Source organism: Zalophus californianus, chromosome 15 (assembly GCF_009762305.2).
Source record: "Zalophus californianus isolate mZalCal1 chromosome 15, mZalCal1.pri.v2, whole genome shotgun sequence".
Taxonomy (NCBI): domain Eukaryota; kingdom Metazoa; phylum Chordata; class Mammalia; order Carnivora; family Otariidae; genus Zalophus; species Zalophus californianus.
In genome coordinates, this window is record NC_045609.1 from 50,832,437 (window position 1) to 50,967,293 (window position 134,857).

The window sequence follows — 134,857 nt, forward strand, 5'->3', positions numbered from 1 at the left end:
ATACTAGAAGATAACTCACTCCATAAAAGTAGGTCCTCTGTCTGTTTTCATCATTACTATATTGACAGTGCCTTGAACAATGTCTGGTTCTTAGCAGTTGTCCAATATAGTTTGTTGAATGAATGAATGATTGAATTCAAGAGGAACAAAAATCGAGGTTTATTGCTATTTGGCATTTTCTGCTTAGCTTCCCAATACCACCCCCATCTTTACTAGAATCTTATTATGGTGAGTACGGTTGGCAAGGGCACAGAAGACAAGCACTCTCACACAACTGTGAGTGGAAGTGTATCAACCTCTTTTCAAAGCCATTCGGCAATACCTATCAACTTTTAAAATGTATATACATTTTGACCCCAAAATTTCCTTAAATTTACGCAACGGAAATAATGGCACCAGTGTATAGCACTGTACCTGTTTTTTCAATGAAGACGGGAAGCAAGGACTTCAGTTTCAGCTTAGGATGCAGAAAGCTGGAAAGAGCATCGCTGCCACCCTTACAACAAAAATAACGCTGAACAATCTCCTGTCGTTTTATTTAAAAATAAATAAATGAAGTTGCTCGAGCGCCACGCAGGCTTAGCGAGACAGGTGAGAGCCCGGGCCAGAGTCCAGAGGGCCAGCTGCAAATTCCAAACAGAACCACCCAGAGCTCTGTAAACGTGCACGCCCCCCCCCCCCCCCCGGGGGAGCTTCTCAGCCGGGCCGGGGCCCCACTCAGCTCTTGCAGAAGTTTCCGTTTCCTGGAGCTGGACTCCGCCTAGTCCGAGATCAGATTCACTTTCCAGCTCCCTTTTCCCGCTCTGGTCCTGCGTTTAACAAAGCCAACGCCTGGGCTGCGACCTCGCGCCGCCGACGCCCCGCGGGAAGCGCCCACCGCCCAACCGCACTCCCCGCGCACGCGCAAAAGCCCGCCCGCGCGCGCGCCCCGCCGCTCCGCAGGCCGGGATCCCAGTCCTGAGGAGAAAGCCCGAGGGGACTGCCCGCAGCGCCCAACCACCATGAGGTAAGGGCTTTCCCCGCTTCTGGCCCTAGACCACGTAGGCCTTTGTTTCAAGCCGGTGTTTTTCTTTTATCCCGTTGCCAGCGCAGCGCCGCGGCCCTTCAAGGGGCCGAGCCCCTCGCGCCCGGCAGCCGGGCGTCGGGTTTGGGGGCACCCCTCGAGAGCCCTGTCTCGGCCCCGGGCGTCTGGAGTCGGGCCTGGCGGGGAGGGTGGCCGAGCGCGCGCTTCCCCGGAGCCCCGACCCTCCTGGGCGTCGGCAGTCGGGACTGTCCGGCCGGGGGCGGGGGAGGGGGGCAGGCGATGCGACCCGGGAGCCTGTCCCCTCCCAGCGGCTCTTCTCGGCGGCGGCGACGACTGTGTTTGGTTGGCGGCCGCCCCCGGGGCCATTCGGGCGGCTCCTACGTGGCACGGGTCTCCTGAGGCCCGTCGCCTTCCTCCCCTTCCTGGGACGGCAGCTGCCATTCCCCCGATGTGGGCAGACACGGTTTGCCCGCAGCCCTGCAGTTGTCACCTAGGTCGGCTACTGCCATTTTGCCTTTCTGATTTCTGGGTCTGAGTTCTTCCCTTCTTGTGAGCTGCCTTTGTACCGCGTCCAGTTTCTTATTCGGCCCAGTCCGCTATTTGGGGAGGGGGGGTGTCCCCTTCTGTCTCCTTTAGTGCCTTGTGGTGGGGGGGACCTTTCCTCACCCGCTTTGTATCCCCAGGGGCTGGCACCCTGCCCTGTGCGTGATGAGTGAACCGTCCGCACTTAGTAAGCTGAGGGATGAGAGGATAAGATGTTGGGCTCCTGAAGCAGATAGCCCTTTCTTCTAAATCCTGATTCGGAATACGAGTTGGGTGACCCAAAGCAAAGTTGCTTAAACTCTGTGAGTCTGTTTCTTATCTGTAGAAATCAGTGACCTCCAAATCTTAGGACTGTGAGGTTAGTTGATTGCTTAATACATAATATTTGCAAATGTTGTTTATTATTATTTTAAGTAAAAAATAAATTTAATAAGTGCTTTGTTTCTAACATCTGTAAGAAGGGAATGAGGTATCAGGAAGGTGCCTGAAGAAATGAGGGAGGAAAGGGGGGTGCACTATGTGTGGTATGCAGGATGGGCTGGAAGAGGGGTGGACTCCACTTGGGGACTGTCTCCCAGGGACAATGAAAGACTGCTTCTTCATGGCAAAACCCCCCAAATTTCCTAAAGATAAATGTTGCCTCTTCAGACACAATAGCCTCTCTGCCAGCTTCCCAGAGACCGAGTTTAAAAATTAAGCAAGGTTTGAAAAATAAAACTTCTCGTGGCATCCAGTTGGGCGTAAATTCCACAGAGTCAGGGCAAGGCACTTCAGTGACTGAATATCCCCTTGAGATCTCACAGCCACATTCATATTACCTGAGGCAGCCTTCCTCATCGTCTTTGAGGTGGCTGGTGTAAACCTTCGCAACAGAAACAGATGTTCATTTTACTCTATGGATGGGCAGGGGGCTGGTAAGCCCAGGCAGGCTGTTAAGGGGATGTCTTGCCCATGATTTTGGTGCAGTTACACCAGAGAAAAGAACAACTACCAAGGGATAGTCATACCAGGCTTCCCAGTCAGGACCATGGGAAACAGTCCAAAACTTATTTTCAAAATCCAAACATGAAGCCAGACAGAGAGTGTGCGAAGATATAAAGACAAATGAGGTAGGGAAAACTGAAATGGGAGAAAGTTTGGGGCCATTAGCAGGAGGTGAAGAACTAGTAAGAATTCCCTCATCTGGAATCCAGGTACTTTTTATGCTAAGCCTATACCTCTGGGCTGGACATGCTAGAAACTGCCAGTATACAATTGCATTCATTCAACGAATATTTATTTACTGAGCTTCTATTAACTGCCTAGAATAATAGATTCCAGGGACACAGTGCTAGGGACACAGTGTTGAAAAATATAAAATCAGAACAAGCTCCCTGTTCTTATGGGGCTTACATTTAAATGGGGGAAATAGATAAACAATAGATAATTGAGTAAATAACACAATTCAGAAAGTATTAAGAGCTACAAGGAAAATAATGTAATGGCCTAAGAAAGTGACCTAGGGCGCCTGGGTGGCTCAGTTGGTTGGGCGATTGCCTTCGGCTCGGTCATGATCCTGGAGTCCCAGAACTCGGACTCACTGCTCGGCGGGGAGTCTGCTTCTCCCTCTGACTCTCCCCCCTCTCATGTGCTCTCTCTCTCTCTCATTCTCACTCTCTCAAATAAATAAATAAATAAATAAAATCTTTATTAAAAAAAAGAGCGTGACCTAGAATGGAGGGGGCTATTTTAGATATTTCTGCTGTGGGTGGCCTCCTGGGTAGAGAATGTTGGAGCTGAGTTACAGGAAAGAGCTAGTCATGCCAAGATTTAGGAGAACATTCCCAGAGTAAAAACAACAGGTTTAAAGTCCTTGAACTTGATATGTTCAAGATAGGAAAGTCATTATGTCCAAAACACTGAATGAAGAGGAGAGTAGGAGGAGAAAAGATTGGACAGATAGATAAGGCCAAGTTCTTTAGGAACTTGTGGGATGTGGCAAGAGCTGGATTAATATCTAAGGGTGTTGGGAAGCCATTGGGAGATTTTAAGCAGGAGACTGACATCATCTGGTGTACATTTTCAAAAGTTTAGTAGGACTCTGAGGGGATCAAGAGCCAAAGCTGGGAGCCCAGATTTTCACCCCAGCTCAAAGGAAAGATAATTGTGGTTTAAACTAGTAAAACAGCAATAGAAATGGAGGAAAGTGGATGGATTTGAGATTTATCTGGGTGTTAGATTAACAGGACTTCCAATTGGATTGGATGAGAGGTTGAGAGAAGAAGAATCAGATTACTCCTGGATTATGTGGCCTGTGGAACTAAGAAGTGCCAAAAAAGACTGAGGGAGGAACAAGCTCAAGGAATCCAGATTTCTGGATTGCATATGTTTATTTGAGATGCCAATTGAACTTCTAACTGAAGGTGTGAGCTAAAAATTCATTAAGTCGGGGCGCCTGGGTGGCTCAGTCGTTAAGTGTCTGCCTTCGGCTCAGGTCATGATCCCAGGATCCTGGGATCGAGCCCCACATCAGGCTCCCTGCTCCGTGGGAAGCCTGCTTCCCCCTCACCCATTCCCCCTGCTTGTGTTTCCTCTCTTGCTGTCTCTCTGTCAAATAAATAAATAAAATCTTTAAAAAAATAAAAATTCATTAAGTCTGGAATTCAGGGGATAGATCAGAGATTAGATCAGAGATTAGATACATTGGATAAGGTTATAAATATGAAATGCTTTTTTTTTAAATCACTACTACTCATTGTGCAGTTAATTCAGTTCTGTGACTTTTGTCACTTTTGGCTATTAGGACAGCCCCTTTCCAGTTGCTAAAAAACTCTGTCTGATTCAGTTTAAAACATCAATCTACTATTTGACTTAAAGCACTCTTCTCCTCCTTCCCAACTCCCACCAAATATTGATGTTAGTGCTATACAGGAAGGGAAATGTGATAGACTAGACTTTAGGATGACTGGCAAGGTAGGGTACAGCTTTAGCTAAGGTGGTCAGGGGTACACCTCTTTGAAGAGCTGACATTTGAGCCAAGAGCAGAATTGTGAGAATAAGTAAGCCCTAGAAGAGTTCACAAAATGAGAGAATAAAAAGCCCATGCAGATGCCCTGAGGTAGATACATACCTGGCAGAAGAAATAACAATTTTTTTAAAGGCCTGTATGGCTGGAGTGTAGGAAGTGAAAGGAAAGTTGTACAAAATGAGGCTAGAGAAGTAGACATGGGCTGGATGACATGGGCATAGCAACCATGATTAGGAGTTTGAAGCTGGAGATAAAGATTTGAATATTAACAATATATAGTTTCACTTCCGCTTCATGTTCCATCTTATAGTTATCCCGGCCTCTCCTCCACAAGCATCATTTTCTCCCTTACTACTGGAACATTCCTACTGGCATATCATTAGGTTATTGAAAATATGTGGTTAAAAATTATTTTGACATTTCCCTCAGCCTTCCTCCAGATATAGCTCTATTTCTCTATTTCCTTCATAGTAAAATTCCTTGAGAGAGTGGCCTCTATTCCTCATATCTACTTCTTTACCTCACATTATCCCCTCAGCCCACCCCAGTAATGTTTTTTTTGTTGGTTTTTTGGTGTTTTTTTTTTAAGATTTTATTTATTTATTAGAGAAAGAAAGCACAGCGTGGAGGGGGGGGGCGGGCAGAGAGAGAATGAGAAGGAGACTCCCCGTGGAGCAGGGAGCCCACCTTAGGGCTTGATTCCAGGACCCAAGATCATGACCTGAGCCAAAGGCAGACACTTAACCCACTGAGCCACCCAGGCACCCTCTGGTAATGTTTTCATCCCTACCTTTCTAGTGAAACACTTATCACAGTCCTCACAGCTTTACTCCTGCCAAAACAGTGATCTCTTCTCTGTCCTCAATTACTCAGTCTCTTAGAATCATTTTACACATTGAATATTCATCTCTCTTTCTTGAAATATTTTCTTCCTTAGGCTTTCATTGATACTTAGTTTTCCAGATCCCTCACTGATTATTCTTTCTTTGCCTCCTTTCTGGTCCTTCTAGTCTACTTGACTTGGGAATGTCTTACAGCATAGTTTTTAACCTTCTCTGTGCTCACTCCTTAGGTAATTTAATTCTAGATCTTGTGGTTTTAAAGTCCATCTGCATGTCTGTCACTCCCGATTTTATATCCTTAGTTCTAACTTCATTCCTCCTCATCCCCAGTATTGTATTCATTAATATCCAACTTCATACTTGGCATCTTCACTTGAATGTGTAATAGACATCTCAAAATTAACATTTCCAAGTAAGCCTCTTGATTTATCCATTCCCTCAAGTCGAAAGCATAGGAATCATCCTGGATTCTCTCTTTTCCTCATGGCCCTCCCCACACCTAATCCATCAGAAAGACCTGTCAGCTCTGCCTCAAATGTAACCAATCCAGTCCTCACCAACCCTCTACTACAACCACAGGGTAAGCTTGCATCATCTCTCCTTGGATTTCCTTAACAGCTGCTTTCATGTCTCTTTCAGGGAGATTTGCTCTGGCCATGCTCTTTATATTTTAACCACCTCTCAAACCCCCTGCCAACTTCCCATTTTTCTCCCCCTTTCTGCTTTATTTTTGTCTTTATAACCATCTCACATACTCTATATTTTCATTTGTTTTTTTGATCTTTTTTTGGCACACCCCACTGCCCTACTAGAATATAAGCTACATGAAATCAGGTTGTTTTTTCTGTTTTGTTCATTGCTGTATTCCAACACTTAGAACAGTGCCCTCTACATTGTACCTCTCAGTAAATCTTGAACAAATAGTTTCCCTATCAGTTTCCAAACTTCCTCTTTTGACCCTTGATTGTCCATTCTCCTCACAGCAGCCAGAGGGAATTTTTAAAAACTTATATCAAACATTATCATTTTCCTACTTAAAAAGTTTCCCCCAGTGGTTTCCCATTGCAATTAGGGTAAAATTTATGTTCCTTATCATGGACTTCCAAACCCTGCATCATCTGTCCCTGCCTACTACTACACCTCATCTTCTGCTATTCCTCTTTACTCTGCTTCAGCCACACTTTTCTTCCTTTTGTCCCCTGAACACACCAAGTTTGTTCTCACATCAGGGCCTCTGCACTCACTGGCCTCTCAGCCCAAACCAGGATTCCTCAGTCTCAACATTATTGACATTTCTGGCTGGATAATTCATTGTTGTTGGGACTGACCTGTGCACTGTAGGATATTTAATACTTTAAATTTTTTATTCTTATGTTAATCACCATACATTACATCATTAGTTTTTGATGTAGTATTCCATGATTCATTGTTTGTGCATAACACCCAGTGCTCCACGCAGAACGTGCCCTCCTCAATACCCATCACCAGGCTAACCCATCCCCCTGCCCCCCTCCCCTCTAGAACCCTCAGTTTGTTTTTCAGAGTCCATCATCTCTCATGGTTCGTCTCCCCCTCCGATTTACTCCCCTTCATTCTTCCCTTCCTGCTATCTTCTTTTTTTTTCTTAACATATATTGCATTATTTGTTTCAGAGGTACAGATCTGTGATTCAACAGTCTTGCACAATTTACAGCGCTCACCATAGCACATACCCTCCCCAATGTCTATCACCCAGCCACCCCGTCCCTCCCACCCCTCCACCTCTCCAAGCATTGTAGGATATTTAGCAGCATCCCTGGCCTTACCCAGTAGACGTTAGTAGCATTCCTCCAGTGGTGACAACCAAAATTATCTCCAGACATTACCAAATATCCCCTAGGGGGCAAAAGCACCCTGGTTGAGAAGCAGTGGCTTAGACCATTTTGCCTCAGATCTTTTATGATTCCCTCCATTTCATTGTTGAGATCTTACTTCAATTGCCCCTTTCTACAAAAGCTATCCCTTCATAATTATAACTAAAGTACCTCCCCAACCACCACCGCCCTTAATCCCATTACTCTGATTTTTTTTTCCTTAACATTTACTACTACCTGGAATTATGTTGTCTATTTGTTTTCATACTGATTTGTTTACATATTTGTTTTCCATCAACTCCTTTTGTTCCTTCCTCTTCCAGAATGGAATTGCCATGAAGAAAGAGCCATTTTCTAATTTGTTCACTACTATATCCAGTACAACTAGGATATTGCTTGGCATATATGACATGAGGTGGTCAATAAATGTTTTGATGGCCCTATTACTATAGTTCCCATAAACATTTATACAACTATATATTTATATTTTACATACAAGGGTGTGGGGGGCTTTGTGTGCATCAGAAAGGGAAATAAACACACATTCACACACACATGCTCTGTATACTGTTTATCCCATAACTAGGGCATTTTCCTCTTTGAGAGAAGACTTAAGGAATTTTTTTCTGTACATTTCTTAATTATGGTTAATCATAGATTGAGAAAGTCTTTTTTTTTTTAAGATTTTATTTGAGAACGAGAGAGAACACAAGCAGGGTGAGGGACAGAGGGAGAGGGAGAAGCAGGCTCCCCCACTGAGCAGGGATCCCAGCGTGGGGCTCGATCCCAGGATCCCGGGATCACGTCCTGGGCCAGAGGCAGATGCTTAACCGAGCCACCCAGGCACACCTGAGAAAGTCTTTCTTGACTGCCACACTACCACTATCAGCAAAAAAAATAAATAAAACCGGGAATGTTAATTAGGATGATGTCAGTTGGAGACATTAGAAACCTAATTTAGAGTGGCTTAAGCAGGCACACACAGAGAGAGGTTATTTCTTTAAGTAAATAGAAGTCCAGGGGTAGACAAGGTGATCCAGGCAAGACTGTTTAGTCACTATCGTGAACAGTTTATCTTTCTTCCTAAGCTCTGCTTTCCTCTCTATTAGAGTCTTAGGCAGGCAGACTCTCCCAAGTTTGCTGACCACCAGCAAACCCAAGGTTATATTCTACCAACTTAAAATTTTTAGAAGGAAGGGAGATCATTCCATCAAAGTCCCATTTCAGCAAAAAATATATTTTAATTGGATTATCTCTGAATAAATCAATGGGACCAGGGAATGGCTAGAATATCATGTGCCTTCCCAGACTAAGCGGTAGATAGTCCATTTCAAATCGCATAGACTGAGAGTAGAGGGAGAGGATGTTCCAGAAATGGAAACCAAAAGAAGGGGTCCTCACCGACTAAAAACCACAGATGTCCACAGCACTGGACTATGTACACTTCCTGGGTCACTTCCATGGAACTTTCTGCTCAGTTGTAATTGTTTACTTATAAGCTCTGTATAAGCAGGGCTGTGTCTTGTTCACAGTTACATACCCAGGATTATTTAGAAGATCTTGCACGTAAAATGGTCTCAGTAATGAATAAATATTTCCTTGCCCTTCCTTCCCCCTTTATCTTCCTAGTTTCAGAGATAGTGTTTCCAGTGTGCCCTGCAGAGATTACACTATGCCTTGCACAAAGGGAGCTCAACAAATATTTGTGAAGTGAATTTTAAGAGCAATGATAAGGTAATAATAGGCATTAGCCATTGTTGCCCACAACCCCAGAGGTCAGAAGGATGTGGCACTTATATCAAATCTGTTAAGCTTACTAAATTTCCTTGTGCCTTTTCCCCATCTCTGGAAATTTGTTACTCTCCTTTTATCTATCTCAAACTTAATGCTTTTCCCCATCTCTTGGTATACCAGTTACTATCCATTTCTTTGTTTTTTTTTTTAAAGATTTTATTTATTTATTTGACAGAGAGCACAGGTAGGCAGAGCAGCAGACAGAGGGAGAGGGAGAAGCAAGCTGTCCTCTGAGCAGATAGTCCGACATGGGGCTCTATCCCAGGACCCTGGGATCATGACCTGAGCCGAAGGCAGCTGCTTAACCGACTGAGCCACCCAGGCGCCAGTTACTATCTGTTTCTATGTCTTTTCTCTGTGAGGTTTTCTTCTTTTCTTTCTTCCTCTCTCTCCCTTCCTCCCTCTCTTCTTTCCCTTCCTTTCTTCCTCTGCAAAAATGATATATTGGTGTGGCTTCTGTGTCTTCTTCAATGTACTCCTTTTTCTTATTTCTCACCTCTTGTCTCCCTTCCTACTCATAATATAGAAATGGAATTTTTGTATTAATTATTGACTGTGTGTATATTATTCTTAATTTTCAAGGCAAGTAAATAAAACATTTTAAATTCCCCTCTGTAAAAATTGGAGGTACTTGTGGGTTAGTGACTACCAAAAGGAAATAGATATCCTGTGACATAGAGAACCCTGTCATCTCTCCAGAACTGCTTTTGCAATAAGTAGTGAGAATATTTCTAGAATTTAACTCTACACCAAGGAAACCAGTATAAAGATATAGCGACTAGTGCTTGAACTGTAAGATCAAATAAAAGGTAGAATTGTTGTTAAACAAAAAACGGTATATTAAGATTTAAAGATTGATTATTTCCTTCATTTCTTCAAAATTAAAAGGGATTTTATCTTTGACAGTGAAATTCCTAAGGACTCCTTGAAGGCCATTCTGTTGGAGTTAGAATGTCACTTTACATGGAATTTACTTAAGGAAGACATTGATCTGTTTGATGTGGAAGATACAATTGGTCAACAGCTTGAATTTCTTACTACAAAATCCAGACTCACTCTTTATAACTTATTGGCCTATGTGAAACACCTGAAAGGCCAAAATAAAGATGCTCTAGAGTGCCTGGAACAAGCAGAAGAAATAATCCATCAAGAACACTCAGACAAAGAGGAAATACGAAGTCTGGTCACTTGGGGAAACTATGCCTGGGTATATTATCACCTGGACCAGCTCAAAGAATCTCAGAAGTATATAGACAAGATAGGGAATGTTTGCAAGAAATTGTCCAGTCCTTCTAACTACAAGTTGGAGCGTCCTGAGATTGACTGTGAAAAAGGGTGGGCACTCTTGAAATTTGGAGGAAAGTATTACCAAAAGGCTAAAGTGGCTTTTGAGAAGGCTTTGGAAGCTGAACCTGATAATCCAGAATTTAACATCGGCTATGCCATCACAGTGTATCGGCTGGATGATTCTGACAGAGAAGGGTCTATAAAGAGCTTTTCCCTGGGCCCTCTGAGGAAAGCTGTTACCTTGAACCCAGATAACTCCTACATTAAGGTTTTTCTGGCACTAAAGCTTCAAGATGTACATGCAGAAGCTGAAGGGGAAAGGTATATTGAAGAAATCCTGGACCAGATATCATCCCAACCATATGTCCTTCGTTATGCAGCCAAATTCTACAGGAGAAAAAATTCCTGGGACAAAGCTCTGGAACTTTTGAAAAAGGCCTTGGAGGTGACACCAACCTCTTCTTTCCTGCATCACCAGATGGGACTTTGCTATAGGGCACAAATGATCCAAATCAAGAAGGTCACACGCAACAGACCTAAAGGAAAGGATAAACTGAAAGTTGATGAGCTGATTACATCTGCTATCTTTCATTTCAAAGCAGCTGTGGAAAAGGACTCTATGTTTGCATTTGCCTACACGGATCTGGCCAACATGTATGCTGAGGGAGGCCAGTATAGCAATGCTGAAGACGTTTTCCAGAAAGCTCTTCGTCTGGAGAACATAACTGATGATCACAAACATCAGATCCATTATCACTATGGCCGCTTTCAGGAATTTCACCGTAAATCAGAAAGTACTGCTATCCACCATTATTTGGAAGCCTTAAAGGTCAAAGACCGGTCATCCCTACGCACCAAATTGACAAGTGCTCTGAAAAAATTGGCTGTCAAGAGACTCGGCCACAATGCTTCAGATGTGCAGAGTTTAAGTGCCCTAGGGTTTGTTTACAAGCTGGAAGGAGAAAAGAGGCAAGCTGCTGAGTACTATGAGAGGGCCCAAAAGGTAGACCCAGAAAATGAAGAATTCCTTACTGCTCTCTGTGAGCTTCGACTTTCTATTTAAACACATACTCTAGGAAATTAGTTCTAAGCTTTCCTCTCCATTTTGGGTCATTATATTTTTTTTGTTTATTATTTTAATTCATTGTTCATTATAGAGCCCATTTTTTGAATGGTTATGTACCAAGTATCATGCTAAATACTTCATATATACATAATAATGAATCTTTTGCTGTTTTCTTTTTTTTAAAATTAATATAATCCATTGAGAAATAAACATTTCAGCTATTGTAACTTTTAAAAATAGTATGGCCATTATGACTTTATACTCTTTATCTCTGCCATTTATAATAATTTTCAATTAAATTTTGTCAAATTTTCCATATTACTCACATAGTATAATTCTGCATAAACCCTGACAGCTAGGTCAGGAATGCTCTTTCAGGAATGCAAAATTATATTAGTTAAGCTCTTAACTATGTAGCTTGCAAAAGATGGACCCTTCCAGTTACAGATGTTTTAACTTTGATGAGAATATTTAACCATCAACCTGACCTAAAGAATCCTCTTTGTTGAAAGAAAAAAGTTCATAATAAAAAGCTTGTCATCTGTGGTGACTTCAATAAAAGGAGAAAAAACTAGAATAGGAAAAAAAAAAAGATTTCTTCAAATACAGAACTTAAGGGACCCATGAGAAATCACAAGTATTATCTCCCAAAATGTTCATTAAGTAGCTAGAAATAGTTGTGAGGAAAAAAAAGAATAATGGAAAACCCCATGTCTGATGTTTCTCTGGTTCTTTTATAACAAGAAGAACCTAAACTAATCTAGATGAAATTAATTTTATTCCTTCCCATTAAAATTCCAGTATGTTTAGGTTAAACTCATTGAGGTAGAAAACCCAGTTGAGAAATTGGGAGAAATGATAAACAAATGGGTAAAATAGATATCCCTAACCTATGTCCCTAGATTACCAAGATTTCTATGATTTGGTGTTTGTTTTTGAAAACAACTGGATTGTTTTCGTACTCCCAGTTTCTGGCCTTTAGTATTCCAAAGTTACTTCTGTGAAGCTTTTTCTTTTGTCTAAAGTTTTCAGATTGACATGTTTTCCTATAGATCCTACAGGAATAGTTAAGCCCTGCTTTCAGTTTCAATATCCGTCTTGAAGGGTCACTGTTTAAGGGCTCTTATCCCAGGGGACATTTTTAATTGGGATGTTGCTAAAAGTAGCTTCTCTAATGTTTCTTTGATTATGTACTACACAATTATATTTACCACCACAGTATTAGTGGAAAAGTGTGCCATGTGATTTAATTCTCCATACCTCTAATGTAGCTCTTAAAACTACTGTATACATGTTTGTGTGTTTTTTACTTTTTGTTACTTTTTTAAAAAAATTTTTCTATTATGATTGTGATTATTATAAAAGTAATGAATTCTCATTGTAAAATTTCAAACATAACAGAAGCATATGAGTTTAAAAGAGCATCCCCCTCACCCTTCCCTAATTCTACACCCCCATGGTAACCTGTTAACAATTTAATATGTATCCTTCTAGATATTTTTTCTATGCATATTCAAACATACATCCATACTGCAATGTATTTCATAAATTAAATTTTAAAAATGTTTGTTTTACTTAAGTCCCTGCTGTTTTTGTTTATTTTGCTCATTTCATTTGTTTCTTCAAGAAGGAAGAATGGGGAAGGGAATAATTTTTACTTAAGTATTTCAGAAATTCAGGACTGAAGTCCTGACCTATCAATCAGTAGAAGCATTTGTCACATTTTGCAGCAAATATTTTATTTTGCAGCAAGTCGTTTTCCCCTATTGGGAATAATGTAATTAAGGTTGTGTTCCCAAGTAGGAAATTCACATGCAACATAATACAGTTATGATATCAAAACAACAATACAGCTATAAGCCTCTACTTAAATATTTAGACTTTAAAGTCTATTGACTTTAAAATTCACTAGATATTATAACATAGACCAATATATAAGAAGTCATAAATACCAAAAAAGTATAAAATCAGCATATGAAAAATACTCTATAGTAAATACAACTAAAATTACTATGTTTATAATAACTGCAAATTTTGTCACTAATTGTGCTTGCCTTCCTAAAATTTAAAATTATTTAGAGATAATTTCATGGTCTTGGGTTTAAAAAAGACCTCAGAGTCCTTTATCAATTAACCATCAAAACGTAGACCTTGAATTATCTTCCTAAATGATAATTTCATTTTCAGATAGTCCTTATTAGAAATTTGTTCCTTCCATTTAACTGAAGACTTTTGGCCTGAAGTTTACACATTTTGGGCTGTCTTTAGGGACCTTAAAGATCTAATCCTTGTGAGAGGTGACATTTTGTAACAGAACTCTTAGTTGCAGATGGCAGAAAACCCAGCTCAAACTGACCTAAGCAAAAATGGGAATGTTATGGCTGTTGTAATTTAATAATCCAGAGGCAGTACTAGTTTCGGATAAATTTGAAGGGATAAGTGAGTCACAAAATATGTATCAGTGGCTGATACATATCAAGTGATATTGAGTAGCCAAAAACCAAATGTCTACTATACATGTCTTAAAAGTATTTGAAGAAAATTGCTCTATGTCCCCTAAGAATTCTTTAAGTTAAACATGCTATTATCTTTCACCCCATCCCCATCTCCATCATGGTCAGTTTTAGTTCTCTCCAAATTGTCTTTATCCTTGGCTAGTGGTTTTTGCTGAGAGGTTAACTTAATACCCAAAGTGAGGTTTTAGGACTATGATAGAATGATCCTTTCTTTTTTCTATAAACTATACTTATACTAATGTAGCCAAAATCAAAATCTCTTCTTGGTATTTACCCATGTGTTGGTTCTTCCACACATGCCATTTTAAGGCATTTTTTCCACATCCTATACCTGAGCATTTGGCTTTTGAAAGTGTTTTATGTCACTTGGTAGCATTCAGCACTTCAATTCAGATAACCCGTACCTCTTAAAGAAGTTGAGAAAAAGTTTGTATATAAAAGGCTAATCATTGCAAATAACACCACAAATAATGGAAACACCTAACTTAAGTTGTCTTTATAATAGTAACAAAAATAAATCTTGGGGTTTTTTTTGTTTTTTTTAAGATTTTATTTATTTATATATTTTTTGAGAGAACAAGTAGAGAGGAGAGGCAGAGGGAGAGGGGGAAGCAGGCTCCCCACTGAGCAGGGGGCCTGATGCCAGGCTCAATCCCAGGGATCCAGGATTGTGACCTGAGCCGAAGGCAGACACTTAACTGACTGAGCCACCCAGGCGCCCCATAAGTCTTGTTTTTAAGCAAGATCTAATCTTGTTTAAGCAGTGTGACCAAGACATAATCACTCTCTACTGAGCTCTGATCAAATTTGGCTCCATTCTGAGAAAGCTCCATCTTTGTGATACTAAGATAGCTGCCACATGTACTCTTGTCCCAATGTAGTGGAAAAGAGCATTTCTGCCCCTCCAGCCACCTAAGAAGTCCAAGTTTGCTGTCTGATGGGACCACCTGAGGTTGCATGCCATTCTCCAATCAGTCATCACAGCCAGGGAGGAAGTTATGCTCGTTAGTTAGGCTTGATACACATAGCTGGCCCCAAAATCGAGGAATAGGGAGAAAATCGACTTCCCTGGAAGCACAAGGATTGTAAGGTGCAGGGGTGAAATTATCAAGCAAACTGGTGTTGGATACTGACAGCCTAAACACCAAGGGTATATAGATTCAAATTACCTTCTTCCGCCACTCCATACAGCTCTCCTTAGCAAGTAAAATACTTTAAAAAGGAGCTAGAGTCATTCTTAACAGTGAAGCCCCTGGTAAACTTTTTTGTTGGGATTTCAGGTGCTGTGTCTCCTTAGTCTAGTTCTCTTACTCCTCTTTTTTATTCCTTCAGATCTGCTCTCCACCTTAGCATCATAGAGAGCAGCCGGGTGTATAGAAGATGGAGGGAGGGAAGAAGACATACTCCCATTGTAGTGATGGCTACTGACTGTAATTCAGACAACTTCAGAAAATAAAACAACCAGAGGCATTATGGCCTATGAATGTGTCTGAAGTACCAAAGATGATTGTGTTAACTGAAATAATGACCTACATCCAGTAAAGCTGAGCAACCCCTGAAAAAGCCATTACCAGCTTATTAACCAGCTGCTGTGAGGTCTCCAGGCATTGAACAGGACTAGTTCAAATTCAAGGTGACAGAAGAGAGGATAAAAATAGGTATGGAAAGATCTGGACATTGAAGGACTAAACCAGATAACCCATGTGGTCAGCCTATATATATATGTGTATTCTGTGATGGCAAAGGCCCATGTAAAAATACTGCTTTGCATTCCCTATATTAGGTACTTCAGTGTGTCACCTTATTTAAACATCTCAGCACTGCAAATGAAGTTAGGCTTCAGAGAAGTTAACTAGGCTCAGAGAAGTTAAGTAACATTCTGAAAATCACATGACTACAAAGCTACTATGTGGTGGGACTAGGATTTAAAACCAAATCTGACCTAATTTATAGTCCACTCTCTCTCCATTGTATCAGTGGTTCACAACCCTAATCCTAAATTAGAGTCACTGGTTAAGCTCTTTAAAAACCAAATTCCCAGGTCTCATCACAGACCTACTAAGCCAGAACCTCTAGGGGTGAAGTCTGGAAATTTACATATTTATAAAACACCCAGAGTAATTCTGAGGATTAGCGGGGTAGGGAAATGACTGTTAGAGCCTATAATACCATTGGTGGGTGGCCTTGTTGTTCTATACCCTATGCATTCCATTTGCAAGTAGAAATCCTCAGGGGAACTGTGTGTTAGGTGAATGTTAACAACAGTCCAAATTTAGACACAGAATTCTCAATCTGTTATGTGCAAGCTCTCCAAATAAAGAGGTTAGGGGAAATAACTGAAGGAAAAAGCAAGAATGGTGAATCAGATTTGGGAAGGATCTTGCCTTTCTCTGGGTGAAAGGATCTGCCTTTCTCACATGGCCTTTCTCTGGGACCTCAGTATGAACTATAGATAGCCACCCTGTTCCTTTACCTTAAAGTACATAGTAACTCCAACATTTGCCACCTAATTCATAAAACTCTCACATTCAGGGGCCATTCAGATAGTCAGGATAGTCAGAAAAGATTATTTGTCTCAACTAACTTGTTTTTAGAAATCTGCAGACAAGAGCCGCCTTATACACAGAACAAGTCTTTGGGAAACATGGCCTACCACAACACTTGTCAAACTTCAATGTGCATGTAAATCGCTTGGGAATCTTGTTAACAGGTAGGTTCTGATTCTGTAGATTTCACAGAAGGCCCGAGATTCTGCACTTTAAACAAGCTCCCAAGTTAATAACGATGTTGCTGTTCTTCAGGTAAGAGTCTACAACATTGCTCCTCAGATTTGGCTACACATTGGAATCACCTGAGAAGTTAAAAAAAACACTGGTGTCTGGGTCCCACCTCAGAGGCTGACGAAATTGGCATTACGATTTTTTTAAAAAAAGGTTTTACTTATTTACTTGAGAGAAAGAGAGACCGAGCATGAGCGGGGGAGAGACAGAGAGATAGGGACTGGGAGAGGGGCAAGCAGACTCCATGTGGGCCCAACTCAGGGCTTGATCCCAGGACCCTGAGATCATGACCCAAGCCGAAGTCAGATGCTTAACCAACTGAGCCACCTAGGCACCCAACATTATGATTTTTAAGTTCCCTAGGTGAAACTATTGTGCTGCAAAGTTTGAGAGCCTTTCGTCTACGACATGGAAAATATAAACAGAGAATAAAATTAGGCTAATAGGCTTAAGTAAGGGGATCCTAAATTCCTCAAGTATCTTGTTTTTATTTGAATCTCAGTATGTAACACAATACTTGGTATGTAATAAGTCTAACAAAAGTTGCCTGAATTGGACTGCATAGTATCCTGCCCCCACCTCTGAAAGCCCGCCTTACCAATTGACTCAAAACCTGTGAAATGGGTCCAAATCAGACTAGTTAGATAAACTCATCATATGGCCTGATAAAGGCTAGGATATCAGGCCTGAGTTTATTTCTTTGCCTAATAGACAAACCAAAAAATATGCTCAGAAAGTGGTTGTGATTGCCCTTCAGGTAATTTGCCCCTTCAAGAAAACAGAAGTGCCTCTTTCACAGCCTCTTGGAAGCTATTTTGTTCAGCACTGAAGCTATGCTCCCAGCCTCACAAAAGCTGAGATAAACCCTTTCAACAAGTGGATCAGCCGGCAGGAAAACTGGCTTCAGAGTAATGGACCTTTTAAACATATTTTCTGTCCTCTCTGGGTGCAGAGCTGGTCTTAGCAGTTGATTACATGATATCTGCTCGACTTTCAAGGACAACATAAGCAGTCAGTATTTTTTTTCTAAAAGTCCAAGATGCAAATTAGCTCGGTTCAAGAAAAACTGCATAGACCCCCAGAACTTTAGAACCAGGAGGACCCTGCTCTAACCAAATATATCAATAAGAAAGTTGGGACCCAGATTGGTGACGTCACTTAAGATCTCCTATCTATTTTATGGACTATAATTTCTTCTCCTTGCTCCTGGTTCAGCAGTACTCTTCACTGTTTGACAATTTCTACCTATAATCAGTAATATTCCTATACCAATTAAACTTTAATTGACAGTTTGGCCATGATGTGACTATGCCTAAATGACATCAACCACAACACAAGCAGGCCCAAGGATGGTTCTTTTATGGAATGTGTTTGTTGTTGAGATTAAAGGCGCCTGGGTGGCTCAGTTGCTTAAGTGACTGCCTTCGGCTCAGGTCATGATCCTGGAGTCCCGGGGTCGAGTCCTGCATCAGGCTCCCTGCTCAGCGGGGAGTCTGCGTCTCCCTCAGACCCTACCCCCTCTCATGCTCTCTCTCTCTCTATCTCATTCTCTCAAATAAATAATAAATAAAATCTTAAGATCTTAAAAAAGAATATAACAAATATAAAACAAATTAAAATTTAGCATGATTTTGTATAATCGGTGGATTATAAGAAATGAGAATCAATTTGGCCTTGACAGTTAGAATAGTCTCCTTTGAGTAGTTCATGGACAATACTATTAAAACCCTATAATCCCCAGCTACAAGGATTATATTGTCGGAGGGTCCCATCTGCTATATACTAACGTCCATCATTGCATTTGCATTGAGGCCCTTCTTCCCAGCATGGCAGGGACACTAACTCAGGCCCTGACCTGGGAGATGTACAACTCCTTTGACAGGTGACCTAGGCTCAAGGATTCCCCATCAGCCTTGCCAAATTTTACTTAAAACTATACTGTACTTTTGGGCACCTGGCTGGCTCAGTCGGTGGAGCATGTGACTCAACTTCAGGGTCGTAAGTTTGAGCCTCATGTTGGGTTATAAATATTACTTAAAAATAAAAACTTAAAAAAATACTATACTGAATTCTAAGATGCTTCCATCCAACTTTTCTCCTTCTCTCTCTCCTGCACTTGGAGTCAGACTTGAATCTCATGGCTTTCCGAGCCTCTCTTTGCTCCAGTCCATTTTCTCTCACAGATGTTTCCCTAATAAGTTTTTTTTTTTTTTTTAAGATTTTATTTATTTGATAGAGAGAGAGACAGCGAGAAAGGAAACACAAGCAGGGGGAGCGGGAGAGGGGGAAGCAGGCTTCCCGCTGAGCAGGGAGCCTGACCCCAGGACTCTGGGATCATGACCTGAGCTGAAGGCAGATGCTTAACGACTGAGCCACCCAGGTGCCCCAGAGCTATTTTATATTTAATGGCCAACCTTTTATCATGTAGCTTTCTGCTCTGACACTTCCTCCTCTCCTCTTCCCGACTTCTCTCCCAGGAGGAAGATTCTTGTGTCTCTCCAATTCTCTTCTTAGCCAAGGTTCTCTGAATCACTGAGATGTGCTTTCTTCTCTGTAGCTTCCTCTTTTCCTGTGATTAAGTCATATACACCTCATCTGACCCCAAACAAAACTCCCACTTTCTCTGGTAGTTTCATATTTACTAAAATAAATTTTTCATTAAGCATTTTGTTGTATTTCACTATAAGTGAATTAAAAAACAGCACCTAATTGCTAGAAACATGCACAGAAATGCCACGTATGTATTCCCATATTTGCTCTGAACCTAGAAGTCTCTATAAGTGATGAACTAGAATTCTCAAGATCTCCTTTCAAGGTGGCACCTAGGCAGAATAAACAATGAAATAATGAAGGTGAGATGTGTAAGCTTTGGGAAAGCCATATCTCATGAGAGGACAGATGTGCCTCACGGATAAACTCTGAAGGACAAGCATGGATTGGTGTCACTTGAACACTGAAGACAACACAGTGGCCTTTCCCTCAAAAAAAGCCATTTCTGTCTAAGCTGCTTACACTCCTACAACCAGGGTAAAAGGGGGTGAAGGTAAAGAAAGAAAGAGATGAACATGCAAGAGTTCAGAAGTCAGCCTATAGAGGAGTTCCCTCTCTTCATATCTCTAACCAGCAGTTTGGAGCAAAGCCCTAAGGAAAAGGGAATGCTAATTTAGCGACATCTGTAGATGCTGGTGACATATGAATAACCATAGCTAACTCCTACACAGAATACACTACGTAGCAGGTACTGTTCTAAGTACATTTTATGTATTAAACTTACAAAATCCACACAAAATCCCTATAATCAGTTTTATTCTTTCCTTTGCATATGAATAAACCGAAATTTGGAGAAATTAAGTAAGCCCAAGATCACATAGCTAAGAAGTGGAAAAGGGACTCAAACCCTAGATGTTTGGTTCTAGAATCTAACATTTGACCACCATACAGCATTTTCGAAATAGTATTAAAATTTGGAATGAGGGAAGATAGGACCAATCTTTACAGAGACTGTAGGACAATGCTACAGAGGATCACACCAAGCTCAGACATTTTACAATCATAGGTCACCCAACACTGTTTTACATAGGGTCCCAAAACTCCCAGAAGGAATTATGAAAAAGAACTAGTTGTCCTCATTAACTGCCTTTGATACTGGGGTTAAAAGGTGCTCTGAAACCACGGGGGGCTGGAAGAGAAGGAAACAACAAACTTCCGTGTTTATTCTAAGACTGGCCTTGTCCAATTGAACTATAATTGGAGTCGTCACCAAATTTTGGGAGGTGGTCTCACTAATTCCAGCAGATGGCAGTGCTGTATAACACGTCAATTTAAAACAAAGCAAAACAAAACAAAACTTCCTGAAGCTCTGGACTCTTTAAGAGAGAAAACTCACAAATGATTCTTTTTTTGTTTTTTTAAAATTTTTATTTATTTAATCTCTACACCCAACGTGGGGCTCAAACTCACAACCCAAGATCAAAAGTTTGCATGCTCTTCCAACTGAGCCAGCCAGGCACCCCTAAATGGTTCCCTTTTAGAGTTGAGAAGTAAATATTGAAGTATAGCCCCATTCCCTGAAAATTTCTGTTTTCAATTTAGAGACACCAAATGCAACCCCAAATCTCAGCAATATCCAAAGTCCCAAACACCCTTATGGATCCCCTCATCAGAACATTTATTTGTGTTAACTAGTGTTTAGTGCTCCCCCATTGGCCTTGGGTATCTGCTGGAGCCTCAGGTAGCCACATAAAGTGGCTGCCCCACACCCCTTTCCCCTACTCCCAGCTTCTTACCCTAAAAAGAGTACAGGATGATTCCAGCCCATTCAGCCCAGTACCTGAGTTCCTTGGAATGGCCTCAAATTTCTCCAGCACTTAAAGAATTCTTCCTCTCCTAACCTCCATAGTATGCAGTGCCCCTAGCTTCAGGTCAGCATTTAACAACTTCATGGTATTGTTCTCATGGTGATGGTTTCCATTTACCAATTAGGCAATTAACTTGAATTCATGGAAGGTGTGCTGTCTGTGTTTTTAATTTCCTACCATAAAAACACGATATCAGATTCTGATGAGGTGCTTAATAGTCATTAATTGATTAAACCCTCTCACCAACTCTGAAAAATGTTTGCCAGCATGCTAATTTTCAGTAATTTTCAGTTTGAGGCCAGCCACAGCACTGTGCAAAAGACTCCAGGCAGGGATTTCAGCTCCTGACCAAATAGGGGTGTAGTTTTCCTGTAAAGGAAAAGCAGCTTGTGTGGTACCTGTACCTGAAATCCCATCTTGTCATGCGTGAGGCACAGGTGCTCCACCTTTTCCTAATGTCCCAGGGCTCCTTGTGTAAGCCCCCACCCCTAGGCCTTCTACTCAATTTGAATAAAACAGAGCTTTCTAATTAAGCCTGTTTGGGTTGAACACAGTCATATCATTTTTACTTTCAGGCCTCAATCAAAAGTTTTAGTTATTTCCTGTATCTCTACCAACTCTTCTCTTTGCTACCTTTATTTGCTTTTCCAAACCTGTCCCATGATACTCAGTGCTCTGGAGCTCCTACTATTCATGGGACACTTCTCACCAGGTGTCTTATTTAGACTCACAAATTGTAAATATCTAACACATTGTATCCATTCTGGGTGCAAGAGCAACTTCAAGCAGACCTAACCCTTCAATCAGCCCCAGTCCTGCTGTGTTACAATTCTCATTAGCAGTTTTTCTATTCATTCTTTTTTTTTATTCATTTACTCACCAAGTTAATTATTGAGTGCCTACTATATTTTAGGCACTGGACTGACTGGTGAGTAGTCAGTCAGTATGATCCCTAGCCTCAGAAAGCTTGTGGTTTTGTGGAGGAGATGACATCTTAAAATAAACACACAAGTGAATATTAATTATAATTAAAATATATTCTTTAAAGGAAAAAAACAGAGTGTTATGAGATTGTAATGTGGGTGGTGATAGTGGGGATATATAGTTTAGATGGGGCAGTGGTTAAAGATGGGCTTTCTAGAAAGTGACATTTAAACTGTGCCCCAAAAGTTGAGAAATGAGCACACTGAAGGATCAAAATGACCTGGGGAACCTATAGAGAAGGGCACTGCAGTATAACGGGCAGCAAGAGTGCAGCCCAACGTGAGGTTTGGAAGTTAGGCAGGGGCTACACCCTGCTTGCTCTTGTAGACCATATTCCAGTACTGAATGCTCATACCAGACCTGTAACTTGTGATTCTAAAATAGGCTCTCCTCTCCCCTGTTGAACTTTGAAACCAGAGTCAGATGTCCAAATTCTTCCCTCTGCTTGAGCAGGGATTGGCAAATGTAGACCCAGAGGCTTTCAGAGTCTGCTGGAATCTCAGGTAACCACATACCCCTTTCCCTCATTCCTATCTTCTTCCCCACCCTGAACCACACCGACTCTGCTCAGGACCCAGTTGTAGAAACAAGCTCTCTGGGACCGAGAATATGTCTTCACCATTGCTAGGACTGGGGCCTCTAATTCTTCCATCATTGTGTCAGTGGGAAAAAAACCTAACTTACCATCACAAAAGAAACAATTTTATGGGAAAACTGAAAGGATCATATTTTAAAATGTTAACTTTAATGCTTTTTAATGTCAATTCAAATCTTAAGTTGATCACACATTAACTCCTTAAAAATAAAATGCTTTTTATTTAATTTTAGATCAGTCCTACGTCCAGACTCCTCAGAGGCCTCTGATGGTTAAATAATTAAGAATAATAATGAATGTAATAATCATAACTCTTTTCTAAAATTAAAAGCACTTTTCACTTATTTGACACTTCCTTAAGCTACAGGAAGATAGATCACATCAGGGCTGGGGAGAGAAGAAGAGTTTTAACCTGTAATTCAGACACCCAAAGTCCAGAAAGAAAGGGGACCCAATCAGCTTCGTAATGATGTGGTTCATTAACAGGTGATACCAACCACCCATACCCTCTGCTTGCATGAATAAATTATTCTTGCCAGGTTCAGTTATTCCTTGACAGCTGAAGGAAGACATGTCCTGTCAGCATGTTGATATATTTCAAACAGCTTCATCATGGGGGAGGGTAAAGGGCAGATAATTGTAGATGCTATGGGATGGTTAGGTCAAGTTCATTTTACTGTTCTATTTTTGTACATGTTTGAAAATTTCCATAATAAAATGTTTTAAATGTCAGTCTTTTTACTGTGTTTAGCATTTCCAGATCCCTCTACCAAATATTTCTCTGTGTTATGGGACAAAACCCCAGGCATGTCTCACTGGAAGCTGCTCTGGAAACAGGTATAAAAATCTATTGTTTGGGGCGCCTGGGGACTCAGTCGGTTAAGCGTCCGCCTTCAAGCTCAGGTCGTGATCCCGAGGTCCTGGGATCCAGCCCCGCGTTGGGCTCCCTGCTCAGCGGAGAGTCTGCTTCTCCTTCTCCCTTTGCCCCCCTCCCCACTTGTGCTCGCTCTCTCTCTCTTAAATAAATACATAAAATCCTTTAAAAAATCTTTAAAAATTTATTGTTTGGTGGAGTCGGAAAAAAATAAAGACTCGAACTTTGAAGTATGAGACGAGAAACACAGATATCTACCTTGAGTTCACACTACTTCAGTACAATAAACAGTTTCAGAATTAGACCCATTGAGACCAGGAAGGTGAGTACCAGATAGACATGACTATCTTTGTCATGACTGGGCAATGGTGCAGGCACTTAAGGAAGAATTCAACTCCTGACTGAGAAAACATGATTCTGGTAATGCAGAAGATAGAACTCTCTTTTGGGACAAAGTATGCTTCCCAACCTTCTCTCTGCTACACATGCATAAATGCTCCCAAAGAGAGGCCTGGATCAATAAACAGCAAATTAAATCACTTAGCCCGGAAGTAGTGGTCTTGATAGGACCAAACTCTTGGGAAAATTCTTGGAAATCTCTGTTCTAGAATCTTTCCATCTACACGAATTGGGAGAGTAAATCATAATCCAAAGGATGTTATCTTCCCAAAGGAGGGCCAGTTTCCAAATGGTTTTTTGAACCCACATAAAAAGAAAACCCAAGTAGGCACAAAGGGAAGGTGCCCCAGTTTTCACATCTATCAAATGGTGATAATATAGGTTATTATGGGAATTAAATAAGACAATGCATAGGAAGTGCTTAGCACAGTAGCTAATACATTGGAAGTATTCAATGAATGGGTTTGGCTTTTGTAAATTATTTGATTGTTTACCACATCTTTGTTTATTTTTTTTAAAGATTTTATTTATTCATTTGACAGAGAGAGAGAGAGACAAGCAGGGGGAGAAGCAGAGGGAGAGGGAGAGGGAGAAGCAGACTCTCCGTGGAGCAGGGAGCCCGCTTACGGGGCTCGATCCCAGGACCTGGAGATCATGACCTGAGCCGAAGGCAGATGCTTAACCATCTGAGCCACCCAGGAGCCCCTGTTTACCACATCTTTGTATGCTAGCTACATTTTAGCATAATTCAGACAAGCCCACTCACCATTCAATCCAAACCCCCTGTACAGGGAAAAATGTTTTTCCAAACACAAATATAAACTCACTTTATTATAATGCTTTTGAAATAAGAAAATATTAGCATAAATATCTGATCTATTAGTAAAATCACAATCTGAAAAAAAGGCCCAATGGTAAATTTGTATCTATAGAAATTAGTTTCTTTGCTTTTCTAGTCAGTCAATTTCAAAGTAGAACTTGCAGTGATATAAAGTAATATTTAAGATGTAGAATCATCACACCACAATTTTGTTCTTGATTCTGCAAAATGCATCATTCTTACAAATTCCTCCCTTTTGAAATAAACAGTAGAGGCACATGGAACCTTAACAGTAAAATTTTGTGAAGTTGACAATGGTAGACTCTAAGATCTACATTTTCCCTGCTGGTTTTCTAAAAATGCTGCTCCAAAAGGGAAAGTAAAATATAAATTTATGCATGTATAAAGTAAAAATATCCAAAATATTTTATATAAATTTTTAAAAGCTCTGGTTTCTATACCCATTTTTCATGAATACTTATAATACTTTAGAGAAATTATATTGCAGAGCTGGATAAACAAAATTTTACTGTGATCACTAGGAAAAATATGTATAAGAATATTTATAACTATATTTCAAAAAATCTTTAGGCTTGAAGATTCAAGAAATGACATTCAGTGTAAAGTGCTGTTCCAAACACACATAAGTTCATTTTTAACTTTGACTTTTTACAGATATTTTCCAAATATTGTTTTAAAATTGCAAGTGACAAAGTAAATGGGTTTAAACTAAAGTCTTAAACTAAGTAAAAAGATAACAGGCAACATTCAAATTTATCTTTGGAAAAGAACTATGAAATACTACAGCTTTCTTCCATTAAATCAAGTCAGTATTTCATTCTGAAAGCAATGTATTAATATGTAACTTTATGAAATAATCCAGTTATAGGCAAAGACTCTTGTTATACATGCTTAGTCAACCCAGGATCTTCTTCAGTGCTGGTGTTTGTGAGGCCTCTTGAGGGGACAGTGGGTTAAATGGCTTTCGGGGTCAAAATATTTCTTTGAGGTTCAGATTTAAAATTTTTCAATAGTTAAAATCCCCTTTCAATTGTGTAATTTGCTCCTAATTTATAGGTATGACATGATTTGGGGATGCAGCGCTATCATTCTGCAGATTTAAAGTGGTTGGAGACAAGCTGGGGGATCTGGCCTTTCTCTTCTCTCCCGTGTTCTCCCTCTGGAAAGTCAGAAATTATTCCAAACTACAGGAAAACAGAGTACTTGAGAATGAGTAAACTATTCTAATCCAATGAGTGTAGGTATGTGAGAGAGTTCTATGAACTGTAAAGTATCACACCGTTAGTCTTCTTAACCTTCTCTTCTCTCTCCCCTGACCAAAGCTCTAATTAATGAGAGTGCTCTGATGCTGAGCTGAACCCCTGAAGCCTTCTCACTCAGCTGAAGAGGCCCATCAAGTTTCTAATGATTATCCATAAAGAGATCAAGAGCAGTGGACACTGGAACAAGAATTAACACAGGGAGAAAGGAATCTCACCTTTAGAATATTTTTCAGGCTAACCTCCCAAGTTCTGTTTTGGGTAATGATGAACCTAAATGTCTGATCTGAAAAGAAAACTCCCATCAGAGACCTGCTGATTCAAGAATTCAATTCCTGCCCAGTTGGAATACTGCCAACATTTTTCAGTTCCTAGCAGGAATGTGTATACAATTCAAATAAAAGCTTTGTTTCTAATGAAAAAAAAAGAGAAGGAAGTGTTGGTATTAACATTTCAGGTAAGATTTAGAAATCACACTTGTGACTTGGTGTATTCGGTTAAATTCAGCATTATATGTGATAGGAACAGCAGTGAGTGCCTGATCAGAGGGGAGGGGCTCAGCCTTAGGAAGAAAGCTTTCAGTGGAGTTGGAAGGTGAAGATGCCAAACCTTTCTCATAGTGGAGTTTCTCATTAGGGTTTTACATGGAGTTGTGGAAGAATGCTTTAGATTTCTCAAAAGGCAGTGATTAATACAGACCCCTTTCTCCAGAAAAGCATAAAGTAAACAAATCTACATGTCACTGTTTCTGTTTACATTCTGAGGGAGTAAGATGGAGGGGCAGAGAGTTTGCAACAAAGCTTCCCAATGTCATCTGCTTTGGTCCTGCTTTGAAATTACCCCTAATTAACAGCTAATTATAGCAGCAGTGTCCTAACATTCTCCATAGAGCAATGCTCATTGCCTGAAAGATAGTTCAATTGTGAGTACAAATCCCAAATGAGGAAACTCTGAGCCAGTCCTGCTTGCTTTGTTGCTATTTTCCCCTATAAACATGTTAATAAAACAATAATAATAATTTCCTTGGAAGGCAATGCTTCTGCCAAAATTAAACGCTTCTGAGACATGTACAATCCCATGGTGCCCCCTCTCTCAGCCCTGAAGATTCCCAGGCTCAAGCCACTGGCCGTGTGGGGCTGTAACGAGGCACTGTTAGAGCCACAGATTGCTCATCTTTGTGATCTAACTCTCTTGCTACAGAGTAAGCCACCGATCCATTGGTCCATAGCTGCAGCTTAGGGTCAGATTCTTTGGCAAGGAACCACAGCTGGGTTTTTCTCATCTTCTTTACAAGTCTAGCGAAGCCAAGCAACACAGAGCTCAGTATCATTGAAAACCCACAGAGAAGAAATGCCGCGGTATAGCTCCCAGTCATGTCAACAAGCCGTCCTGTAACAAGCAACAGCAAAATTACATTGTTGAGTGGAAAATCCAATTACGTACCAACTCCCAAATCTAATAATTTCTAAGGCTAATAAACAATAGATTGCCAGTGCCACCATTGTAATTTTGACACAAAAAGCAGATCTAAAAATGTTGTGCAGCAACTGAAAAACGCATTGTTTCCTAGGAAAACTCCTAAAATGGATTGTTGTTCTGTAAAGTACTTGGACAAGTGTCCTGTTCTTAGTAATCACACAACCAATATTATTATCAATACCAGCAAATGTGGAAGAAAAGATAAAAATAGTGTCTTTCAAAGTACTGATGTTGGGATATTTATGTCTGCTGTCAAGAGAGTATAATTGTCCTGAATGTTAGCAGTATTCCCAGTACCCATGTACTGTCTATCTGGAGTAATATAACATGCTTCTGGATAAAGCAGAATTCAAATTTTCAGCTGGAAACAGTCTCTGCACCTGCTGCAGTTTGAAAATCAGAACCTCGGGCCATTGTAGAAGTTGCCGATGTAAAACTTCACTAGGTATCATTTTGCAATCATGGCCTTTCCCCTCTTTATTTCTCCTTGCAACAAATTAATCTCAATAGCTATTCCAGCTCTAAATTTTGAGGAGAACCAGGGCATATGATATGCAAAACATAGGCCACAATGATCAGAAAATCAACGGGGTCAAATTAGACCTTGGTAGGCAATTATGTTGGGATTAAAAAGTTTTTTAAAAACTCCTCTAAATTGGGGTGCCTGGGTGGCTCAGTTGGTTGAACATCCGACTCTTGGTTTCGGCTTAGGTCACAATCTCAGGGTCATGAGATCAAGCCCCACATCAGGCTCTGCACTCAGTGAGGAGTCTGCTTGAAGATTCTGTCCCCCTCCCCCTCCCCCTACTTTCTCTCTCTCTCTCTCTCAAATAAATAAAATAAATCCTTTAAAAAATTCCTCTAAACTTAAATCCATGGAAAAGTATATGATTTTTTCCTTTCATCCACTTCAATTCGTTAGTCAAAAATGGTATGGAGAAATTGTTATAAGCCCCACAAAGTTTCCTGCAATCCAAACTATTCTGAAATATTTTAACTATTGTGTGACTTACTTATGCATTTCTGTAGCACCAAACAGAAGAGACTGAATAGAGAGTTGTCATTTTAAAGGTAATTAAATAAGAGAAGTATTACAGTAAGAACCTCACACCCTAATCCTCCAATGCCTGGCAACAGGTACAATGTCTGATTTGCCAAAGTAAGGCCATGGCTTGAAAAAAGATCCAGGAATCCCAATTTCATTGATGCACTATGACTTTTTAACAGAATTAGAGAATTACACTGCTCCTAAAGGTTGGTAAACACAAAAATTGGCTATTGAGGAAGAATGTGGGGACGTTTTGGGGGCAGTTTCCCAAAATGAAGCACTAAACATGTAGTCCTATATTACCGAATTTAAACTGACCAGGATTTTTTATCCACAACCACAAAGCAACCACAGTTTCCCCTAGTTTGCTGCTTTAGCAATCACTAGAATTCTAAACTGTTTATTTACAACATCAGCTAAAGAAGAAATCCTGCCTTCTTCAAAAATTCCCTTCCTTTCCTCTAAGCAAATGTTTGGCTCATTTCTTTTTTTCCTATCTTCAGGGACCTTCACTCTCTTGGTTTTAGTTTAGGCAGGTAATAATCAGAACCAATTATTCTCAGGGCACCTGGGTGGCTCAGTCAGTTAAGGGGCTGCCTTTGGCTCAGGTCATGATCCAGGAGTCGTAGGATCAAGCCCTGCATCGGGTTCCCTGCTCAGTGGGGAGTCTGCTTCTCCCTCTGCCCTTCACCCTGCTCTTGGGCTCGCGCACTCTCTCTCAAACAAATAAATGAAATCTTAAACAAAAAAAGAACCAATTATTCTCCATTTTTAGTGTGCATGAGCATCACAAGAAGGCTGGTTCAGAATGTACATTCCTGGAAAGATTCAGATCGACAAGGGAAGATCAAGGAATCTGCATTTTGTAACAAGGGCCCCAGGGGGTTTTGATGCAGGGGGGTCCCAGGACCTCCATTTTGAGAGACACTGGTCTAGACCACATACTCTAAGAAGGAGGGAGGGACTCTGACCTGTTTGCTGCTATAGTAGCACCAAAAGTAATGTTGATGCACACAAACAATAAATGGTTGTCAAATTACTTGTTTAATCACGCTTTCAATTTCTATAGCGTTTGACAGTTTACCAAACATTCTAGATGCTTTATCTGATGATCCCCAAATCTTTAAATCCAAATCTGGCCTCACTCTAAAGCTTAGATTTCATCCTTAAACAGCTCTGTTGGACATTTTATTAGGTATTTCAGATATCTGAACATTTCTAAACTTTTAATTCATTATTTTTTCTGGCAAAGGTACTTTTTCCAATTTCCATATTTCTTCCAACCATGCCATTATTTTCTAGGTTATCTTTGCATTTTCCCCTCCTTCACCCCCACATGCTAAATTCAGTTGATATTTTTTCCAAAACTTCCTCTTTGCCCCCAGAGCTCATTTCCATTTTGCTGAAGCGGCCCTAGTTCAGGACTTTATCAGTTTGCTCCTGAACTATTAGAATGGAATCCTAAATGCTTCTCCCCTAAAGTACCAGATCAATTGCTAGGTTCCATTTTCTAAGATATACTCTTTGCCATATTACCCCTTTGCACAAAAACTATAATACTATCCATAGTCTCTGAAGAATATAGGGCCCGTTTGCCTTCTTTGCCTGGCCCTCAAGACACTGACTATGACACATTCGCTTACCATTTCAGCCTCCCTACCTACTATCCCCAAGTGGAATCCTGTACTTCCTCTAGACTTCCCTCTGCGTGTGCCTGACTTATTTATAAGTTTTGAACAGCTGCTCCATTCCATTGCTCCCATCATTAGTGTGGAATGGAATCAGGACCCTAATTTCGGATTTTTTCTTGCCAAGCAGGCTAAGGTCCCCATTGGCTGGAAGAAAATGATAAAACCAGGATATAAGTAAGACCATGATTTTTTGATGGCTCTTGAATCCCTTTCTCTTTCACTCTTCCCAACTTAACTTCCAATCCTCATTGTCTATGTGTGAGTTCACTGTTTTCACATCAGTATGAAAAACAGAAGCAATGATTGGGGGATCTCTCTGGAAACCTACCTGCGATGGGTGGGCTCACCAGGTATGGCACTGCATGAAGGAAGTATACCACACCGAGCGCTGAAGACAAAGAAGTGGTCCCCACTATTTCTGCAGTCACTACGGGGATCAGAGTCACATAGGCACCATCGAAGTAGCCAAAGGTACAAGAGAAAGGCACGAGCAGGGGAAGACTTCGAAGCATTGGGAGGCAGAGATAGCAGAGCCCATCTAGTCCCACGGCAAAGAGGTAGCAGACATACCGGTAATTCTTCAGGCACCTGTGGATTTGAAGATCAAGAATGAGTGCAGTATGCGCGGGTTCTATCAAAGAGCTTTAGAACCATGGCCGCAATAAGCAATAAGCATTACCATTACTCATAGAGGCTTCCCATGGTGCATTATTTATGTTGTCTGCCTATCTTTCTTCTGGTATATGAAAACACAAGAATTCATCTTCCCAGGAAACACGGTGTGGCAGAAAATAATATACGCTCTGAAGTTAGAAAGATGGAAGTTTGAATCTAGCTCTATCACCTACTAACTGCTTACCTCTAATCTCAATTTCTTTATAAAATGGGAATGTTACCTATCTTGTAGGGTTACCCTAAGGATAGTTATAAAATAACATGTACAGTATCAGGAGACTAACTAATTTTCTAGCAGTCTATTGGATGCTTTCAGATAGGTCATCCACTGGTATCTGGTACATCATATATGCTCAAAACCCCAAGGTATATAAGGGAGAAGCTAGAATATGAAGACATTAAAATGATTTGCCAGAGATTATGAAGGTCTTATACTAGGACTAAGTCTTATTTTGAGCCCTCCCTGGTGGTACTTCCATTCCACTTTCCCTCTATAGCTCCAAACTCATCATTGATAGCAAATGGCACTGATACCATCATTATTTCAAAGACTCAGTATAATATCAGCACCAGCAGTTTATGCTTTACAAACAGTTTTCAACCTACCGTCTCCTTTGAGTCTCACAAAATGCTAAGAGGTTAATAGAAAAATAGGGCACTGGCCTGTTTTGCAGATGAAGACCCTTAAGGATCTGAGGGTTAGTGATTTCCCCTAGGTCACAGGGATAATAAGAGGCAGAGTCAGCACAAGTACTTAGGTCTTGTATATCTCTGACTAGATATGCCTCTATCAAACCTACACTGGGCTACTTCTTGTTGAGTTGATTGTCAAGAAAGATACCCCTGCTCTCCGCTCTTTTCCTTAACCATTGCATTTTTGGAATTAATTTTAAATATTCATAGCACTGGAGAATGGCAGTGGAACCCTGATTAATTCCCAAAGACATAATATGAAGAAGCCACAGGATGATTGCTCTCCCGGGTCATAGCTCAAGTGTGAAGAGTCCATTTAGGAGAAGATGAGTACCTTGCTCTCTTCAATCCTAACAATAAGCATTAGCTGAAGAAACTATTTGGTAGATTTCTGATAACTGTAATTTCTAAGCCTAAAATTATAATGAAAGTATTTGCTATTTGTTTTGTCAAACACAAATATGTGCCTACAGATAATGTACTATTACTGCCCCTGATCTTCCTGCCTGGACTGAATTCTGCTCCTCTCTCCATTGCCAGCCAGTCTCTGCGGTCATTAAAAAATAACTAAAACCACAACACCCAGCCTGAGCACTGACTTGACTTGGGGTGGAATTAAGTCTGTCCCCAGAACTTGTAGTTACCACAGGTTTCTGCAACTTAGACCTACCCACCATCCTAAACCATCTAGAACAGAGGTCGGCAAACTCTGGCCAAATCCAGCCCACCACCTGTTTTTTGCACTACTTATGAACTAAGAATGGTTTTCTATTTTTGAGTGGTTGGAAAAAAAATCAAAAGAACCAGATTATTTTGATATGTAAAAGTTATATGAGAAATTAAAATTTCAGTATCCATAAATAAAGTCCTACCTGCACATAAGCACTCGCATTGGTCTGCATATTGTCTACAGCTGGTTTGTGCCACAACAGCAGAGTTGAATGACGGTGATCACATGACCCACAGAGCCAAAAATGTTAACTATCTATCCCTTTTACAGAAAAAGTTTGCCAACCTCTGACTAGAAGAACCAGCAAGGGAGTTGCTTTCAGATACTGAAAGCTTGTTAACATCACTCCAAAGTAGGTTTTCTACAGGGTTAAGGGGATGAGGGGGACTCAAAGCTCAGAGCCCCCTGGTGAGGGAACCAGCTGGGATCTCAATGGATTTTACCTTCTGTCAGTTAGCCATCCAAATGTGATATTGCCAATAATGTCAATCACCCCAAGTATGGACATAAGGAAAGCAGCTTGCTGGTGGCTCACTCCGACACTCAGAGCGTAAGGTACCAAGTACACAAAGAGGGGACTGCAGCCATAAGCCATAAAGAGAACAGAGATGGCTAATACCACAAAGTCTGACATCAGTAAAAAGCTGTATTCCTGCTGCAAAGAGCAACAGAGGCAGGTGTGCACCCATTTTTTAGTCAAAGTGGAACAGGGAGACACTCGCTTAAAGTCTTGTTTCTCAGTTCTACTGATGTGGTTCTGCTCTGGAGTTGTCTGGTCCTCTTTCAGAGTAATAGGCCGCATCAAGGCACCGCAAACACAGAGATTCAGAACGAAGCCCCCAAGGATGAGTAAGGCTCCCCGCCAGGAAAACTGTTCAATAAGGAGCTGAACCACAGGAGCCAGAATGAAGGTGCCAATGCCGCTTCCGGACATGGCGATCCCATAAGCCAGGGCTTTCCGTCTGCTGAAATACTTGCCGACCATTGCAATCGCTGGAGAGTAACACAGTGCAAACCCAAGACCTGGAGGATAGAGAGAAGGCTATGAGTGCTGGTGCTCTGTGAACAGCCGGTGAAAGAAAACATCTCAGTTATTTGGATGAAGGAGAATCTGGCCATCTGTCAAACCCTTTTAAAACTATTTTCTACCCCAAGCTGAAGATGAGTCTCCCCCAACCAGTCATCCACAGTTGGGAAAATATAGCATATATATATGACTTTCTTCTTGGGAAGAAACCCTTAAAAAATAGGACTTCTTAAAATGAAATGAAGAACTTAAAAATTATTACACAAACTGAATTTGAATTAGCTAGAATATCAGGATACTGCTGACCTAAGAAACTTACTCTCCCCACCAGCACCTCTTTTTATCTTAAATTATCCAGAGAATTACCTCAACTCTTCACTGCCTACGAAAACGCAACTCTGATCATCTGGACCACTCTGGAATTTGGGTTTAAATAGCACATATGGCCCCATTAAAGTTCCAGGGTAATTTCACATAATTGGGAAACTTCGTGCCAACTTTATATATGAACATAGCATACACACAAACTAACCTGAAAATATGCCTTAAAGTCAGCAGAAAGCCTCTTAAAGATTTTCAGCTTCTGTTTAAGTCAAGAAAATCTAAAGGGTGTAAAACCTGGGATTCATGGCATCTAAAGGGAAAAACAGAACCACCGTCAGCTCCTGTTTCCATCTGTACTGCAGGGTGACCAATGATCCTGATTTGCCTGGACTGATAAGCTTCCCAGATGAGAGACTTTCAGTGCTAAGACCAGGGCACTCCTTGGTAAACTGGGATGACTGGACACCCTAGCATTTGGACCCTTTGGGTTACATGGGACAGATACCTTTTCTTTGCTAGCAGAGTAAGATTCATAAAATCACTACGAGATTATGTTCTTTATTGACCAGATCATGCTACCCCTATGGCATGGTGCCCAGACTGCAGGTTAGCACTACTCCACATCCCTCTGAGTGATGGGGCAAATTACCACTCCATTGCTACCAACCGATCCCACCTTGATGCTAAGAAGTCCCCTTAGGGTGTGATTTATGGAATGCACATAGATTACTTCTCTTCCCACAGGGTTCATTATAATTCTCTAAAGTATACTTCCATAACGTTGAGAGAGAATGTACAACATAAGAATATTCACAATAAGGGGCTGTCTTTTTAAAATTATAAACCCCCATTTATTGGACAGTGATCATTACTATAAAGCAGGGGCAACTCAGGTTGACCACAGATAGTATTTTTATGTATTGGCAAAGATGTTGGGAGAATGATCACGGCTGAAAATGTATGTTGCCTTGGCTAATATCTCATTGCTTCTGAGTACAGAATCTCAGCCATACGCAGCTGCCAGAGGGAAAGCTAGCAGTTACTACTATCCTGTGGCCGAATTCAAGCGGTGATACGTTTTTATTACAGCAGTATAACCAATTGTATTTCCAGCTCTTTTAACTGCTAGGTAGGTAGGCATAAGCTAGGTCAGCTAAATGATGCATCTAATGAGGTGAATATTTTATGGATTATGATTCTGTTGATGTGCTTGACAAAACCTGAATGGGGTGGGGTGAGACAAGGGGTACAAAGTGCCCTTACCTGTAAGAACTCCCAGAGTGAGGTAGAGATGCTTCAGACTGGTGGCAAATGAGCCCAGGATGAGACCAGTAGATGCAAGCAAGCCACCCAGCATGATTCCCACTTGACAGGATAAGTGGTTACTGACAACACTCCCAAGCGGAGCTTCAAAAGCAATAATAAATAGGTTCAATAGAAGCACCTTGAGGGCACTGTGAAAAAAACTGTGCTGTTGCACTGACAGAGCTGAGAAGGAAGCTTGATTTACAGCATCAAGCCCGTCCTGCTCACTCTACGGATTTGGAAACTAAGGAGAAAGGAAATGACTTGCCTGCGGTCACACAGAGAACAGGTAGCAAAGCTGGAATTAGGATAGAGTCTGCTGACTTGCATTTCGCTGCCCCTTCCACTTCTCCATTCTATTACAGTCATAATCCCAGGGCTCTGGGGTGCTTTTTAAACAGTGAATCAGCTCCTTATTTAAATTACTTATCGCTTGCCTTGGGAGGATCACCTCCATTGGGGGGATGTGCCTTGTATGTTTTATATGGTATTGATCATGTACCGTTAGCAATAATTATGACAGCTGGTGGGGAAGGAAAGTGGGCGACCCTGTGTGGCCAGCAGCGTTATGCAGGGAAGGCCAGGGAAAGAGACCACAGACAAATTTCATCATCTGGCACTGGTTTCAGGCTTTAGGAAACCCTGGGGATGAGAAATCAAAACAAATGCTTCACGTCCATGGTGATATTTTGGTTGGCCTCACTCCGCTTATGGTTTAACGATGTGTCAGAACTGTGCCGACTGCCAGGCTTATAGAATATTAAGTAAAGCTGGGACAGACTGAGGAGAAATTGAAGTTCAGGGGAATATGACATGTTCAAGATCGCCAAGAAGTACCGCTTGGGGTACCTGACACCAAGCGCAGGGTTATTTCACCCTCTTACTCTGTCTCCTTGGGCCTCCCAGACTGATGGCAGGGGGGGTGGGTGGGGAAAGTATGTGAATTCTTTCTATGGAACATGCTGATACCAGTACTCCTAGTAACAAGATCAGAAGAGCAAGTTCTCTGGGTATCTGTGGAGTATAATTTTGTATTGATCAGGTTGAAACTGGGACCTGACTCAAATGTACGTGATAGAACCAGTCATCAGCCTGATGTCTCCTGTCTAGTTAACACAGTGGCTGGCTGTATATATAACCTCTGGAAAACAGGAAGGAGCGAACCTCCTGAGAATATATATAATTCTATCGGAAAGTAACAAAATTTAGGCCAAACTCAATGAAAAATGTTTACTTCTCTGTTTATCAGAGGGCAAAGGGCCCCCAGTAAGTGTCCTCTATATGACTCTGCAGGCTTTTGTCTATCTCCTGAACTCAACTAATGTTGCCGGGTGAGCAAGTGGGTACAGGATAATTGGATACAACAGGCCTGACTCCTCACATGGCCTCAAGTCCTTGAATTTAAAAATGCTACATCTAACATGACCCTGCTTTATCACACAGTCACTGTGATCATGTTGGTCACCGAAGGGCATTTATTCCTCTTCTGGGGATTATAAATATTCTCCAAAAGATAACAGTGAGGGAAATGAGTCACCTGTGTCCCCTGAAAAGGATAAACATGGCTCACCCACTTGGCATGTTCATACAAAGGCTGTGACTAATAATGTGACCCTGAAAACAAAGTGACTGTCTAACTGATTAAAAAAGAAAAAGACTAGAAAACACAAAGATATTATTTTTTGATCCCTTAAGACCTTCCAGTGTTATCAGTAGCCAGAGTCAACTTAGCCTTCTCATGAAACCTGCTTTTAGTCCCAGACTTGCTCTCAAACTCCTCCCAACAAAGGAAATACATTTCAGCGCAATTCAACGGATTCCTGAGTATGTACATTTTTTCTAAAAAATAAATATGAATCAGTTGATTTATTTATGAGTTATTGAATAATATAGTATTTCCCTTTTGCCACCAAGACATGGCCTGAAGAGATAACAGTGTTTTTTTTTAATACTAAGGACTCATCTAAATGAAATGATTAAATGGGCCTAGACTGCAAATAGATCATTTCAACTTGATCCCAATCTCAGAAACTCTCTAAGATATTAATATAATAACTGGTTTAAAATGTTCCAAAAAGAAAAATCTCAAGGTTAGTTTTCCTCTACTATATAGGGGGATTGAGAGAGTCCATGAGTTTTGAGACTACTCTATACACCCTATTTGTACCCTTGGGGTTTCTTGAATGAAATTATAGCCATGGTGAGTGCGCTTCTCTCAGGACTGCACCATCCTACCTCCCCTCATACTTTCCAAAGAATGAAGGTTTATGCATGAAAAATGAAATCCATGAGCCAAATTTTGAATGTTTGGGAAGTGAACAGAATGAAAACAAGCCTTGAGATGTGATGCACATATTGTTGGCACTCGTTTAAGGAGACTGCATAGAAATGGCTCACAGTGCTATCCAATGACTGTTTACATGACTGGAGAATGAGGGGACCATAGCATTTAGAACAGGGAAGGCAAGCACATACTGTAGGGTTAACTGCTTCCCAAATCAGGAGGAGTCCTGTGATGCCCAACACCCTAGCTCATTATGGGAGAACCAAACAGTATGTGTCTTTTTGGGAGTATTAACTACCTGTTCCATCTGCCATCAGCCAAGACCATTAATTCCAAGAGCATGTCTGGTTGGGTTTGGCTAAAAGTAGGATCGGTCTTTTCTTTTTATATAGTCTTAGCCAATTTTTATACTTGATCTTAGCCAAAAGGCCGAGAAGCAATAGTCTTAGCCAATTTTTAGCAAAGCCTTCCTACTCAGAAAAAAAATTGGTGAGCAGAAGCAGTGGAAGGTCATTGTCATGTACAGTTCAAGAGTAACGAGTCTATCCCTGGTAAGTGATACTCACCACAGAGCATGGTCACACAATCTACAATGGAATGGATCCAAGCCGTTTGTGCATAATCCTGAGTGAAGTATGTCTGGAACTCCACAAAAAAAATTGAAATACATCTGAAAAATACAATGCAAGCATTTTATACAAAAAAAAAAAAAAAATGAATGAACATGGATCTAAACCACAGCTTCAAATTCTGGGTCAGCTGTTTGAATCTCCATCGACTTTAACTGGTTTTCAGTGGTACATTGTCAGACCATAGTAAGTGGGAAGTCAGAAGCTGTTGGGCCATCTAAAGGATAAAACCAATGTTCATGCACTGGAAGGGCTTCTGAAGCCAAGTGGATATGAGGATCACTGCTGTAGGAAAGGTTTTATGGAAATGATGGCAGGTCAAAAACATGGGTTCTCATTTATCTTAATATTTTCCTAACAGCTGTAACTTCTAAGAGGTTGTTATACAAGTTAAAATTTGACAATTAAGAGTTATACATCACCCAGCAATTTCAGTTCTAGGTTTTAACAAAAGGTAATAATCAAATGATGATAATAATAGCAATAATAGACACACATAAAAGGATGTATGCTGGAGAACTATTTGTAATAGCCAAATATCCTAACGAACCTATTTGCCCATCAATAAGGGACTGGCTAAATAAATTTGACTTATCAATAAAATGAAATATTTTAAGTGTTAGAAAGGATGATTTGATATGTATTGATTTGAGAATAAATTCATAATACAATGTTAAGTAAAAAAGTAAGTTACAAAGTAGTTTATATAATAAGGCTTATTTTGATTAAAAAAACATAGTTCATATAAATAGAAAAAGGCCAAAGCATATAAACCAAAAGTACTCTGTCATTATATGTGAATGGTGAGATTAGAAATGATCACTCTAGAGAGAGAGACAGACATACAGAGACAGAGAAACTTTATGTGGAAAAATTGTTCATTTCTTAGGGAAAAAAGACATAAGCAATTCAGGAGTGAGAGTCTGTACCACTATACAACTTGAAATGAATGTCATACAGATCAGCAAGTTTCCTAACTCAGGGCAGGAGGTTTCAGTACTCGGTGACAGCAAGGGTGAATCAGGCCTTGATGGGGATGAGATAGGAGGTCATCAGTCTCTTTAGGGAGGACCACAGTCTAACTCATCATGCTTCAGCCGCCCACGGTAACCTGTTACTTCACTCTTCCTCCCCTCTCCAGTTGCTGCTGGATATGAAGGTGGGTGATGGAGAAAAAGAAGAAGGAAGAGAATCAGGTATAACCAGGACAACTGTGTCAGGCAGGTCCAGCTTTACCAGTGTGCATCCTCTGCATTTGCACAGAATCTGGTACTTAGAAGTATAGAATTTCAGCTGTCGTGGTCTTAAAATTCCTAACAATTTTATCTTTGAATTTGTGTTTATAAGCAAAGTCCAAAGGAACGATGGGGCATGCACACGACCAGAAGAGATACACAATGTGTGTTTGCGATTCTTTGCCTTTCCATCGACACATGTACTATTAGAGACACAAACTCTGGTAGACTCACAATGTGTGGGAGTTTGGTGAGACTCAGAGTGAGCATAGGGAAAGTTACATCTGTCACTGAGTCAGTGTGGGGGTAGAGAGGCCATGCTTTTTTCAAACCAAAACTTGCTTCAAATACAGAAAGAAGGCAATGGTGCTCTAAGAAAATACCTTGTTGATACCATGTTTTACCTAAGTATAACAGCTAACCCAACAGTAAATTACAAATGTGTACGGGCGAGTCAATTTAAAATTTCTAAGTGCCCCATTCTAATTTGGCAGCTTTTTGACATTTTAAAGCAGAATGGCCAAGTTGTATTTCTCCAAGTAAACTTAGATGAGGTATTGATATTGCTCAAGTCAAATAATGCTATCCTAAATTCAAGTTTACATAGTACTTAATGTACATACGTGAATTTCAAGCATGAAATTAAAATAAAATTGCTTCTTCCCCCCCCCAAAAAGGAGGGCACTTGTGATGAGCACGGGGTGTTGTATGTAAGTGATGAATCACTGAGTTTTACTCCTGAAACCAACATTGCACTGCATATTAACTAACTAGAATTTAAATAAAAATTGGGGGGAGGAGAAAGTACATGCATCAAGAAGTGAAATAAAATCAGTAGAGTTTTTTGTGCAGGGTTCCCCCTATTCTGGTGAAAATGAACTACATATGCAGGCACGAGCTCCAGTGATTCCACACAGGAGTTAAATACTCACATTTGCGTTCAAAAATAGTATGGCAGGATATAAAGCTGAATGGTAAATTCATGCTAGCGAATTAATATTTCCATTTTTCTTTCCTAAGAACAACTTTGAATAGCAAATTAAGAACTCCATGAAAAATTGAGGGAGACCAATGAAGAAAGGAAAAACTTTCTACTTCAGCACTTTTTTTTAATTTTAATTTTTATTTTTTAAAATGTTTTCCTTTTTTTTAAAGATTTTATTTATTTATTTGCGAAAGAGAGAGAGTGAGGGAGAGAGCCCAAGAGGGGGTAGAGTCAGAGGGAGAAGCAGACTCCCCGCTGAGCAGGGAGCCCGACATGGGACTTGATCCCAGGACTCCGGGATCATGACCTGAGCCGAAGGCAGTCGCTTAACCAACTGAGCCACCCAGGCACCCAGCACTTTTTTTTTTTAAAGATTTTATTTATTTATTTGATAGAGACACACAACGAGAACAGGAACACAAGCAGGGGGAGTGGGAGAGGCAGAAGCACGTTTCCTGCTGAGCTGGGAGCCCGATGCGGGGCTCGATGCGGGGCTCGATGCGGGGCTCAATCCCAGGACCCTGGGATCATGACCTGAGCTGAAGGCAGATCATTAACGACTGAGCCACCTAGGCGCCCCTCTACTTCAGCACTTTTAACAGCACTATTTTCTTACCTTTTGAACAAAGGGATCTGCATTTTCATTTTGCACTGGGCCCTGCAGTTATGTTGCGGGTCCTGGGGATGGGAAAGGGAAAGGGGGCAGTATGGGGTACTAAGTACTAAGTCCTAGCAAACACTGGACTGGAGTCTGATGCACAGAGTACAGAGTAGCCCACACTTGTGGAAGGAGCGGATGGAAGCCGGATGAGGCAGAGGGAGAGGCTAAGTTGTGATGCAGGACCGACAAATCCTCCCCAATCCCGGAGGCTCTGTGCATCTCCCTCGATCCAACCCGGTATGTGGGTGTCCCTGGAAAGGCGTACTCTCGGGAGAGGTGGCCCTCCCATGGGTGAGGGGGAGCCCGCGGGGACTGACAGCCGCAGGTGGTCTGCTGATGGACACGCTGCTGCTGAGGCTGTCTGAGAGGCGCACCTCTGTGTTCACCACAGCCCTGTTCTCATTTCCCGCCCTGAGTACCGTAGGTGATATCTGTCATGGGGTATAAAAAGAAGCCCTTCTGCATCCACTGATTTAAGAAGCCAGACAACATGCTGCAGTGGATCTGATGCTAGATGAATCATTATATCAGAGTTTGGAGCACTGCAACACAGTCATGGGCAATGATATGGGGAATAGTGACATAAATTACTGGGCTGATTATTTGCATTTCAATTTAATTAAAATATTGCAGAGCTTTTTTAAAAGCATGAATTAACTGCAACAGCCTCAATCTAGGTTTAATTCAGTGCAACAGCAACAAAAAACTCTGTGATGTTTCGTAAAATCTTTTTTGTAAAAGATGTATTTATCTGAGAGAGAGAGGGCATCTGAGGGGGTGGGGTGGAGGGAGAGAATCTCAAGCAGACTCCCCACTGAGCATGGAGCCCTATGTGGGGCTCATTTTCATGACCCTGAGATCATGACCTGAGCCAAAATCAAGAGTCAGATACTTACCTGACAGCCACCCAGACTCCCCATGTTTCTTAACATCTTAAAGATTGCCTGACCAGCACTAAAAAGTCTATTATTTTCTCCTAACCATAAGGACTTCAATTAAAGAGAATAATAACTTCTTGGATATAGCCTCATTTTTTAAAAAAGATTTTATTTATTTACCTAGAGGGCGAGCGAGAGAGAGAGAGCGTGTGCGTGAGGGGGGGCAGGAGGGATAGGCAGAGGGAAGGAGACAGAAACCCAAGCAGACTCTGCTGAGTGTAGAGCCCAATGCAGGGCTCGATCCCACACCCTGAGATCATGATCTGAGCCAAAATCAAGAGTTGGAAACTCAACTGACTGAGCCACTCAGGTGCCTCTTGGATATAGCCTCATTATCAAAATTGTTAAGTCATCCTTAGCCCAGGCATCTCAGTGCAAGTACTGTTGACATTTTAGTCATTGTCCTGTGCATCATATAGTGTTTAGTGGCATCCCTGGCCTCTACCCCAAATGCCTCCAAACATTGACAAATGTCCCTTGGAAACCAAAACCAGCCTGGCTGAGAATCTACTCTATGGTCAAGTTTTACTTATTCTACTTTATACATATCTCTCAAATGCCTCCACATCTCTGCATTCCCCTTATCATTCATAATTCATGCCAATACCTCTCTCCTGGACTGCAGCCCAAACCCTCCCAACTATTCTCCCTGTACCCACATGGCTGCCTTGGGTACATTTTACACTCAATGGTCAGAGTTACTGGAACACGAAATATATTCTGATGCTTCAAGCTTTTTAACACGACTTCTGAGATCCTGCATGAGCTGGCCCTTCTTAGTGTCTCCCCCGGCCCCCCACCACTATGCATTACTCACCTCAGTCAGATTGAATGCTTTCCATGACTCTCAACACACCACCCGTACCCTTTCACACCTCTGAGCATCAAAATTTGTCTTCTTTTCTAGGATGCTCTCTCAGCCTCCCTCATTCTTTTAGTCTCAAGATAACAGTCAACTCCTCCAGGAAGGCTTCCCTGACTACCTGAGTCTGGGTTTGATGCCTCTTTTAAATGTTTACACGACATGCGAGGCACTTACCACATGACAGGCATATAGCAGTCCCCTTTGCATGTGTTTGCATTCTCCACTAGACTGCTGCTCTGTGACAGCAAAGGCCATGTCTGTCTTGTCTTGCACTTAATCCCAAATACCCAGTACACCCCCTTTCATGTACTGGGCACTCATTAAATATTGTTCAAGTTTCGAGGTATTGAAGGAAGGAAAGAAAGAAGGAAGGAAGGATTAGCACTGGTAAAGAAGTGACTGGAAGCTGAGGAAGTAAAAAAGGTTGAGTAGCAACTTCAGGGACATAAAAGAGGGAAAGAGAGGAGGAAGACTGGATGGTGGCTACCCAGGAAGGTGCAGGTAGAAAAGGTAGAGTAGAGATGTGAAGAATCTGAGTTCATATGACGAATTAGTAGGAGGGAAATGCAGAAGCTGGAGAAGAAGCAGCCTAAGAAGAAAGGGTCCCAGATGATGATGACACTTTGGGATTGTAAATCAGAGTCTCTTCTCATCACTAAATCATTCTGAGGGATTTAATATTTGTGTGACTCTGTTTGTCTCTTGTGGTTTTTTTGTTATCTTGTTTTATTGCTGTTTTGTTTTCTGCTTGAGGGTTTTCTTAACTGACTTGACTAGTCCTATCAGTCAAATGTTAGGTAAGTAAAATTCAAAAATAACACCTGAGATTCTTATCTAAACATGTCAGCTGGTTTGCCAGAGGTAAAATTTAGTGACCACAAACATGTTTCTGATGCACCGTGACTTTCATAAAATACGGGAAGAATACTGTGTAACTTCTTATTTGTTCTCAAAAGGGAAAGTACTTTTCAAATGGTAAAGGTTCGTGATTTATGGCTTCTAAACATAGGTGCGGCCTTAAAGAAAACAAATGTTACTGGGAGCACATGGGCTTTTCATTCCAGAAATAATTTTTATTGTCCTTTGGAAAATTTGTGCATCTGACATGTCAGGAAAGCTGGGTCCTGATCTCTGATCCTCACACTGAGTAACTGAGAATTTTGATAATGCTTCCCCATCTATGAAATAAGCAGTTTGATAAACATAACTGGATCAGCCATGCATTAAATCAGGCTGCAGTAGCAAACAACTCCTAACATCCTTCAGGGGTTGATAGGCTCTATTCCTAAGAATGAGGAAAAAAATATTGGGGCGCCTGGATGGCTCAGTTGGTTAAGTGTCTGTCTTCAGCTCAGGTCATGATCTCAGGGTCCTGGGATGGAGTCCCACTCTCTGTTCAGTGGGGAGTTTGCTCCTCCCTCGCCCTCCGCCCCTTCCCCAGCTTGTGCTTTCTCTCTCCATCACTCTCTCTCTCAAATAAATAAATAAAATCTTAAAAAACCCCCACAAAATATCACCCAAGTGTCATCTGGTATGAAATAACATTCTCAAAGACACTTTCTCTCAAGGGGCCAACATGCCTACTGTCTCCACCTTGCCACTCTGCTATAAAATTCTTCTTTGGCTTCTGAAGAGCTGGATGCTGACAACATCTGGTATTTGGTCAAGACTTTCCTCTGATGGATGAAGTTGTCCACTACATCAATGCAGGAAGTGATCCACTGGACAGTGTAGCCTAATAGTTAAAAGAATTACTACTCACTCACCATGTGACTTGTTTTATTTTTTGTTTTTGCAGCTCTTTAATTTTTCTTATTAAAGCCAATGTGTATTATTTGTACAGTTTTCTTCTGATTTTTATTTAAATTTTAGTTAGTTAACATACAGTGCAATGTTGGCTTCAGGAAAACCATGTGACTTTGGCACATTATTCGACCTCTCTGTGTTTTTCCAAGGACTAAATGATTTAATGAATGAAGAGTGCTTGGAACAATATTAACCAGCACAGAGCAAGGACTCAGCTAATATTAGCTATTACTAACAGGAATTCAGCTGTTGTTAAAAGAGTTCCCCAATCCCACAGGACTGTAGAAATCTATTGCAAATAATAGGTCTTATAGCTGGAGGCTTTCTTTGAACATTTAAATCAACTATTGCTTTTCAAGTCAACTCCAACTCAAGCTGTCAGTTTACAAATAGAATGTCATATAATTTCACAATGAAACATGATTCTTTTTTTTTTGAAACATGATTCTTAAAATAGAGAATGTGTTTGCTAATAAGATATCTTGAAGAAAAAAATAAGTAATCAACACACATTAACGAACAGAGAGAGAAAAGAAATAAGAAGGACAGCTTTAATAGCCTGGACAATTTAAGCTCTATGTAAATTTCACATGTAAGGCGGCATCATCAGTTATAAGGCAAGAGCTGAAATATCATTTTAAAGTAGCCTGGGTCATGACGGTAGCATTGTTCGTAAAGCAAAAACCAGGGAATGATACAAAAGTCCTTCAATAAAAATGTGTTAAATAAATTATGCTCACATCCTTGTGATGGAATTTTAAGCAGTTATTTTTCAGTGAGGTAGAACTCACTACCTCATGTGTGCTGATAAGGAAAATTTCCAAGAGATATTATTAAGCAAAACATAGTTCAAAACAGTATGTATAATATGAAAAGAATATGCTTTATATATGGATATAAGTCCTTAAAACTTTTGGGGGGGCAGGTCTGAAGAAACTATTAACAAGGTTAACTTTGGGCAGTGAAACTGGCATTCAGGAAGTGAGGAGAAAAAGACTATTTTATGCATCTCTGTATTCAAATTTTTACCATCTGGATGTATAGTTTAATTTTTTTTTAAGCTTTAGAGCACCTGGGTGGCTCAGTCGTTAAGCATCTGCCTTCGGCTCAGGTCACGATCCCGGGGTCCTGGGATCGAGCCCCGCTGTGGGCTCCCTGCGCAGCGGGAAGCCTGCTTCTCCCTCTCCCACTCCCCCTGCTTGTGTTCCTTCTCTCGCTTTGTCTCTGTCAAATGAATGAATAAAATCTTTAAGAAAAAAGGTTTATTCATTGATTTTAGAAAGAGGGAGAGAGAGAAAGAGAGCCAGGGGATGAGCAGAGGGGGAGGGAGAGGGACAAGGAGACTCCCCGCTGAGCTCAGAGCCTTATTCCCTGGACCCCGAGATCATGACCTGCGCCAAAGGCAGATGCTTAATCAGCTGAGCGACCTAGGTTCCTCCCTCCCCGCCCCCGTATGGTTTAATTTTTAAGTATACAGTTTAAATAGGAAACAAAAAAGACTTAATTGCATAACAGGCACTGATCCTCTGCATTGACAAATCACCCTTGCGGTTGCTTTCCTTGGCCCGATCGCCAGTCCTCTTGGCTGCTGCGTGTTCATGACATTGAGTTCCAATGCTGGCTGTGTCTTCACACTTTTCTCCTCCCAGCTTAATTCTGCTGAGCTATGCCCCTCTCAGCCTCTCCCATTAACGTCTTTTAATAGGTCTTCACCACCAGCCACAACCCTCTCCTGGTTTCCAGCTAAACCTGTAGCAGGTCAGGAACAGGGGCTGCCCACTGTGATCACAAAGTGAGTAGCAGATGAAGTGCATGGACCTGATGCAGCTGGAAACCTCTTTCTCTTGTCATTTCTTCCTGCCCAAATGCTACCCATTCTTCAAGACTTCACTCCAGGGACAACTTCTCTAGAAAGCCTGCCCTGAACTGCCCATCAGAGTGAACCCCTCTCTCACCAGTGTTATTTTACACTCTGTTTTTACCTGAAGTATATTTAGCACATTTTGATTTGTATTTCAGTTATTTGTGCCTGAGTCTATGGGATGGTGTTCCAACATCTTTGTGTTTTTGAAAGCGCCTAGATAGAGCCTTGTCCTCAGCGAATGTATAGTTATATATTAGTGAGCCTGATTTCTATTAAATTGAAGTTGAAAACTTAAGGGTACAACCTAAAAAAAAAATGCAAGACTTTCAGCCCTTGGTGATAGTCACGGGTTCCACTGGCAAATCCACTGTGACTGAGAAAAAACTGAGATTCAGTGTCCTGCCAAACAAGACAAGCTGCACAAGATGCTAAATGAGCATTAAAGAACATCAATAAATTAGTGTCTTTGCTGTAAGTCCTCAGTTTTCTACAGACACCTACCCCAAGTTATTTCCATAGTTCCAGAGGACAACACTCAAAGAATCCACATATCTCCCAGCCTTAATGTGTAGTTGTCTGTACATGAATTGAGAGTGACCACTCTCATGACTAGTTAGCAACAGGACAGGGAGAGTAGAGAGCCTCTGTAAGAAGAATTTAGAAGCAACTGCCCCCCGGCACCATGACTTCTCATTACTGGATGTGACAACCCTATGGAGATTAGGAAGTAGCTTACCTTAAGACAAAGATGCCATCATCAAGGCAATTTGAAAAAACCTATGTCTGGTAAGACTGTGCTGTTCGAGAGGAGAAGGTGCAGAGTGTTTGAGGGGGCAAGGAACTGACCATGGAGCTTCCTCAAAGTGCCTACATCTTGGAGCAGAACGAGGGTGAATATTGAAGCAAAGTCACTTCTCGAAATGCAAAGGCACCAAGAAAGGACATGGGTGTGGATATACACACACATATGGAAGATCAGGCAGAAGTATGATGTGCGTATGAGAAATCGAAGGATAGGAAAACACCTGGTTTGTGCTGGAAGGAGTCGATGGATTATGTGTGCACATACAATGGCAAATACACAAGATAAGAAGTTAAAAAAAAAAAGACTAGAAATCCAGTCCAGTTCTGTCCCAGCAGACCAAAACTATAGGTAAGTCACTTAACCTTTCTGAACACCAAGGTCCTAATCTATGACACGGGGGTAAATAAGCCTCTTCTGCCTAAATGGCGTCATGAAGACTCCACTACCCGAAAGATATCGACCTGAGCCCTCCTTATAAAGCGCTGAACTCACTTCCAGAACTTTCCCATCATGGAAATGATGGAAGCTTCCACATGTAAAAACCAAGAGATTCCTTTTTAACTCTCAGACTCCTCACACTCAGAACACAAGATCCATGATATAGATGGAAGAAAATTCAGACTCAATACCAATCACATCATTTTAAATGAATCTATAATTTTTTAAATGATACATAATCAACCAACCTTTATTGTAGTAAAAACAAATATCCTACTTCTTTCCTGCATTATATATTGTTATGGGGGGAAACACCGATGCTTTTATTAAGGATGTCATCAAATAAAACTTTTAGGGCAAATTACTTTGTTTCACTGCTGAAGGTGCATTGTCAGAAAAGAGCAACAAGGAGTTCTACTTGAATGAAAGCACATGCACAAGAAAGAGCCAGCACAGGCAGATCTCAAGCACGCACTTATTCCAAATATAAAGATGAGATGAATGAGTCCCAACATATACAGGTGTAACTTAAGCATATTCAACACTACACCCTTGGATAAAAGAAAGAGAGGAGAAATGAACAAGTGAGAATGAGAGAAGCATGTACTTCTACTGTTACTTTCCTTCAATCTAGAACTTAGCCTCCAGCACCACGGCCAAGTGTAAAATGAAGCAGAAGAATTTAAATTCTAGGTTTGAAGCTTCCAACGGCTCAGTATCTGGTGAGTCAAGAGGTTTTCATGGATTGTTTGGACCTTATGTATTTTTCTTTTCTGGGATGAGCTGTTTATGAAAACAAATGGCTGAAACAGCCATAACATTTAGTCTAAAGATGCCCTAATGCTCCAGGTTTCTGTGCCAGATACTACAAAAGACACCACTATCCAGGACTTGCAAGTGTCAGAAAATCCCATTCCTGGCAAAGAAAGAGACATCCAAACAAAGGAAACACACACACACACACACACACACACACACACGCACACCACGCACACACACAGATATTTTCACAATGACAGGTTCAGAAATAGAATGAAGCAGACTTAGAAGAAAAGACAAGCCAGATCATCTCAATCAATGAAGAAGAGAATCCCACCTACCTGGTGACTGCCCGGGTGCAGATGGTAACAAGGAAACAGCCAGCCACGATCATCCAGCCCCAGCCTCCATCGGGAGGAGAGGTAGACTGAACTCTAGTTCCTTTTCCCATGGCTTCAGTTATTTTTTCTTCTTTCTCGGGTTACTCCAATAGCCCAGTTCTGATCCTGGAAGAGGTTTGCTGTCCAGTGACTTCCTCTTGGCATTCAAGATTGGCATGGAATGTTACCTGGCACATAGGTTATTGGCCATCTAAAACCAAAAATTAGGATATATTTATATTTTATTTTCATACCCAAAGGTTGATTTTTCACTTGACAAAAATGATCATTACTTTCCTGTTAAATATGATTATTTGTAACTATGAATGCTGGACTGAGGCAAAGACCATTAGTTGTTCTTGGTACCCATTCTTCCTCTTTTTATTAAGAGATCCTCCCCAAATTTAGCCAAATCCATGTCCACCCAGTTTGACACCATATTTCCTAGCTTCTCTTGAAGGTAGATGTGGCTTCTCTTGTGGTAGAGTTAGTCTAAATAAAAGGGATGGAGGAAAAAGCGATGCACCATTTCTAGTTCATGAGCTCAAAGGCAAAGGCACTTTCCTAGGACTTCCACCACCCCCTTTCCCATAGACGAGCATGGTTGTAGGGGTGAGAAAGCTTCACCCACAGCGACCAGGATGGCTCCCTGGGGGCTGGCAGAGCTACAGGGTAGAAGGAGCCTGGGTCCCCACATGACGGTGGAGAAGGGCTGCCTCTCCAGCTCTGGACTTCACAGACCTCTACACCATGACACAAAATACCAAAAAGCTTCTGTTTTATTTGAGCCTCCATGTTTTGGAGTCTCTCTGTTACCACAGTTTAGACCATGTCCTACTTATAACACCAAATGAGTCTGATAGTAACTTCCTTGGCATTTCTGACTAGCAATGCTATAATTTTTATTTTTATAAAATTTTTTCTTCAATGCTATTATTTTTTAAGTGTGTAATTAAGGCAAGAAGAGAATGACAAATAAATGAACCAGAATAGAGAGCCCAGCAGCAAGTCCATAATAATTCAATATAACTAAATAAGGTAGCAGAGATTGGTGGAGATAAAAGGATTACTCACTATATCATGTTACAACTCTCCCTCTAGTTCTTAACCTTCTAGATAGGTCAGTGTTAAATGCAAAAAAAAAAAAAAATCATTAAAAATCTAGGTGAAAATATAGGCAAATATTTATCTGATATCTAGATAAAAGAAGGACTCCCTGAGACGTAAATGTACAAACCCAGATGTAATATAACAAACGCAGAGGAAATTTTGGTTGATTTGTCTAAATTAAAATTTAACATTTCTACATATCACAAGATGTAATAAATAAAGCCAAATGATAAACCATAGACTTGCAAAAAAAATTAGCAATACATGGTTCAAAGAAGTAATATCTGCAACATTAATTCATTCAACTACCAACACTTACTGAGTGCCTACTAGGGGCCAGGTGGTATTTCAGGGCACCGGGAAATCTTACAGTGGGCAGACTCTAAGGCACTCCTATCCCGCATCCTGTTGTTCTTTGTTTTTTAAAGATTTATTTATTTATTTATTTGACAGAGAGAGAGAGAGAGCATGCACAAGTGGGAGGAGGTGGGGCAGAGGGAGAAGGAGAAGCAGACTCCCCGCTGAGCAAGGAGCCCGATGTGGGGCTCGATCCCAGGACCCCGAGATCATGACCTGAGCTGAAGGCAGACGCTCAACCAGCTGAGCCACCCGTGCCTCCTGTTGTTCTTGACTGTATATAATCCCTCCCCTTGAGTGTGAGTGGGACCTGCAACTTGCTACTAACCAGAGTAGGGCACAGGTGATAGGACGTGAATCTCATGATTATTATATCATGTTATGTAAGACTCAGTCTTGCTAGAAAACTTGCTCTCACTCTCCTGGTGGCCTTGAAGAACAAGCTGCCATATTGCACACTGCCTATGGAGGGGGCCACATGGAAGGGGCTGTGGGCAGCTTGTGGGAGCCAAGGACAGCCTCCAGGAGATAGCAAAAAGCGGAAGTTCTCAGTCCTACAACAAAAAGGAAACAAATTCTTCCACAACATCCCAAGTGAGCTTGGAAGCAGATTTTTTCCTGGTAAGCCTCCAGTTGAGAACACAGCTTGGCCGACATTTTGACCGTAGCCTGTGACATGCTGAGCCGAGCACCCTGTTAAGCCATCCTGGATTCTGGCCCCACAGGAACTGTGATATAAGGTGCTTCTTAAAGTATTCTTTAGCATGTCAAACAGGCATCTGAATTATAGTTAGGGATGAATTGTTTGAGAGACAAAAATAAGAGTTTGACAGATCCTTTTTCCACTGGATGGAGCAAATTACTCAGTTGTTGGTATAATTTGATTATGATCACCAGACGAAATCCAAGGCAATATTAATTCAATGAAACATCATTTCAAATATGACAAAGCATGCATTATTTGGAACACAGCCTATGTACCACTTGGTAAATTATGGGCAAACCAAATGAATACAAAAATTTTTAAATATTTTTAAGGATTTTATTTATTCATTTGAGAGACAGCACAAGCAGGGGGAGAAGCAGAGGGAGAGGGAGAAGCAGGCTCTCTGCCGAGCAGGGAACCCGATGCGGGGCTTGATCCCAGGACCTGGAGATCATGACCTGAGCCAAAGACAGATGCCCAACCGACTGAGCCCCATGAATACAATTTTTTTTTAAAGAAAAGGCTCACAGTCGAATCTTGCAATCTTTAAGGCCACCAGAACAAACTGGCAGCCTGTGAGTTCAGAGAGCAAATACAGAGCAAAGATAGTGAATGGGATTCATTGCCTCATAAGAGAGGCCCCGAGAGCTCCTTTACCTATTCTGCCACATGAGGACACATCATAAAGATGGCTGTCTAGGAGAAAGGAGATGGGCTCTCACCCAATACAATTCTGCCAGCACCTTGATCTTGAACTTCCCAACCTCCAGAACTATGAGAAATAAAGGTTTGCTATCCAAACCATTCAGTCGAGAGTAGTTTCGTTATAGTAGCCTAAATGGACTAAGACACCTAAAACTTTAAATCTCCCAATTGTCCTGAGAAATTGTAAGTGCTAGAGATCCCAGTCAGGCATTCCTTTGTGGCAGCTATCAGAGGGAGTGAAGGAGACGCACATTCCTGGATAAGGCCTGTCCTCCCCACTTCACCCTGTCCCTGACCTCCTGTTCTGTCCTACCCCGTGCTCTCACTCACACACAGCACCTGACGGGCCCCTGCAAGCAATAGCTTCTCTACTTTTGCTGATACCACATTACCGTAAGTCAGAGTTTCCTGAACGGCCAGATGTGAGGCACATTCATGGGATGCTTTACGTCTTGCGCTCCCTCTCACAATTTCAACGTGACCAGCCTTCAAAGTTCTACCCACATCTGCATGCATGTGCACGCACGCGTGCGCGCGCGCGCACACACACACACACACACATAACTCACTGCTTAGACATAAATAGGTGCCAAGTGTCACGAAATGGTAGAATCAATTGTACAAGTAAAACAGCCAAAGCTCAGAAACCTCTGCCTTGGTTTAGTTCTAGCCTCTTCATAGTTTTTCCTTTAAAATAACCCCAAGGTTAAGCTGTTTTCCAACTGAAGACTGTAAATCCACCAACATATAAATGTCCAGTATCCGGACCATCCTCAGTCAGTGCTGCCCAGTGCTGTTCAGGAATGCTGAAACAGGGGCGCCTGGGTGGCTCAGTTGGTTAAGCGTCTGCCTTCGGCTCAGGTCATGATCTCAGGGTCCTGGGACTGAGTCCCCCACGGGGATCCCTGCTCAGTGGGGAGCCTGCTTCTCCCTCTGCCTCTGCCACTCCCCCTGCTTGTGCTCTTTCCCTGTGTGTCAAATAAATAAAATCTTAAAAAAAAAAAAGAATGCTGAAATAGGCAGTGAAATGTACTGTTATAGATCAAGAATTAGAAAGTTTTTCAAACTCTTTGAATAGTAATCTCATTGCTGGGAAGTTATCCTAAGAAAACAATTTAAGAGAAGATGGACACTAGGGGTGGAAAATAATAGTTGCGTTATGAATAATATATAAAACAGAGACAACTTAAGTGCTCAACTGGGAAGTGTTTCGAGAGTTATGACACATGAACAAATGGAACAGTATTCAATCTTTTAAAACCATAAACAAGAAGATAATATTGTAATATGGGAAAACATCTATGATGTCATGTTAAGGTGAAAAGAAGTCTCTAAAACTGTGTGCACATTGTGAGGAGAAGCTAGGTAAAACTTATGTAGAAGTTGTATATTTGCAACTATCGCAAAGAATAGAAGGATACGCAAAAAAAGGTATACAGTTGCAGAGATGATGCAAAAAGGTATACAGCTGGTATAATTGTTAGGAATCATTTTCAAAATTGTATCCCATTTTGTATGTAGTTTTCTTAGATAGTTCAGGCCTACTCCTGTGATGAAAATATGAGCACAGACATTTCCTTCGTATAGTGTCTCAAGGACTAGAAAGAACCGTATCACTTACTGAAACAACACAGTGAAAATTAGATGATTGTTCAGTAGAGGACGTGATGTACGTTAACAAGCCCCCAGCAAAATGAAATGTTCCATCTCGTTACAAAAATCTTAAGCATCATCAACTTTTCCTTTGCCTCTTGTGTCTCCAGATGATTCCATTTTCATTTGTTTTAGTTGAGTAACTGCTCTTTGGCATTCCCACATTTTATGAGTTAAGAACCAATTTGTGTGGATCTCTCAAAAAAATTCAATTGCAAGAATCCAAATTAGCGAGGTGAGTAACACACCCAAGCAGCGCTGGGCTGACGGCACCATGAACAGAAGTCTGTTGTAAGTTAAAGTCGACCTGGGTAAAACCACAGAACCGGGAACATTCTCACAGGGTTCCAGGGTGGGGAGAAGTAGCTTTGAAAGCATCAGTAGATGGTACCATGATTCATAATTCCTCATGAGCAGGCCCACTTGAGCCTCACAAGCCTCAGAGATGGGCGCTGTTTCCTCCCGTTCATGAGGATGAAGCTGAAGCCCAGAGGAGTGAAGGGACTCACCTGGCAATGCTACATGGACATACAGGTGGAGATGAGAGACCCTGGCAGATTTTGGACAGTGCCCTTGCCCATCCACCCTCCAGATTTCCAAACGGCTATTGGGCACTGCTGTCAACAAGCCATACAAACAATGGTAAAGCTTGAACACCCATTCGTGTGAGTGATCATGACAGAAGAAAGGGGGAGGAAGCCCACAGGCTAACACAAGGGTATACTGCCCAAAAAGCACTCGTGTTTCTTTCAAAACAGGTCAGTTAATAGATTTCTATGTATTCAGAAGAAACGCACAGGTTAGAGAAGGCTAACGTAGTTTCATGGGGACTTTGGAGCAGCCTGCACTTCCCCTAGGATATTAGCCTGCACATTCTTATAAATAATTAACTGCCCTGATATGGCACAAATATAAGAAAAAAGTCCTTTACTGAGTTAATAGTATACCTAAAACTACATGCAAAGGAAACATGTTACCATCAGGTGATTCTTCATTTTACTAATCAGCCTCCAATTTATTTCATTTTGGCATCCAACCACTAAAGTATAATTGCATTCTGCATCTCATTCTGGTTTCAGAAAAACCTTTTTGGAACAAGAGAGACTCTATATCATGATGTTCCTCTAAGATTACTCCTTAATAGTACAAATTAGGATATAGGCTCATTTTCACGTCATCCTCCTTGCTTTAAAAAAATCTAACCATTTGCAAGGGTGCCTGAGTGACTCAGTTGGTTAAGCATGTGCTTTGGGTTCAGGTAATGATCGTGGGGTCCTGAGATCAAGCCCTGTGTTGGCTACCTACTCAGTGGGGAGTCTGCTTCTCCCTCTCTCTCTGCCCCTCCCCCCATTTGTGCTTTCTCTCTCACTCTCTCTCAAATAAATGAAATCTTTAAAAAAGTTTTTGTACTATTCTTACAACTTTTCTATAAATGTGATATTATTTCTGGGGTGTCTGGGTATCTCAGTTGGCTAAGCATCCAACTCTTGATCTCAGCTCAGGTCTATGATCTCAAGGTCCTGGGATCAGGCTCCCTGTTCAGTGGGGAGTCTGCTTCTCTCTCTGCACTCTGTCCCTCCCCGCTGCTCATGCTTTCTCTCTCTCTCTCTCAAATAAATAATAAAATCTTTTTAAAAAATCTAACCATTTGCAAAGAATTCTTGATAACAGTCAATAACTTTCCAGGAAAGCACTGCATTTGTGGGGCAACTCCTTCATGTTGTCCTCGGTAAAGTTTTCTGAAGTGATCTCTTCTGTCAGGAGAAGACTTACGTACCTCTTACAGTCAGTGTGCTGCTACAGAAAAGTTGACAGTGGTCTCGGAACCGCTTGTTTTGTTAGGGCTCCCAACACTATCTTTCTTGCTCTTTCCTCCCTCCATTCCCTTTTACTTCCAGTGCCTTAACCTTTAGCTGTACCCTTCTTTATAAATTGCTTTGCAGCCACAAAACAGATAAAGGTATGTGGGAGAAAGATATCAAGGGCGAGAATTAAGACCATTGGGTCTAAGTGACACAACGTAGTTGTATGACCCTGTGCAAATCACTTCCTCTCTCCTACCATTTCCTAATCTCCAAAACCAGGGAGTTGAATTACTGTTTATCCTTCAAACCAGGTGACTGATTATTAGGTATCTCTTCCCTCATGTGTGAGTTACCTGGTCAACCAGGCACTTCTCAGTAAACTGATGGTTCTATTCTTTGTTTTTACTTAAGAATCATGAAATTTGCCAGTCTCTCTCATTTTTGAGGCATTTCTAAAATATTCCTATACTCTAGATAGTATTTTTGGAATATCTCTTGAGGTATTTATTACCTTTTGTTGGCAAGCTGGTTTTCTCTCATGGCCCCCTTCTCTTATTAAGGCTAAGCCAAGAAGTTTATTGCTGTAAGAAACAAGAAGACCAGTCCCATCCATAATAAATTCATCCATAAATAAGGAATCATAGGCTTGTGCTGAAGGGGAAGTTTCTACCGCACAAAGGGAAAGTAGTTCCCTAATTCTTCACCATACCACTTATCTACCCCTGGTCAAGACTTAAGAGAATCGGAAGTGCAGCCCTGAAAAACCTAGGCAGCTCATCATTCTTCCTTTTAAAAAACCTTTCGCCCTTCCTCTCTGGGTAGGCTTCTACAGGACACAGTGAGGACAGAAGCCAATACCTGGAGACCAGCAAGATGAGTGTCACCCGCAGAATGCCTAGACACCAATACTGAGGAAAGCTCTGCTTAGGCCAATGAGAACTCAGGGACCTACATGGCAACCACCTCATCCACCATTACTATGAGGACACATGAGTTCGCTCCTAAGCCAGACAGGCAAAAGGAGACAGAGGGATAAACACCACAGAAAGGAGAAACAACACTTACTTAGAGATTAACCTTGGATTTAACTAAATATTGATCCAAAACGACTGAGCTAAGATGAAAGCAAGCACTTTAAACTGGCAAAGACTGTTGGAAACTTTTCAAAATTGAGATATAATTTATACACACCCATTTTTTAAGTTTATGTTTTGATGACTTTTGACAATGTATACACTCACATAACCGCAACCACCACAACCAAAATAGAGAATATTTTCCTCACCCCAAATACTCCCTCATCCTCCTTTGCAGTCAATCTCCACCAACCTCAGCACCACGCTACCACTGGTTTGCTTTCTATCCAATATAGATTAGTTTTGTCAGCCAAGAATTCCATAAAAATGGAATCACACAATATGGACCATTTTGTTTCCAGATTCTTTCACTCATGGTAATGTTTTAAGATTCATCTAGGATGTTGTGTGTATCTGTAGATTCCTTTTTATTGCTGAATAGTAATCTGTATTATGGATATACTGCAATTTATTTATGTATTCATCTGTTGATGGACATTAGGGTCGTTTCCAGTTTCAGACCATTATGAACAAAGCTTCTGTGACAATCCATATACGTTTCTTTACGTGGACACCTGTTTTCATTCTCTTGAGTAAATATGTAGGAATGAAACTGCTGAGTCATATTGTAAGGATATATTTAACTTTAGAAGAAACTCCCAGACTATTTTTCAAAATGGCTACACAATATTATGAGTAATATATTAGAAGTCCAGTTGCTCCAGTGTGTAATGGATTTTCATTGTAGTTTTAATTTGTGTTTCCCTGATGACTAAGAATGTTCACCATCTTTTTCATATACTTATTAACTATTCATACATCTTCTTTTGTCTATTCAAATATCATGCACATTTTGGGGGGGTTGTCTTTTTATTGAGATATAAAAATTCATTGTATGTTGTCAATACAAGTCCTTTGTAGACATATGTATTACAAATATTTTCTCCCATTCTGTGGCTTGCCCATTCATTTCTTAGTGGTATGTTCTGAAGAGCAGAAGCTATTAATTTTGATAAACTGGAATTTGTTATTTTTTCTTGTGTAGCCATCAAATGTATTTCTATATATTAGTGGCAAGCGATTACATATTAAAATTTAAAAATACCACTTTATGGTAGCATCCCAAACCATGAAATGCCCAGGAATAAACTTAGCCTAATATTTGCATTACTTTTCCACTAAAAACTACAAGACAGTGCTAAGAGAAATTTATAAATGCCTAAGAGAGAGAGCGAGAGAGATACCATGTTCATTCCATGGAAGATATCGAATCTATCCAAGTTGATTGATATTTTCAATGGCTGGGAATCACAGAGGACACCATGTGCGCCACAGGGCCATCTTCCAAGTCTGCTAGGAGGATTCCAACACTTTTCTGCACAGCCTTCAGAGCAGCGGAGTGGTGTTCTTACAGACTTGTAGCCTGGGGCGAACTCACGATCTGAAAAGGATCCAGTGTGGAGGGAAGTTAAAGAAACTCCTCTGGCGGCTTGGGTTTGCACAGTCTCTGGCCCAGGGAGCCAGCTATTTTTTCCATTTGGAGTCTCTGGGTCTTAGGGATGCCTTCTACTGCATATGGATTTATTTATTTTTGTTGCTCAATGGTATTACATGTGTGCTATGAAAAATAATATTGCTCTTAGTAAAGAAAAACTAGTGATTTGCTTTTCCCCCCTCTCCTTTCTGCTTCTCTCTGCTTAGTCCTCCCACGGATCCTGGTAAAAGGGGAATAACTAACTACTGACTTCACCCAGAAATTTTGGGGGTGTCTGTCGGGCACCTTTGAGCACTAAACTGAAACACTGACTTCCAGTAATGAAGCTGCCCAAGTTCCTACACTGGGTGTGAGACTTGGGGGACAGGAATACTTTACATAGGACCTAGAATAAACAGCAGAGCAATTTATCTGGTATTTGGTCTACAGAGAGGGAGAAAAGGGTACAACCTGTGATTCACGTAAGATGCAGAGAATAGAAAGCACCTTCTTTCCCTCCCTGCCCAGCTGCTACCCCGCAGAGCTGCTGATTCTAGGCAACATCAGAAAAATGCTTACTTCTGCGTCTAATAGTTTGTTGACGGTGCAATTCAAAACCAGGAGCTTGCCCCCAATTACCGTCCTCTGCAGTGATGGAGCTCTTGTCTCTCCTCTTTGGAAGTGCACGTAGAAGAAGCGACAGGCCTGGGCTGTAGCCCTCTCTGATAAAAAGTATAACATGCAGTCAGTGATGCCTGCGCCTGGAACAGTGTCTGGTATAAAGCTGGTGTGGCTCAGTGAATAAATTCTTGTGTCTAACTCTGTGGGCTTGCAGAAGTCTTGAATTCTAATTTTGCACTCTTACAGCGTATGGAATTATTAGGTCAGAATATGTTCTATCAGAGGCCTCTTGGCTGCAGAGAGAAGCTTGGGGCTTGAGATGCATCACACAGAATCTTTCTGTTCATTCACAGAGAGCCTTTTATTGAAGAACAGTGCTGGCTGTCTATACCACAACATTTTCCACACTCTGTAATCACGGCTACCGCTATGTTGTTGGAATGGGAGAGGCAACCAGTCAGATATTTCTGACTTAGCTAGAAGTTAACCCCTCGAGTTATGCAGCGTTGTGGAGAACCGGTGTTTGAAAGCCAGCGCAGGCAGAACTCAGATCTGCCTGGAGTGTGAGCTCCCTAAGAGTGGGGGACCCTTGATGCTTCAGTGCCTCAGACACGGCCTGGAAGAGAACAGGCACTCACTAGACATTTAGGGAATGAACATCCCCAATTCTCGAGTTCTGGACGTTTTCTCAAATCACATGGGGAAGGGGTACGGGGAGCTTGAGGGATGGGGGCAAGAAATTACCCATCCGTTCTTTGTTCTTTTTATCCACTCTCAAACCAGATTAACCAGCTTTCCCAGCATCTGGGTAACAGAGTCTTAAGTGAATATATCTCACGGAGTATAACAGCATGGTCGGGCCCTGCCCCCAGACCAGGCCAAACCTGCAAACATAACTTCACTGCCAATGTAAAGGAAAAACTCAGATTTTTCCTTCCTGTGTAGGGAAAATCCAGTTCTTCCCTACTATGTGTTTCTCTCCCGTGAGTCTCCTTTACTGCTCACACAAAACACTTCACGTCTGACACTTCTAGTCCCCCGCACACCAAGAAGCCATTCTTGAGCACCAGCAGGGTGTCCAAGAATTCAACTCAATTCTGACTTCTACCCAGAGAAAGTGTCAGATCCCACAGTTTAAGGGCTCAGTCCCAGAAGACCGTCCCTCACCCCCCACCTTCAGACAGCAGTCACATGCCAAGGATATCATCTGAGCTTCTGACCAACAAACAATAGTTCAGCAGTGCCAATGACCTCTTCCTTGGGTTCCACTAATTTGCTAGAACGGCTCACAGAACTCAGGGAAACACTTACTCCTGTTTACCAGTTTACGCTAAAAGGCTATGATAAAAGATACAGATGAACATCTAGATGCCAGAGACATGTAGGGCAAGGTATGTGAGCAGGGCCACAGGACTTCCGTGCCCTATCCAGGGATGACACTTTCCTCACACCTCCACGTGTACACCAACCTGGAAGCTCCCCGAGCCCCACACGACTGAGATTTTATGGAGGCTTCCTCACATAAACGTGATCAGTTATTAACTCCATTTTCAGCGCCTCCCCTCTCTCAGAAAAAGGGAGGGGGACGCGGGGCTGAAAATCCCAAGCTTCTAATCATGGCTTGGCCTTTCTGGTGACCAAGAGAGTGGCTAAAAATGCATGCGGGTTGCTGGAGGGCTCACCTACAGAGCCTGGCACTCGGCCCACTGTCTGCCCCACACTGCACAAGCCATCAAATTCCACAGGCCCTTAGAGATGTTTATTTTTGCATTCTGTAGACTCTGCTCACCGCTTGAGCCACGGTAGGTCACACAAAGGACAAGGTGTTGCCAAGGCTGAGAATGTGGTGTACTCTTTAGTGCAAGACCGAGAACCGGAATTTCTTTCTGGAAATGAAAAACTTAGAAATGATTATACAAAAATTCTTTCAAGATGTGGGCGGTCGTCTTTGTCTCCATCCTGATAGAAATAGTTAGAACTGAACCAGTCATTCCACTCCCTCCTAGTTTGGGACCCAGAGAAAAGGCTGGTGAACTTTCACAACAAAAGCTTTGGAAGTAGTGTTCAACCAACTTTTTCAAGTGTGAGTTCACTCTATACATTTTAAAATATTTCCTAAAAGTAAATAAATAAAATAAAATATTTCCTTAGCCAAACATGGCAACAGTTATGTTTTTAGTGTTATTTGTTGATTAAGAAAATATATAAAGGGGCGCCTGGGTGGCTCAGTCAGTTAAGTGTCTGCCTTCCGCTCAGGTCATGATCCCAGGGTCCTGGGATCGAGTCCCGCATCCGGGTCCCTGCTCAGCAAGGAACCTCCTTCTCCTTCTGCCTGCAGCTCCCCCTGCTCGTGATCTCTCTCTCTGAGAGATAAATAAAATCTTTTGAAAAAAAATATTTAAAGACATCTGTTAAAATGAATTTCATGGTATTTTCAAATACATTTTATTTTATTTTATAAAACCCTAAGGCACTTACAAACATTTGACAAAGCCTGACAACTGAGTAAGATGTTATTCTGTTCATGGGCGGTGTTGCATGTACTGTGGATTTGCACACCCTGTACTAATTCTCTCGTCTCTTTCCAGGTCAGAGACCCCACAGATTAGAAGCTCCCCTCTGTTTATTAAGGGTAGGGCTAGTGCCTTAGAGAACATAAATTCCTTCTGGTTTATTAGGTGTATTATTTATCCTAGTAGGGGCCAGGAAGTTGGGGAGACCTCAACAAAGGCATTTATAAAGATGTGAGCTGTGTTCATAAACTCTAACAAAGGTCAGTAGAGTCCCCTGGGGCTAGGAACAGTGGAAGATATTACCACCTCTGGGCCTGAAGGGCAGAGGGAGAGAGCAACTATTGGAACCTTCTATAAAGTTAACCGTAGAAAATCTTGGGCAAAGGAAAGCAGTCAGGCCACAAGGATCAGACAGTAAAAGAGCCAAGGAAATAAATACACCAGCCTCGCACTCCTGACGCCTTCTGAGTCCTCTCGGTGGCTGGACCCAAGGGGGACCCAGGAGCTGCAGCTCCTGCATGTCAGTCTCCCAGGGGAGAAATGGATGGACAGTGGACATAGAGGGACAGATGGAAGCATCCTGCACACCAAGGTGGGCTGCAAGCTTGTGTCATGCACCAGGGCTATGGTTGAAAGATGAGGTCAATTCCTGAGCCATTGTGGGCTTGCCTTTGAACAAGATCAAATCACAAGAGGGTTACCAACTCAAATCTTTTGGCTTATTTCAAATACAAAACTCAGTTGTGACACTGACCTCCTCTTTTGCTGCTCTTGCTTTAGTGCTCCCTTAATTTCAGGCAGCAATCACTTTTAAAGGGACAATGCCAACACCTGTATTTCTGCTGCCAACCTTCCTCAAGTTTCCAAGAGCCTACAAGGTGCCTCAAACTCACATGTCCAAAAAAAAGCACAGGCTCTTCTCCCCTGGAAACAAAATGTGTGTGTGTGTGTGTGTGTGTGTGTGTGTGTGTGTGTGTGTGTGTGTGTGTGTGTGTGTGTGTGTGTGTGTGTGTAATGCTTTTAGCATTTCCAACTAGGCATACTAGAACACTCTTGAGTCCCCTTGATAATTCCCCAGGTCTCATAACAAGCGAGGCCAACTCTTACCACTTCCGCTCGTGTGCCTCTCATATCCGCTTTCCCGCTTTAATTTCCCTTTGTCTTGTACCTGACCCGAGTCAGAGCCTGCCACAGCGGGCCCAGCTCCATCCGTCCCTGACAGTGACCCTGTTTAGACTTCTCTGCTACTCACAAACTGCAAGCTCTTATTGAGTGTCTCAGTGCCTCGGTTCCCTTATCTGCAGGACAGACCCGTGGACAATACCTCCACCTGGAGACAAAGACCTCCTTTGCATTGATTCCATGTGTCGGGCACCTTGGTAGATGTGGCACCGCTGGCCTTCCTTGCCCTCCTCGCTGACGCTTCTCCATAGGAGGAAAGCGGTTATCTGATTTGTGACTTTGGGAGAAACAGATATGGCTGCACTTTTGGTCAGTTCAGCCCTTCTCTTCCTTGTGTTACCCCCCTCCCCCACCAACTTGGGATCTGCCTGTTAGTAGAGAGGGCTCATCCTTCTCAGGTCTTCCATGCTACAGATGAAATAGGGGCAGGTGCCCTTGCAAGTCAGCCTGTGGTTGTTTGGGGGTGGCAGGGATTGTGATTAGGTAAATCTGTATTTTTTATGGGGAGAGTATTGCAATCCTCCTTGGCTGGTAGTCCTAAGCCTCATTCCCCAATTCTCAGTATCATAAGCACCGAAGGTGGCATTTTGATCTTCATTGGTTGGATACCTGTTTCTGCCTCTACATTGGTTTTGAACTTAGGGAAAAGATGAGTGTTTTTTATTGATCTTTTCAAATCCCCATTCCTGCCTTGTGGAGTTATCTGGAAAATGAAGTGAGGTAATCCATATTATATCACGAAGCATAGGATCTCCCCACAGCACAAGCATTCAAATAAATGTTAGCTATTATCACTCTCGTTGTTATAGACTGCCTCTGTGAACATTAGGAGAGGGGTGAAGAATTTAAGATTTCAATATTCTATGATTATTATAATTTTTTATATCGAGGTAGCATGGGAGAGTAACAGTTATATCAGGTAAAACTTTATAAACTGCAAAAGAAGACATCACATTTCCCTGTCCAGGGACTTCACGCTGGAGCAGTATGTATGTTCGGAGGCTGGGTATGAAAAATGTTCTGAGAGGGGAATTCTCTGAGAAGGAGGCTTACAAGAGGCCCTTAAGGGGCGCCTGGGTGGCTCAGCCTTTAAGCATCTGCCTTCGGCTCAGGTCATGATCCCGGGGTCCTGGGATCGGGCCCCACATCGGGCCCCACATCGGGCCCCACATCGGGCTCCTTGCTCAGCAGGAAGCCTGCTTCTCCCTCTCCCTCTCACGCTGCTTCTATTCCCTCTCTCACTGTGTCTCTGTCAAATAAATAAATAAAGTATTAAAAAAAAAAACAAGAGGCCCTTAAGCCATGATGCTGTTGTAAATAGTAACATAACCCAGCTAGAAAAAAAATTTTAAAAGAAAAAAGAGGGGTGCCTGGGTGGCTCAGTCAGTTAAGCATCTGTCTTTGGCTCAGGTCATGATCCCAGGGTCCTGGGACCAAGCCCCATGTCGGGCTCCTTGCTCAGTGGGGAGCCTGCTTCTCCCTCTGCCTGCTGTTCCCCCTGCTTGGGCTCCCTTTCTCTCTGACAAATGAATAAATAAAAATCTTTAAAAAAAACCTGCCACAAGTATGAACACTGCATCACATTGTTAAGCACACACAACAGTGCACTTGCGGTGGCTCAGACATGTCTGGCTTGGAAACTCAGCTCAGACAACCACTGGATGAATGACCTTGACTCACGGCCTAGCTTTCTGAATCCCAGACTCCTGCCGTGGACATCTGAGCTCATAGTTCCTCTCTAATAGGGCTTTCATGAGGAGTAAAGGGCAAAGTATATGTAAAAGCACCTCCCTCCTATTTAAAGATTCTTGTATTAACACAGTCCACACTCAAAAACATGCTTACCTAAGTTAAACTTATGCCAGCTACTAGTTCAAACAGTGACACGATTATCAAATTATTAATAAATGAATATCTTCATCATAGACGAAAGCACCCATATTTCTCTTCCTAGAGCAACCAAAGGGAAAAAAGGCCAGGAGACACCCAATGACTTTATATTGCTATGTCAACTTTTTCTTATGATCTAGAGACAATACAAAAGAGGTCAATAATGGGCAGAGAGTGGCAGAGAAAATGACAAAGAAAACTTCCAAGAAATACCATGGTTTTTGACCATTTAAACCAATTTTCACTTCTTTGCAGTGCACACTGAAATGCACACCGAAATTCTTTGCAGGCAATTATCTGTGCACCGAATATCTGTATCCACATTCTCTTCCCTTTTGATGACTTTTCCTAAGAGATACACGGATGGCACATCCCAGCCATGGATTCCAACAAAACCCTTCCCAGGGATGGTCATGAGGACTGTAGCGGCACCAAATCCACACTGATGCTGGGCTAACTCACAATCAGAACACAAAATGTATGCGCTATGAGTGCAACTACAGAAAATACATATGCATAAAGACAAGATGAGAAAGCAATGCACAAAAATAGAAGGCAGTTGTGTGAAGAAAGTAGGATTATGAATGCTCTTTTCTGAATTTCTTGGAGGATTCAAGAATTCTTATAAAAAGTAATAAAATCATTTTTACAGACTTGCAACTAAGTGTGGACTTGCGGTTTTTTTCCATTTTCCATCAGTTTATACAGGCTTTCTTATGTAGTTGACAGAGGTGACATTTCACATTGAATATATTTGTCATGCTTGCTGTCTTTATTCCAACTTGTCAAGATTTTGAGGAGGCTTTGCTTTGGGACCACTCCTCACACATGAATTAAAGGCCACCCCTCATGTCTTTTCTTCCTAACAGGGCGAAAACAAGAAATCTACCTATGGAAAGAAAACCTTTCTAATCATATTTTAAGGTTGTCTAAAGAAAGATTCAATTGACAGGATTTAGTTTTTATTGTTTTTTCTTCATATATGTGTGGTACAGCGTGTGTGTGTGTGTGTGTGTGTGTGTGTGTGTGCGCGTAAAATAAAGATATTTATTCCAGCATGGTCTTTTACTACAATTTTCAAGTTTGTTTTCCTCTTAGAAAGTGTTGTAATATTTTATGGGTAAGTAACAGGGAATGAAAAAGTCCACCTTAGGACAGTTGTACTGGGTGGAATGAGAATGTGACATTCATATGGCATTTTAGGTTCACATGAGAATATCATTCCCTCTTCTTTGATAAACTTTTTAAGATTTTATTTATTTATTTGACAGAGAGAGACATAGCAAGAGAGGGAACACAAGCAGGGGGAGTGGGAGAGGGAGAAGCAGGCTTCCCGTGGAGCAGGGAGCCCGATGTGGGGCTCGATCCCAGGACCCTGGGACCATGACCTGAGCCGAAGGCAGACGCTTAATAACTGAGCCACCCAGGCACCCCTGACAAACTTTTTGAGAGAATGCTGACTATGACAAAATTGTCCTCACTGGGGGCAAGGGGAAAAGGAATTAACGTCTTCAGGATAAGAATAAATAAAGGCTTGAGTTATACTGGATAGTTTTAGAATCTTGGAACAAGAATAATCTGAACAGAGAAAATAAACATTTTGATTTCAACAAAACAATCATCTATAAGATTGAAAATTATAGCTTTGTGTCTACTTAATCACTCATGTGTTAAACCAATATTTCTCACTGAGAATTGAGTGTCAAATAATATAAATTCAATTTATTGGACTTCTCATTTCTTAAAAACACAGCCAATTACGAACAGCAAAAAAAGGCTGATGATTGGCTGAAGTCCACATTCCAAAGGCCAGTGTATTTTTACCGTGCATTCTACATGAACAAGCTATGGGTTTCAGGCCCACCAATGATAAGCAGTAGTCACAGTGCAGGGCGGGGGGGATGGTATCACAGACAGATCTGTAACCAAGGGTGAGATCATTGCTATGGGTCTAGGAGCAATAGAGATGACCTAGACAAAAAGAAATAAAGAACAGAGAGAAAGATAAAAAAAATAAAGAAAACACCCAGAAAATTCAAAAGCTTGGAGTCATTTTATTAAGTAAACCAGAGCAGAGGCTGAAATCTCTAGCATTTGTGGCCATCAGCTGAAAGAGTTCTTAAGGAGCTGTTTGGGTCTCCAAAGATGGATGATGCGTGTCTTGCAGGGCTGGTGGGCAGCCCCTCACGGCCTGGCAACGAGGAGTGTCTGGGGTTGCATGTAAGAGCCCCATACGGTTTCCTTCTATATATGAAAAAATAAAAAGTCCACAAAGACTGAGAAATGGGCATCCCCTCACCTCAGTCAAAGAAGGAGGCTCAGGATTCAAAAGAAAAATCATTTCTGGGGAAGAAAAATTGTCAAAGCCAGAGTCAAATGCAATTTGTGATTTACATATGTAAATTATGTGACTGTGACATGACGTAGGTAGAAACAAGTCTAAAAACAGAGAGAAAAGGAAATGAGTGTTACGGAAACAGAGGCCTCCTTGATCCCTTATCTCTCTTTTCCTCAGCTTTGCTTCTCATATGGATAATGTGACTCTGAGGAAAAGTTACTTTTGCAGTTGGTAGGTCAAAGGTCCTAGGTCAGAAAACAGTAAATACACAGTGTTCCAGAAGAGATGTGTGTGCTTGCTGGTAGCGAATCGACCCCTGCAGGGCAAAAGGCACTCAAGGATGAAATCTGGAAGAACGGGGTGATGTGCCGACTCTTTTACTGGCAGTGGGCAGTGCTTCGGACAGCTGGTGGGGGCCACCACGGACCCCCTTCACGGCTGGCTGGGAAGGAGGCCATAGGCTCTGTGCGATCTGTACAAAGGGTCAGATTCCTCCTAACGAGCATGGCCGTCCTAGGCAAGGCAACCAGGCTTCTCTAAGGGGAAATAACATTTGACTAATTGGGTATTTAAAGGAAATGTCCAGAACGGTGGGGCAGAAAAAGACAACTCAACATTTTAATTCTGTAGATGAATATCATCATAATAGCAACAACTACTGTTTTGTGAGCATTGATCTACGGGCCAGGCACTGTGGTCAGGGACTCACATACGTGGTGGTCTTTCAGAAGAGGATCTGGGTACCTGCTCTTCATTGTTGGTGGAGCTCGGCATCATGGTACCATGATTTTGGTTAGCAGAATTTCACTTTCCTTCCCGAATTGATTCTGTGCCTATGGAAGTGCTAATAAGAGCTTAGCAGTGAAACCCTCTCTCCCTCAAACTGATAGACTGTGGGACAGGTTCAGTGAAGTTTTAAAATAATCTAGCTTTGGGACACCTGGGTGGCTCAGTCAGTAAGGTGGCCGCCTTCCGCTCTGGTCATGATCCTGGGGCCTTGGGATCGAGCCCCACATCGGGCTCTCTGCTCCTCGGGGAGCCTGCTTCTCCCTCTGCCACTCCCCCTCCTTGTGCACTCTCTCTGTCTGTCAAATAAATAAATAAATAAATAAATAAATAAATAAATAAATAAATATCTTTAAAAATAATAAAATAAAATAATCTAGTTTTAATTAATTTGGTCACTGTAATGCATATGCCTCAGATAGGAGTACCAACCAACCGACCAGAGTGACAGTTTCCCACCAGATGCCTTAGAAATCCAGAGATGCTTCTTCTCTGAGCAGTATGGACTCCCAAAGGACCACCTCCCTCTTATAAAAGAAATAAGGAGGAAGGTTACGGCCTAGGACCCAGAGAGCTCACGGGGAACCAAGATACAGGCCTTACCCAGAGACAGCAAGGTCTGGTTGAGATTATTCTGCACAGTATCAGGATAAGTAGAAGCTCTGATGTGACAAGAGTCAAAATGAAAATGGACATGTCAGAAAAGTGACTAGGGTGCGGCTTTCATCCCCGTCAGCATGGATACTGTACAGCCTCACAGAAGGAGTCTTTCATGAGGAAAGAAAGAATGATTGTGCTTTTTACTTTTAAATAGTCATCTCTAGAAAATGTGGGCATATTAATATCAGAGGCATTACCGTTGTCAAAAAAACCCTTAAAATTAATCTTGGTATTGTTTTCATTTAAATAAAGAAACCAGGCCCATCCTTTTACAGACACACTATTTTGACCAAAACAGTACTGCTCAATGTGATCATCAATATCACACTCCAGACGTGGCTCCCAGTGAATGTTTGGTGTTCCCAAAAATCACAGTCACTTTCTTAGAGTGAATAGCCACTGTGGATGATATTCAAAAGAATATCCTAATGGTTTAAAGTAGTTTCAAAAAACGAGGCTCCAAAATATTGTGAACAGTGATAGGTTGACCTTAAAAATTCCTACTGTGGCTGCTTTTAAGAGGAAAATGATATTAATCATTCAGATATATATTTCCTTTTGAGTCAACATTGGATTACATGTATGTAAACAGGTGAGCATATAATAAGGTTTATTATTTCAGAAATGATGAAAAAAAGGTGTAAAAATAATTGTTGACTAGTCATTGGTGTAAAAGTTATTGTTGACTAGAAAGGTTCAGTTCAATGCGCTCCTATGATCAAGAGAGTCAATATAATTGCTGGTCATCATCAAGGGGAAATAGGAACAAACTAAAAAATATAATTCCCCTTTATCAAACATCAGCATCCATAATGCTACAGCTCTGTTCATCTGAAAACCAAGAAAAAGACAACAATTTCAGAAGGGTCAGAGGTAGATGACTACAGTGTCTCAAGACATGAAGGGTCTTCATAGGAAGAGGAATTTAAAAATAGGACTCTTCTTCAACAGGCAAAGAAATCAAAGGTTGATGGGCTCGAATATTACAAAATCATGATGAGTAGGTATGATGAATCTGGACTTCAACATATCTCAGAACCTGCTGGCAATTCCTGAAGTCCAAAAGAGATTGCAGTGGCTTATACATGAGACAATATTCTCTGATTCTCAAACTCTCCAACAATCCTCCACAATGGCAGGTCCACATTTCAATTCTGACACTATCAACCCAGAGTCAGCATCAGATCCCACAAGTTAAAGGGCATAGTCTGCAAGACTGCCCCCACTCCAGATGCCATCTCAAGTTCTGGGTCACCTGTACTCCTGACCGATCAGCTAGAAACTGGGGTTCCCCCGACCCCCTCCTCAGGTTTGATAACTTGCTAGAACGGCTCACGGAACTCAGGAAAACACTTTATTTATGTTTACTGGTTTATTACAAAGGATACGGATGAACCACCAGATAGAAAGGTATTTAGGGCAATGTCCAGAAGGGTCCTGAGTTGTGAGCTTCTGTCTATGGAGTTGGGGTGATCCACCTTCCTGGCAGGTGCATGCATGTGAATGTGTTCAACAACCTGGAAGCTCTCCAAATCTTGTTAAAGAGTTGTTTTAGAGTCTAATCTCCAGCCCACTTCTCTCCCTTCCCAGGATATCAGTGAGTAGGGCTGAAAGTCCAAATCACATGATATTCTAGTGACCAGACCCATCCTGAGGATACCAGACGCCCCACCCTAAGCTACCTCATTAGCACAAACTCAGGTATGCTCGAAAGGGGTCCCTTATGAAGAACAAAAGACATTCTCCTATCACTCAGGAAATTCCAAGAGTTTTAAGAGTGCTGTGCCAGGGGCCAGGAAAAAGACCAAATATATTTTTTTTAATCATACCACAAGTATGTTAATGTTGAAGTCTCATCTGAAACATCCAGTAAAATAAATGTGAAATTCTACTGTGACAGGCTAGATGACTATCTCCAGAATTTACCCCCCCCCCCCAAATTCTCATTGCACAGCTCTTGGGCTCCTTACCCAGCTTTGAAAATACAAAAGAGATGAGAGAGTGGAAATCAAAAAGAGGATTTTTTTAAAAAGACAACTTTTTTTTTTAGAGATGGGGGGATGCCCCCACCCTGCCTCAAGCTTAGGAAAAGTAAGATGTCAGTGAAACCATTGGGGGGCCTACTTGGGACTCTGCATTTGAAACACAATGGAGGGGGATCTGACTCCAAGCCCAGGGAATCAGAAGAGTGGCTGACACTCGGCTTTGACCTTGGCACAAAGGAGAGTGGCACTCCCCCCTCTCTCAAGATGACTCAACAAGTGCAGCAGAGTTTCCCCTGGGTCAGGCACGGACCCTGCTGAGGAAAGAGCTGTCTGGAGCCATTACAGTCCTGCCCAGGTGGGCTTCCTGCTGGGGTGGGGGTGGGGTGCTTCTCTAAAACCAAAGGTCCATAACTGCTGGAGAACCAGGAGCCAAGGAGGTTGCAACCAGCCAGAAGAGAAGCACTACATGCCTCACAGGTATTGGCCTAGAAGGGTTGAGCAAAACACCAACCAACCAATGAAACAACAACAACAACAACAACAACAAAACCCAAAAAACAAAAAACAAGAACCAAAAACAAACAAACATACATCACCCATCAGATAAAGAGTGACAAGTGTAAGATTGTGCCCTGTTCTCCTAATCCCCTCTTCTACTTGAGTCAGGCTCTAGAGGAGCTAAAAAAAAAAAAAAAATTACAACAACCTAGTAAGGAAGAAACATTAGGCTGGCAAAGGGGAAAGAATCATGCCCCCTTCTCCCACTCCAAACAGCCAACTTTTTAGTGGCCCTGCCTGGGGGAGAAGGTGAGGATTGGCATTAAATTAAATTCTATGTTCTTATTATTTGCACGAGTTAGCTATTCTAATTTCTGAATCAAGACTGTGTTTGTGACTTGGGGTGACCAAGGGACCACCCATAACCCAAGAATGAATGGAGAGCCATGGTACCTGTCCAGGTTTTCATTCAGAGATGGCAGAGGGCCATTCCTCACTGAACAAGTTCTAAAGCAAAATAGGAGATGAAAAATAAAGTTGCACCTTTATTACATTCTGTAAGTAGTGCTCATTCCAGATACCATCTACACAAAATGAGGCATATTGATAGGACCTACAAAAAAGTTACGGAACTCATCTCCAGAGGCCATACCAATTTAAGTATAAACAGATTCAAGAAAAGTTTAAACCAATTCATGGATAATATCAAAATGGCTTACCAAGAGAAAAAGGGACTATTTGGACGATGCTGTCACATTTTGTGCTAACATGATAACCATGTCTTCCCACTGGCTTCTTTTGTTTCTGGTGTCATACTTATGAGCAAACAAAAGATCAATTTCACTGTTTTAAAAACTGTGTGTATCTTCATTGGCTATAACTGTTATATACCAAGACAGAATAATCTGTCATGACCATTATTTCATTGACCAAGGCATTTTAAACAAGACTCTATATAGATGATGATAAATGTACACAGACTATCCACTAAAGGTTATTATTGACCTTCCCTTGAAGTTATCTTTCAGCTCATATGGCCTGAGACGAGACCAGTTTAGGAACAAGCATGAGGACAACCCAACCAGACCTAAAAGAACTTGCAAAAATTAACTATAAATAATTTGTGTGGGTTAATCTGTACTACTTAGTTATAGTTGAGTATCCATAAAATGGAATAAAAAGAATACCTTACATTGGTTATATAGCACTATGGAGCTTATAATTGAAAATATTACTATATTTCAGCCTCCAACCCTCTAGTGAGAAAAACAGAGAAGGGTAATGGTCAGCTCTTGCTTCTCTTTCTGCCCAGCACCCATGGCCCTTCCTCTGGGCAACAGCAGATCTCCTTGGGCATCCTATCCATTCTCAGTTCACATGCCTTGGGAACCTACATGCTCTTGGAGAGGCCTGGCCAATTGGAGATACTGATTTATCCAGAGACTTGTGAGCCAAGCTCGACTAGAAAGTCAGCCATGGGCCATTTGCTGAAACAACTGGGAAAGAGTGCTTTCTTTACACAGGGTTCCCAAGTCCCAGAATGGATCTATAGAGTTTGCTGGTAGCTGTTTTTATCTCTACTTGGAGGGACCCCCACCTAAAATGAAGTCAACCCAGGAAAGAGAAGGAGTGAGAGAGAAATACATATTTCTGAAATTGTGTAAACATTTGAATTCGGCTATGTCTAAACTCTGACCCTGGGGTTCTCTGTTAAGTATACCGATGAATTCATTTTTTGTTTTTGGTCATGTTGCATTTGATTTCTGTCACTTGCACCCAAAAATCATATCTAGTTTTCGTAATCATTGTTCTTCATGGCTCAGAACCTAGATGATTTTCCAAGATCATGCAGGAATTTGTGGCTGAGGCAGGATGCAAACCCAAAGATGTCAAACCCCCCATCTGTGGTTCTTCCCAATTCTCAATTTCTTCCAAATTCCTCAGTTGGCTCTCCATCCCACATACTTATACTACCCATGTTCTACAGGCCTAAACAAACACATTGTTATCTCCTTTTGCACAAACACTCATATAATCAGATGGGCCAGCAGCCACGTCAGAAGTAGAAGAATCGGGAGAATGAATTTATAACGTGAAACAGACAAATGAAGGGTTCTCACTAAAGCAATTTTGTCAAAGCAGACGATTACCACATCAATCATCAGTTCCCTTAGTGCTTAAAATTCTGGAAGCCTATGAGACTGAAGTACTATGAGCCACAAGAACATAGTAGAAATAAAGAAAACCCAAGTAATCATATTGGTTCCATTCCTGTGGGTAACTAACCACCCACACGATATGATTTTTTTCTTGAAGAACGAACTACAATACAGTAATGTTTAGTATTGAAATTTTCACTTCTCTACTATGAAAGTCTGCCAAAATTATTAAGTAGAATGTTTTCCATCCAACAAAGAAGTCTGTCAGTCAAGGATCAAGGAGGACATAGAGATGGTTCATGAATAAAAACATGTGTTCAATCTCACACTGTTAATAGTATTTGTTGATTCAATTTTTTTGAGTCATAGTAGGCAGTCTCTATCAAAAGTTTAACTGAACTCTAGTTTAGGCATGTCATACAGCAACGCTCCCCCAATACGCGCAGATATGTTTGTATAAGGGCACATCAGCATTAGTTAGAACTGCAAACACACTGGAATAAGTTTTCAATCAGTTGGATAAGTTGTGGTACATTCAGCTTCCAATTTAATATAGCATATTGAACATGCATGCTTATATCTACTCTCTCCTAAAACACCACTAATCATGAAGAAATAAAAAAGAAAGAAGCCACAAAGATAAAGGGCACAGGAGAGAAAGGGACAGCAGGTAAAAGATGCAAGCCACATTTGGGAAGCTGGAAGTGAACAGACAGACGGTATACAACGTAGCACACAGGGAACTGGAAGTTGATCCAACATGGAAGGAATACAGTAAGAAGTAAGCCAACTGCAGAATCCCAGTAAGTGTCGGGAATGAAGGAACAGAGGTTTCTAAAGGCAGTGAGTATGGGATGGGGTTAAAAATAGAGCACGATGGACTCTGAAAAACAAACTGAGGTTTCTAGAGGGGAGGAGGGTGGGGGGATGGGTTAGCCTGGTGATGGGTATTAAAGAGGGCACGTTCTGCGTGGAGCATTGGGTGTTATGCACAAACAACGAATCATGGAACACTACATCCAAAACTAATGATGTCATGTATGGTGATTAACATAACAATAAAAAAATTTAAAGAAAAAAAATGGAGCATTAATGGAAAGTCTTTAAAACTTCTTGCCCCCTAGACCATTAGCCATCCCCTCTCTGGAAAAAAAACTAGATTTTATTCTGTGGAAACGCTGCACACTATGTTACTGGAGACAGCAGATAGAGCTAGAATGGGGGGGCACCACATGAACGCAAGAGGATTAAATAAAAATCATGCTGAATGGTAAAACACCCTGGCCCCATTTGACTAGCAGCCAGTCTTCTAACCTCCAGGCAAAAGACAAAGATATATTCTTGGAGGAACTGACCACACTGAGAAAAAAGGCATTGTCACTTGGGAGATGCAGGAACTAAATCCAACAAAACTGCTCATCACAATGCAGCTGACAATTCACAAGTCCTCCCCTCCTAATCAGCTTCCTAGTGTCTCATTCCTAAATGAATAGACAACCAAAGATCACCAGCTAAAAGCCTCTAATATAAGAGCTGGCATGGACGATTCAGGAGTGGGGGGGGTAATGAACTCAGAGGCAATAAGGACAATTCAGAGCATAAAAGGAAAAGACAAGGACATGAAAGAAAAAAAATTTTTTTAAAGATTTTTATTTATTTACTTGACAGAGAGAGAGAAAGCACAAGCAGGGGGAATCACAGAGGGGGAGGGAGAAGCAGGCTCCCAGCTGAGCAGAGAGCCCAATGTGGGGCTCGATCCCAGGACCCTGGGATCATGACCTGAGCCGAAGGCAGATGCCCAACCGACTGAGCCACCCAGGAGCCCCTAAAGAAAAAATTTTTAAAACCACTATAGTTATTATCCTCAGAGACATAAAGAAAAGACAGCTCATAAATGAAATGGGAAAAGGAGGCTATAATAAAGAAACATTCAGAAACTAAAAAAAACCTCCCCCTGCTTGTGTTCCCTCTCTCACTGTGTCTCTCTCTGTCAAATAAATAAATAAAATCTTAAAAAAAAAAAAAAAAAAACCTCTTGGAATTAAAAAAACGAGCGGGGCATAATATAAATAGGGTTCAGTATTATCCCTGGTTTCAGGCATCTGCTGGGGATCTTGGAATGCATCCCCCAAGGATACAGGGGGACTACTAGATCCACATGCTGTGTCCATTCAGAATCATCCTATCTGGTCATGCGCCACATCGATAAACACGCTCTCCTTGGGTCAAGGAGAATATCCAGCTTCTTTGCTTTTATGTATGTATTCTTAAAGAACACAGGTAAAAACAAAGAAATTCAGAAGTTAACATGTAACTATACTAATAAGAAATGTATATTACTCAAAATCAAACTATTGTATATCACATTTTTGTATCAAATTTCTGAAAACTCAAAGACCAGGTCTTTTTAGCTTAAGTTGGAAAGCACATCAGTGCAACAAGGGTAGTGACAAGCGCAGGGGGAGAATTCCACATGGTGCAGGGGAAAAAGCACTAGATCGGGGCCTAGACTAGGAGCCCCAGTCTCCCCAAGCATACACAGTTGGTTAGAAGCAGAGTGGAATGAAATTCAGGTCTCCTGACTCTCAATCTAGCATGCATCCTACTACATGCTATTGCTGTCCTGTGTGCCATTACTGATTTAAGAATTAGAAGGGTATAGACATCAGAAAGAAAAAGAAAACCCAAAATGATTTCATTAAGAGCATGTTTCTCTTGGGGTGCCTGGGTGATTCAATCGCTTGAGCATCTGACTTCGGCTCTGGTCGTGATCTTGGGGTTGTGGGATCGAGCCCCACAGGCTCCACACTCAGCAGGGAGTCTGCTTCTCCCTCTCCCTCTGCCCCTCCCCTCTCTCTCTCTCAAATAAATAAATAAAATCTTAAAAAAAAGAGCATGAATCTCTTAATTAAAGGACACCCTTTCTAATAACATATAAAATAACATTTTCTTATTGAGGTCAAAACCATACTTTACGTACGCATGTTAACTATGTATTTATTCTCTCCAAATTGTAAATTATAAGGGCACTCGGATTACATAAGATAAAATTAGAAAGAGGTACAATTTTTTATTTTATCTAATTCTGTACTTAAAAATATAGCAAGAAACAAAAAATCAAAAACAAAAAATATAACAAGAAACAAGCATTACTTTTATAACCAGTAAAAAGAAAGACCATAACATTTACTAGTTCAATTGACAGAGGTTAATTACATTAGCTATGATCTCTCATTTATATATGATAGGCTGAAGTATAATTACTGACAAGGAAAGTTATTCCAGATCTATAGATATGTGAATGAATTAAGTTATAAAACTAAGGATGATCTACTCCATTTTTACCAAACATATATAATATAAAATATTTATAAAACCTCTAGAATGTTATATATTAAAAAGTCAGGATACAAAAAGGAAAGACTATGGACTATAAATGCAAAGTCGGGTAGTAGGCAGCACTATTTATCAGATCATCTCACTCCCCTGCTTAAAACTCTCTAATGGTTTCCCCCATGGCCTGAGACTACAACCTAACCTCCTTATAATCCATAAGACCTTGAATGATATGATCCTTTTCAAATCTTCAAATGTTACCTTCTACTACTCCTCCCCTCAGTCATGAAGAAGTAGCGTCCTATGCCTTCTTTCTGTTCTCTGAACTTGCCAAATTCATTTCCGCCTCATGGCCTTTGCACTTGCCCCTTCATGCCTTGAAAGCCCCTTCATGCCTCATCTTCCCATAGATGGCTCCTTCTTGTCATTCAGATCTAAGGTCAGATGCCCCTTTCTAAGATAGCCCTTCCCCACCATAATAATTTACGATGTCCGCTAAGCTCCCTAACCCCTTAGTAACTCTCTAACTAATTAGGCTTTTTCATTTCCTTATAGCTACCACTATTTGAAGTCTCATTCATTAATTTAATTGTTTATTATTTGCCTTCATGACAAAACTGTAAGCTCCATGAGGGAGGGAATCTTGCCTATTTTATTTAAATGCTGCTGGGTTCCCAGCACCTAGAACAAGTTTAACATTTAGCAAGCCCCCAACAAATATTTATTGAAAATGAAAGATTGTCTCATAAATAGAAGACAATTTGATCCTCACAAGTGCTTTTCATTTCAGTTATATAGGTTGGCTACTCACACATTCACAACTGCTGAAAAGCCCTGCATGAGAGGAGTGAGGGGGGTATACAGCCCGCACAATCACCATCTGATCCTGGAATTCAGACAGGAGGGACGCCCACAGAAATATTTCTGGTACGACTGAGAACTGGATCCTGCATACGTTCACCAGCTGACAGGCAATGCTCCTGAGAATTCAGCATCTTGCCCAGGGGTTTGCAGTATTTCAGAGCCAGGCACTGGAGGGCTATCAAAAATGTGTCAAGTACCTTGAGCCCTTGGGATTACAGAAGCAAATAAACATCACTCATCTTGGCTATGCATTTGCCAGGCATCAATAAAGTCAATACCCATTCCATAAAGAGCATACATTCAAGTTTCCAGCTGCCAAATCACATTAGTTGCCACAGACTGAGACCAACACAATGCTTATAAATATTAATTTGGCAGAGGATCAGGAATTCCCCAACTTCATATCCATTAGACCTCCATCTGTCCAAAGAAGCCAGCAGTCAACTCTCTCTTACCTCTGCAGCAAAAATTTAAAAAATGAGAAGCAACAGGGCCTGGCAAAGCTCAGAGGAAACGCGTGTTCTACCCACAATCAAAATTACAATCTGAGGTCAGGGTCAAGGGGTTCCTATTTGGTAAGAAGTACCTTGTCAAAACAGACAAGCACTGAGTTCATTTCTCTCCAGTGAATGTTCTCAAAAGCAGCCCCACATCATTCAAAACAACAGGCTTTAAAAAGGATAAAAAAAAAAAAAAAAAGGATAACGCAACCCTCTCTTTGAATAACAAATCTTATTAAATTACAAATACGTCAAAATGACTTATTTCTCATGTAACTGGCCTTTTTTTTCATTACTTTTTTATATTAACTATGTCTTACAGAAGTGGTAGGTCCTTGATTAACCTCATTATGTAAACATGGCCTTGTTTTTATTTGAAGATTTTAAAATGAGGTGGTGACTCACTTTGGTAAGGAGAAAACTCACGAACAGCTAACGGAATGTCCTCTCACATCCATAGTTGCTATCCCAGTACCACCTAGAATGATAACAGCTCCCTGTGAAGTCCCGCCTCCGCTCCCCCCTCCCCCCAGCCTGTGAAGGACCTCTCCCAATGGCTGGCTGCCTTCTCTGAGCCGACGCACATGGTGATGAACAGACTGGACAGGAGGTGGTGGGACCCTGCGGGGAAAGACGGGAGGGACCGGCCAGTGCGTTCCTAAAGAAGGAAGAGGGACAAGGGGATGAGTCAGAGGCAGTCACTGGGAAAACCACGGGGCCGGTCTGGGGGTGCGGGTGCTCAGGGCAACCCGAGAAGCTGGGCCCACAGTCAGACTGTGGGCAGGAAGGACACCTGCAGCGGAGTCTGCAGCTGTCCCCAGGCGAGGTGGGCCGCCGAGGCCCGTGCCGGGTGGAGCTACGGCAACAGAAAGCAATGGCAGGCGCGGAGGACGAGGAGCCTGCGAGCTGGGAGGCCGGAAATGAGGGAGGAAGGGGGCCCAAAGCCAAACCCAAAGTCCTCGACTGCTTCTCTTTTGAGACGTCTGTGAGAAATCTGGGCGCAGGAAGAAACGTTGAGACAAAAGGAACCGTGATGCCTTCTCCAGAAGGAACAGGATGAGGATGTGGAACTGCTCTTGTGCCTCCCGATACACGATTTGTCCTCAGCTTCAACTCCTTCCAGGTCTCGGAGGCCCCAGCCTTAGTCGTCAGATCTCACCAGTCTTTTGCCCATGTGCACGAAACCAGTGCCCGTGCTCACAGCTCAAGTTTGGACCGTTCCACAGTCTCTTCGACTTTGCTTCAGACTAGGCAGCCAGAATCATCACGTCAAAACAAAACCATCAAGAAAAGTTTCCCACCAAAGGTCACAGATAATTGATTAACACCCAATCCCAAGTACAGAGAGCCTTCGCTGAAGCCTCCCCTTAACACCTGTCCCCAAGCCCTCCTGATCCTTCAAAAACAAGCAGAAAAGCCACCCTTTCAGCCTGCACATGACTCAATATAGTAATTAAAAAAAGAAAGGAATGAATTATATTATTGTAAACTGGACAACTCTTCTTTGCATAAATGTAGTCGTTTGCTCCGTGAAAGGATGTCTTTTGGCTCTTTCTGAACTGGTACATAGGCAATCCTTACTGCTTTTGAAGCCGACACAGACTCTTGTGATGAATGAGCCTTGAAACTCTTTGGAAAATTACAGAATATATAATTCACAGACTAGGAAGAAAGTAACTTTCCCTTTCATTTGTAATCAACTAAGATGACCAGCCAAAGTCTTGCTGAGCAAACATAACCCAAAAAGGAGATTTCTTTGTGCTAAAAATCCAACTGGGGGAGGAAGGTGGTCTAGGGCACCAGAAAGCCATGTGCTGAGACCTGGTTGTAATAGTTTCCTGCCAAGAGAGCCTCGTGCTGCTTCACTGGGCAAAGGAACGAGCGGCAGCCAGGCCTTGAGTGTGGGAGCATCCGTGGACGGCCTCAACGTGAAGAGTGGCCCCATGACAGGGGCGATGCCAAGTCCAAAATCAGCAGGTAGGAGGCCCACGTGAAGGCTGCACAGCCGGGGGCAACCAGGAGTTACTGCCAACACCTGAATTCATATGGCTTGACCAAGTTTCAGGCGTTCTTAAATACACATATCATACATCCTTAATGCAGAAAAAGGAGAGAATAGAGCAAAAGGACAATAATAAAAATCATCTGTATCCTGCCACCCAAAAGGCACTGCTTTTATTTGGAGTAAATCCTTTGAAGAAATGTTTTTTATATCATATATGTATGTAAATATATCTTTTTTTTAAGATTTTATTTATTTATTTGACAGAGAGAGAGATAGTGAAAGCAGGAACACAAGCAGGGGGAGTGGGAGAGGGAGAAGCAGGCTTCCCACCGAGCAGGGAGCCCGATGCGGGGCTCGATCCCAGGACCCTGGGATCGTGACCTGAGCTGAAGGCAGATGCTCAACGACTGAGCCACCCAGGCACCGCTGTAAATACATCTTTTTATTAAAAACAAAACTGAGACTTCACATCCATCACAATGATTATCATAAAAAACAAAAAAACAAAACCAGAGAATAACAAGTGTTAGCCAGGATGCAGAGAAACTGGAACGCTTGTGCATTGCTGGTGGGGATGTAAAATGGTGCAGCCTCCATAGGAAAATGATACAGTGGTTCTACAAAAAATTTAAAATAGAATTATCATGTGATCGACCAATTTCACTGCTGGGTGTATACCCAAAAGAAGTGAAAGCAGGGATTCAAACAGATATGTATACATCCATATTCATAGCAGCATTATTCACAGTAGCCAGAAGGTAGAAGCAACTCAAGTGTCCAGATGAATAAAGATATAAGATGTGGTATATATACACAATGGAATATTATTCAGCCTTAAAAAGGAAGGCAGTTCTGACACATTTCAGCATGGATGAACCTTGCAAACATTATGCTAAGTGAAATAAGCCAGTCACAAAGGGACAAATCTTATATGCATCCATTTATGTGAGGTATTTAGAATAGTCAAATTCATAGAAACAGAAAGAATGGTGGTTGCCAGGGGCTGGATGGACAAAGAATGGGGAATTATTGTTCAATGGGTATGGAATTTCAGTTTGAAATGATAAAAAAAAGTGCTAGAGATGGATGGTGGGGGTAGTTGCACAACAATACGAATGTACTTAATGTCCCAGAACTGTACTCTTAAAATGGTTAAAATGGTAAATTGCACCTTATATATATTCACCACACTTCAAAAAAATCCCAAACTATAATCATTTTTTTCTGTAATTTGTTCTTTTCATTTAGTTTGATACCATGAATGTTAGTAAATGTGCTCTGATCATTCTAATAGCTGCAAAGCATTTATATGAGTGCGCTATAATTGATGTCACCAATCCTCTGTTGTTGCACAGATGTTGTAGGATTCAATCATGTGACACATCAGGTCACACTGAATGAAACTTCCTTTGGGACAGCAATGGTCATTCACAAATATGCTGAAAATCTTGCACTTCAGGCAAAGAACTTCTTACTTGCTCACCATCAAAAATATTTATTAAGTGCTAGTACCTTTAATATACTATAGGTAATAACAAATATAATAAATGATACTAATTTAAAATATTTATTTAGTACCTGTGTACTTTCAAACTTACTACAGAGGAAAAAAGTTCGACAAGTTACTAATTGAACATGACACCATGAACAATATTCAAAATATTTAACAAAAGGCAATTAGCGGCACTGATCAGTCAGGAGAGGCGAGCTGAACAATTGGTCAGCCAGACTGGAGCATATTGCCTGGCTGTTAGCTCTCCTAACCCCAAAGAAACCATTTAACCAGGAGTACAAGGTTAAATGGGAGTTCTAAAGTAGAAGTTTCTGGAGAACCTCTATCTTCTATTGGTTGCCCAAAGGAAGAGGAGCATATTTGAAAAAAAGGAATAAAACTCTAGCCCAGCAAAGTTCGATATCCCTGTGGGACCCTGAAGTGGCCAGACCAAGGGCTCTGTTGGATAAACTGGTCTAGAGCCCAGGAGAGAGATCTGGTGTTGGGACCTACACTTGGTGTCAGGGCATACCACTGGCCACTGAGATGTTGAAGAATGGGCCTTTCGGCCTTCTGTGGGCGACCCCTGTTAATGGCAGATTCAGATTCAGCAGGTCTGGCATAGGGCCTGAGAGGCAAATTTCTGATAAACTCGCAAGGGAGGCCTCTGTTGGTCCGCAGACCCCAATGAGAGGAGCCAGGTGTCCTGACAGTGGGCGGAAGAGAAGAGAGAGTAGGACTTTGAGGAATCCTAACCTTTCAGGGAGGGGTAGAAGAAGCAGGGGCTGCAAGGAACTTGAGAAAGGTAAAGGTAAATCCAGGCGAGCACGGGGTCAGAGGTCAAAAAAGAAAGGAACAACATTATCAACCCCTACTGACAGATCAGGTAAGACCCCAAGGAGAGGCACTGAGCCTGCCCTAGTCCACTCAGGCTGTCCTAACAAAATACCACAGTCTGAGGTGGCTGAAACCACAGGCAGTTTTTTTACGGCAATTCTGGAAGTTGGAAGAGGGGGATCAGAGTGCCAGCCCATGGGTGCTGGTGAGGGCTCGCTCCACGGCTTACAGAGGACCACCTTCTGGCTGTGTGCTCACAAGGCCTCTCCTCAGCTCTTCTCTCTCTTCCACTTCCTCTAAGGACACTAATCCCATCATGGGGCTCCACCCTCATAGCCTCATCTAAACTTGAACTTCAAAGGCCCAACCTTCTAATAACGCCCCACTGTGGGTTGGAGCTTCAGCATATGAAGGGGAGACACAAACACTGGGCTCCTAGAGTGCCCACTGGACTTTGTGTAGATGTAGAGGTGCCCATGAGATGTTTGGCCGCAATTTCAGTGGGTGATGTGTTCCCTTGAGGGTGCACAGATTCACTTAGGACCACCTAAGACCCTTCTGTAAGACGTGTGGCCATCAGGACTCACAGGTCCCTCCAGGAGAAAATGCCCCAGGTCGGGAATGCTGAGACCCTGGCTGGGCAGATCTCTGCCTCCCGGCTCAGCGCAGCGCCCCTGACGTGCAAGAGAGGCAGGAGCTCTGGGCATACACACGCCAAGCAGCTCCTGAGACAGGAATCCGGGCCACCAGTATTCACATCCGCAATACCCGTTCAGTTGCTAAAGACAGTCTCCCAGGCGCTGAAGGCTGAACAGAAGAGTTTAATCCCTGCCAGTGGCCAGCATTTTCTCTCTTCAAAACTATCAATTTGGCCTCACTTTGCAGGCCCAGCAGAAATCCTGTTTGCGAAAATGAGATAAGTGCAGTCACAGGTGCTTCCGATCCCCATTTTCCCACAAGAAGCTCAAAGAAAAGGCACATGGCTTCCTAGGTCCAAGCTCCCAGGCTTGTTATTCTAGTGACCTCATCAGAGTCCCACTGCTGGGCAGAAAAGCAGGCCCACAAGAGCACTGCTCTGTGGGGGCGGGGGCTCAGGGGTGGGGGGAGCTCCCAGCCCACGGAGCCCCCGAGCCAGGGAACCCGCCCGCTGGGGTGCTCAGAATCTGCACCAAGTCATCATCAATTAGCCGTCACAGTCAGCACAAGGACAGACAGAATTGTTCGCAATGCTCTATTTTCCATTAAACAGCAAAACTAGAATGAAATAAACCAGGGGCTTTATTTACAGGGGCTGCCCTGTAGGGCCAATATTTCATAATTAAGGTTATTTGGCAAATTAAGGCAACAAAACCAGCAGAATGCGAAAAAGAAGCCACCTCAACTTATATTGTAATTACAGTCCTCTCACTTACCCGGAAACACTGGCTATGTGAAAAAGGCCTCAAAACAAACAAAGTTGGAATCTGTGCAATTTATTACAGCAATACACCGGTGTGTCTGACTGATATGCTTTTGCTCTACAGATCATGCTAACTGGCTTGGTCATTTGTTTTCCAAGGCAGCGACAAATCAGACTGTAAACGCCAGGAGGGCAGGGATTTTTGTCGGTTTTGTCAGCTGATGCATCCCTGGCACTAAAAACAGAATGGAAGTTATCTGTCCAATGGTGACAGAATGTTCTCAATTTGGCGAGAGCCCGGTCCCTCCCTATTAGATCACAACTCGGCTACTTCACGCTTGAGCTCCCAAAGACGGGGGATTTTGCAACCCCTGGTATAAGTGCCATGACCGATCATTTACTTGTAAATGGATACTGTAAATAACTGATTAAGATTTCTTGTAGGCATATATGTATTCTCTCTGTGATCTTGTTTGCACGAGTTATTCGCCTAGCACCCTGCTTTAACCTGGCAAGGTGAATGCCTACCTTGTTTCCTACTCGATTATAAACTCCTTTAAACTTGTTATCAGGACAAATTGGTTGATTCAAGCTGGAAAGGGAAATTTTAGCTCAGTGCCTAGCCTTCACCATTGGGAGGTTCTCCAAACTGAACTCCAGCCGGACAGGAAAATGGGCAGTGATTGTTTGAAGTCCCCTCATGTTGTTCAGCAAACCCACAGGAACTAAGTGGCACTGTAGTTTCCCATTTGAATTGTAGCACTTCTTTTGGGTGAACATTCTGTCCAAGTTACAAGAGTTTTGTGGCCAATCTGACATTTCCAATAAGGGTCAGGAAACCTCTGGATCCATGGTAGGCAAACGGTTTTTGCCAAGGCCTAATTCAAGAAAAATGTTTAAGAGCCATTTTTTAGAAATTCAAAACGAAAATCCTATTGGTAGGGGCGCCTGGGTGGCTCAGTCATTAAGCGTCTGCCTTCGGCTCAGGTCATGATCCCAGGGTCCTGGGATTGAGCCCCGCATCGAGCTCCCTGCTCAGTGGGGAGCCTGCTTCTCCCTCTCCCACTCCCCCTGCTTGTGTTCCCTCTCTCGCTGTGTCTCTCTGAGTCAAATAAATAAATAAAATCTTAAAAAAAAAAAAAAAGAAAATCCTATTGGTAGAAAGGAGAGATGATATAAAATGTAAACCTGATTCACCCACATACAGAATTTAAGAAACAAAACAAAGGAGAACAAGGGGAAAAAAGGGGAGAGGCAAGCTAAGAAACAGACTGTTAACTCTAGAGAACACACTGATGGTCACCAGAGGGCAGGGGGGTGGCGGGATGGGGGGCATAGGTGATGAGGCTTCAGGAGGATGAGCACCAGGTACGGAAGCGTCAAATCACCATACTGTACACCTGAAACTAATATGACACTGTATGTTAACTATACTGGAATTAAAATATTAAAAAATAATGTAAGGGCACCTGGGTGGCTGAATTGGTTGAGCGTCTGCCTTCGGCTCAGGTCATGGTCCCAGGGTCCTGGGATCGAGCCCCGCATCGGGCTCCCTGCTCCGCGGGAAGCCTGCTTCTCCCTCTCCCACTCCCCCTGCTTGTTCCCTCTCTCGCTGTGTCTCTCTCTGTCAAATAAGCAAATAAAATCTTAAAAAAAAAAGACTCTCTTATTAAAGAAAATAATAATGTAAACCCAAGATGTGAGAGAAAGTGGGGGAAACAGTAGGCCCTTTTGTTCCCTTCTATAAAGTCTGATTATTTTAGAGGCAATTTTGAAACATTCAAATATGGAAAAAGAAGCAAATAAAGAAGGTGCCACTCGAATGTAGAAAGACCTGGGTAGAAATACAGGCTTTCCCACTGACTTGCTATGTCACCTGGTAGGAGTGGCCTCCGGGTCTCCAGTTTCTACCTGCTGCACGGGGTGGTACTGGGCCCTCCCCCAAACAGTTGAGCTGCTGCCACAGCACTCTCTGTGCCCCCCACCCCCAGTCCTGGTCACACTGTGTGGTCTGTTGATGGTCCCCTCCAGGGCCCCACTCTCGCTCTTTCCTATTATCCCACTTGACACACTTGTGTCTAAAATTAGCTGAGGAAATGTATGAAGGACAAAATACAAATATAATTTGTATTGTATACACTATGGTTGTTAACTACCATTTTTAAAAAATCCACATAAGAATAGTGACAGTTCCTTCCCCTGACTTTCTATTGCTCACATAGCTTCATTCATCAATATATCTGGTGGGATTGGAAGAGTTGGGGAGAAGTATTTTTTAGGAACTGTTGAGAGAATTACGTGGAAAGTCAAGTCATATGAATGCAAGTCTTTGTACTTGACCACAATGCCAAAACAGATACTCCATATTCATACTGCATCAGCAAAAAACCCAGCATAACCTCACTTCATTGTCCCCATCAACTTACTCGCATACTGTCTTTTTTAAGACTTTATTTATTTATTTGACAGAGAGAGAGAGAGAGAATGAGAGCACAAGCAGGGGGAGTGGCAGGCAGAGGGAGAGGGAGAAGCAGGCTCCCCTGGGAGCAGGGAGCCCTATGTGGGGCTTGATCCCAGGACCTTGGGATCATGATCTGAGCTGAAGGCAGTTGCTTAACCAACCGAGCCACTCAGGGGCCCCTTGCATACTGTCTAAGAGTAGAGTAGAGGTCCCAGCATGAGGGCCAGAACTATGAATAAAAAGCAGATGTGTATCAAAGATAGACCTTTGGGGAGTTTATTTGCATGCAGACCAAGAAGCCTCAAGAGCAGTAACTCACACTAAGGAAAGGATGAATCAAGATGGACAAGTTTAGTTTCTCCCCAGGACTTTATGAACTAAGGGGAAGAAATGACATAGGCTGAGCCACAGAAACACTGTTTTTATTATAATTGCAAGGGGGACCTGGGAAAATGTAAGTTAGATGGTATTAGTACAGTTCAGGTTTTCTGGAAATATTTTATGATCCCAGGCAGATAAAACACCATAGAATGAGAAGACGCCTAATCCCCAAATAACACTGCAAGTGTGTCTTTTTCACCATTCAAAAACCTTCCAGGAGCCAATCAGGCAATCCATATAAAAAGTTTCAAACACTTTGATGAAGATTCTCCTTCAGGGAAACTACCTTACAGATAGAAACCAAAATGTGGGAGAAGTTCACTTCACAAGGATGTGCAAAGCAGGGCAATTTGCAACATCGGAAAAAAAAAAAAGACGGCCCCACCCCCTACCACCCACCTTCTTTACCTGATGGACCTCAGGACCATCAATACAGATGCAAATTCAATACAGATGCAAATTCAGGCCTGCCTTCTTCAAGGGGCTCAGGTGAGACAATATAGACAAGCATTGAAAAAACATTTGTAAATCCCTCTACTATTTCAAAAGCATAAATATGCAAAAATCTTATATTTGGGAAATAAAGGAACAGGGAAAAGAAAAGCATCAAGTATTCTAAAGGCACGGGACACGTGTGGGTTGCAAATCCCTAGTGCAGTGAGCCCTGCACTAGTTAGCGAAAGACCATCAGAGGCAGGCAACAGAGCGATTGGCAGAGGCCCCACAGCCAACTGCCTCTACCCAGTCACATGGGCCAAAACCCCTGAAACCCATAGGTGAACCTGAGCACCACCTCCTCTGTCTCTAGCCTTACTGTTCCAGATCGCAGCTTAGTAGAGATCAGAAATAAAGCATTTAGTAGAATGCCTTGAGTAATGATGGTTGCTTAATATGTGTTTAGTGAGCAATACAGAAAATGCATTAAAGCCTGTAACAAGTGTCTGGAACACGTAAGTGCTCAGTAAATGGAACTGTTATCGTATCATCATCATCATCATCATCATCATTAAATGAAAAATTAGCTCCTTAAAGTTTATATAGTGTTTTCAACTCCCATGGTGATCCTCTCAGAGAAAACCGAAGCTCACCAAAGTTATTAATGAGTCTGAGTTCATACTGCTAGCAAATGCAGGAGTGGGGCCTGACCGCCGCCATCTAAGGCTCCTTCCCCTTGAAAAGCCTGGAATTTTATAACAATGGCCTCGAGCCTTCTCTCTATCATGGATGTGGTTCCCAGCATCCAGTCCATCCCAAGTGGTTAATCAAGAATTACAGCAAGCCTGTTGGGCCTGCCAGTCATGGACTGATTTAAGGAAAGGGCAGTGACCCCATCTTTGCCAAGGACAAGGAAGTCTTCCAGAAGCTTCTGGGAAAGATTGGCTCACTACTGAGAAGACACAAAGACGCCACTTTTCCCCCTCCACTGGATGTTTCCTATCTCTATGGGACCCTTCGAACAACCGTAGCCATCTGGGGACCATGAGGGCAATCAGGTTGAGAATGAAAAGAACACATGGTAGGGACAGAGCCAAGAGAATCACAGAGAAGTAAAGCCAGAGCCCAGGACATTCTGCTAAATGAAGAAATCCTTTTCCTCACCAGTGAAGCCAGTCCAGGTTGGAGTTTCTCTTCCTTACACCCCAGAACAGCCCACCTGATTCATTACCTGCATGGGCCACTTGCGTAGGCCTGGGACACACATTCTGTCCCTGGGCCCAAGCTCCGTATCTTCACATGTGCGGCTTCTAAGCTCACCTCAGATCTCATTTTGATTTCCTGAAACCCTGAATGGGCAGAAGAGAAAAGCCGACCGTGGTATGCACAGCTGTACAAAGGGAGCGTGTATTGCTGGTTCCCATCACATGGCTAACTATAGAAGCAAAGACACCACACTGAGCCCCACTCAAGTTTCTGGCCCCTCTCCCATGACCCCCACCCCCACAAATCACAACAAAGCTCAACAGCTGGAAGCCTGATGATCCTCAGTTGCTTCTCCACCCACAGAGTGCTGGACACTCCCAGAGAAGAGAAAGAGGAGGGAGACGGAAGAGGGAAAAGGAGGTTTCATCAGAGCACAGTCCTTTCTTTCCAGGCTGACAAAGACAATTTGGCTAAAGCATCTGAAGTTGCTCGTGAAACCTGTTGTTTTGCCAACTGATATTTGCAAGTTATTTTTTCAAAAACTACAGTGCAAAATAGAAGCTATCCAAACTTTTTTTTTTTTTTTTTTTGACAATGTTCTATTGAGATCAGCTAACCTTTTGTACCTTTCCCTAGACCCATACCAGACTTGGGTTGTAGCTTTCTAAAGTCCAGAGCAGTCCTTAGGGCTACTGGGCACCATCCTGCAACAAGAGACAGGGTCTAGTCAACATGTGCCAACATCTCTGCCAATCTCAGCCTCGACCTTGACCTCATCACATCCCATAAGAATCACCTCCATTCAATTTCAGCCACATGCGCCCCAAACCATCAACCAATCATCAGCCGTGCCAATGCTCACTTCTGAAATCTAGGGTTGTTGTGAGATGTCGGTATCCCTCCCAAACCCCAACCTTCTATCCTCCACAATTCCCTAACTCCTCCTGCACCTGGTTTCCAACCTCCCTGAGCTCCCAGGTGCCTGGCCTCTCCATTTTCTCCCATTCCCTCAACTTGCCTCCTTTTTAGAGGCTACAGCTCCTTCTCCATCATATCACTTGCTCTCTTTCGGACACCCCCACTCCTTCTAAGCCACCAATCCCCACTTTTGAATCAATCCAGACCATTCAAACATTTCCTTTCCTGTAACTGGTAAGGCAAGTTTTGCTAGAGCAAATCTCTCAACCTTGCAAATTAATGGCACAATTATGATTTCCAACACAAACTAAGTGCTTGGAGTGACTCAGCAATAATAGTTGTACTGTTCCATTTGCACATTGCTTCTTCAATATCTTAAGTCCTCTATGTACCCCGTACCAGGCTGGTGAACAGCTTTAAAGGCATCCTGGTCCTGCCCCTGAGCAGCTGTTCAACCTCAGCAAGATGCTTCGTCCGTTTGGGCCGCCGTGGCTTTGTAACATTAGGATAATAACTCCATCCTCACATGACTGTTGCTAGAACTCAGAGAGTTAACATATGAAAGTAGTTTTAATGATGCTTAGAACATAAAAAGTGCCCCCGAAATGCTAGTTCTGCTTTATAGAGAAAATGTGAGCTGTTTTTATTCCATTTTTTTCCCTTCAGTTCATTCCTCCGGTCCATTCCTATCCACATGCATCTTTCATCCCTTTTGTTCCTTTGGCAGAGAAAGATGCTTCTTTTCATATTTAATTTCTCAGGTTAGCCTCCCCTCTCCTAGATTCTATATTTTGAACCTAGACCTTTAGCCTATACATTTCCTCAAGAATCGGTCACCTTGAAAGCAGGAAGGAGGAACGTGAGAGAGGAAAGAAAGGAAGAGAACTGAAGACAAGGGAAGAAAACCCCCTTCACCCCTGCCGCCTTCCCAGCCGTCCCCCGTGACTTTCTTCCCTTCACAAACCCAGCCTCTTACGGACCTGTCTACACTGACTGTCTCCTCATCCCTTTTCTCATTCCCACCTCAGTGGAATGGAATTTGCCCCCTGCCTCCCCCACACACCGCTCAAGCTATTTTAGACACCAGTGACTCCTAATTGCAGTGGTGACTCTGCCATCCCTAATTAATTGACCTCTCTGTAGCATTTGGCACTCTCTCTCATGACTGAAACTCTTTCTTCCTTGCATTTCCATGACCGGAGTCCCCCCCGGTTATCCTTTTTCCCTAGAGACCATACCTTACTTTCTTTTGCTAGATCTTTCTTTCTCTGGCCACTCATTAGCTGTTGTGTCATTTACTCATCCATTCAGCAAACACACTGAACACTCACCATATCTCGGGTACCATGATAGCTGCTGCGGCCGGTTGAGTAGGGACAGCTGAAGCACAACTCCGAGAGGCACCATTCACAGTGAGACACAACTACTCAGACATACGAGTGGCGCTTTCTGGAATTGTGCAAGGATTTTATCTCTGACCCATGTCACATCTCTTTATAAACACTCTCCTTAGGTGATTATTTCCAAACACAGGACTTGAGCTGTGAACAATGGCAGTGACACCATAAATAAGACATAGTCCCTGCCCTCACAGTTGTTCTAGAAAAAGAACAGCATGTAACTAGAGTGGAAAAAGAAGGGTACAATGACTAAGATGTGCCCTGGATATAATATGAACACACCCTAGTTATTCTCTACAATTTTTTGACCCATTTCACACTTCATTCTTTACATGCTCCTCGGGTAATTACATCCAATTATGTCTTGTTCATCCAATCCTGTCATGTTCAACTGAGCCTATTAGCTGATAATGCCCACATTTTGGATTGCTTGCCCAGAATATCAAATTGCCTACCAGACATCTCCACCACATACCCTATAGGGCACCAAGCACCAAGAATATAAATATGAATAAAGCAGAAGTCTTACCATGAAGCATGAACCTTGCTTCCCACCTGTACCATTTCAACAGACCCCTAGCTTGTCACCCTCCTGGACCTTTCTTCAAGCCTCATTCAGAGATGTAGGTTTGAAACACAAGCTAATTTTATCACCAAAGCCCCCGTCCCACCCCCACTCCTCTGTTTAAAAGCCTTCAAGGAGTACTCTCAGCAGCTAAAGCAAAACTGAAACTCCTTAGTGCAGTACACGATCTTGCTCCTGCCGGTTCTTCTGGTCCTATCTGGCATCCGGCCATATACACACCCTGCAGGTCAGCCATCCCTAACTGCCCTGGAGAACCACACAGGTCTCTCAGTCTAGTGCTGCTTCCCCACCTCAGTGACTTTGTACGTACTGTGCCTGCTGCTTAGAATTCCCTTCCTCAGCATGTTCACCTCATGAGTTTCTACACTTCCTTAATGGCTTGAGCAACAAAGGCAGCATTTAGTCCCTCTGGCTCTGAACCAAAGCAGGTGGTCACTTAAGGGACTCATCATAATGCCCTGATTACTTGTCCACACATCTGCCTCCCCTAGGAGATTGTAAGCCTTTGGGTAAGACCCTATCTATTCTCTATGGGCCTTGAGCACCTGACACAGTGTCTACCACATGCTGGGTACTCAGCAAACATTTGCCTGATGAAGAGGTAAACTCACTGAGTTATTTTAACATTGTTTAATCACAATATGTTTTTATTAGGGGCTTTAAAAGTAATTAATTCTATTTCATCTAATTCAAAAGTCTCTTCCCACTTTAAAACTATTAAAACTTTAAAAAAAACCTGAAACTTTAACTTAATGTAGCCTGTATTTGCAGCCAAATAGGTATATGATCATGCAAGAATTTATAAAGAAAGCAGAATGTGCCAGAACGATTCTCAGATGCCAGTTTGGATGCATCAGCTATTCGATGTCATTTGAAATTTCTTTTTATTTTTGAAGGTTTTACTTATTGATTTATTAAGTAGGCTCTACACTGGGCATGGAGCCCAACACAGGGTTTGAACGCACCACCCTGAGATGTGAGTGAAGATGTTTAACCGAGCCACCCAAGTACCCGCCAATGTCATTTGAAATTTTAATTACAGGGACGCCTGGGTGGCTCAGATGGTTAAGCGTCTGCCTTCGGCTCAGGTCATGATCCCAGGGTCCTGGGATCGAGCCCCACATCGGGCTCCTGGCTCAGCGGGGAGCCTGCTTCTCCCTCCCCTCTGCTCTCCCCCTGCTCATGCTCTCTCTCTCTCTCTATCTCTGTGTCTCAAATGAATAAATAAAAAATCTTTACAAAAAATTTTAATTACACCTTCATCTCTAATAAAATTAGAATATACAGTTGTCTATAATTTTTCTTTTCTGAATGTGGAAGAAGTCAACTGAAAGAAGTAAAAATGAGAGGAAAAAAACGTGTGTTGCTTCAGTTTTTGATACAATGACCAATCCCCTTATCATTAGAACCCCCTAACTATTCAGTAAAATATTTTTGCCAGCGTCTTACTTATGAGCATTTATTTATTCTTTACCATGGTACTTTGACTTTTTCTAAGAGGGTTTTTATGAGTTTGTAAATTATGTTACTACACCGTTACCTGCTGAGACTTGTAACAAATATGCCAAACAGTTGGCCAGCACTGAAGGCAGGGTCTGTGTCAATGAAACAAAATAAAGCTTCAGACCCCTGTGGCATGGGGACTTACCTGGGGTCTCACTGGGACCATACCCAGAACCCAGTAGTCACCACTCAAGTCCCACAAGGGAGAATGAAGACATGGGGTCGGGGGATGTCTGGATTTTAAAAATCAAGAAACTGTAATGCTTCTTAACAAATCATTGCATGTCAAAAATACCGCAATGGCTCTCTCACTACCAAATCCATGAGGCAAACACCCAAGTTTATCTTCTCATTCTATACATCGGTACACATATAGAAGGAGCCTTGTAGGCTGTAGGGTAATTCAAAGAAAGAGAAAGCTTCCTTGGCTGGTTCCCACAGACTATGCTCTGACCCTACCTACCTCATACCCCTACCCACCCACATATACACTCATGCTCCAATTCTTTTGACAGTTATGCCCGAGCATATGTGGGGAAATAGCAAACTACAGAGGGAACGTCATTGACCAAAGTGTGAGTACAGAGGGTACCTGACCCAGCACAGCCATTCCTCAGGATTTTATCTTTGACCCACCTCACGTCTCTCTATCAACACTCTCCTTGGGTGATTACTTCCATACACATAGGACTTAAACTGAGTCTCTATGCAAATAACTCCCAATCTATGCTTCTTGCCCAGAATATCTAACTACTCATTTGACCATCTCTCTGCACAGGCATAGAGGATAGAAAGTTAATAAGACCAATGTCTTCCCATGCTTTTTCAACACAGGTGCACAGTAGTATTTTGAAACAATTAGGAGCTACCAGAATGACATAAACCAAATTTGGCAGAGAAATGGAAGCAGAAACTTATAAACACATGGCCTAATCATTTACAAACTTGTTTTCACCAAGAAATCCCTTGTTCAGATAAAATCTTACTTGGAAACCCAAAATGTGAAATCAGGAATAGCACACCTGCTCAGGTTGCAGAAGAGATCACCAAAAGGAACCAAAACTGGATATAGGACATCTTTCCCCACATTGTCCCCATGCCCCTAACATCCCCTGAGACTCCTTGAAACCCACAGAAATCTGCAAAACACAGTTCAGACTGGTCAAGATCCATGGAAGTGCTACTTTTAATACAAAAATCAACAGTAAAAACACATTTGGGGACAGCTAACTGGTAACAGTGGGTAAGAATTCCCACTACTATTAAAAGTAAAATAAGAACAAATGTCATTAAAAATAAGATCAGTTCTGGGACGCCTGGGTGGCTCAGTTGGTTAAGCATCTGCCTTTGGCTCGGGTCATGATCCCGAGGTCCTTGCTCAGCAGGAAGCCTGCTTCTCCCTCCGCCTGCCACTCCCCCTGCTTGTCCACACTCGCTCTCTGTCAAATACATAAGTAAAACCTTAAAAAACGATAACAACAACAAAAATGAAGATCAGTTCTAAGAGGTCCACTAGATCAGTGTTTTTCACTTTGTCTATCACCTTACCACATTTTCTCAAAGACAGTAAAAGCACTTGTACCTTAGAGTCTCTGGTGGAAAAGCCTGAGTGCAAAATCTTTCTAGATTCATTTTATTAGAGTTTTACAATCTTTTACAGCTGTCCATTCCACATCTAAGTGGTAGTAGCCCGTTTGTTGATGTTGCTCTTGCTCTTTTTAGCTTCACTGTCTTTGGGGGGGGGTGGTTTGAAACAAAATTTACTATTTTTAATCATTTTAAAGGCTACAATTCAGTGATTTTTAGTGTACTCACATGTTATAAAGCCATCACCACCACCTAATTCTAGAACAAAGCCATCATCCCAAAAAGAAACCATGTACCCATCGTCAGTCACTCTCAACTTTCCCTACCCCCATACCAGGCCAACCACGAATCTACTTTTGGTCTCTGTGGATTTGCCTATTGTGGACATATCACACAATATGTGGTCTTTTGCATCCGGCTTCTCTCACTCCGCATAATGTTTTCATGGTTCATCTATGTTGTAGCACGTGTTGACACTGTTTTTAGAAGTGACTTACTTTTATGTGCCTATATGACAATCAATTTAGTTTTTAGAGAAAAAGCATTCTTTGGTTGGCATTTACATTATATCACTCTATGTACTATTCCATTAAAGTGCAAAATCACAATAGCAAGTACTGGTGGAATAAATAGTGGAATAAGACTATGAGCAAATACTAACGTAAGCACGCACCTGAGCTGGTAAAAGCAGAATACACCAATTGATTGTGACGATAGCTATTTTCCACAGTGGCCTCTGTGCTCTGAGCAACAACCAGGAGGGGTTCCAGAGGCAAGGAGAGTAATGGCTAACCCTGAGTTTCTTTCAAGATTTATTCATTTCTTTTAGAGAGAGAGTCGGGGAAGAGGGAGAGAGAGAATCCTGAAGCAGACTCCCCACTGAGCGGGGAGCCCGACACAGGGCTCAAGGTGGGGCTCAACCCCACCACCCCAAGATCATGACTTGAGCCAAAACCAAGGGTCAACCACTTAACCAACCGAGCCACCCTGGCGCCCCAACCCTGAGTTGTTTTAATGTGGGTCAGGACTCCATTATCCAAGATGGAGGGGGAAGCATGCAGAGGGTGTAGAAATGGTCAAGGTTCATTATACAATGGGGGCCATACCTGGCCCCCAAAAGGAAGTCTTCTATAGGTCTTTGGAAAAAAAAAAAAGCAGAGATATGTTCCTATAAAGATAGATATACACCTCTGCTTCTATAAAGCTTTACCATCCTACCTGTCTATAAAGGAGAAGCCCAAACATGTCCTCTTCTATAAAGTCTTCCCTAAATCTTGATTACTCACAGTGCCTGCATGCATTCTCTCCTCCCCTTTAATTTCCAGAGTACTTATCTACCTCATGGAGCTCATAACCCATATGATAGCCAGTCATATAACGTCTATTTTTTCCATACCAGGCTGAAAGCTATTTCAGAGGCAGGTTCTGTGTCTTTGCATCCCCTGCTGCCATCAGCACAGAAAAAGAGGTGCTCAAAACACAATCTTTATACCAATATTTAATAAGGAGAAGTTCACTAAGTATTTGTTATTTATTTATTATGTAAAGAAGGAGCACATTAAATAATTAATTTATTTAGGTGTGTAACTTCCTACCTGGCTACAACTCACCCCATTCATCAATGTGGAGTCAAAGAAGAGGGAAAGGAGAGATGAGCCTCTGATGGGGCGAAGTGGAAGGCAACTGAAGAAAATCAACGAATCTGGGTGCCTAGCAGCCATCAGAAATCACGACTCTCCTCCAAGTGCTTCACAGAGACCACTTTCAAATAGGACATTGTTAGATCATGACACTTGCTGACGTCCTCTGATGTAGAATAAATTAAAAACAGACAGAGAGAAAATCTTTGTACTCAACATCTCCCAACATCAAATGTACATTTGGCTTTTCCTCAATTAAAGTATTATGTTATACCACTTTAATGGGTGAGTTTTGAGATATCCTACAAAAGTTCTCATAAGCAAATAGCTTCCAAATTAGCGATTTTTAAAAGCAAAGCAATAGAGTAGGTAAGGAATGCATAAACAACACCAAAAGCCACACTGAATACTTTTTTTGGCTGTATACGCCTGAAAAACTGCCAAGTTCATTTTGATAAGCCTTTGTTAAAAACAATAAACATGGCTCAGCTTGCAAACCATGCTGTTTTGAAGAAAAAACAGTTGAGGGAATTAGAAAATACTTAAAACTGGAATGTCTGAATAAAACCTTCCGTGGTAACGGATTTACCAAGAAGTCACAACACTGTGAGGCCTAGGAATATGGAGGGGAGTGGGGGACGACATGTAAAGTGAGAAAAAAATGAAAGCAGAACACCATCTGCATAAATAAATAAGCAGCTACATCTCGCACACTGGTACAATTACAGGACGCAACACTACCACGGGTGCACTAACGCTATTGAGAAAACGAATCCCCCCAGGCTTCATTAAGTTTAATGCCACCACAGTGATGTCCCTGCACTAAAGGAAATGTAATTCAAGGGACTCCGAATTAACAATATATAAAATAACCAAATGTGGGACCTGTTCTTTGTGTACAGGAGGGTATCAGTTCATAGAAGTCAAAGTAATTCATCTAAATTCCCTTCTTTGTTTGTTTTCAGTGATTACAAAATCAGCAGGATCAGGGGATTGGAAGGAAGATAATTTGGAATATTTATGTTCATTTCCCTACTTTAGGCAAAACCAAAATTCTCTTCTATCTGCCAAACAAAATCCAGAAACATTCTAATAAATGAATGCAACTTGAGCTCCATAGGAACAAATCTTTTTGCTGTGTTCATGGATAGATCCCAAATGCCCAGAACAGCACCAGGCACAGGATAGGCACTATATAATATAGAAGGTAAATAAAGACCTCTATTAAATTGAACTAAATTGAAATACATAAAAAATGTGCAAGGCATAAAATGCTAAAGAAGTCAGCTTAAAGTCCCTTTCTTAGCTCTGTTATAAGGTCATGGTGTTCATCACAATATGCAAATGATCCTCATATAAACTCCTTTTCTCAAGTTGGCTCCAAAGTCATACATTACACCTTTTACTCTAACCAATCACCATAGGGAGCTGAGATTCCAGGGAGAGATGGGGGTAAATTTAGTTCACCCGTTTTGATTACTTTTCTTCTCTGGATGTTCACCTAGGATATATCTGCATATTCATCACTGTTCAAGAAGAATGTAACTATTATTTAAAATTAAGAGTTCATATCTTTTTAATTGTACTACAGAGGTGGTTTGGCTAAATCAACCACTCATTTATTTCAAAACTCCACCAGTTAAAATAAATAAAAAATAAGAACAGGAAAATGATATAGGTGATTCTAGTTCCATCGTTTTTGTTCAAAATGCCCAGCAGCAATATGCTTGGAAAGCGTCACTAAGTGGGAAAGAGAAGGCCTGGATTGTGGTGTTGGTTCCATCACCAGTAAACAGTAGGAGTTTAGCCAATCCTTGCTATCGGGAATTTGAGCTTCCTGGTCCGCCAGGTGAAGGGTTTGAAGAGATGATCTCTAAAACCCTTTTCAATTTCCAAGATCCTGTGATTATGTGACCAAATCCCGTCACTTAATTACTACTCCTTATTTTCATCATTAATTTCTTTAACAGACAGACGTTGGGCACCTCGGAGGGTCAGACACCATTAGGCTAGTTTGGCATGACATTCGTGGGGGAGGGGCGAGACAAACTGGAGGGTCCGTTGATGATTTTAAAAGCTAGTGATCCCAGATACCTGTGGAGACGGTGTGTTTCTAAATTTGTCAGGCCTTGTCTATCTCTCTGGGTTAAGCCGGCTGCGCCTTCAGGGTGCCCAGCTCTCAGCAAAGAAACGAATAGGATGAACGAATTAGAGTCCCATCAGAACGGAATGGTTTAACTAGTGTTCTGCTGGTTCCATCTGACGCAACATTTAAAAAAAAAAAAAAGTTGTAAGATGGTCAGACAGCTGAATTGTAAAAACGGAAGGCTAACCAAATAGCCCCAGGACTTACTGGAATCGTGCTTTAAAATTTTGCTTGCCAACACTTGTCCCTGAGTTTGCACTACGGGGATCACGGCCTTCCTTGAGCACAAGAAACAGCTGAGAAATTAAGTTCAGTCAATTGAGGGTTTTGAAGGCTGGTGTGTTGTTAGCACACCATACGCGAGAAATAAATATTATTACCTGAGGCAGAAGAAGATTAAGAAAGAAAAAAAAAAGTTACGGAAAGCCCAATCCAGCAGAAAAGCGGTCTCTGTTACACCGGGAAATCTGCCTTTGGAAAGCACAGGAGATGGAGATCAAAGCCGCTTCTTCTTCAGCCACCTGCCCAGAAACCGCTGGAGCGCGGGCCCGACACCGACAGGATGAGGGGGCACATGTCTGTCCCCTAACCGAACCCCCACAGGCGCCCCGAGGGACCCAGGTTGGGGTGGGGGCTCTGGGGGCCGCGGGAGCCACCGAGCGCCCTCCGCCAGCTCCACCACGCCCAGCCCGAGAGCCCCGCCGCCCCGCAGCGCAGCATGCCCCGGGTCCCCTGAGCCCCCACGCCGCCGGGGAACGGGGAGAGGGACAGCCGCCCGCGGGAGGCTGAGCCCGGGGCAGCCCCGCCGGGCCTGTGCCCGCGCCCCGCAGCCCGCCCCGGGCGCGCAGCCCCCCTTTCTGCCGGCCCCGGCCGGGCCCCGCCGCGTCCTCACCTCGCGTGGACCGCTGTACCCCGGGCGCTGGCGCGCGGACATGACCCCCGGGGCGCACCCACCGGGCAGCCTCCCTGAGCCGTGGCCCCTTCCCGGGCCCCAGCCGCCGCTGTGCGCGCTTCCGAGGGGGCGGGGAGCGCACGGGGCGGAGGCGCTGGCGGGGCTGGGGCCGGGGGCCCCGCAGGCAGCGCGGGAAGAGGAGAGCGTCGCCGGGAGGAGCCCAGCGCCCGGCCTCCGAAACGCGCCGGCAGGTTCAGCCCCCGCCCCGCCAGCTCCGCCGTGGGCTCGCGCGGTGGCCGAAAGGGGTTTGTCCCTGGGATCCGCTCTGCGTGCCGAGGCTTGGCGCGGGGTGAGGGGCGCGGGGGGCGGAGGGACACCTCGCGGTTATGTAATGGGTCGGCCGGCAGTGTGCCCAGCCAGCTCGGTCCGCGACCGCCCTCCCCTCCCGGGAGTACGCCGTGACCCTTATCAGCCGTGCGCGCCCCTAACCTAGGCGAGCAGAGGCGGCCCCGTGTTCTCCAAAAGAACTTTTCTCTGCAGGGGTCCACAAGCAAGATCTGGAGAAGGAATTCAAGGACTCCCTGAGGCGTATCTGGCAGGGACGTGTCTTCTGCCAGCCAGCGCTTCCCAGGTCACAGCACAGGAAACTGAGGCCCCGAAGTGTTAGTTAAAAGCGTCTCTGGGAATTAGATGGACCTGGATCCAACTCTCCTGAAAAGTTTGTGACCTTGAACAAGTTAAGTCCCTGAGCCTCAGTTTCCTCACCTGTGAAACGAGAATAATAATAGTCCACTTCAGGTGTTTGCCGAGAGGACACAAGGAAGGAAAGTGCGGCGCGGGGTATGCACCACGCCCCCCCGCCCCCCCCACCCCCCCGTAGACGTTACTGCTGTTGATTGTGCTGAGGTTCGTCCCCATTCCTCAGATGTTGCCTTAAAGGCGGCGGTCTCAATGACCTACAGACGCAGCCTCCTGAGTTTGCCCAGAGGTACCCCACGTAAGGCGGATTCTAGGCTAACGTTCCTGTAAACCACTCCGTCAGAAGCAGGTTCTCCGAACTGCCTATCTGATTCCGGCTTCTTGGGGTCTACACCCTTACTATTCATCAGCATCGTCGTCATGTGGGAGCTTGCTAGAAATGCGAATTCTGGGGCCCACCCTCAGCACCTTTAAATCATAATCTGCATCTTAACAAGAATCTCTAGGTGATTTAGTCAGTGGTACATCAAAGTTTCAGTAAGAGTTGGATTTCTTGGAAAATTTGAAAAGGGGACTGCAAAGTTACTAAGCAGCAGTCATACTATAATACTTCAGGGTTTTTTAAAAAAATAGACTAGTAAAGCCCTTCCTCATTTTACCCACTGGCTGTTTTGTTTCTTGGCCTCCCCCTAACCTCCTGCTCTTTATAAATCTGGATTTACGTCCTTTTTTCACTGCAAAAACCTCTGCGTTGTATCTAAGTAATGATTAGTGAATCGATGTCTAAAACACACAAAAGAATTAGCAAATATGGCTTGTAAAAGAATTCATTAGCATTGAAAATGGATTCATAAACGTAGAGCCTTGGCGAGCCCTGAGCACTCACCTGTGAAGGTCTTTAGGTTCAAGGCTTGAATAGTTTTGCATTTCAGAACATTGTTTTGGGTGGCAAATAAGGTCCATTCTCCATTTAAATGACGTAGGACAACCAGAAGTTTTGAAAAGAAAAAAGTCTTGGAGAATAGAAAGAAACCTCACAGGCTTCCTTCTGTCTAACTGAAGTCATCACTCCCAGAGAGGCTCTAGCAAAGCCCAAAGCATGTACTTTGTTTATTTCATTAAATGCTGTGTGTTTGGGTTTTGTGTTTGTTTTTGATTCTTGGAATGTCCAGATTTAGTTTGCATGATTGTAGCTCTGGCAGAATGATTTCCGTCTTGTGTGAGCGGAGTAATTGCAGATTGTTGAGGAGGAGGAGGGTAATGTTGCCTGGCAGTGCCTGAGTTGGAAAGGTCATTTCCATCTGCCTACCCAAGGCTGTTGCACAAGCTGATGCCATGCGGACGGGCTGTGTGGACATGGAGTAGAGGAAGGTGGTTAGAGGAGAGGAATCTCCGTTCTCAGAGGTTGGAGGTTTGGAGGAGCTGAGAAGGGGATGAGAAAGGTCCTTCTGCTTGCCCTGGAATCCAACCAGGGAGGAAAGGGAAAAGGCAACATTTCTCCTAAACAGTGTTACCCCATAGAACAGCCTTCAAGGGTGGAAATGTTCTACATTTGCGCAGTCCATAGGGCTGCGAAATGTGGCTATTTACATTTATATTTTCATGAAAACTCAGGGTTTTTTGTGTGTGTTTGTGTTTAGTGCTAGTCTGTGGCAGTGCTCCATCCCAGCGTGTGGCTAGTAGCTACCGTACTGGGCAGCATATAAAACATTTCCTTCATCACAGAAAGGGTGGCTTAGAGGCCAGGATTTGGATGAAGAAGTGAGCCCTAGTATTCCAGCTTTTCCAAATCCTCGTCAGGACCTCAGCTGTCCTAAGGTGGGTGGAGGAATTGATCATTAAACCGAGGTTACTGGGTCCTCGTGAGGGTCCGAATGGGCTAATCCATAGGATGCACTGAATGTAATTCCCTGCATAGAGTAAACGTGCAAAAAATCTTACCAGTATAAGCGTTGATAGTCATTTTGCTGTAAAGAAAAGTTGTTGGGGGGACATAGTCCTACAGTTACATCATTATTAGTTAAATAGACTTTTGCTGACGTGGTTCAGCTGCTCTCCTCCTGCAGCTACCATTTATAGCTCTGCTCCAACCCCTCCCCTCCCCTCCTCCTCCCTGCGCAGAGCTGGGCACTACCTGTACTGTTCTGGCCGGGAGGCTCAGCATACTTGCTCAAATCCCTACCATTTGGGTCCAGTAAATAGGAAGTATGTTAACTAAAGTCGTATTGTACCATAGTTCAGGAGAATCAATTTTCAGTTGAGATTCTCGGAAGTGTGACACCTTAGGGTACATTATGGAAGGAATTGTTTGTTCCTGTTATTTGGTCAAACAAGGATGTGTGGACTCAGCAGAGAGAAATGAGAACATTGGCTCTCCAGATAAGTAATATTTGGAGATGTCCACATCAGACTGGAAGCTACCAGAAGCTGGGGGGCTGGGGCCAGCAATTTGAGGCTTTTGCCTAAATAGAAGTTGAAAGTTTATTTTCATGCCTAATAAAGAGTCTCAGAATAATTGCAAACAGCATTAAAAAAAGATGCGAGTATTGTCTGCTGTCAGTTATACAAATCAGGGCAATACGTGGAATGGGAAACAGGGAAATTCTTCCTGGTATGCCAAGAAATGTAGATTTCTGAATGACCTTCTTCTCAAATTCCTATTCTTCTGGCTTCTTTAATAAAATCACAACCTGTGGGCAGCTTTGGGATCCCACTTTCTTTATTGTTGTCCTCGGTTCCTTTTTCAGCATTTCTTTTCTTATGAACATTCTCTTTGAATTCAGTCCCTAATTCTCTGCTCTCTTTTCTTAACCCATATCCCATGCCCCTCCTGTCATGCCTGTGGTTAACACCAGCCTGTCAGAGGCAGCGCTTTTCTGGTTCTGACCTCTCTCCAGGGCTTCTTGCCAGATCCTCAGTGGACATTGTCATTTAACATCTCCCCACCCCATCACTTCAAATGTTAACCTATCAGGAACGGAAGTTATTAGTGCACTCTGTGGTTAGCCTCCCCCCAGACTTTCTATTTTCTCCTCTTTGATATCACCACCTTGGTCTTTGGTGCTAAAATTCTCCCCTTTCCTGTGACTTGAAACAATGGAATGATTTTAACCCCTTTTTCTTCTTCATGGAGTCATGGTATAACTGAAAGACACTGAATTTGGAATAAAAAAACCAAAGTAAAAACCCCATTTTTGCCCTTCCTTGGCAGGATGAACTTAGGAAATTTCTTAAGCCTTGAGTTTCCCATCTATAAAATTAGACCAACAGTACCTTTCAAAAAATATGTCGTAAGTAGCTACTTATCCCAGGCTCCGTGCTAATCAGGTTAGATTCTCACTCTCTGCACTAATTACATTTTGGACTTGATAAGTCATCGTGAGGATGCTCTGTGCATTGTAAGATGTTTAGCAGCATCCCTGGTCTTTAACCATTAGATGCCAGCAATAACCCTCTGGTCATGGCAATCCCAGGTGTCTGCAGACATTGCCACGTGTCCCCTGGGCAGGGACAAAATCACCTCCTGTTAGCAACCTTGGGTTAAAAGGATTCTGGGAGGAGCAGAAGTGCCATTCTCTCTGGGTCTGTGAGGATTCCATGGGACAATGGGCATGAGGGCAGCCAGCACAGAGCCTGGCCAGGTCAACATCAGCAGAACATGGATAGCCACTCATTCATGGAGCTCTGTCAAGTGGAGGTATTTCCTGAAGATCACAGTTGAAAAACATTTTCAGAAAAAAGTTAGATTGTGTTGTTCTACATTCTTATTCCATCCTAGCAAATACTGTTTTTGAATTTAAGCAACAATAAAACAAATTTCTCACATTAAGTTTTCTTAATAATTTTGTTCTCTCCCTATCTATTCTTACTGATCTCCAGACTCGATTCCCTTATGCATAGCTCACTAGAATTACTTGACTTCCATTAGTTTAGTATTCCCTTACTCCTGCCCATCTGGACAACTAGCCTTCCCAATACCGTTCATGCCCTATACTCCTTCTGCTGGAAACTCTGGTAGTTCCCGTTTCCCTTATTTACTTTCACTGAAATGAAACTCCTCTGTTGGTTGGCCAAAATTCTCTTCCATCCAGCCTTCCTATCCATCCTTCATCATCACGCCGCCCCCCGTCACTGTGTGTCATAGCCCCCTTCTTGTTCTGTCAAGTCATCACGCACATTCCTGCCCCCTGTTCTTTCGCCCACACTTTTCCCCATGCCTGGACTTTTGCTTCCTCTCTCTCTCTGTCTTTATCTGCTGCCTTTATAGACTTGATGACATCCTTCAAGTTTCCATTCAAATTCCAACTTCTACTGATGTTCATAACTTCCTTTGAAAGGCATCAAAAAAAAAAAAAAGATATGTGAACGGTTGGATGGAGGGAGAGAGAGAGTTGGAGAGTCAGGTGATAAAGCAATTTAGTTGAGTGTTCATCTAGAATCTAGGAAGCAGCAGATGTATAATTTTTCAACTTTTTCTCTGAAAATTGTCCTAATAAAAATAAATGAGATAAAATAAAAATATAAAACAAACATATTAAAGCCTTCCCATCTAACTCTAGACCATAGTGATTTAGAATTTAGGCTCTGCTATTAGGTAGGTCTGAATTCAAAGCCAGCTCCGCCTCTTGCTGGCTGAGTGACCTTGGGCAAGTTACATACCAATGCAAAACGTCAGCGTCTTCACCTATAAAACAATATAAGAACACCTTCCTTGTGGGACTGTTGCAGAAGTTAAATGAGACATATACTTCTATAGTGCCTAGCACAGAAGCTGACACACAGCGAGGATTTAATAAATGTTCATGGAACTATTCACAATAGGCAGATATGGAAACCACCTAAGCATCTGTCAATGAGAATGGATAAAGAAAATGTGGTATGTATTTATAAAATGGAATATTATTCAGCCATAAAAAAGGAATGAGATCCTGCCATTTGGAACAACATGGATGAACCTGGAGGACGTCATGCTATGTGAAATAAGCCAGACACAGAAAGAAAATTACTGTATGATCTCACTTCCATGTAGAATCTAGAACATTCAAACTCACAGAAGCAGAGAGTAGGACGGTGGTTGCCATTGTCAGTGGTGGAAGAAATGAATATAAACTTTTGCTATATAAACTTAAGCTCTGGGAATCCAATGTACAGTGTGGCAACAATAGTTGATAGTACTCTATTATATACTGGAATTTGCTGAGCGAGTAGATCTTAAGTGTTCTCACCACACACAAGAAAGGTAACAATTTGACATGATGGATGTTTTATTAGCTTGATTGTGGTAATCATTTCATAATGTATGTATATATCACATCATCATGTTGTGCACATTAGATCAATTTTTATTTGTCAATCATACCTCAGTAAAGCTGGGGAAAAATTAAAATAGGGAGTAGCTGAAAATAACAAACACTCCTCCCTTGAGCACACAGAGGGTGGGCTCTTTGGTGGCAGGAAGCCTGTCTCATGCTAGCAGAGTAGGAATTTCAAGAAATCTTTGCAGAATGAGTGAAGGTAGCTATGCATTACCTTGTTTGTTTACCTCTGCTGTTCTTCCTCCGGTAGATTCATTCAATTACTATTTATAATCATTTACTCTGAACAAAGTCAGCAACCACGGGCAGCGGTTGATAGCCTCAGTCTATCTGATAGCCTCAGACTTAACCCAATCCTTTTTCCCTGACATCAACAGTCTCCCTGGCTCAGAGCTGCTGTGCGTGCAATGGGAGTGTTCTCTGACCCAGGTAAGACTCCTTCAGGGAACACATCTGGATGGAAATGCATGTTTCCATAAAGAATGGGGAGGAGAGAAAAGCTACTGGTTTTGGCGCCCAACCAGATGTGGAGTATGGAAAAAAGGAGGTGAGAAATTCCCCAGGACCTGGCCCACAGACTTCATGACCTACCCTTTCTTGCTTCCATTGAGTAGAACAAGGCCCTACTGATTTTAATAATATTGAGCTTTGTTTCCCAGTGAATTTATTAAAAAATTTTCAAGTTATTGCTGAAACTTTTGTGTCATTTTTTTCCCAAAGGATGTGTTTGGTTTTAGCATTTTGGTTCTCCAAATTAAATTTAAATAAAATTATTTAATGTCCATAATGTTCACAGCTGGTATACACTTCTTTCCCACCTCTGCATGGCTGGAGGGAGAGTGGGAAGGATTCACTGAATTCCTCCAGGGCTCCAGGCCCTGTGTTTTTTCGTTCATTCTTACAGTGCCAATTTTCCAAGTGAGGGAAAGTGGCTCAGAGTTTTGGGGAGCAAGAATTCCTGTACCCTTCTCTCGGTCCTTCTAGCTGGACTAAGAATCAAATTGACATGAGACAGATTAATAAGAGAAAATCAGATGTATTAGTGTACTTCTGGGGAATCCACACAGACATGGAAATTCTGAAGACAGGCAAGATGAGGTATATTTTTCTTCCTGCACAGAGGAGAAGGGGTAGTGATCTGGAGGTTCAGAGACAAGGAATGCAAGTCACAGGGAAATAAGAAGAAGAGCAGATGTTTGGTATGTCGATGTTTGCCCTGCCATACAGATGGTCATGTAGATAAAATTTACCTCTGCCAATAACCCTTATTCTGGGAAAGACCCTCCCCCACCTACCCCCAATTTACATTCTTCTATGCAGTTAACAGAGGGGCAAAAGTGTCTCAAGCCTGTAGGGTCTAGAATTGCCTTTAGCTCAAAATAATCTTCATACCAGAGCAGCTCATCTCGGGGCAGCCTGCCTTCAGCCCCTACACGGTGGTTAAACGAATTGCCCAATATCGTGCAACTAGGAAGCCATGCTGGTCTGCGGAAACTGGTCTAAGTCTGGAGTAGACTCGATGCAAAAACAGCTGTCTCTCTCCACCTGTTTCAATACGCTTTGTGATATGAATTTGTGTCTTCCCCAGCCCTGTTGCCCCAGCCTTTGAATCAGGGCTAGTCTGATGATTGTTTTAGCCAGTGAGAAAGAGGAATAGCAGTGCCCTCTTCTGACTCTCTCTCTCTCTCTCTTTTTTTTTTTTAAAAAAGATTTTATTTATTTATTTGAGAGAGAGAGAGAGAAAATGAGTTGGGGTGGAAAGGGGCAGACTGCTCGCTGAGCAGGGAGCCCAATGTGGGGCTTGATCCCAGGACCCTGAGATCATGATCAGAGCTGAAGGCAACCACTCAACTGAGCCACCCGGACGCCCTGGGGCCATTTCTGAGTCTTAAGGAGCCATGCCCCCTCCTGGCACTCTCTCTCTCTCAACACTGCATGGCCACAAGAACAAGCCTGGGCTAGCCTGCGGGACGATGGGAGAACACAGTTCAGCCACCTGAGCCAAGGCCCCAGACACAAGGAGAGCCCAGCCAAGATCAGCAAAACTGGCTACTATCCCCACAGCTGGCTTCAGGTGCACTAGGGAGCCCACCGAGAACAGCTCAGATCAGCAGAACTGCCCAGCCAACCCACACACTCACACACAAAAATAAAGACTTGCTGTCATAGCTACTGAGGTGTTGTGGTTGTTTGTCATGCAGCACCATTTAACCAAGGAAGAATATAAATTCACAATGCCGGAAGATCTAGTATGTACCTGCCAATAGCATGAAGGGGTCCGGTTTTGCCAACATATCTATCAGAAGTCCTTTCTCCCCGAGTTTTTATCATGCTATTTTGTTCTTTTCAATTACTCAAGGTGGAAAAAATGCGTGGTGAGCAATGTACTTGAAAAGAAATAATTTGCGGTTAGTGGGTCAATTGAATGAGTGACTAAATTGCAAACAGAACCACAGTGGGTGTCTCTCCTTCATTTCTATCATCAGACAAATTCTGTGCAAACAAATCCACCAGTAGTTTTGAATGTCTGGTCTGTATAGGCACTAAGCACAGTACAGTAATGTTTAAGATGTGGTTCCTGTCTTCAAGGAATTTACAAGTAGTAGCCATGAAATGAGAGAAACTGAGTAACAATAAAAGATTTTGAGAACCCTGCACCACAACCTTATATCTATAAAGAAAAGAGCATGATCATTTTGAAAAAGGAAGTCAACACTTGCTAGAACTCAGAAGTGGAAGGCTTGACAGAGAACTGCCTAGGTGGAGGCCGACTTTACAGGCGAGGCCGGCACTCTTCCTGGGAGCCTTTCAATAAGTAGCTAGGAAGGCTGTCTTGGTAGGTGCAATGACAGGTCATAATGTTAGCAAAGGGAAAGTGCAAGGTGTATTTGGCAGAGAGTAAATAAGTCCTTTTGATGAGAGCAGAGAAAATCAATAGGACAAAGTGCCTGATGAGATACGAAGTGGAAGAGACGTGAGGAGTGTGTTTGTCTCCAGCCATGAGGATGGTGATCATTAACAGAGAGAGAGGTTAGGAGGTAGCAGCTGGTAAACTCTTCCATATTAGATGTGGAGCTTGAGGCGGGAGTGAAATGTCCAGCAGGCTGTTGGAAATTCAGGTCAGGGGCCAAGGGGAAAGGCCAAAATTAGAGATATGGCTTGAAAGTCTTCGGTGCAAGCAAGCCAAGGTGAAACCAGAGCAGAAGGGCAAGGGCTGGATCTCAGGGAATGTCTGCAATGTCTAGGAGGGGAGATAAGAAAGATGTACAGCTGACCGCAAAGCAGGATGTAACAAGTACCAGAGAAGTCATAGAAGTGTGATAACCATTCAGAGAAGGGACAGAGATACACACCAGCAGAGCGGAAACGTTCTCTTCCAAGAGAAGAATTGAGTGATAATGGGAGCGTGCGGCTTCTGTTAAGTCATTTGGAGGGATGCATGGTTCTGGCTGGACAGCTCACCTGCTAACAAGAGAAACACGGTAGAGACTGATTACACTTATTTGCAAAAACCAAAACCAAAACCACACAACAGAAAACAAAAACCAGCCAGCTTTGTTTGTGGCTGATTTACCCTTTTTGACCCTCTGTGTTGATCTTCTTAATTAGCATGTTTCTGCTTCACCTTTATTCATTTTAACAAATTCAGCAAGTGTCAATTGAAGAACATATTTGATGGGGATAAAGCCAATCCAACAAAATAAAGCATCAAGGGAAACAAACAATGGCCAGATCCTTTGTAAGTTTCTTTTCAGTTTTTTATATGCTGTAAGTATATTTGCAACGTTCTATAAGCTGCATTATGGAGTATTGTTGTATCTACTGCCTTCAGCAGAAACATGTATTTACACAGCCGTATTACTTACTTCTTGTGGTTATAGATGAGAGCACCGAATCCTAACCACTAGACCACCAGGGATCTTGTGGTTATAGATGATGCTATGATAACATCATCAAGTTAAGAAAGTACAATTCAGGGGCACCTGGCGGGCTCCGTCGGTAGAGCATGCGACTCTTGATCTCAGGTTGTGAGTTCAAGCCCCACGCTGGGTGTGGAGACTACCTCAAAAAAAAAAAAAGAAAAGAAAAGAAAAAAAGAAAGTACAATTCATCCCAACCACTGGAAGAACCACTGGTAGAGATTCTAGGAATATAAATAATAGCCTTTGGTTCTATTGTATTTCAGTAGAGTGTGAAGAATAGAAAAGCACAAAGTAAAAAAAAAAAAAAAAAAAAAAATTTGCGCTCCTTTAAAAAAAGAAAAAGCTTACAAAAAGGAGCCAGGGGCGCCTGGGTGGCTCAGTCGTTAAGCGTCCGCCTTCGGCTCAGGTCATGATCCCAGGGTCCTGGGATCGAGCCCTGCATCGGGCTCCCTGCTCTGCGGGAAGCCTGCTTCTCCCTCTCCCACTCCCCCTGCTTGTGTTCCCTCTCTCGCTGTCTCTCTCTCTCTGTCAAATAAATAAATAAAATCTTAAAAAAAAAAAAAAGGAGCCAGAAGTCTGCCAGCAAACTGCTTGCCAGTTGCTTTAAGGTATTTCTACCCAACAATCTGCAGGTTGGTTGAAAGCAGTGGCTATGTAGTTCTTATCAGCAGACACATCCATATTAACCATCTCGATCTGTATCTGCTCTAAGTGCTCTGATCCAGGAACACTACGCATAGGAACCAGTATTTAACAAGCTTTCCAAGTGGCTCAGCACCCTAAAAACTGAAAACCATACGTGGGTATCCTAAGGAGACCCAAGGGTGGTTGGGAAGGAGGAAGGCACCCTAGGAGACCAGTCCCAGCCGGTCCCTTTGCCTTTTCTTCCTCCTTAAGTGGAGCAGCTCTATTTATGGTTTTATTATATTGGGATTCCATGCATTCCATTTATCAGGCCAAGCCATCCCTCACCTCCCCCATCAATCCATCAGCAAGTCCTGCCAATGATCTCATCAAAACATAACACCCAATCTGCCTCACTTGTTTCCTGCACTGCCCACACCCCAACCCAGCCTGCCACCTGGTCTTCTATTCCTCCTAACCCGTCTACTTGTGTTTGCTCTTAGCCTCCTCCGGGCCAGTCCCATTAGAGCACCAAGAACATTTTTCTCAAAACTTTAAGTGAGATCACATTGCCTTGCAGCTGAAAACTCCTCTGTGGCTCCCAAAGCCCTAAAACAAAATCCGGGCTCCTCCGAACATGGCCCGTGAGTGTGTCTGACCCCTCACATCATCCGGTGCCACATCCCATGTCTCGCTATAACTGTGGCCACGCTGGGTTTTTTTTCTCAGCATCAAGCCAAGGAAGTAAGAGGCCTTTGCATTTTCTCTTGCTCCTGCCTGGAAAGCTCTGCATCTTGTTCTGCAAAGTCCTCAGCTTAAGTGTCATCTCCCCAAAGGTCTTCCGAGACCATTCTATTTAAACTCAATCTCCCTGATTCTCCATTATTCTCCATCTTAGCATATTTTTTCCTTCATAATTTTTTTTGCAACTTGAGGTTTTGTTGCTGTTTGTTTTCATTTTGTTCGGTTCTAAACTAAAAGCTTAATGCGAACGGGAAGCCTGTCCATTATGCTCACCATGTGTCTCTGGCATCATGCTTACCATGGTGCCTGGCATATATCAGGAACTTAATTATTGAATGAATGGATAAAAGGACCCAAAGTTTTCAAGGTACAGAAGTCTCTGATTTAGACAAGTTAGAAACTTTCATTTTGGATGGGGTGAGTGTGCATTCATAAATTAAATGCCATCCTGCAGTTATCTCAGTGACTAAAATTCCCAAGTCCATAGGATGCCTGGCTGGCTCATTTGGTAAAGCGGGCAACTTTTGATCTCAGGGTTGTGAGTTTGAGCCCCACGTTGGGTGTGGACATTACTTAAAAATAAAATTAAAAAAAAAAATTCCCAAGCCTTTTGCTCTTCCAAACTAGTGGAGCTAGATCACATTGTTGTCGGGGAAACTTCCATGATGCTAAAAGTTTGTTTTGCCCCTTATGAAGAGAGACTCATTAATGTTCATCTGTAAGTACAAAGATAATCACAATAAAAAATAAGAGGAGTTAGAGCTCTTTGTGGGAGAATGCCAATTGATTACACAGCATGTGTGAATAATACTTATTATGGTTATATTAAAACCCATGAATCACATGAAGTCTCATTTTAAAACTACGGGCATTTGGCCAAGAACATTATGACAATCTATTTTGGAGTTAAGCATCATCATCTGGGGAGGGTCTAGAGCAGTTAGATTTGGCTGCTTGCCAAGTATGGCGCAAGCACACACTGCGTTTCCCATCACTGATGGAAATGGATGTGTGAGGGGAGGGAGCTTTATCAAACTCAGAGGGGTGGGAGAGGGTAGGGACCATGAGAACTAGCTCTAAGGTTCTTTCCAAGCACCTCTGATTTCTCAGTTCCACCTAAGCCGATTCAGCCGGGATAAACAAACGGTTATTGAGGGCCCTCTGAGTTCCAGAAACCGTGCTGGGGATATGACAGTGAGCATTTAGATATCCACTCTGCCCTAACAGAAAAAATAGGAGGTGAACAAGACTTAGCAAAACTAGAGGATGACGTCAGCACTTGGCTCTCGCCTCGGATTATCAAGACACAAGAATTAGCCATGTGGAGTGAACAATAAAAAAAATGGAACTTTCTTGAATGGTACCAAAATATTTTTAGTTCCCGTTTCCATGAAACAACCCCCTAATGCATTGGAAATGGCCCCAGAATTTGAAGCCCCAGTTGCCTTCTCTTGAATGTTTCTTCATCCCCTCGGTCATTTGAGCTCCTCACCAGACCCACATGGTCCTTGTGTTTCCTGTGTGATACGGAGCTTTCTTTCTTAATTTAATAGTAAAATCCATATGCACTTCTCTTATTGTTTTGTGAAATCATACAACGGCCAACTTACCCAGAATCTCTCGATATGTTACCTGTCAGCTGGCTTCCCATACGTGGCTGTGCTCATGTCACGTCTGACAGCACCATCAGGGTGCCCACTGGAACCCATGGCAACCATTGGAGTGCATCTTTTGCTTTCAGACTGGCCCCTCGGCGATAATCATCATTTTCCACCTTACGGACTACGTTCGTTGTTAGGATAGATCACACTCTGGCATCGTCGCAGCACCAACATTGCCAAGTAGCATGGCTCCTTTCAAGCCCAACTTATTTAAAGTTGACAGGCGTTCTCCCATAGTTGTCAGGCATTTCCTTGACTTTTTTCACGTTTTAATACTGAATGGAAAGAATAGGGATGTTGGGCAAGTCATTAATTTCTGAGTCTGTTATTTGCTCCTTGAAATTAGAGGATTGAATTGGGTTAGAGATTAAACTACCGGGCAACGAGGCAAATTTAGCTCTCAGCTGAGCTCCCGGATTGGCCCTCACAGCATTAAAAAAAAATTCATTCATAGGCACCCTTCTAAAATTGGAAGATTTCCCATGAAAGTCCAGATTCGTGGTTTCTTTTGCAAAATCCAAATCTGAATTCCCTGGAAAATTCTGGCCTTGGTGACTCCCTTCCACGTCTCGCTTGCTTCTCACATTCGCAAATAGGAAGGCCCAGCTTGCCCAGCTCATTCCTCTTCTGTAGCATCTGAAGATGATGGTGTGCACGCCCTGTTCCCGGGTTCTCGGAATCCACCCTTCTGAGAGCTGTTCTTTCTGTTAGGTGACCCGACGAAAAGGGTGTGTGTGCTGAGGGGAGGGGGATTTTGGTTGTAAAAAAAGAGAGAGAGAGAGAGAGAAGAAAATTCTAGCTGGAGCTGATGGGGGGGGGAGTGGTCTTTAAATTGGATGCTGCTCTTCATTTAATGCCAGTTCCCACCTGGCCCATTTTATGTATTTATACTATCTGGACCCTCTAGGCATCTGAATTTCCACAAGATAATGTCTAAATCCTGTCCCTCTAAATACATCTAGATATTTCTAAGATATTCTTTCAAGGGTGTCGAGCCTCTGCAAGCAGGTACATCCTTCCCTCCCTGTCCTAACAGAATATCCCCCAGGCTAAACACAAAGATACAATTATTATCTGTCTTCCTCACTTAATTCCCCAGAAACCAGAAAAAATCCCTAGCACCTAGAAGGCACTCAGTAAATATTTGTAGAATGAAGTATTCAGGGTTAGCAATTACCTTTGGAAAGTGTCCACAATGATTAACCGAGCAAATTAGTGTTTCAGAGGGCCAAGATAATCACCTTAATTGCAATACCATTATATTTTATGTCACCCAATAGAGAGGGATAACCAGTTTAAATTGCTTTGATTTAAATATTTTGTCGTTTAAACTCTCTATTAAGTCTTGGGTACAAACACGGTCAAGCTTTTAGATTTTACTTTAATTTCTATGGAAAGAATAGGTATAATCCAGGCAGTAATGAAGCAAAAACCGAGAGCCTGAGCCTTAAAGAAATGAAGAACTTGCTTCCTTGACTAAAAGTAGGCTTAAAACTTGCATTTTCCTCAAGCAAGTTTTCTGAACAGAGCCAGGGTGGGGCTAAAGCGGCACAACACTACCCCCTTGTGTTCACTGCTGGAACTTACATGGCCTTTCCACGCCGACACCTGAGAGACCGTCAACCCTTTGGCAAACCAGGCATAGGGCAAGGGGCTAGCGAGCGATAATGAGCAAAACCCACACAGCTCCGGAGATCTCGTGGCGGAAATGTTCATCTTTCAAATACATATGGAATTTGTATTTCAAATACATATTCTGGAGGAAAGGATATCGTTCTTTGAAAATGATTCAGCTTTATTTCCCACCTCCTAAGATAATTAGCATAACATAACTCAATTTACCGAGAGCCTTCTATGCTCAGGTGCTGTGCTAAACACTCCTCATGCATTATCTCATCTAATCCTCTCAAAAACTATGGACAGGTAGTTCGCAGATAAATAATTTTCACAAGAACAGAGAGCTTGTAGGTGGTGGTACTAAGATGTTTGATGTTTAACTCTTATATTCCTTACGAACTGAGGAAAAAAAAAATATACAACCCAAGATACTATAAGTGTTCCCTAAATATGAGGAATGTGAACTCCTTTTAAAGGAATAAAAAAATTCTCACAGATTTCTCCATCACCACTTCCCAGGATCAACTTAAATTCTTTTTTAAAGTTTTTATTTACATTCCAGTTAGTTGGGGCGCCTAAGTGGCTCAGTCGGTTGGGTGTCTGCCTTCAGTTCAGGTCATGATCCCAGGTCCTGGGATTGAGCCATGCATCAGGTTCCCTGCTCAGCCTGCTTCTCCCTCTCCCTCTGTCTCCCGCCTTGTGTTCTCACTCTGTCTCTGTCAAATAAATAAATAAAATCTTTAAAAAATTCTTTAAAAAAATAAATTCCAGTTAGTTAACATACTGTGTTATATTAGTTTCAGATGTACAATATAGTGATTTGACACTTCCATACAACACCAGGTTCTCATCACCACAAGTGCACTCCTTAATTTCCATCACCTATTTCCCCCATGCCCCCACTCCCGCCCACCTCCCCTCTGGTAACCATCAGTGTGTTCTCTATAGTTAAGAGTCTGTTTCTTGGTTTGCCCCTCTCTCTTTTTTCCCCCCTCTTTGCTCATTTCTTTTGTTTCTTAAATTCCACATATGAGTCAAGTCATATGGTATTTGTCTTTCTCTATTTCACTTAGCATAATATTCTCTAGCTCCATCCACATCTTTGCAAATGGCAAGATTTCATTCTTTTTGATGGCTGAGTAATATTCCATTGTATATCTATGCCACATCTTTATCCATTCACAGTCAATGTTCATTTGGGCTGGTTCCATAATTTGGCTATTGTAGACAATGCCGCTATAAACATGAGGGTGCATGGGCCCTTTTGAATTAATATTTCTGTATTCTTTGGGTAAATACCTAGTAGTGCAATTGCTGGATGGTAGGATAGTTCTACTTTTTAACTTTTTGAGGAACCTCCATACTGTTTTCCAGAGTGGCTGCACCAATTTGCATTCCCACCAACAGTGCACGAGAGTCCCCCTTTCTCCACATCCTCGCCAACACCTGTTGTTTTCTACATTAATTTTAGCCATTCTGACTGGTGTTAGGTGGTATCTTGTTGTGGTTTTGATTTGTATTTCCCTGATGATGAGTGATGTTGAGCATCTTCTAGGAGCAACTTAAATTATTTTGATCATAGTGCTGGCTGCTTCAGTACATAGGAAAAGGTTAGGTAAGAGCTCCGTATGTCTTTAGCTTCTACATGACTATACAGCAAAAACAAATGTACAAACATGAACAAAAGTATCATTCAATGAGATGTATTGCCATAACTTCAAATTAACAGCAATCATGTGGCACTCATTTAAAAATAAAATATGTGAGTTGCCTGGCATAGGTCGGGCTCTGTTCCCATCCCTGGGGGTAGAGCAACAGAGATAAGCAACAGACAAATGACAAGTAAAGTATACAGTATGTCAGGGGGTAATGAGTGCCATGGAGGGGGACAGCACAGGGAAAATGACTGACAGGATGGTCGGGGAAGTGGCACTTAGGCAGAAACCGGAAGGAGATGAGGGAGTGGGCCTGTGCCTATCTGCAGGGAGAACATTCCAAAGGAGCCTGCGACAAAGGAACAGACCCGGAAGTTTGGAGTGTGTTTGGTGTCTTGGAGGAAAAGCAAGGAGGCCAGCGGGATTGGAACAGCGAGGGAGTTGTAGGGAATGAGGTGGGGTCAGGCCAAGGCAAAGTATACGCCAGATAATGATGTCGGCTGAAATTACCTCTTGGATTCATCTCCTACGGCTGCCCAAGCAACGTTACTCCCTTGTACACAGCCATTTACTGTTCTGCAAATAGATTGTATTCACTCAGCCTTCCGTGCCTTCTTTGCTTATCTAGGCTGACTCCTTCACACATCAAGTCAAACTTCATGGTGGCCTGCCCTGGAAAGCCTCCCCCACCCTGATTAGGCAAGCATCCCTTCAGGATACCTTGACACCTTGTGCACCGCTCTGTCCTGTCCCCCTTCCATCCCTGTGTCCTAGCTGGTGGCTTATTTATTTGCCTGACACGCTAGAAAACAAGCTTCTCCAGAGCAAGAAGCTTTCTCTCTTTTTTCCTTTCAATATCTTCAATGCATAAATACCCATATGGTCATAACAGATCATTAAGATAGACAATGTTTGTTGAATGAATATATAATATCAGTTATCACTCATTTTTAATTTTACTTTTTTTAAGATTTTATTTATTTACTTGTCAGAGAGAGAGAGAGAGCACGAGCAGGGGGAGTGGCAGGAAGAGGGAGAGGGACAAGTAGGTTCCCTGCTGAGCAAGGAGCCCGATGGAGGACTCGATCCCAGGACCCTGGGATCATGACCTGAGCTGAAGGCAGATGCTTAACTGACTGAGCCACCCAGGCGCCCCAGTAATCACTCATTTTAATAATACCAACTCAGACTGTAGCACTTGCTTGCATACTGGCCTATAGTGCTCGCTACCAATTGTGAAGGGGCACTAGGTGCCAGGTGTTGAACTGAATTAGGCACATTATCATTGGTCATTATTCATTATCTTCCAGCAATCCTACAAATTAGATATTATGATTCTTACCTTTATCTTACCTTTAATTGTAAGAAAGATAAAATGAGACAGGTTACATTCTACCACCCAGAGCCAGGATTTGAATCCAGATTTATCTAAACCCAAAATGACACCAAGCTGTAAATTGGACACATGTGGATTAGGAACTGCATTTGGTATAATTTTCCAAACTCCTTGAGAAATAAGTATCATTCATAAGAGATTTATAGAACAACTTTCCATACTGTATTTACATTGCTTGACATCACTGTGGTTTTTAAGGAAGGAAGATGGAAGGCCACCTACCAATCACTCAGTCTTTGTGAAGATGTTGTCATAGTTTACCCCGAGGAATATAGGAGGAGCATGTGGAACTGAGGTGACATGAGGACATGAAGACAACGGATCCTACAGAAGGTGTGGATGTGTCGGGGGAACATGGGCGAATCTGGCATTTCTCTCATTATTGAGTGTTATCCTCATTTTTTATGTACTGTATATAACAATATTTATATATGTACAGAGATAACAAGTCCAAAGTGTATAAAACAGTGTTCTGGTTATTTCTAAGCTATAGAAATTTCTATTTTTTCCCCCTGTGCTTTTCTGCATTTACTAAAGTCTCCACAACTTAAAAAAAAAAACCAAAAACTCATGATGAAACCCAATAAGAAAATGAATCCAGTTAAAATTGGGCAAAAGACCAGAACAGACACATCACCAAAGAAGATATACAGATGGCAAATAAGCATATGAAAAGATCATCAAAATCATACATCCTTAAGCGATTGCAAATTAGAACAACAATGAGTTACCATTACACACCTGTTAGAATGGTTAAAATCCAAAACACTAACTCCAGATGCTGGTGAGGATGTCGAGCAAAAAGAAGTCTCGTTCACTGGTGGTGGGAATGCAAAATGACATAACCATTTGGAAGAGAGTTTGATGGTTTCTTAAAAAACGAAACATGCCAGTACCATACAATCCAGCAATCACATTCCTTGGTTCTTACCCAAAGGAATTGGAAACTTACGTCCACACAAAACCTGCACATGAATGCTCCTTAGCTTTATTCATAGTTGCCAAAACGAGATGCCTTTCAGTAGGCGAATGGGTACATACACTGTGGTTCATCCATACGACGGAATATTATTCTGCACTAAACACAAATGAACTATCAAGCATGACAAGGAAGGTAGAAGAAAGGTATCTGAATGCTAAATGAAGAAAGGAAGTCCAGAGCGGCTACATGCTATATGATTCCAACTATATGACATTCTGGAAAAGACAAAATTGTAGAAATGGTTAAAAGATCAGTGGTAGCCAGGAGCTCAGGGGAGGGAGAGACGAGTAGGTAAAGCACGGGGGATTTTTTTTGTTCTGTATGAAACTATAATGATACATAGATGTCATTATACATTGGTCCAAGCCCATAGAAGGTATACCATCAAGAGGGAACCCAAATGTAAACCGTGGACTCTGGTGAACAATGATGTGTCAATGTCGGTTCATCAGCTGCAACGAATGTAGCTCTCTGGGGCGCCATATTGAGAGTGGAGGGGGCTGTTGCGGGGGGAGGGGGATGTGGGAATTCCTTGCATTTTCCTCTCAATTTTGCTGTGAACCTAAAACTACTCTAGAAAATGAAGTCTACTCGGTGTTTTAAGTCTACGATAAGAAATTTTGCTATTCAAAATCCAGGAGAATGCTCTCCAAGAAATCCTGTGTTTGTTTGTATTCCTTGCCATTCCAAAACAGGTATATTCCTGATAAGGAAGGTGGAGGTGACAGCAAATGTTAAGAGATGCAGGAGAATATGCTTCAGAATGCTGCTGTGTTTGGGAAAGTACTCATAAATAATCATCTCAGAGGAAGAACTGAGAAAACCACCTCATCTGAGGTCAGAATAAACCAGCAGTCCTAAAAGAGCAGGGGGCAGCATTCGCTCATTTCCTCTGCAAAAGAACCCAGTAAGGTGAGTGGTAATATTGTCTCACTTTACAAGTCAGCAACCAGGGCATGGAAAGATTACTCTGTTCCTAACCATCCACTGGTAAAATGGGGGACGCCGGCTGACTGCTCGGTCATGCCATCTCTTAATGACCATAGCTAGCCCTGGGGCCTCTAAAAATAGCTCTACAGGTTGTTCATTGTGCAAGGTTGCCCCCCACCAAAGAAGCCTGAGGACAGAAATCCAATTCCCCCTCGGCTTGCCACCCTGGGGGCCCGCTGAGCTGCATCCGCCCAGAGAGGTGCTTACCTAATTAGCACAAAGGTGCTCTGAGCCCTGTACGGAGTTGAATACTTTGTGTGGATTTAATCTCATTGAATCCATTTGCCCCACACCTCCACCCAGTCTGCTTTCAAGATCCCAGTGTTTCCTACACATGCAAAGAACTCCGCATTACTTACATTTTAAGAAATTTAGGTCACATGAATCACTTGCAAACCTACCTATGAACACCACTGGCTTGCTTTGGTTTTATCTGTCAAAAGATGATTATAGATGTTAACTGCTTGTGTAGCTTTTAACTAAGCCACTAGATCAACTAGGGGAGAATTTCTAACTTTGAAATAGACCTTTAATAATTTAAAAACATAACGGTTTTAAACTTGTATTTTATGCATTTTAGTACTAATGTACTTATCTATTCACTTATGCATTCAATAAACACTTCGTGTTTGTTCATTTTATTTTTTATTTGAAGGCCAGGCACTATTTGGTCATGAGAATCCGATAAATAAAACGCTTGTTACCTTAAAGAAATTCGTAGTCCGGGTGCCCGGCTGGCTCAGTTGGTAGAGCATCTTGATCTCAGGGTTGTGAGTTCCAGCCCCACGTTGGGTGTAGAGATTACTTTGAAATCAAGAAGGAGAGAAAGAGGGAGGTAGGGAGGGAAGGAAAGAAGGAGGGAAGGAAGGAAGGAAAGAGAGAAAGAAAAGAAAAGAAAGGAAGAGAGAGAAAGAAAGACTCCTGGTCAAATAAGGGAGAAATATAGGGACTAGAACTCATTTATTTGTTTACCATTATATACTTAAGGCTTGTTGTATGTCAAACTCTGTTGGGCACTAAACTAAGGGTAGAAAGAAGCTTTGAACTGTTATCACCCGATAGGGCAAATGCTTCTCGCACTAAGAAATATTGTTAGTCAAGTCAAAGTTACCTCATCTCAACAAACTAAACACACTGGGAATTTCCAGTACAGAGGTCACTTACTTAAAATTGCTGTAGTTACCTCATAGAATTTTCTCAAACCACTCTTTCTGATGGTAGTCTCAGAGAAATGCTCAAATAGAATTGCTTTTTAAATTGTTAAAATTCCTTTTTTTTTTTTTTTTTAAGTAATCTCTACGCCTAGCATGGGGCTCGAACTCAGGACACTGAGATCAAAAAAATCACACGCTCTACCGACTGAACCAGCCAGGCGCCCCCAAATTCTTAAAATTCTTGATAAGCTCTGAGCTTAATTACACTACCCGAAAAAGAGTAACATTTTCATGCGTGATGTAAATACTGATGTGTGAATTTTTAAATCTTCCAAAATTAGTAACAATTAGCATAATGCTTCCCAGATGGGGGGCATTTTCACAGATGAATTTCATCTGATACTCATAAACCCCTGAAAGAAGGTGTTAATTTACTTTCATTTCTTTCTGGGAGATTAAGTACGTAAGTTTTGCTCATGATCCTTTAGTTAATAGGTAGAGCCAGAGTCTAAACCAAGCCAAATATCATGCAGATTTTACAATGATATTACAAACTTCTCTAGAGTATTTTGTTATTCCACTCTTGACAGAGACATTATTATTCATTGACAGCTTAATAAAAAGGTTTATGTTATGATAATTCAATAGGAAACAGATACTTTAAACAGATCTGGAAAGTAGTATCTACTTTGGTGGAAGCCACTGTTGCTTATAATAACATATAATGGCTAGATCCGTAACATTTTGTATTATATACTGTCAGAGCACCCATAATAGCTAATTCATCAGGCTTTGCAATGAAAGCAGTCCAGAATATAATTTCTGTTTTGATAATTTTACTAACTTGTAGGAACCACCACCAGGAAATTCCTAGGAAAGTAGTGCCATCTAGTGGTAATATCAGGTACCTGCAATAAATTGCAAATAAAATATACAGAATTTATTCAGCCATAAAAAGGAATGAAATACTGATAAGTGCTACATCATGGATGAATCTTGAAAACGTTGTGGTAAGTGAAAGAACCCAGACACTAAAGGCCACATACTGTATGCATTTATAGGAAATATCCAGAATAGGTAAATCCATGGAGACAGAAAACAGATGAGTGCCTGCCTGGGGCTAGGGGAAAGAAAGAATGGGGAGTAATCCCACAGTAGGCAGAGGGTTTTCCTTTGGGGTGATGAAGATGTTTTGGAACAAGATAGTTGATGCATACGGTGGGGAGTGTACTAAATGTCACTGAATTGCTTGCTTTAAAATGGTTAATTTTGGGGCGCCTGGGTGGCTCAGATGTTAAGCGTCTCCCTTCGGCTCAGGTCATGGTCCCAGGGTCCTGGGATCGAGTCCCGCATCGGGCTCCCTGCTCAGCGGGAAGCCTGCTTCTCCCTCTGCCACTCCCCCTGCTTGTGTTCCCTCTCTCGCTGTGTCTCTCGCTGTCAAATAAATAAATAAAATCTAAAAAAAAATGGTTAATTTTGTTATGTGAATTTCACTTCATTAAGACATATTTTTAATAAAATACATGTATGAAACATATTAATTTGTAATAGCTGTATTTACACAAAACTTATAATAAACCATATTTGTCCTGTCATTTGTGGGCTGAGGCAATGCTCTAGGTGCTATGAGAATGTGAAGGTGTGTAACCCAGTTTCTATCCTTAAAAGTTACAATTTAGTGGTGAAGCATTGTACATTCAAATAACAATAGTAGAATGTGGAATGTAATAAGTGGCACAAGGGAGAGGAAAGATGACTGCTCTCGTCAATGGGAGTAGGGCACAACACTTCAGGGGGCGGGTGAGGCAGGGCTCCATGCAGCAAAGACCCCTGGGAAAGTTTCCAGAGCTGGAGCTTGATGGAAACCAACACACAGGTGCGGAGAACCTCAGCTTTAATTTAAACATGCTGCCATCAAGCCCAGCAAATGCAGCAGTGCGCATCTCGCTGATGCCTGTTTTAGCAGTGAGATCCAGGCACTAATATCCCGAAAGGCAGCACTCACCTAGAGGGCACAAGGCCATTGGCTGGAAATGAACTCCCACTACACCACATTGCTGAGAGGTGGAGGGGCAGTCTGTGGAGTCCTGGCCAGCCAGAGCTGGGGCAGGTGATGGTGAAGGGTGGTGGCTTGGGGGAGTTCCACCTGATGGATTCAGAGCCCAGATGTGAGCAGGCCGACTTAGAGAATTAGATTATAAGTGAGGGAGCAGAGCCCGGACTTGGATGTCAGCACACAATAGTCATTCCTTCTTCCCACCTAGAATTTTTTCTGCCTTGCTGCCTTTGGGTGGTCATCTCATTTATTCCCCATTATTTGTCATGCAGCAAATATTTACTGAGTGCCAGAAACTGTCCAAACCTTGGAAATATAAAATTAAAATAAAAGAATATTCTTGCTCACAAAGGGCTCATAGTCTTTGAAGAACTAATCTGTTAACAATGATCATATGGTCACATGATTTGCTCTAGTGACAATATATACAGGGGTGCTCAGGGTAAGGAATCCCTGAGTCTGATTAGGAGAAAGAAAAGGACCAGTGTTCCCAATCTTATTAAATCCAACACCCCTTCCTAATAAGGAATATATTGTAATGCCCTTTTGGCCATCCTGAAATAAGATTCTTGGAGGTAACTTACCTAACAGAATTTTAAAAGAATCAACCTGAATACCCTATATAATACCCTAAAATTAATGCAAAGGAACAAAAAGACAGTAATTTATAATACAGAATGTTTCAACAAGTAAATAGTCATAAACGCATTCAAAGCTAAAATAGCTTAAGCCTATGGTAGAATTGCCATGGATGTGACAGCTAGAATACAGAATAGTACAGAATAATACAGGTATATAGTGTTGGTAACTTAAAAGCACAGGAACACACAAAAACTTGAACAAGAGGGGCGCCTGGGTGGCTCAGTTGGTTAAGCATCTGCCTTCAGCTTAGGTCATGACCCCAGGGTCCTGGGATCGAGTCCCGCATCAGGCTCCCTGCTCGGTGGGATCCTGTTTTTCCCTCTCCCTGCTGCTTCCCCTGCTTGTACTCTCTTTCTCTGTGTGTGTGTGTGTCAAATAAATAAATAAAATCTTAAAAAAAAAAAAAAACTTGTACAAGAATGTCTATGGCGGCATTATCCACCATAATGGAAAAGTGAAAAGAACCCAAATGTTTATCATATAATGATCAACAAAAGGTGGTACATCCATACAATGGAATATTATTCAGCAACAACAACAAAAATGAAATACTATATCATATCATGGCACAACATGGACAAATCCTGAAAACAGTATGTTACGTGAAAGCCAGTCACACTACCACGTGTTACATCGTTCCATTTATACGAAATGTCCAGAATGGGCAGCTCTACAGAGATAGAAAGTAAACTAGCAGTTACCTAGAGCTTAGGAGAAGGGTTGGAGACAAATGGGGAGTGACTGTTGATAGTATGGGTTTTTGAGGGGGTGTGATGAAAATGTTCTAAAATTGACTGTGATAATGGTCACACAACTCTGTGATTATACTAAAAGCCATTGAATCGCACACTTTTTTATTTATCTATACTTATTTATTTAAGTAATCTTTACCACTGACATGGTGCCCGAACTCATGACTCCAAGATCATGAGTCGAATGTTCTTCCAACTGAGCCAGGCAGGCACCCACTGAATTGCACACTTTAAATGGGCAAATTGTATGGTTGGTAAATTATGTCTCAATAAAGCTGTTTTTATTTTAAGATTTTTTTAAAAGATTTTATTTATTTATTTGACAGAGAGAGAGAGAGCATGCAGAAGCAGGGGGAGCAGAAGAGGGAGAAGCAGGCTCCCCACTGAGCAGGGAGCCCGATGTGGGACTCCATCCCAGGACCCTGGGATCATGACCTGAGCCCAAAGCAGACGCTTAACTGACTGAGCTACCCAGGCGCCCTCAATAAAGCTGTTTTTAAAAAGCAATTTACCGGGGCACCTGGGTGGCTCAGTCAGTTAAGTGTCTGCAGTCGGCTCAGGTCATGATCCCTCTGCCCCTCCCCCCAACTCATGTGTTCTCTCTCTCTCAAATAAATAAAATCTTAACACACACACACACACACACACACACACACACACACACTTTAAGCTATAACAGCTCCTGATAGATGTCCTCTGCTAAAGTTAGAGGTGGTAATATCCTAGTATAAATTAAGAACAATATAAGTCTTGATTCATGATCTTACTCAATAAGGTATCTTTCATGATGCCTAACATTAGGTGTAACTGAAAACAAATAGAAATAACACCACTGTTAATCCAAGACTGTTAACAATGAGCCAGGCGACCGAGGCCAACCTCATTAGTGATGTCATGTTGATAAAATGTCATGTTGATATAATGTGATATAATGTGATAAGAATGGCAATTTACCTCTGCGGTCTTCCCCAAATCCATCACCCCAGCTCGATCATGGGAAAACACCAGACAAATCCCAACCAAAGGAGATTCTACATAATGCTTGTCCAGTACTTAAAACTGTCAAGGTCATCAAAAACAAGGAATCTGTCCCAACCAAGAAGAGCCTAAGAAGACATGATAACAAAATGTAAGGTAGTATCCTGGATATGCTCCTGGAACAGAAAAAGAACATTAAGTAAAACTATCAACTCTGAATAAAGTATTAGTTAATAATATAGGTTCATTAATTGTAACAAACATATCCTGCTAATGTAAGATGTTAACAGAGAGAAAACCAGGACACTATATATATGGGAGTCCTGCACTATCTTCCCATTTTATTTTCTCTAAATCTAAAGCTGTTCCAGGGTGCCTGGGTGGCTCAGTCAGTTAAGCGTCTGCCTTCGGCGCAGGTCATGATCCCAGGGTCCTGGGATCGAGTCCCGTGTCAGGCCCCTTGCTCAGTGGGGAGTCTGCTTCTCCCTCTCGCCTCTGCTCATGCTCTCTCTCTCTCTCAAATAAATAAATAAAATCTTTTTTAAAAAGGTGTTCTGAAATAAAAATATATCTAAACATGAATTTCAACATACAATAAAAGCACGGATTTATATTTCATACATTCAGAGAAGTATAGGTAATAACATAAAAGCCACTCTCCCCCAAACCCAGCTTATTTCTCAACATATGAAACCACCTCATGTTCATCTATGCCTCTCTCCCCTCATAAACTTACCTTGAACTTCGTGTTATTTTTTTAAAGATTTTATTGATTTACTTGAGAGAGAGAAAGAGTAAGAGAGAGAGAGAGCATGAGAGGGGTGAGGGGCAGAGGGAGAAGCAGATTCCTTGCTGACATGGGAGCCCGACGTGAGGCTCAATCCTGGGACTCCACCCAGGTGCGCCCCCCCATGCATGTTTTTATATTTCTAATATACAAGTATATATCCATAACCAATCTGTAGGATTAAGATCACATATTTCCACAAGTACATATACATGCAAATGAATAGAAAAGCAATTGGAAATGTATAGACCAAATTGCCATGAGTGCTTCCTTCTGGGGAGATGGAGGGTGAAGAGGGGTAAGGTGGAACTCCGATTTGATGTGTTACTGAATTGTCACAAGGAGGTTTTGTTACTTTTACAATTTTTAACAATTATTTATTATTTTTTAAAATTATTTTTAAAAGTAATCTCTATACCCAACACAGGACTTGAACTCACAACCCTGAGATCAAGGGTCACAGGCTCTACTGACTGAGCCAGCCGGGACTCCTGCTTTTATAATTTTTAAATTGGCAAAACAAAACCAAAAGGAACCATGGTTTGTTTATTTATTTATGAAAATGTAGTTTTAATTTTTATTATTATTTTTTTAGAAAGGGGGAGAGAGCAAGGGAAGGGGCAGAGGGAGAGGGAGAGAGAGAATCTTAAGCAGGCTCCACACCCAGTGCAGAACCCAACACGGGGCTCAATCCCACGACCCTGAGATCACGATCTGAGCCAAAATCAAGAGTCAGATGCTTAATCAACTGAGCCACCCAGGCATCCCAAAAGAAACATGCTTTGGAGCACATCATCCTTCCGCTCAGAAAAACTTTGACTAGTTGCCTTCACCTCACAGAGTGTTCTACAGCCAGAAGCTCTCACTAATGTCTATTGATGCTAAGATATTATGAGTACTTACCTTCAGTATTCTTTGCTGCCTTGAATCCAATGGCTCTCAACCTTGATTTCACATTTAGAATCATTTAGGGAGAGTTAAGCCATACTGACGGCCCAGTTCCTTTCCTGACAAGTTAATTGACATCTGTGCAGATAGGGCCAAGAAATCTGCATTCTACCAAGTCTCACTAGTGATTCCTAAGCTCATTAATGGCTTTATCACAGACCACACATTTAAGCAGACGTTTAACACTTGACTGAGACATCTAGATGGTTCTTGGCCTCATTAGCAAAACAAGTATCTTGTATTGTAGAAAACCACTCAATACTAAATAGAAAAATGCTTGAAAAATTGAATGATGTTGGGATGCCGGGTGGCTCAGTTGGTTAAGCACCCGCCTTCAGCTCAGGTCACAATCCCAGGGTCCTGGGATAGAGTCCTGCATCGGACTCCTGGCTCAGCGGGGAGCCTGCTGCTCCCCCTACTTGTGCTGTCTCTGAGAAATAAATAAATAAAATCTTAAAAAAAAAAGAAAAATTGGATGATGTGTATTTTTATAAGAAAATCTTGTGGGTAGAAATCAAATGTCTAGGCCAAATACTTGTCAAATTCCTTGCATTGTCACAGGAACTTAGAAGGCTCTTGGGAAATACCTTTTGGTTGAATGGATGGAGAAGGAATGTTGAACAAAGAACAAAAATTACCAGGGAGCCCAAAAAAGCTGAGGAAAATCTAACTGGAGGAAGGACTCACTTGTGCAAGATTTACTGAGGACTTACTCTGTGCCCGACTCAGTGCCGAACCCTAGAGTCATTAAGATTCTAGCAAGATTAGGACTTTTTGGTGTTTCATGGCTGAGGTGTGGAGAGAAATGGTGGCAACACGTATTTTGCCTTTATACAGTCCTCTATCCTGTGCTTACTCTTCTCTGATGAGGAAACTGAAATCTTTCCTAAACATCCAAAGACCCAAAAGCTGAAGATAATGTCCCCACAAGAGAACAGAGTGAGTGAGCCAGAAGGGGACAGGGGACGGTGGGGGGGGGCGGGGGCGGTGCGGGACGGGGAGAGGAGGTTGTGGGGCCAACGTCCTGAGGGTATTGGCCACTTCCCCTCACCCCCCTGAGCAGTTGTACACACCTTCACAGTCATCATTTCCGAGCTGGCATTCCAAACCTTCTCTGAGCTCCAAAGGACAGAGTAAAAGAGGGTAAATTATGTCTTCTCAAACTTCAAAGCAGCAAAATGTTAAGGAAATTCAGACTACTTGGGTGATTCACACACAGTGCCAGTGTCCTGCCACCATCTGTTTTCAATCAGGAGTGACGCAAGTGCTGCGTATTCTTCAATAAATATGTGAACCAGCTGCCAAGATGAACTTTTACTAATAGCATATTTTTAAAGCATAAGCTTCCAAATTCAATGTGTAGCAGAAGTATAAAGATTTTTTAAATTTTATTTTATTGTTATGTTAATCACCATACATTTCATCATTAGTTTTTGATGTAGTGTTCCATGATTCATTGTTTGCATATTTGCAACAATGTGGATGGAACTAGAGGGTATTACGCTAAGCGAAAGGATTTTTTTTTTAAAGGCTAGAAAGCCTTTTCCAGTAGAATAGAATGTCAAGGTCAATTATATGCTTATTCTGTTTCTTCACTAAAACAGAAAAGTTTGTCTTCCGTAATCACGCCAGTTGACTTTTTTAGTCAATGTGTATTAATCACCAGCGTAACCCCGATTTGATTTAAACAGCAAAATGTGGTATAGTCCTATGATTAGAACGTTCTTTATAGTCTCTACCTTTGATTGAATAAAATACCAACTTGAACCTTTTTGGAAAGAAGTGGTCTCTGTCTTATACCCCATTCTCTGTATCAGTACCTTCAGGAAAGTATTATTGGAAATAAAGAAATGGAGGGGAGAGAGAAGAAACAAACAAAAAAGCTAGTGAGACAGAAAGAGAGGGAGAGAGGGAGGGAGAGAGAAATTTCGGGAAGCAGAATATGTGCCTCAAAAGCCTTAACAAATGCCTCTACTTAGCGGGAAGGGGAGGGTTTCTAAAGAACAATGAGGCTTGGCTTCAGTGATGTAATTGACTCATGTCAAAAATCATTTGGGAGTTTGTATCCTGTCTGTTAACTCTTGATTGAAGTGCAACAAGGAAGCTTTAGGAGGTCATAATTGCATGAAATGCAACAATTAAAGAAAGCTGACTTTGAATAAAATTTTTAATATAATGTAAATGTTTATTAATGATAAGATATGATAGCAATCTATAAACTCACACTGTAAGTCCAGGAAAGAGCTCCGTAGACCTAGATGTAGATACACATATATGTCTTTGCTGTGAAATGATTTCATATAGCTTAAGCTTTCAAAATGATGCAACTTATGCTTCAGAATAATACAGCATACATTTACAGACTAAAAACAAAAAGTAGGCTTTATTTTCTTGATATTTTCATTTCATTATCACCTCACCTCAATGAGAAAAAAAAACAACACATGTCGCTAGTTGTAGATAAATTAAAAAACCTGGGGAGAAAAATTTTAGCAATTTCATAGTAAGAGTTGAAGACAATATGTTTATTTTAATAATCTTTAATTTAATATAGTACAGTTTTTTTTCAAAGTAACATGGTTTCAGGATGTCCTAGAAATTAAGAGTTTGGTAAAAGTACCTAAATAACAAATGAATAAGTGATTTGCAGTCATTTGGGAATTTGGCATTCCAGAGCCTGAAGAATTTAAAACAACCCCTCTCCTTTTCTCAATTCATGGAGAGCACTACTTATTTTCATTTTATTTTTAATTCTTAATTTTATTTTAATTCCAGGGCAGTTAACAGTGTTATATGAGTTTCAAGTGTACAATATAGTGATTCAGCAGTTTTATACATTACTCAGTGCTCATCAACCTGTGTCCTCTTAATGCCCTTCCCTGCTTCACCCATCCCCCCACTTACCTCCCCTCTGGTAACCATCAGTTTGTTCTCTATAGTCTGTTTTTGTTTTTTGTTTTTGGGTTTTTTTTTTTTTTTTTGGTTTGTCTCTGTCTTTTTTGTTGTTGTTGTTAACTTTGTTCATTTGTTTTGTTTCTTAAATTCCATATTGGAGTGAAATCATATGGCATTTGTGTTTTCCTGACTGACTTACTTTGCTTTGTACTATACTCTTTAGTTCTATCCGTGTCATTGCAAATGGCAAGATTTCATCTTTTTTATGGCTGAATAATATTCTATCGTATATATATATATAATACATCTTTTTTATCAGTTCATCTATTGATGGACACTTGGGCTGCTTCCATAATTTGGCCATTGTAAATAATGCTGCAAAAAACATAGAGGGGCATGTATCCTTTCGAATTAGTGTTTTCATATTCTTTGAGTAAATACCCAGTAGTAGGATTACTGGATCATATGGTAGTTCTATTTTTAATTTTTTGAGGAACCTCCATACTGTCTTCCACAGTGGCTTACTTATTTAAAAAAAAGAAGTAATGAATTTCAATTACTTTTATGTTTAAATTTGGAGGAAATGGAAAAATATCTCTCAATCTTTGGATTGTGCCAACCCGGAGATGAGCTTTAGGACTAAACTCAGTGCCTGGCTCACGAGAAGTGATTAATAAATACTTGTTGCATTTAATAGTCCTTTTGTGGAATGGTGATTAACAAACAGGAATTCGCCTAACTTCTGTCATGCGAACTTTACAAACATGCTCTCTGTTAGAAAGCTGAGTTTTTGGTCATAATTTTTCTTGCTGTTGTTGGAGAAAATCTGGAGGATCCCTGGGTGAAGAAGGACCACATGATTGCAAGAGGTGGTTGATGTTTTCCCACAGCCTAAAATAATTAGACTACGACACTGCCTTTGCTGTTCAGGACAACGGTCTTTTTGGAAAAAATGGAATCTTTAGGTTTCCACACAATTTGTCCTTAAAATTTCCAGGGTGTTTGCAGAGGGCTTAGAACATGGAAAACGTTTGAGTCTTCAGAGACGATAGTGGTACTGAGTGCAGGCTGACCTTGTGGAGATGTCTTTTGTCGCTGCCATAGCTGGAGAGAGGGTACTGGCTCGCCCAAGGTGAACTTCGGTCTGAAGCAGAGTAACTGCCAGTTAAGAGAGCCACCCAGGTGTCCCTGTTGTTTCTTTTATAAGTACTCTAGTACATACAGATCCGGCATCACTTTTGGTGGAGAACGTGATGGAAGTCTGAAGAAGGTAAAAAGAGAGAAGGTCAAATGGAAGATGTTAATATTAACTGAACAACAAGGTAGGAAGGCACCTGAGCCAGGACCTCAGACCAGCCAATGTGAAATTGTGAAGAAATTTCAATGAGATGAACTGTAGGAGGGATAGTTACACGGTCAGGCCTTAATTCACCATCATCACTGTGTCAGACAATGTGAAACTGTGAAGAAATTTCAATGAGATGAACTGTAGGAGGGATAGTTACACGGTCAGGCCTTAACCTCTATACACAATCCCTTTTGGAGAATGGAAGCAAACGTCTGGATCATTCATACCCAAAGAAACCTTGAGTTTCCCCAAAAGGAATTTTCAGGATTCTTGATTATTGGCACGAGATCAGGGGCGTGTTCCTTTACCTCTTCTCTTCGAGCCTTGGTCTTTTCTCCTGGTAAATGAAGGTAGGAACTCCCACCTCCTTCACTGTCTGGATGGATTCAAGGAGGGTGCAGGAGCGCCAAGCACACGGAAGGCTTCATCTGTCAGTGCTGTCATTGTTAGGAATGCTTTTCCTTGTAAACACCTTTTATTCCCACGCGATAGCTTTGTAAAGGGCAGTTCCAGTGCCCCGTGCTCCGAATCACAGAAGCTCAGGTTTGGAGGGTGTTTTAAAGATCATCTCTGTTCCAAGCCCTCCCTCTTCATTTGGTGCCAGGTCAGAACCTTGCAAGAGTTTAAGGGAGTTCAGAGAAGGCTCATGATCTGGCACCTTCCTGAGGGATATTTTTAAACAGTTGCTTAGCATTTATTTAGGAATTTTTAAATTAGAACGACAGTGGAAAGCCTAAATTCCCCTTCTCATACTTGGTAACCTTGCTTTGGCAAGGCCTTTAGCATAGTTTTGCAATTTACCATTTGAGTGATCAAAGTTCACTTCTGCGTTGAAAGGCAAGACTTACTGCATCCACTAAAGCTCTTTTGCAGCACTGAATCAATGAGTACAGGCTGACATTGGAACATGAGTAGTAATTAATCAGTAATTAACATTATTTAATGAGTTTATAAGTCTCTAGATCTTAGAGTTTGCATGCCAGCATATTTAGAATTTGCTCAGCATCCCAAAACTAGGCAGTTTGGTGTTTCCTTTTTAAAACCCATCTAAATGCCATCTACCCTTTCAAAAAGGTTAATTTCTTATATCCAAGTGAGGCTACTTCTTGGTAGCCATCTTTCTCAATGGCCACCAAAACAGATGATGCCACAGATGAAATGGCCCTTAGGGTTCTCTGAGAACAAGCTTTATAATGGACAGAGATCCTTATAGCCTGATTGTGCCCACACAGACCTCATGCTTAATTCACCATCATCACTGTGACTGCCGAAACAATGGAGGTCGGACTTGGACCATAGACGCAGGCTAAAGGACAGGAAGAATTGTGTAATCCACTAAATGTTCAGGGCAGAGCCAACAAAACTCAATTGTTCTGGACAACCAAACCATTTTTGCCAAAGTTGCTGTAAGTTATGTGGGTAGGATCTACAGATAATTGCCTCCTTTCTCCACTCCGCTTTGCCTGGCTAAACATGGCACAAATAACTATTTGATAAATTCAATGTTGACACTGGCACACAAACAGATAGACAGGAGTGAAAATTTATCAATCCAATATAAATAGTAATCAAACTCCAAAGGAGAATGCTTAAAACTATTCCTGTTTTAACTTGCCTAATTTCAACCCACACACTTCTGGAGCTCAATACAAAAGCACTCTTGGTCTATAGTTAAAATAATGTGTCACTTGACAAACTATTCAAATATCTAATTTAAAAATATACTCTGCCAAAATTACAGTTTTAATATAAACTCCAAATCCATTACTTGTGTGATTAACTTGGGGTCTCTTTCCGCATACACCACATATACAACACACACACACACACACACACACACACACACAACATAAATGCTAGAAAACAGTCTAGAAAACACAGTCTGAGAACGTACTATGAAAACATATTTACTATGTCAGGGTAAATAAACTTGAGTAGTTAATGGAAAACAATTATTTTAGAATTTATAGTTTTCTTTAAAAGTAAAATTTAGGTATCTCTTAAAGATACACAAGAAGATCTCTTAAAGACACACAAGATCCACCTGTCTCACTTACAGCATGTGCTAAAATAGACATAATTCGTTGGCCATGTCATGGCAGCCAAATGGCATAAATTCTTCAGATGCTGAACTGGCTAAAATAGCAACAGTAAATCTCATTGAACGGAGTGAAGGAGGGACAAGAAGAGAGAAGAGAAAGTGCAATATATTAAAAAAGGTCCAATTTTTTTCATGTTGGTTTATGACCTGAGGGCAAATTTAAAACTCTCCTTAAGCTGCAACTGCAAAAATTAAAAAGGAAATCCATTTGTTTAACAAACAAACAAACACCTAGCAATTTACGCAACTGGGGCTGAGGCTATGTGTCTTTATATCGCAGGGTCCCTACTGTCACCACGTCAACTTTGGGCCACACAAATTTGACTAAATGCACTTGGAGATTGTGTCTAAAAATGTGATCATTCAGGAAATGTACAGGGAAAAGAAGGCGAAAAAGCAAAACAACAGTAGACTGTTACAAAATTAAAAATGACGCCAGTTAAGTTAAAAAAAACCATCCAATTATTAACATACATATTTTCACTTTTGTCCAATATTCAAAGGACTTTTTTCAATCTTTAAATTTAACTTGCTTTTGAAAAATGGTTTTACTGAAATATAATTCATATGCCCATTTAAAGTATATAACTTGGGACACCTTGATGGCTCAGTTGGTTGAGCTGGTTGTTTTTGGCTCAGGTCATTTGATCTCATGGGTTGTGGGATTAAGTCCCATGTCAGGCTCCATGCTCAGTGGGGAGTCTGCTTGAGATTCTCCCTCTCCCTCTGTCCTGCCCTCCACTTGTGTTTGCTCTCGCTCTTTCCCAAATAAATAAATAAATCTTAAAAAAAAGTGTATAACTCAAAGATTTCTAGTTGAGTTGTACAACCATCACCTCAATCAATTTTTCATCACCCAGGAAAAGAACCCTCATATTTGTTAGCAGCAACTCTTCATTTCTCCCAAATCCCTAGCCCTAGGAAACCACTAATCTACTTTCTGTCTCTATAGATTTGCCTATTTTGGACATTTTATATAAATGGAATCATACAATATATGGTCTTTTGTGACTGTCTTCTTTCACTCTGCATAATATTTTCAAAGTTTGTCCATGTCATCGTAGACATCCATACTTCACCCTTTTACAGACATTTACAGCCATAAATATCCCCCTAAGCACAACTTCAACTGCCTGTAATAAAGTTTTGACATGTTGTATTGCCATTGTCATTGATCTCAAAGCATTTTCTGAGTTCCTTTGTAATTTTTTCTTTGATGCATTGATTGTTTAGGAGTGTATTAATTTTCATGTATTTGTGAATTCCCCAAATTTCTTTTATGATTGATATCTAATTTAACTTCACTGTCATCAGAGAACATAACTAGAATGATTTCAATATTTTTAAACTTAATAAGGCTGGATGAATGGCCTAGCATGTGGTCCATCCTGGAGATGGCTTCATGTGTTCTGAAGGAGAAGGTGCATTCTGCTGCTGTGTCTTACAGTGTCTTCCTGTGTTTTATAGATGTCTGTTAAGTCTGCTTGGTTTATAGTGTTGTTCAGGTCTTCTATTTTCTTGCTGATCTTTTTTTTTTTTAAAGATTTATTTATTTATTTTGAGAGAGTGAGAATGAGAGAGAGAGAGAGAGTACATGAGAGGGGGGAGGGTTAGAGGGAGAAGCAGGCTCCTCACTGAGCAGGGAGCCCGATGCGGGACTCGATCCCGGGACTCCAGGATCATGACCTGAGCCGAAGGCAGTCGCTTAACCAACTGAGCCACCCAGGCGCCCCTTGCTGATCTTTTAATTGTTCTGTGCACTATGGGAAGAGGGATATTGAAATCTCCAACTGTTGTTGAATTTTCTATTTCTTCTTCAATTCTACCCATTTTTGCTTCATGTAGTTGGGGGTTATGTTATTATTTTATTTTTAATTATAAAATTTTTTTTCTCACTTGATAATATATCTTTGCCTAAATTCTTATGAGGTAATTTTCAGGGAGTCTTAGAAGAGACTCTGAAATGACAACTATTTTTAAGGACCCATCACTTGATGGGGCTTTATTGACATATCTTCAAGCTCACTACAACACTTTACATATATTAACTGTTTTAATCCTCCTAACACATTTTGTTTGCATTTAACAGTTGAGGAAAGTGAATCACAGAGAAGTTAACTTGCCTAAACTCATACAGCAGGTGGCTCCAGAGTACATCATTGCCTCTTATTCTGCAAGTTCAGATTCCTCCCTCAGCTCCACTCCCAGAATGCTGCAGTCAAGCTTATAGCTCCAGAGAAGAGATGGGACGCACTTTCTCTGAAGGATATCACCAATCCCAGAGAAAAGATCCAAAGATACTGACAGCGGGGCTCTCCAAAGAATTGGCTGAGCCAGATCACCTTACAGTAAAGTCCAATCAACAAGTTCCACCCTGTAATTAAAGTTTCAATCAACTTCTTGTCACACAGCGGAGGATCACAAGACATCTAGGGAAAGCCTCTAAAATGAAAGACAGAGACCAAAACACAGAAAAAAGCAACTTGGAAGAGAGATTATTCAGAGACGTAAAAACATAAAGGACAATGTATCTTTTGAGAAATAAAATATAGGCCACCAAAAAATCAGAGTATGAAAAGAGCTCTTGGGAACTCCAGCATCATGGTAGAAATAGTAGCAATAATAACTCCATAGAAGAGCTGGAAGATAAAGTTGAAATGGAGCAAAAAGATTAAGATGAAAAATAGAAGAAAAACAATAGGAAAATTAGACAACCAGTACAGGAAGTCCAACATGCAACAGGAGTAGTTCCTGAAAGACAGGTCAGAGAGGGGATGGAATTACCAAAAAATAATATAAAAAAATTTCTCAGGGGTGAAGGATACAGATTTCTAGTTTGAAGGAATCCATTATGGAACCAGTTTAGTCAATGAAAATACATTCACACTAAGGCCTATCATTACACATTTTCAAAATCCTGGTGATACAGAGAAGTTTCTTTCAGTAGTTTAAATATTTTTAACCTATTCTCTTATCACTTGTGTGGTCTCTGAGCAGAAGTCCACTGTAAGTCCTAGCTTTGTTCCCCAATATGTACAGTCCCCCCAACTCCTAGTTTCTTTCAAAGTTTTCTCTTTGTCTTTGATTTTCTGCAGTTTGAATAGGATTTACCCAGGCGTAGATTTTTTTGGTATTCATCCTGCTTAAATTATCAAGCTTCCTGGATCTGTGGTTTGGTATTTGTCATTAATTTTGGAAAATTCTCAACCGTTATTACTTCAAATATTTCTTCTTCTCCATTCTCTCTTCTCTTCTGGCATTCTAAGTGTGTGTATGTTATACTGTTTGAAATGTGCCACAGGTCTTGGGCATTCTGTGCTATCTTTCTTATTCTGTTTTCTGTTTGAATTTCAGTTTAGAAGTTTTATTGACATATCTTCAAGCTCACTTATTCTTTCCTTCGCCATGTTTGGTCTGCTGATGAGCCTATCAAAGGCATTCTTCATTTCTGTTGCAACATTTTTAATTTCTAGGATTTCCTTTTGATTCCTCATTAGATTCTTCCATCTCTCTGTTAATATTGCCAGTTATTGTTCTTTTTCCATTAAAGTCCTTAATATATTAATCATATTCACATTGAATTCCCTTGTTGGGAATTCCAAAATCTATGTCATATTGGAGAGATGCTTGGTTGGTCTCTTCAGACTGTTTTTCCTTGCCTCTCAGCATGTCATATAATCTTTTACTGAAAGCTACACAGGATGTATTAAGTAATAGAAACTGAGGTAAGATGGCTTTTAATGTGAGGTTTTTGTGAATCTGGCTAGGAGTTGGGCTGCGTTTAATGTTTGCTGTAGCTGTAAGTACCAGAGGCTTCAAATTCCTCTTGGGTCCTTGTTTT

General features: G+C 41.9%; 2 protein-coding genes across 14 annotated transcripts; one reads left to right on the forward strand and one right to left on the reverse strand.

Annotated features, from left to right (window-relative positions):
• The first annotated feature begins 455 nt into the window (after positions 1 to 455).
• Positions 456 to 12,984, forward strand: IFIT5 (interferon induced protein with tetratricopeptide repeats 5). 2 transcript variants are annotated; one of them, XM_027596868.2, is made up of 3 exons: positions 456 to 1,006; positions 8,899 to 9,003; positions 9,970 to 12,984. In XM_027596868.2, exons 2-3 carry the CDS (start codon positions 8,996 to 8,998, stop codon positions 11,411 to 11,413), a joined length of 1,452 nt encoding a protein of 483 aa, XP_027452669.1. In that variant the 5' UTR covers positions 456 to 1,006; positions 8,899 to 8,995; the 3' UTR covers positions 11,414 to 12,984. The 2 variants fall into 2 exon arrangements, with proteins under 2 accessions (XP_027452669.1, XP_027452670.1); XM_027596869.2 differs by lacking the exon at positions 8,899 to 9,003 and having other exon boundaries at positions 458 to 1,006.
• An 11,738-nt stretch (positions 12,985 to 24,722) lies between these two features.
• Positions 24,723 to 99,478, reverse strand: SLC16A12 (solute carrier family 16 member 12). Of its 12 annotated transcripts, none has more exons than XM_027596677.2 (11): positions 97,750 to 98,099; positions 94,682 to 94,877; positions 59,940 to 60,036; positions 58,109 to 58,251; positions 57,300 to 57,496; positions 48,605 to 48,854; positions 37,845 to 37,948; positions 34,953 to 35,096; positions 32,782 to 33,361; positions 30,569 to 30,828; positions 24,723 to 27,411 (listed from the first exon to the last, which is right to left on the reverse strand). In XM_027596677.2, exons 6-11 carry the CDS (start codon positions 48,712 to 48,714, stop codon positions 27,137 to 27,139), a joined length of 1,473 nt encoding a protein of 490 aa, XP_027452478.1. In that variant the 5' UTR covers positions 48,715 to 48,854; positions 57,300 to 57,496; positions 58,109 to 58,251; positions 59,940 to 60,036; positions 94,682 to 94,877; positions 97,750 to 98,099; the 3' UTR covers positions 24,723 to 27,136. The 12 variants fall into 12 exon arrangements, with proteins under 12 accessions (XP_027452478.1, XP_027452480.1, XP_027452491.1 ...); XM_027596679.2 differs by lacking the exon at positions 97,750 to 98,099 and adding an exon at positions 96,806 to 96,923; XM_027596690.2 differs by lacking the exon at positions 34,953 to 35,096 and having other exon boundaries at positions 97,750 to 98,101.
• Positions 99,479 to 134,857: the final 35,379 nt, after the last annotated feature.

Excerpts from the sequence above, each read along its gene's own strand:
- SLC16A12 (XM_027596687.1), bottom strand. The coding sequence starts at position 48,714 with ATGGGAAAAGGAACTAGAGTTCAGTCTACCTCTCCTCCCGATGGAGGC. Across the intron at positions 37,949-48,604 it reads TGCACCCGGGCAGTCACCAG|ATGTATTTCAATTTTTTTTG; the intron begins GTAGGTGGGATT and ends TGTATTTTTCAG. Across the intron at positions 30,829-32,781 it reads GGATGGCTAACTGACAGAAG|GTGCCTGAAGAATTACCGGT; the intron begins GTAAAATCCATT and ends TCAAATCCACAG.